Source organism: Primulina huaijiensis, chromosome 13 (assembly GCF_012295235.1).
Source record: "Primulina huaijiensis isolate GDHJ02 chromosome 13, ASM1229523v2, whole genome shotgun sequence".
In the NCBI taxonomy this organism is placed as follows: Eukaryota; Viridiplantae; Streptophyta; class Magnoliopsida; order Lamiales; family Gesneriaceae; genus Primulina; species Primulina huaijiensis.
Genome location: NC_133318.1, coordinates 2,716,791 through 2,844,077, shown reverse-complemented (window position 1 = coordinate 2,844,077; position 127,287 = coordinate 2,716,791). Strand labels below are relative to the sequence as shown.

The window sequence follows — 127,287 nt, the reverse complement described above, 5'->3', positions numbered from 1 at the left end:
TATATATATAAACCAAAATCTTGGCTGGGCTCCAGCCCTTACTGTACATACGCCTCTGATTTCGACGCACGACACATAAAGATCTTGGCAATGAAAGCTATTACAGATGCTTGGTGGCATCCGTAATCTTTTTGAGTGCTTTAGCATTTCTTTGAGCGCAAAAGAATGTCTTAGATAAGTTAGAAGGATAAAGGAATTGAAGGTTCACAAGAAAGGGCTTAAAACATTGTAGACAAAACTTGAACATTCTAAGTTCACGTGGAATGACAAAGATTGTCGTAGAAAAAGGTTTGGTCTAGAAGCTTTTGAGGCAATCTAGAAAAATCTAGAGACTTGGAGGAATATCTAGGTTGTTCTAACACTCTCGTATTTTGCTGATTGTAAAATTGTAGGAAGATCTATTACACTCGATTATGTAGATTAGTGTGAAATGTCTTGGAGACTGGAATGATCTAAATAGTGCATGGAACTTGTATATATAGGGGTAATCGAGCTTTTCCTACCACAATAATTTAACTCAAAAATGTATTAAATTAGCTCGAGCATATTGCAAGTGCACGGTCAAGTTTTTATATAATAATATATGAGTAAGAGTATCTTCCCACAAGGATTGTCATAGAACAAACTTACCTTAAACGTAATCCTTTATTTAAAATTAGCGAAATGTGAAAACATATTAAACTAAATTGAAATTAAAAGAAAGGATGAAACAAACACGATATAAATAGTTTAAATTTTAATTAAAAAAATTATTAGGATCTCAATTCACATACCTCTTAATTCTCTTTAATGATTGAACTTTAATTTCAAGTCATGATTTTTACGGAATTTCTTTTTGTATCACTATACTATGTCGAGCTATATAGAAATTTTTAGAACATTAAATTTCGTGATTTAACAAGACTGATGATCCAATAGATAATTACAAAGCCTAGCCGAACTTTAGAATCAAAACTGTTAATCAGAGCCATATCGATTGCTTAAGCAAAACTTTTAATGAATTAATAAATGGCGAAGGGCGATTGATAGAAGTCAAACTAATATAAAATAGTCGCTGACAGAAGCCGAGCTGATCAAATGAAAACTGATAGAACAATATACCTCGGTAGATTACTGCGTTGAATGTCTGAGCTCATGCGCACTATTCGAAGTGTAATGTCTATCAGAAAGGACGATTACTTGACACAACAATTTCTGCATTTGTAATTTATTTTCGGATTCAAAAAGACGACTGTTGCAGGCGATGCCTATAAATAGATCATTCAGGCACACTTAAGAACTCTCTTTCTCACTTCAATTTTTCTATATGTCTAAGAATAGTTCCTCGATTCAAAGCATTTTTCGAGATATCACTTTAGGCCATTAATCAATAACAATTATTCGAGCATAGCTCGTGGAATTTCCAATACCAAAAATTTAGAGTTGAAGTTGGCGTTGATTAATTTGGTGCATCAGAATCGGTTTGGGGGGCTCAGGCTCAGACACTACATATCCCCCCTTTCATTTGAGAAATTTCTTGGAGATTGCGGATAAAGTAAAATTTAATGGTGTTTCTGAAGATATTATTATATTGAGTTTGTTTCCATTTTCTCTAATGGATCATGAACGGAGTTGGCTCCAGTGACTACCATTAGGTAGTATTACCACATGGGTAGACATGACTTCAAAATTTATTGATAAATATTTTCCACTAGCCAAGTCTGCCAAACTAAAGATTGAGATTAACACATTCAGAAAACATGAGTTCGAGCAATTTTATGAAGCATGAGAACACTAAAAAGATCTTCTTAGGAGATGTTTGAACCATAATTATGAATACTGTGTTCAAATTGAGTTGTTCTACAATGAGTTGAATACCTCGATGGGGATGTCAATTGATGTGGCTGCAGGAGTAACGATCTTTGTAAAAATGTCTGATCAAGCCTATGACATGTTGGATCATATGATCATCAATAATTTTCAATTACCTTCTTAGAGATCCTTAGTGAAGAAGCCTGCTTGAGTTCATGGGGTAGATCCTATCACGTTACTCACTGCTCAATTGCACTTACTACACAGATAACATCAATGAACAAAGGAAATCAATCAGCACATGAAGCAGTTGTAGTAGTTATTGAGGAAGGCCCTAGCACCGAGGAAGCTCAATATGTCAATAATATGAATTATGGCTGACTATCGAGGAAACCCTTTGCTTAATTACTATCAACCTGGTTTGCGTAATCATGAAACTTTTTTGTATGCCAACAATAAAAATGTTTTGAATCCTCCTACATGGTTCAATAATCAAAAGGGTGAGGGTAGACCATCTTTAAAATATTTGATGAATACTTTTGTGCCTATATCATCAAAGAGAATTGAGAAGACTGAGTCTAGGTTGGATAATAATGAGACACATATGAGTAACATGGGTAACACGATGAAATCTCTTGAGAAGCAATGTAAGGCTATTACTTTGAGAAGTGTGAAGGAAATTGGAATGGTGGATCCAATGTTGAAGACGATGAAGAGAATAAAGTAGACAAAATGGTAGTTCAGGATGACAAGTCGAAGGAAGAAAAGAGTAGTAAACTCATGATTTTGCCATAACAAAAACCACTGCAAAATGCAACTCTTCCATATCCTCAACAATTTAAAAAGCAAGTACTTGATGATAAGTTTTAAGTTCCTTGAGAATTTCAAGAAGATTCATATCAACATATCTTTTGCGGATGTTTTGTTGCAAATGCCTAACTATACCAAATTCATTAAGGACGTGATGTCAAAATATTTGAAGCTGCAATATTTTGAAACCGTGAAGTTAACTGAAGAGTACAATGAGATTCTCCAAAAGAAGATACCACAAAAATTAAAAGATCCATTGAGTTTTACTATTCCTTGTATTATTGGTGGTTATCATGTTAATAGAACACTTTGATATTTAGGAGCAAGTATCAAACCTATCACCATCACATTGCAATTAGCGGATATGTCCCTAACATATCCTCGTGGAATTTTCGAGGATGTACTCGTAAAAGTAGACAAATTTATCGTCCTAGCTGACTTCGTGATACTAGATATGGAAGAATATCGAGATGCTCCATTGATCTTTGGAAGACATTTCTTAGCCACTGGTAGAGCCCTGATTGGTGTATATAAAAAAGTGTTTACTTTGAGAGTTGGTGATGAAACAATGGTATTCAATATTTACAAGGCCATCAAAGTGAGAAATGAGATAAGTACTTGTCATAATATTGTTGTGATTGATTCTCGCATTAATAACTCCGGTGTAGGAAGAGTCTTGGAAGACTTGTTAGAGAGATGTCTTGTTAACTTAACAATCCATGCACATGATGATGATTGGGACCTTAGAGGACATTTATAGATCTTTAAAGCTTGCCAAAAGAAAATGGGTATGAGGTTTATCGAGAAGATTTACTAAAAGATGCATCAAAAGAGGTATCACAAACCACTCTTGAATTAAAGGAATTGCCTAGTCACTTGTGTTATGCATTGTTGGGTGATAATTCGACACATTTGGTAATTATCTCTTCATCTCTTACTCCAAATGAAAAAGATAATTTATTACGAGTTTTGAGAGAATTTAAATCTTTTTTGGTTGATCGATATCCGATATCAAGGGAATTAGCCACATTATTTGCATGCATAAGATTTTGATGGATAAGTCACTTTGATACCAATTACGCAGCGAGTATAGAGCTTTATTTTTCAAAAGCTTTTAAAGACTTCTTTAATCACCGAATATTCTTGAGAATTCATGCATCAACAATGGTATTTTTCGATTGAACCATTATCTTAGTAAATGTTCTTTATAATTACTCAGTACAAATAGGTAGACAAGCTTTGAGCTTCATGTATATAAGAATAACCACATAGACCAATACACACAACTTTAAAACTTTTCCTTTGTCATAAACGATACGTTACGTCTCATATCTCTATTCTTTCGTGAGTTTTTACAAAGTCTAGTCCGTAAAACTTTGTGGATGCCCTAAATCCAATACCAATATAAGCAAGTTCTTAATGCCCCTGCCATTTGTGGCATTTAACAAGTCTTGTTAATAAAATTATACAACCTTTAACTACCGGCAATATTACCAACACTAAACTTTTGGGATGACATCGTAATGTTCAAATCACTATAAAAAAAGTACTTTAAATCATTGAATTCAAGACTAGAAGATATATCTAGCGTGGAATTGAAGTTTCCATTGTTAGTGATTTTATTGGTTGGACTTTAGTCCCATCCCTTTTGATGTTTGCAATACCATTTCTCTGTTCAACCCTTTTGTCAAAGGATCTGCTAGATTTCCTTTTGATGGTACAAAATCAGTTGTAATTATTCCACTTGTAATCAAGCTTCTTACTATACTATGTCTCAATCCAATGTGCCTTGATTTACCATTATACACTTCGCTGTAAGCTTTCACTAGTGTAGAGGCACTATCAAAATGAATAGATATTGATGCCATTGGTTTGGGACACATTAGAATTTCAAGAAGTAAATTTCGAATCCATTCGGCTTCCTTGATAGTTGATGCTAAAGCTACGAATTCAGATGCCATGGTGGAGTCTGTAATACATGTTTGCTTCTTAAAACCCCAAGAAATTGCTCCTCCACCAAATATAAATATCCAACCACTTGTGGACGAGTGGTCGTTTTTGTTAGTTATCCAACTCGCATCTGAGTATCCTTCAAGAACAGAAGGATACCCACAATATCGTAGGCTATAGCTTCTGTGCCTTCAAGATATCTAAATCCTAGTTATTCCCAAACAATGTTTCTTATTTGGATTGCTCGTGTACCTACTTAACACACCAATAACATAAGCTATATCAGGTCTCATGCAAGTCATTGCATACATTAGACTTCCAACAACTTGAGCATATTCCAACTGAGATACTGAACCACTGTAGTTCCTGACATAATTGATCTTGGGATCTATAAGTTTGCATTCTAAATGATTGAACCTCTTGAGAATTTTCGCTATGTACTGAGACCGTGAGAGTTGAATTGATTCTCGATCCCTTACAATAGTTATTCCTAGGATAACATTTGCCTCACCTATGTCTTTCATTTCAAATTTGCTAGATAGCACTCCTTTGGTTTTAATGACTTGTTCTAAATCGATGTCAAAAATTAGCATGTCAAGCATTGAATGGCACCTTTGCCTTCGTTATACTTGCTATAAACACATTTGTCTAATTCATTATCTTCAATCCATTAGTAGTAATAACACAATCACATTTTTGATGTCATTGTTTCAGTGCTTGTTTTAATCCATGCAGAGATTTCGCAAGTTTGCACATTTTTCCTTATTGACCTGATAGAATAAACTCTTCTGGTTGTTTCATATATACTTTTTCTTCTAACTCACCATTTAGAAATGTTGTTTTCACATCTATTTGGTGAACTACCTGCACACTTTTCCTTATTGACCTGATAGAATAAACCCTTCTGGTTGTTTCATATATACTTTTTCTTCTAACTCACCATTTAGAAATGTTGTTTTCACATCTATTTGGTGAACTACCCATTTCTGGGTCGAAGCTAAAGTAATAAGTAATCGAATTGTAGCTATTTTAGCTATCAGTGAATAAGTATCAAAATAATCCAAGCCATGTTTTTGAGTAAAACCTTTGGCTATTAATCTGGCTTTAAACTTGTCTATTGTTCCATCTGTTTTCATCTTTCTTTTGAAGATCCATTTACAATCAGTAGGTTTGGAACCAGGTGGTAAATCCACTAATTCCCAAGTTTTATTAGCCATAATTGAATCCATCTCATCATTTATCGCTTCTTTCCAAAACGAGGAATCTTGAGAATTTATTGCCTCATCAAATGTTTTGAGATCACTTTCGGTAATAAAACAATAAGGTATTTTGTTACTTAGTTCTTGTCTTGTTCCTTCAGTAAGATAAGTTACAAAATCTGAGCCAAATGACTTAATTCTCTTGGCTCTTTTGCGCTTTCTTAACTCAATAATCTCTTTCTTATCATTTGAAGCTTTTAATGTTGTGAAGTCTTGTTTTATTTTATCTTAGACTTCCATGTACATTGAGGAGAACCTAGACTCATAACAAATGACATCTCCTTATTCAATTATAGTATTAACTGAAATTGAATCATGAAGTTCTACAACAATAAATGTATAGACCTTGCTATTTTGTGCATATCCCAAAAATATGCATTCAACACCACTTTCTCCCAACTTTTTTTTTTTGGTTAAGAAGCTTTACAATGGCTCTAAAGCCCCAAACTCTGAAATATTTGATTTTTTGTTTTTTATTGAACCAAAAATCATATGGGTGACAAAATTTCTCTTAGTAGGAACTTTATTTAGTATATAACAAGTAGTAAAAACTGCTTTTCCCCAATATCCTTGACTTAATTTTGAGTTTGACAACATGTCATTAACCATTTCGATTAACACTCTATTTTTTCTTTCAGCCATACCATTTTGTTGTGGCTTATACGGAGCAGTTACCTCATGTTTAATACCACTAGTTTCAAAGAAATTGTTTTGATAATATTTACCTTCTCTATCGGTTCTAAGACATTTTATTCTAGATTCACAAAATAACTTAACTTCAACCTTCAATATTTTAAAATTTTTAATTACTTCATCCTTAGTATGTAATAAATATACATAGAAAAATCTACTGTAGTCGTCAATAAAAGTAGCAAATTATTTTTTGCCTCAAAAAGTTGGTGTACCATGTAAATCACAAATATGACCATGTATCATTTCTAATTTTGAAGTTATTATTATTTTTTTGTCTATTTTAGGAAATGGTTGTCTAGTTATTTTTGTGATCATGCAAGTCTTACATTTTCCCGCATCTTGTTTAATGCATGGTAACAAATCAAGTTTTAACATTTGATCAATTCTTTTATAATTCACATGCCCTAATCTATTATGACATAATGTAAAATGTGACTCAATCAAATACACAAAAGAAGACATATCTTTATTCCAATTTATCGTCATGACATTTAATTTGAACATGCCATTACAAAAGTAACCCTTTCCAACAAACATCCATCTCTTGCTAAGAACAAACTTATCAGCTTCCAATACAAGTTTGAAACCAAACTTGTTAAGAAGACTACCGCTAACAAGATTTCTTTCTTACTTCTGGCACATACAATACATTAGTCAAAATTACAACATGTCAAGAAGTAAATTTTAAATCTACTTCTCTTGTACCTAAAATAGGAGTAGTAGATGCATTTCTCATACATACCACTGCATTGGGATCATTCATGACCTTTAAGTTCTTGAAGAATTCCTTGTTTGTACACACATGTTTGGTAGCTCCGGTATAAACCACCAAGAAAAGTCTTCCTCAACCATGTTCAATTCAGAAATCATGGCTACCATGCTTTGTGTTACTTATTTTGGTGTTCTCACCCTTGTTAGTTTTCTTTTTCAAAAGGTGACACTCAAACTTATAATGCCCTTCTTTGTTGCAGTGATAACACTTGCCTTTTATCCTCTTTTTTTTCGAGTTGATCATCTTTAGACTAGTTTTCCCTCTTTCCTTTGTTGAAATTACTGGTTTGTCTAGATTCCACCTCATGCACCTTGATTGATGCATCTTTGTATTTCGACTCTTGCATAACCTGAGAATTGTTTTTCTCTTGCACACGAAATTCTTCTTCTATTTGAAGAGAGTTAGCAAGGGCCTCAAAAGAAATATCTTCCTTTTTATAATTAAGATCCTTTTTAAAATCTTTCCAAGATAGAAGAAGTTTATCTATTATAAAACTGACAACGATGGTTTCATCAATGTGTAATTTGTGTTGGTTAAATCTATTAAACATTTTCTCTACTTCTGAAAATTGTTCCATGATAGGCCTTGAATCTATCATTTTGAAGTTCAGAAAAGTAGAGACGAGAAAGTTCTTACTTGAAGAGTCCATTTATGTATCTTGCCTCTACTTTGTCCCATAACTCTTTAGCGGTGGGTATCAGATGATAGACGTCAAACAAACTGTCACACATGGTGTTGAGTATATGTCCCCTGCATATTTCGTCATCATTCTCCCATTTTTGACGGTTCTTGATTTCTTCAATCGTTTCTCCATCAGCGTCTGTAGGTTTGGGAGTACTGAGAACATATGCTATCTTTAAAGCCACCAACAGGAAGTGAACTCGTTTATGCCATTGTATGAATTGCCCACCATCAAAACGTTCCATCTTCACGATATTTGTAGCCAAATCCTTGATCGAACTTGCCATTATTTTGAAACGATTAAAGCCTAAAGATTGTTGGGTAAAACAAATAAAAAGAAACAGCGGGTAATTCTGCGGTACGAAGTCGGCTTCAAATCGTGTAGGATCTACACTTTTCTTTAGGCTTTATTTGCTCTTTGTTTTGTGCAAATAAATCATAGCAAATATGCTGTAGGATAAGATGAAGAAACTAAAAGAAACAATGCATTTTGAATTTTCGAGACACAAGATACTAAACAAAATTTCTTGCAACAATATTCAATCCTTGTAGAAAGATTTTATGCAACAAATCTAACTCAAGTTGACCCTTTTTATAGACTTCAATAATTGATAAAAAACATCGAAACTTTTCATATATGATCTTTCAGAACATGTGTAAACAGTTACTTTTGAAAATATATTATTCATATTTCATACACACCTTTTCAATATATACGAAAAAATCTAACATTTGTAAAATAACATAATTAAAAGTGCTTTAAAATTAACTTAACTAGAGGCCATGATTTATTATACTAATTTATAGAAAGCCTCCATTTTTTTATTTATAGAAAACTCCATTAAATTAATCTTTACAGTTCAGAATAAAATACTACTTAAATTTTTTGTGTAAAACTAATAATACTTAACAACGAAAAAAGAGAAAAACATAAAACACTCCCCAAACCCCAAACTTTCTTTCTCTTTTTACGTCTGCGATTTTCGTGAAAATTTAGTATAATTACATCAAAATTTTCAATCAAATAATTTAATAAACATCAATAAAATTTTAATGTTTAAATATCACTATTTAAAATTTTTCTTACCATATAAACAAATTAAAATTTGTAATAATATTCAAGATATGACACGACGATCGAATGCATAATTTTAATATATACAAGAACATAAGTAATTTTACAAAAAAATGCCTAAGCGAAAAATAAAACAAATTATCAAGATAATTTGGGGTGCATACAATAGGTGTTTTTTTTTTTAAAAAAATTTGAACAAAAAAAATTAAATTTGCAAAAATTGCAAATAAAAAATTTAAAATTTTGTCATAATGTGGGGTTTCAAACTCCTGCCCCTTTAACCTTTATTTATTTATTTAAAATTTTAGATTTTTAACATTTTGATAAATATAATTATTTTTAAATAAAAACAAAATAATACTGATGTTTTATGAAAACAATCGAAATTAAATTTATAAATCAACATAAGCGATCTTTTTCAAAAGAAAATCAGATTAATTAATCGAACTGATTTTTTGAATGAAATTTGTTATAACTATCATTTTCATATAATCAAAAATTTTGTTCATCCATAATTATCATAATGTCGTTATATTTGTTAGTGTTCTTGTTAATTTTATTTATTTAAAATTTTGACATCCTTACTACTATAATTAATAATTTAGTATATTATTTCGAAGTATTAAAAATATTTATATTTATTAAAATATAAAACACTTGAAATTTTATTTGTAATTGTCGCTCCAATACGTGAATCCAAAGTTTTTTGTAAGAACAAACTTAGCGGGCCGGGCTTTCCGTGAAATAAAAACTTATTGCAAGCCTACGAGAAACCTATAAATATACATAAATGCTAAAACCCTAATCCCCCACAGTTAAACCCTCTGAACTTGAAGCGGAAAGAGACGAAAAATAAGAACTCGTGAATATTGTGAATTCTCGAATCCCCCGGTGTGAAGATTGTGAATTCTGAATCCAAATTCAGGCTCAAAGTAATAATATGATTGTTGTACTATCTGATTGTTAGTTAACTTTTATTCTGTTTTTTGTGCAGGGAAAATCAGTAAAGATTTCATCTTTTTGGATTTTAAGTCAACTTATTGAAGTTCTGAATGGCCGTTGATGGGAGTTTTTCTCTACAATCGGAGCTCAGGAGGCTTCTCGATAGGCGTCCAAAGCTCAAGTCTCTTTCCCGTTTCAGTGACTTGTTAAACAAGGTACTGAACTTGTGGACAAGTCCCGGATGTTGGTTTTTTTCTTTTCGTATATTTTTGACCAGTGAAATAGAATTAGGCATGTCTTATCATTCTTCATGGGTTTCAGGGGGGCCTAGTTACAGAATATGAGGTGGTTGACGCAGTTGGGCAATTGCTTCTACACCCGAAATACACAATCCCGTTGCTGGGATGCCTCAGGCCAATAGCACAGAAGATAGTGGAAAGGACAACAGTGTTGGTTCACTCGGCTCGTAAACTAATGCCGGATGATGATTGCTTGGAAGAATTTGATGAAGAAGACTTCCTCGGAGACTCTGAAAATGTAGACGGTGCAGAAGTTGCAAACATTATCGATATTTATGTCAGTTGGAGGAAGGGATTGCGGCTGCATGAGCTTGCCTGCCTTGCCTTTTTCCGAGCTCTTGATTTGATTCCTTTTCTCTTGGGGTAAGCTAGTTTATGGGATTCCCTGTTTCTTCCTGGCTCTTCTTTTTGTACCTTTCGATTAAATTGTGAACAAGCTAATTTAATATTTTGCGATTCTGCATTAATTTACCTTTGGCTCTCTAGAGATGTTTGAGGAACTAGATAAGAACAAAAGCTTCAAAGAGTGATGGGCTTTTTGGTTATGTTAACTGGTAAATGGATGCTATTATAAACCCTAGCATCAATCTGAAAGTCAATGTATCATAACCATTATTTACAAAAAGTAGTTTATGAATATTTTTCTATAAGATAATATATTAGAAGATAAATTTAACAATTACAAAAAGCAAGAAAGAGATCCACAAGGGAAAAAGAAAGTAAATAACTAATCATATCAACAACAAATATAACTTCAGTCTCTCACTGAATCTGAAATTGAGAAATTCATAAACTCTAAATGTTTTCCAATCTAGTTAGATGCCCGAAACTTAATTTTTTCCCAACAATATTCAGCCGACTCTTCTATATTGTCGAAAATCCTTCTATTTCGCTTCATCCAAATTGACCAACAAATACAATGAAATGCCATTGTTCAAAAATTATTATTCTCTTTTGCCAAGATCGCGTCCAAGATCTGAAGCAAACAGGCCGCGTGAAGATCTTGGAACTACCCAAATCAGACCCAACTCCTCCGAAGCTCTCTACCAACGACAGCTCGTGATAGGACAATGCATGAGTTCGTGATCTTGATTCTCCACCTCTTTCCTACATAGTACACACAGTTCGGACAAAGAGCACATGTATGCCTTATCTTTTGCAAAACATTACAAATTGACAAATTAGCCAGAACCGTCGTCCATGAGAATATTCGAACCTTTGGTTGGATGGTGCTTTCCAAATAACATGAAAAAGAGGAAAGAGAAGAAAATCATAAATAGTAAAGAATGACTCAGAGAAAGATTTAACAGAAAAAATCCCTGGAGAATCCATTTCCCAAACCCTGAAATCTACACCCTCATCTAACCTGACCGTCTATGAGGACCCTAGCAAAGAACTCAACTGATTCACTTCATCATCCCCGAGTCCCTCCGAAAGTTCAAAACCCAGGATAAAGAAGGAGGAATAGAAGATTCATTCGTTTGAATAAAGTGGGAAATATCCTTGTTGTGAGTATTTATGGCCTTGATAAATTGGTAAATACTCGATGTTATAGTTATTTTACAGGGTTGAGGGTCAATGATATGGTTAAATAAGCTTTTATTTTCTACTGCTTTTCAATTTGTGTTTTCATTTATGCAGCATGGTTTAGATTTCTGGCTCAGTTTGAGAAACTGATTATAGTATCTGTATCATTGTTGCAGGTCTATTTTAAAGTATTTCGAAGATGCTCCTGCTCCTTTTGAAAGATTTGTGCGTTGTGAAACATTTTCCAAGACTGATGCTATGGTATATGTAACAATTTTTTAAAATTTACTTCCCTTGAAATGAAGATTTCCGTTGGTTAATGTCTGTTAAGCTGTTTCAAATTCAATTTTCATCTCGTCTTGTTGTGATGCGCTTGAAGTCACTTGTCATATTCGTTATTTCATAAAAATGTGTTAGTGTGATAAGGAAAACAAGCATAAAATTGGATTGATGTGTACAACGTGCTCTCGTTAGTTGACTGAGCAAGCGTCCGCCAATTTTTGTATTGGGACTTTGGTGCAACCCTTGTTTTGCAACACAATGATAATCATCATTTCAAGTGACCGCTAGGTAGTACGAAGAAACAATATTTTTATAACTATGGCGATTCCATGGTTGATGGAGTAACATGTTGGTTTCTTTGGTTGGCATGTCATCAATCGATTCCATGGTTGACGGAGTAACATGTTGGTTTCTTTGGTTGGCATGTCATCAATAGATCGATGAAATAATGTGACATGTGCTTGATAATATTGATTTTTATGACGTTCTAATTTGTTGTTTTACCAATTTATATTTTTAATGATTGAATAACTATATATATTTTTCTTTAGCAAATAATTATCTACTATTTATCTCTTTTTCAGGGAGCAAATCAGTTGTTAGATGTTGTCCGAGCATCATATGGTCTTTTGATGACAGAGACAGATATTTTCACGTCATTTTGGGATTGGTCATGTTATTTGGACCTTTTACAGAAGTATCCAAATTCTGTCTCATTAAATAATGTCGATTTGAGGAAAATCATATCCGACGTTAGGTTGAATGATTTTGAGTTGAGGGAGATTGTGTCTGACATCAGATGGTGCAGCATAGAGATATTATCATTGGTTTTGGGGTTAAGCTTTGAAGCACATGCAAACCTTGGTCGTGACTCTGAACAATCCATTCACCGTCTGCTGCGGTAAGCTCTCACATTACTTGTGAATGCATACTATGAAATTTATGCGTGTACGAGGATTTCATTATTTAATCGACGAAGCGACCATGGTTCAAAAGAGAGCGGGATGAATTTGATTGCTTTCATTTTTCTAATCCATGTGCAAATATTTACTTAAATATATAGTTCATTCTTAAACCAAGACACATATAATGTTTGTTTTATTTGGTGTAAGTATAATGATGCTCTCACAGTTACTGCATTGGCCCCTCAAACTTTCAAGTATGGAAAAAAGTTTCATTATTACAGTTTTTATGTATTTCATCAGGATAATATTCGTCTGCAGCTTAAAAATGGGTAGTCATTCAAAGACAAGTATTTATGTGGAAGATAACATACACCATACTGGTAGAAAAGGATTTTATTGATACAAAACTGGACACCATTAAATTCAGGGTTTCAGGAGTTCCAGGATTGCAGAGTTTAAATCGTTCTCATTTTCAGATTTGTATAGGAATGAATTTTATTTCTGTGTTAACCTATTTTGAATTGTAATTAGCTTTGTCTTTTGTGGATCTCTGATTCACTTTTTATTACTAATTCTATTAATCTATATAATATCGTTTTTTATGAAAAAAATTTGACAATGGCTTATTCTTTTGGCTGTGGAATTATTTTGTCGTCAGCAAATTTTGGTTCATATGCTGCATCAATTTGTTCCTTTTATATTTATAGCTGGCAAGAATTTTGCATGGAAGTATCATTGGAGAAAGGGAGTTGGTATCTTGAATCTCCTGTACAAGAAACATTGGCAATGGTTGGAAGAAGGGCTGATAGGACTGTACCACCAGATCAAACCTGGACGATTGACAAAAGGTATGGATAAAAAAATTAACAAACTTGGAGAATATTTTAAAGCATCACTTTAACAAATGTCCTGCTTTATTAAGTGAGAAGTGGGATACCATACCGGTTTAAGTTTTAACTTCATAGCTTTGACTTAGACCAGGGTTCATGTTTATTTACCCATTTTCCTTTTGACCTCTATATCTTTGTAGTCTTAACGTACATAAGGGAAAATGGTTTCAGATTCTCTCCCTGACAATCTGCTGGTATTTAAAGTTTTTGACATTTGGCTGCTTTTTCCTTCAGGAATCCTTTTTTCTTGACATCTAACATGACAAAAAGTTTTGAAATGGTCTCTCTAGCTGTGAGTCAGAGGTGGCCTGTTCTTCTCCACGGTCCTTCTGGTTCTGGGAAAACTGCACTTATTAACGACTTGGCTAACAGTCACGGAAGCAGAGGTACACTTTTTTGTTTAATGTATCAGTCAAACATGCTTCACAAAAAGTCAATTGATGTTCATCCTGTATTTCTGATTTTGATTATGACGAAGTTTGTTTGCATGACACAACACTATTGACCTTTTCATGTTATTTCGTTTGTCATTTTTGGAACCTTTCTGAATCCTAACATCTCAATTCGTATAAAAAGTTCTACACCTTCACATGGACGAGCAAATAGATGGTAAAACATTGATCGGCAGTTATGTTTGTACGGAGCAACCTGGCGAATTCAGATGGCAACCTGGTTCACTTACTCAGGTTTGATATTATAGATATTTTAATTGTTGGAAGATTTCCTAGGATATTGTTTATTTGAGTACATATTCTTTTTTATTGTGTTAGAGAGATTTTAGGAGTTTATTTGTTAGTTTCCTTATTAGGAGGATTTGTTTCCGGTTTTGTTTAAAAATAGAGTCTATATATTAATGTATAGCCATTATGCCTATGATATACAAGAATTATTTCCCAAATCAACAATACTTTGATTGTTTTTGTGTCAATGTGGTATCAGAGACAAATCTTCGCTTCCGAAAAATGTCTAAGGCTGAGAGTTTCCTTCATCCTCCACCCGAGACTCAACTTGTTCGAAACCCATATGAAAATCATCCCGTTCAGATCACTACTATCCGACTCAACGGTGACAGTTTCCTTCGATGGTCTCAAGCAGTTATAATGTACATCAGGGGAAGAGGCAAGATTGGCTATATTACAGGTAACAACAAATCTTGATGAAAAAAACCCAGCCTATGCCACTTGGGATGCTGAAGACTCAATGGTGATGACTTGGTTGGTCAACTCCATGGCCGAAGAGATATGTGCGAATTATCTTTGCTATTCAGCAGCCAAGGAGTTATGGGAAAATGTTTCGCAGATGTAGTCAGATTTAGGGAATCAATCCCAAGTGTACGAATTAACCCTACGACGCGGGGAAATTCGCCAAGGTGAGAATTCTGTGACTACATATTTCAATTCCCTTAAGAGAATTTGGCAAGATCTAGACTTATTCAATGATTACGAGTGGAAATCACCCGATGACTGCATATACTATAAAAAAGATGGTGGATGTTGGTCGCATCTTTAAGTTTCTTACAGGATTAAATATTGAATATGATGAATTCCGTGGTTGAATTGTTGGGAATGGAGAAGTTTTTGCACAGGTGCGGCGAGAAGAGAGCTGTCGACAGGTTATGCTAGGAAAAAAACTCCTGGTGAAATGGAATCTATCGAAGGATTAGCCCTGACCATTCCTGAAGCTCTTGCTAATCGTAAATCCTTCCAGAACCATCGTGTAGGAGACAAAACTGGCGGCAATTGTGAATATTGTGGAAATCCTAACCATACACAAGAAACATGCTGGAAGCGCATGGAAAACCACAAAATAGCAGGTTGAATAAATTGAGTACTCCTACAGCAAATGAGGCTGAGGCACCTTCATTCGGCAAAGACCAATTAAACCTTTAAAATTGCTACAATCTTATTCAGCACCTAATGTTCCTGTCGGTTCGATTGCACAAATAGGTAGTAATCCGTTGACACTTTCTGTCCTTCAAAATATCAGCCCTTGGGTCATAGACTCAGGGGCTTCAGATCATATGACAAGCAATTCTCACTTATTTGACTCCTATATTCCATGTTCCGGAGTTGAAAAGATTAGAATGGATGATGACAGTTTTTCATCCATTGCAGGCAAATGACACATTAAAATTTCAGAACATATTACACTGAAATCTGTTTTACATGTGTCAAAAATTGCCTGTAATCTCTTTTCTGTCAGTAAAATATCTAAGGATTCCAATTGTTTAGCTTTCTTTCTTCCATCTATTTGTGTTTTTCAGGACCCGAACTCGGGGAAGATGATTGGAACTGCTAGAGAAATCAATGGGCTGTACTACGTCGATGAAACTGCTTGCAGGAAAAATAAGGCTCATGCATTAGGTAGCTTTAGTTCCACTTCTGTCAACGATCAAGTAATGCTATGGCATAGACGATTAGGACATCCTAGTTTTCTGTACCTTAAACATTTCTTTTCTTTGTCATGATTGAAAATCAATTTCAAACTAAGATCAATCGACATTTGGGAGCATTTCTTCTAGAAAAAGGGATCATTCACGAATCAACTTGTCGAGATACACCTTAACTAAGATCAATCGACATTTGGGAGCATTTCTTCTAACAAGAAAGGGTATAAATGTTTTAACCCTCTCACAAGTGTTTTTTGGAGAGCATATATGTCCGATTTGTGGAGGATAGGTCATTTTTTCAGACAAAGTATCTTCAGGGGGAGAAAATAGTGGTTGGGGAAGATAATTTTTGGGACACGTTACCTGCTCCAGAAATTATACCAAAGGCTTATGATCCCTTAATTGATTCCGATAAACACTTTGTGGAAAAAACTGTTGGAATTACGGATACCCGAAGTAGTATCACATCTTTGCGAGACATTACTTTATCTGAGACATGGGCGAAAAGCCTCGGGGAACTTCGAGTTTACACAAGAAGGCAGTTCCTCAAAAATGTTACTACCCCATTTATTTCTCAAGCAAATGATCCATCCAACTTGCCGAGTGATGGTTGTACAAGTCACGGTAATATTCCTTCCACTCCATCATTTGATATATCTCACTCTGATCTTGATATTCCTATTGCACTCAGGAAATGAACTCGATCATGCATTGACCATCCCATTGCCAAGTTTCTATCTTATGAAAAATTGTCAAACACTCATAACGCATTTGTGTCTAAGATTTCTAACCTGTCTGTTCCAAGAACTGTCCAGGAAGCATTAAGTGATCCGAACTAGAAATTAGCAGTGATAGAAGAAATAAATGCTCTTAGGATTGTGGTTGATCTACCGAAAGACAAAAAGATAGTTGAGTGCATATGGTTGTTTGCGGTGAAGTGTAAATATGATTGAAATGTTGACAAGGCGAGACTTGTAGCTAAAGGATTTACTCAAAACTCATGGTATAGATTACCAAGAGACTTTTGCCGCTATTGCTAAGATTAACTCTGTCAGAATACTTTTGTCTCTTCCAGTTTTCTCCAATTGCCCACTTCATCAGTTTGATGTTAAAAACGCGTTCCTAAATGGAGATATACAATAAGAAGTATATATGGACTTACCTCCGGATTTTGAAGAAAGGTTTGAAGAAAAGAAAGTGTGCAAGTTGAAGAAAGTCCTGTTTGGGCTAAAGCAGCCCCCTAGAGCTTGGTTCGAGCGATTTGGGAATGCAGTGATGAGACATGGTTTTTTACAAAGCCAAGCTGATCACACTTTATTTTTCAAACATTCCACCAAAGGTAACGTGGCCCATCCTAATTGTCTACGTTGATTGACATTATCATGACTGGAGACGATTATCTTGAGATAAACAACTTGAAGTTGAATTCGATATCAAAGACCGTGGAAAGCTGAAATATTTTCTCGGGATGTTTTTCTCTAGATCGAAGAAATGGATTTTCATCAGCCAACGTGAGTATGTTCTTGACTTACTCAAAGAAACAAAGATGACTGGTTTTAAGGCAACAGGTACTCCAGCTGAAGCTAATGTGAAGTTGAAAGCTGCTGCACCTAATGAAGTGGACGACCGAGAACGTTATCAAAGATTAGTTGGAAGGTTAATCTATTTGGCACATACCATACCCGGCATAGCTTTTGCAGTAAGTGTTGTGAGTCAGTTCATGCATTCACCCGAGCATACTCATTTCGAAGTTGTATTCAGAATCTTGAGATATCTCAAAGAGATACCTGGGAAAGGACTTTTGTTCGAAAATAGAGGCCACCTTCAAGTGAAGGCCTATACAGATGCAAATTGGGCAAGCGATGTAAATGATAGAAGTTCTACCTTAGGATATTTCACTTTTATTGGAGGTAATCTGGTTATTTGGAGAAGGAAAAAACAAAATGTTGTTGCAAGGAGCAGTGCTGAAGCAGAATTTCGGTCTGTTGCACATGGTTTTTGCGAAGTGCTGTGGATAAAGAAGTTTTTGGAAGAGTTGAAGGTTCCTATACCGACACCAATTAAAGTCTATTGTGACAACAAAACGGCTATTTCTATAGATCATAATCCAGTTCTACATGACAGAACAAAACATGTAGAAGTGGATAATCATTTTATCAAGGAAAAAATTGACAGTGGTGTATTATGCATGCCTTATATACCTAACAACCAAGGTTCTTCCTAAAGCACAATTCGAAAATTTGGTTGGCAAGCTTACTATGTGACATTCAAGCCACATCTTGAGGGAGAGCGTTGGAAGATTTCCTAGAATATTGTATATTTGTGTACGTATTCTTTTTTATTGTATTAGAGAGATTTTATGAGTTTATTTTTTAGTTTGCTTATTAGAAAGATATGTTTCCGGTTTGTGTAAAAGTAGAGTCTATGTATTAACGTACAACCGCTATGTCTATGATATACAAGAATTATTTCCCAATAATTTGATTGTTTTTCTGTCAGTTTTAATAATTATTGTTAATCATAGTGACTCGAACTCAGAACTTAGGCTCTTGTAAACCAATTTTGACATCGTCGGGTTAAGTGGCTGGATATAAAATGTTTATTCAGTTAAATTAACCACCCATGCAATATTTTAAGTAACTTGTTTCAAACAAAATTGCCAGGCAGTTCTGAATGGTTTCTGGGTTGTGTTTGAGGATATCGATAAAGCACCTCCAGATATCATTTTCATCTTATTGCCCTTGCTAGAAGGTTCAAATCTGTTCTCAACTGGACATGGGGAGGTATGCACTTCATATTATTGGGCCCTGCCTTCTTAAGGAATGCCTATAGTTAGCCTTTCAAGTGCATTGATTGAAGTTTGTTGCCGCATAAATGTGTGACAACTATCTACTTTTTAAATTGGTTTTCTTTATTATGTCTATCCACTAAAAGCCATAAATGTCTCATGTGTTGAGCTTAACTGTGTAAAATAATTTTGACTTAGTGAACGGTTGGTATGTGCTTAGGTCTTCACATTTGGTCTTCTGAGGTCTTGTTGCTTTTTGGTTTGGAACCTAACCCACATGTGTGAGTGTCCATGAACCTCGGTTGGAAGACGTATAGCCTAAATTTATCTTGATTTCCTGTATACTTTTATGATATTTCAAAAGCTTCCAATAATAATATTTTTTAATTTTTGTAATGGTGTTTAATGTGGACGCATTGTAATTTGGAATTGAACTGGGATGCTTTGCCTAAGACAAATGCGAGGTTTTGACAAGCTTGGAGACTGTTTTGGGACCAATAGAATCACTTTATTTAAGTTCTAGGAAACTGGATGCTTTGGTTGGTGATAAGGGTGCTCAAGGTTATGTTTATTAATTGTATTGATCATGGAGATATGTGCAGGCAGTACGAGTGAATGGAAATTTTCGGTTATTTTCCACCATAACAAGCTCAAATATAGACATATCTCGATTTATGGAAGGTTTGTTCTACTTCCTCTCATGCTTAATGTTTATGACATTGATCTATGTGTTGTGGTTAAATTATATCATGAGTTACATGATATTTGTATACCTGTTCATTGGCTATGAAATGATGAAGTGTTCTTTAAAACATTTTCTTTATCTTCTGGATATATTCATATTGTATGTTGGTTTAATATTATTTTATCCTTGTGCAGAAAATTGTTTTAAAGGAAACAAATTTGAAGGAACTCTTTTTTTTAAGGAACAATATTATATTGATTAATAAAATTAATTACAAAAATTTGAATGAACTCTTTCAAGCTCTAAGTTGGCAATTGTTCACCCAAGGGAATTTAAAATCGTGAAAATAGAAAATTGCTATTATCAATTAACCAAGCATGTGGTAAATTAAATATTGTGCCAGCAGCTTGTGTTTTGCGTTCTATTTCTGCAATTTTTAGTCATGGTATTGCTTGTGTTCTTTGCATATTTGTGCTGACATATGATTGTCTAGCATCCCATATCTAATGTAGGATAAGCCTGGATTCACCTTTTTTGAAGTCAATAACAGTTACTGCAGAAAATTTCTTTGAGGAAAACAGGCTATTCTGGGTTCCTGTGTCCTTGAGAAGTGGTTTCTCTGTTTTTGTTTGGTGGAGAAAATTGATATGCTAGATAGAGCTGAGATAAAAATATTACAGACAGGAATATATATTTAGAAAACATCACTTACGAAGAAATCTTTGGTTATTTCTGACCATAATCCTATATGAGAGAGATGCATGAAATTTAAGTTCCATCAAATCTGAAATTGCCTAATTACTCTTATGATGGGTAAATTTAAACTATCGCGTGCGGTTGCATAATAGGAATCATTCAGATAACTAACTTGGTTTGTATGTTTTCAGATGGATAATCTTGAGTGGAAGAAATACTGAAAATTCCTTTTTTGAGTTACTATTTACTTAAGAGTCTGCTAATATCCCGTCATTATGGACATAGGTAAAAATTTACTGGGTGCTCTTTGGCGGAAGGTAATGATTGGCGCTCTGAAAGATGGTGACATTCTAAATATTGTGTTGAAGTGGTTTCCGAAGCTGAATGCTTCTCTTGCTCAAAAAATTATAGGTTTGCATTATTTTATTTGATATAAGAATAGTTTAGGATACTTGCAACCAGAATTAGTTTTTATTCTTCTCTTCCAAATTCTTCAGAATCCTTTGAAAGGGTCGTCCAGCTTATGAGGCATCAACTGGGTATGATGGACTCATTGAGTTATCATGACAGATTCACATTAAGGTAGAACATTCTGATGTGGTTTAAATCTCTGTTTTTTCTTTTCGCAATGAGTTATAACTAAGCTATTCATCTACCACAAAAGAGATCTTCTCAAGCTGTGCAAAAGAATCGCAAGTTTGGATTTTTGCTTTGATCAGGACAGCCTCTCAGCTGATGCATGCAACCGTATCTATAAAGAGGTTGGATACATCTATTGCTTTTCTCATCAACAAATGTTTTGTGGAGCATTTGGCTGTAAGTCTGGAATCGATCTTTTCAGGCTGTAGATGTTTTTGCGTCTTTCAATACTTCAGTTGGGAATCGTTTGGCTATCATGAGAGAGATTGCAAAGTTGTGGACCGTTTCAGCTGCTGAATCACTATATCCTGTTAACAAGCCTATTATCCAGGTTTTTCTATTCATGATATGATGCATGTGTACATGTTTTTTCTCCACTGCTCCAGAAATATTTTTCAAAATTTTGATGTTTGAGCTTACAGGAATTAGGCTCTGGTTTGCAAGTTGGACGGGTTAGCCTTAAATATACTGAAATTGCGGTAAGCGATGCATTTGAGTATTCTTCATCTTCATCATATTTTCATTTGAAGCTATGTGTCAACCTTTTTGAGCGGTCTATATCACAGTTCAAACATGACAAGAAGCCCTTCGTTCAGCTTCGGAGTTCGGTGCATGTTCTTGAGAAAATTGCCCGCTCTGTTGAGTTTAATGAGCCTGTGCTTTTAGTTGGTGAAACTGGTACTGGGAAGACTACTATTGTGCAGACTCTTGCCATGAGGATTCATCAGAAACTTACGGTTTTGGTAAGTTAAAGTCTGAACTCTTTTGATCTGATGGCTTCAAGTGTTTTGAATGCTCATGAGTGATGCTTATGCTGTTCGCGTTTCAGAACTTAAGTCAGCAAAGTGATGTTGCAGACCTGTTAGGGGGTTTCAAACCTGTGGATGCACGGGTTGTTTGTATTCCACTTTATCACGAGTTTGAAAATCTATTCAGTAATACATTTTCGTCAAAGGTACCATGTACCATAGTGTATTTCCTTTCTTTCTTCTTTTTCTTATAAATAATTACTTATGTTCTTGTGTTCTATTTCTAGGATAATGATGGCTTCCTTTCTAATTTAAGGGAAAAGTTATTTCTTAAGAAATGGAAACATTTATTAAGTGGATTTCAGAAAGTCCTCAAAAAGGTTGTTGAAATAGGAAAATCCAGTCCTGGTGAGAAGCGAAAGAGACCTTTAAGTAACGAGCTACTGAAAGCATGGGAAAATTTCTCGGTGAAACTTGAAAATGCTCATGCTCAAGTGAGTGCATCTAATGGAATGGTATTTTCATTTGTTGAAGGAGCTTTTATCAAGGCCCTGAGAAATGGTGAATGGGTATTGTTGGATGAAGTAAATTTGGCTCCTCCAGAGATATTACAGCGAGTTATTGGGGTCCTTGAAGATGAGAAAGGGTCAGTATGCTTGACAGAACGGGGTGATATGCATAATGTACATAGGAATTCCAAGTTTCGCATATTTGCTTGCATGAATCCTGCGACTGATGCTGGCAAAAGAGATCTGCCACTTTCTATTCGGGGCAGATTCACTGAATACTTTGTTGATGATGTGTTGTTGAATGATGAGTTGGATAACAAGGAATTGGTGTTGAATGACGAGTTGGTTAACGAGGACTTGTTTTTGTTTGTGAATCAGTTTATGGATGATGATCCTTCAAACAGAAGATTGATAAGTAAAATTGTGAAATTCTACAAGGCAGCAAAGAAATCTGAAGAAAGGCTGCAGGATGGGGCTGATCAGAAGCCTCATTATAGTTTACGTTCCCTTTACCGGGCAATGGAATATTTTACAAAGGCAAAACAAAGTTTTGGATTTGAAAGATCCATTTATGATGGGTTTTCAATGTTCTTTCTAAATTTATTAGATGACTCTAGTGCGAAGTTAATGAACGACTTAATTTGCAAAAATTTATTGGGAGGAAAATTTCCTCCTCAGATCCCTTTTGATTCATACTTAAAGGTTGAAAGATACTGTGTGGATGGCTACGTTATAACAAAGAGCGTTGAACAACATCTTGAGAACCTTGCCAGGGCAATATTTATCCAAAGATATCCTGTCTTGTTGCAGGGCCCAACATCTAGTGGGAAGACTAGCCTGGTTTGGTTTCTTGCCAAAATAACTGGTAATGAATTTGTCAGAATCAATAACCACGAACACACTGATCTTCAGGAGTACCTTGGATCTTATGTTACTGATGCAAGTGGAAAGCTTATTTTCCATGAGGGAGCACTTGTGAAAGCTGTTCGGAAAGGTCATTGGATTGTTCTTGATGAACTTAACTTAGCTCCTTCTGATGTGCTTGAAGCACTGAACCGCTTACTTGATGATAATAGGGAACTTTTTGTTCCTGAATTGTCTGAAACTATTCGTGCTCATCCAAAATTCATGCTTTTTGCCACTCAAAATCCACCCCTTGTTTATGGAGGGCGCAAGATGCTTTCTCGAGCATTTCGCAACCGTTTTGTGGAGATTCATGTTGATGAAATTCCACAAGAGGAGTTGAGCACGATATTGGAGAAGAAGTGCATGATTCCTGGAAGCTATGCTAAAAAAATGGTTAATGTAATGAAAGAGTTGCAACTGCACAGGCAGAGTAGTAAAGTTTTTGCTGGAAAACATGGGTTTATAACCCCACGTGACTTATTTCGATGGGCTAATCGCTTCAGAAAATATGGTAGCTCCTATGAAGATCTAGCTCACGATGGTTATTATTTAATGGCTGAACGACTGCGTGATGATGCTGAGAAAACAATTGTTAAAGAAGTTCTGGAGCGGCAGTTGAAGGTTAAACTTTCTGAAGATGACATGTACGAGCCGGTGAGTAATTTTGAAACCATTCCCAATGAAATTATTTACATCCACTACATATATTAAATGTTGGATTTTGATAACCGAGCTGCTTTTCCAGAATTGTGCTGTTTGGTAGGTTTATAACTGTAAACTGCTAAAAGCACTTCACTCGTAGACTCTTCATGATTCTTGGTCGGATATGAGTTTTTTGAAGAACTGAACTTGAAATGCATGCATTTTGTCTCCAAAAACAAAGGAAGAACTGCATACATTTTTTGTTAGATGAGACACACCTTATGTAATTGATATGCTATGAGGGTAAAGTGGGCCAAGATTCTGAAGTTGATCATGTTTTAGAATTTTATGCCTATGTATATTTGACTTAGTTTCCTGAGTGAACTTTATGGTAATTTAGAACTATGCCAAACACATCCTGATATTCGCATCGATTTTTGAGGGTTGAGGAAAATATGTTAAACACTTGGAACTTGTGTTAGTAAGAGAGATAATGATGGAATGATGGTTTCATTTTGGTTTCTCTTGATGGTATTCTTTTCAGATATTTAGAATGATTTTTGTATGTGATTGCAAGTTCAAAGAAAAATATTAAATTGAGAGAGTGAGTTATCATTGATTTGGTTTTTCTAATAATTCAGGAAACTGAAGACGAGTACTGTACAATGATGTCCAAAGAGTGCTCAGAAAATTTGAAAAACGCTCGGGAGTAAGCCTCTGCCTTGGTAATTGTACATAAGTTGTGAGATCTCTCCGTCATATTTACTGAGTTTCTATCTTTTGTTTTTCAGAATTATTTTGACTAAAAGTATGCGGAGGACATATTTTTTGGTCAAGCGCTGCTATAAGATGCGTGAGCCTGTTCTCCTTGTTGGTGAAACTGGTGGTGGGAAAACAACTGTTTGCCAATTGCTTAGTGACAAGTTGGGTTTGAAACTGCACATATTGAATTGCCATCAGTACACTGAAACATCAGATTTTCTTGGAGTTCGTCCTATACTCTCCTCATATCACTTTCATGTTTCCGTTTGTTGTTGATCTTTTCTTGCTGCCTCTAGATTTTTGTGACATGTGGATAGCACCTTTGATGAAGTAAAATTTATGTTAACTTTTAGTGGTTATTGTTGATTAGGGTTTTTACCCCGTGCGAGAGAGATCAAGAATAGCTGTAGACTTTCAAAAGCTTTGTGAAGAGTTCACCAATTCAAAGGCTTTTATTCATTCCCCTGGAGTGGCTGTATGTTGATTTCTGTATATTTATTGATTTTTACTTGGAGGTTTTCCTATTTGGACTGGTAAATTCCATCATTATTGTAATGTTCTATTTTGCAGAAAATTTTTATGGACATTAACCAAGCATCACAGACTCTTCATAAGTTCAATGTTATAATACAAAAATATAGAACGAAACATGTTTCTCATCCGGAAGTAACCGACAATGAAGTAGCTCGGATAGAAAAAATCTATCGGGACCTCTGTGAGTTGCATCAGACGTGGCAGACTATTTTTATGTGGCAGGATGGACCTCTTGTTGAAGCTATGAAGAGAGGTGACCTGTTTCTCGTGGATGAGATTTCTTTAGCTGAAGATAGTGTGCTTGAAAGATTAAACAGCGTCTTGGAACCGGAAAGAAAACTGGTAATTTATCCATAATTTACTCCTTTTCGCACACCATTTTCTAGTTGTTTGTAAGTAGTGCTTTTTTGTCTGTCATTGTTTAATCTTGGATCTCTCATTCATTGTTTAATCTTAAATATTTGAAAGTTTGCGTTGGAACTGGGTTATTTGATTTCAAATTATTGGACTACTTGTTGCTTCCCCACCATTTATACTTTGTGATTTATTTCTCAATGTGCTTTACATTTTGTTAAGCTTAGATACCAGCTGTCACCTTAATTGTGAATTTTTACTTCTTCTAGCATAAGTTGGCATTTGCAGTTGTAGTCAAAACCAAGGAAAATATTGATAGCTATTCTGAACTTACACTGCGTAAGGTACATCATTTTCAATAGATTATTATGCTTACATTAGGTTGAGAGAAAATGGAAAATGATGGGAATAAAAATGGAAGTGAAGAATATATATCTCCTTGTTTTATTGGAACGGGAGGAGTTCAAGAACTGTGTTTTGTTAGTTGGGGGATGTTGTATGCCTTCAAATTGAGTAAATCGAAAAAGTTTTTGCTGTGCTGGATAGTCAATGATGTCTAGACAAACTTTAATTGGTATCTATGCTATTTTTATTCACACCTGCAGTCGTTGGCTGAGAAAGGAGGCTCTCATCTTGAGAATATAATTGCTCATGACAAATTTTTCCTCCTCGCTACAATGAATCCTGGCGGAGACTTTGGCAAAAAAGAATTGTCACTTGCACTTCGTAACAGGTTTACTGAGATATGGGTTCCTTCCGTCAGTGATGTTGAGGAGCTTAAGAGTATCGCCCTTAGAAGGCAAGTTTGTCTCAACAAGTAGCATTCACTATTTTTATGGCTTTCTAACACTTATTTGCTTGTAGAATATCAAACCCGGAACTTTCTTGGACTATCGGTATCATGCTAAATTTTTGGGAGGTATATTGATTTCTATTTTTTAATGCTATATTTATCTGTTATTCATGTCGATCATCACAAAATTAGAGAATGTACCAATATTTTTTTTCCTTTTCTATGTGATTGCAATTCTCGCTTAAGTATGCTTCTTAAATCCAGATATTAGGAGTGTATCCTGTAAATTGTCTTAGTTTATACCATCAAGAGATAAGAAAAATGTCTTTCATTTTCCTACATGATACGATAGCCCTATTCGTCCGAGATTAAAAAAAGATGTGATATCCTTCCATCAGCACGGCACTCACAACTTCAACTTGCTCATGCGGTAACTCTAAAAAGAAGAGAGAGAGCAAAAAAGAATTTGTGTTCAGCCCTGTTTTTCAATTTTATTTCAGCCAATAATTTAATGTTTCAATAAAATGTTAATTTCAACATTAGACTTGAGTTTGTAAATTGCTCGGAGCAGCTAACTCATTTTGCACCGTCTTAACTCCCTGTTCATCTCGTCACTACTCAAAATCTAGTCATCACCTGTTCTTTTGTCCACCAGACCTCCATTTCACCTCACCATTTAAGATAGCAACACAAACTGCTGCTCTATAGTATTGAAGAGAGATTACTAAACAAGATGAGAAGTGTGAAGTGCTGATGCGTGGTGGAGAGTGGCCTCATTTTAAAGAATGCGGCAATGGTCAGCATGTTGTGTGTTGCCATGTGCCCTTTCATTTTCAGTCTCAAAATTTATTGCTGTATCCTGATTAAAGGCATTAACAGTGGATCCTTTTGTTTTGAGATGTTTGCTAACAAGCGTGGTCAAGGTTTTCAAGTGCTAATTATCTTGGATTTCTTGGTCCATACCATCTGTGAAGACATACTTTATTGTGGTTCAATTTTATATTTATTTTTCCTTATTGTATCCTTTATGTAAAATTCATTCCTCACTGATATTACAATTACGGAATTTTTTTCTTCTGGAGAACTTATCTTCTCAGTTCTTGTTCTAACTTAATCTAATTATTTTTCTCAGTGGTTCAACATGTTACAGACAGGAATATTACTTACTGTGAGAGATCTCTTGTCTTGGGTATCTTTTATCAATGCGACTGAAAGAAGTTTGCCAGCTGAATCTGCAATTATTCATGGAGCATTCCTAGTTGCCTTGGATGGACTTAGTTTAGGTATATGTGTTCTGGTGGCTCAAACTAATATAGCTGTTTGAGAATTTTATTAATATTACCGGGACCAAGCTCTAAATGATGTTGCAACCTCATACATTTGTGCTGCTACAACCACATAGGCAAACAATATATTGGTGTTTATAAATAAGGAAGTGGAGAAACTTTTTCTGCTTCGTATAATATGTTGAAGAGAAGTGAGAGAACTGGGGTGAAATCTGCTTTCCATCAACTTTTGATTATGTTGAGGCTTTCTTGTCTTCTAATAACTCTTTAATCTCATAATATTACAGTTACATTTTGATGGTTAATTGCCTTGATCTGGTGGAAATCCTGTTGGAAAACTATTATTATTGTAATGTGTTTATGGGCGGTAAGGAATTCAGATTGTAGGTCATTTTTTTGTCATCTTTTGGGCGTTATTTATTAAATCTCGAGGCTTGATCAGGAAGATGTTGATGCATCAACTTTTGATGGAAAATAATTATAGTTTGTCTCATAGCTGATTTAGTGTTTCTACCTTATCTGTAATGAGTGGGGCTATTGTCCATTTCTTAAAGTTAATTGATTTTCATCTGAGAAATGTTCTCTGCTGAGTGGATTATCGTGGTGTCAGTATAAGGCTCTCTCTCTTTGATTTGGTCATTTGATACTTGTTCCAACTAGCTGATTCTATTATGGTATCTGCAGTAAATTTCTTCTGTCCTTCGCTCTCTATGCCCTTCAGGTACAAATATATCCAAAAGTGATACGGCACAGCTGAGACTCAAATGTCTTTCTTTCCTTCAGAATAAACTCAAGGTGAATTATTTTCTTATAGTCTAGTCTGTCTTGTGGGGGGCAGAACACATTAATTTATAAGTAGTACTTAGAAAATCTAAATGACTTTCTCATCTGGAAAATAAGAAATGCCGATGATAGGAATGTCCAAATTGTTACTGTTCATGTGTTCTTCCCTCAAAAGTTACCTTCTTTTTAGTTAATTGTTAGTGAGCATCTGAACTGCATTGCCAGCTGTAGCCAACATAGATTTATAATGCTTGTTGCCAGAGCAGCCACTTTCAAATTTGTATGCAGTCCAATTTTCTTACTCGGTTACCCATGGAAAGAATGCACCACATGGAACAATTTATGGATAGAAGCTTGTCCTATGCTATTTAAAAAATGTTTTTGCTAGAGATCTTCCATTATGTTAAATTTTTAACGTAAAGCTTATTTTATGAAATGCTAATTTTCCTGTCCCTCAATACAGGACGACAGGAAATGTTCCGATTCCTCAATTCTTGACACCCTCAATGACTATGGTTGGGCTGATTCTGGAAGTTCAGCAGTTCTAATTCAGGCCGATAACATGGAGTGTGACAATCTATTTGGAATCCATCCTTTCTATATAAAGAAAGGTATATAACTCATCTTTTTCCGAAAACATATGAAGTTGTTACCTTGACATGGAAGTTATAATTAAAATAAGTTCGTCCTGTAAAAATTAAGGAGTCAATATAAGTCTGCCACTCTGCCTCCTTGATTTTTTTTAATTATTCTTTATTAAACAATCGATTTTTGATTATGATCTACACTAAAACAGAAAAATCACTTGATGTTGTATGGCTCATTCTAAATTTTTTAAAATCAGATTATAGATCATGCATATAACGCTGGCACCTGCACAAAGTTGATTAAGTTTTGGAAATATAAATATTTCTTTATAAGAAGTGAAATGTATTAAGAAATATATGGTTGATGGGTAACATCTTTGTTAAAAAGAGGTAAACATTTTTTGTTTATAGTTTCAAACTTTTGTACAAGTATATGTACACCTACATGGCAAGAGTCCTAGAAAAAAAATAGCTGGAATTTTGGGATTCATGTCTGCACAATCATGCTAATCTAATATCGTATTAGTTTTCATCATACATACACTAGGAGGATTGTGACTCCCCCTGAATTTGAGTGCTTGAAGAGTGAATGGTCTCCTTGACTTTTCTTGTACTCCGACTTGAGCATCACAGTCTTGGTGATACCTTGAGACCATGTAAAGCTTTTTTTAACTTGCAAACTTTATTCCCTTTCTCATTTTCCTTGAAATCCTGGTGGAATCTCCATGTAAATTTCCTCCTACAAGGTGCCGAGTAAGAAGGCATTCTTAACGTCAAATTGATCTAGGCTCCGGTTAAAGTTGGCATCGAGAGAGAAAAATTAAATCTCTATTCATTCATCTTGGCAACTGGACCAAAGATTTCTTGATAATTTACCCATAAGTTTGTGTATACCATTTCCAACGAGCCCGACTTTGTATCTTTCCAAGGAACCATTAGAATTATATTTCAATGTATACACCCATTCGCATCCCACATTTTTTTTTACAGGCAGTTGTGATCTCCCACATTTGATTTTTTTCAAAGGCCTGTATTTTATGTTTCATAACAAGTCTCCAATTCTCATCAGATAAAGTCTCAAATAAAAATATTGGGAATATAGTGTGTTTAAATTCGTTAAAAAACTCTTATGTGAAGGTGATTTTTTTTAAGGTAACATATTTTGCCCTAGGATAAAGGAGTCGGTTGGTGCACTCTCTTGTTCTTTTTATAAAAGCAACGGGTACATCATTATTCTGGACAGAACGTGAGGCTGAGATTTAAGGTTCAGAACATACCTCATTTGTAGAATAGGAAGATGATTCTTGGACTTGTTCAGGATCAGCGTTGGCCTTCTTCCTTTTTTTGAGTAAACTGGTTAAAGCGCATGTGTTCAAGTAAGCTCTTGGAAGCAGAGGGTGAATCAGTCACTGTTGGAGGTGAGTTGGCTGAGGTTAGTCGTACGAGAATGCATCTGTGTCATCATCGCTCAGAGACTATAGGTGCTCGTTTTGGGAAGGACGCTCACTGAAATAAGAATTTTCTTCATCAAAGCTGATATCAACAGAGTGAAAGAACCTCTTTGTAAGTTGATGATAACCCTACTATCCTTTCTTGGTGGATGAACATTCCCAAAAGATACCCTGAAGAGCTCTAGGATCAAGCTTCTTTTTTTTTTTTTTTACCATGGATGTGAACAAACACAATGCACCTAAAGACTCATAACGCTAGATTATTGGGTGATTTTTGATAAAATTGAGTGAGAATTTCCGATGGTGTTTTAAATCCAAGACCCTGGAAGGTAGACAATTTATAATGTAAACAGCAGATAATACTGCTTCTCTCCTATAATTTTTTTGGACCTTTTTATGAAAGAGAAGTGCTCAAGTAGTGGCTAAAGTGTTATAAGAACTGGGAAGTCAATGGGCTATCCCAAGGCAAGCTAAAGACCTATTTCATGTCAACTCAGGGTGTTCGTTCGCGAACAAATTCAGAATCTTCTGGGCTATGATAATTCATTGCATATTTTGGTCCATTTGGTTGGAAAGGAATAGCAGAATTTTTCTGGATGTGTCCGAGTCTATTGATCAAGTTTGGGAGAAAATAAAATTTAGTGTCGCATCGTGGACGATCAACTTGGATCAATTCAATCATTTAAGTGTTTCAGATTTAGTGAGGAATTGGAATTTTGTATGATCGTGAGTATTGTATGTTGCTCTCTTTGAGGAGCTCCTTATGTTAGTAGTCTTGGTACTGTGCTGCGGAATTCTCATCCGCACATAATATGTAATCTTTATTTAATCTAATGAAAATAGTTTCCTATAAAAAAAAAAGAAGTAGTGGCTAAAAGACCATTCTCGCGTTACTCCATTTTGTTATGGAGTATTACCGTGTGAGGACCTTTTTCAAGATATGGAGATAAGGCTTGATTGAAATTATCTCTAGCATTATTTGATCTCAATCTCTTTATTTTAAGCTCGAATGGATTCTGGATCTTTTTTTAAAAATTTTGAAACACAACTGATTTCAATTTTAGATTTGAGAAGAAAAATCTCTTAAATTCGGTTGCAATCATCCAAAAACATTACAAACCAACGAGATCCTGAAATATTCAAAACATTGGAGGGTCCCGGTATATCACTATGAATAAGATATAATTTTTTTTTATTACTGATTGGAAATGATATATGATTGTGTTTACCAAACTCACACACATCATAGTGATGGTGTTAATTTTCTAAACCTTTAAACAAAAACGCAAACATAAATTTTAAAGCTCCAAAAGACGGATGCCCTAATCTAAAATGTTGAAGCCAAAAGCTATTTTTATTTGACGAAGAAGAGAAAAATGATGAAACTGTTTTATTGGTACCGGTTTCCTCAAAGATATAAAGTTCATTTGCCTCCTTAGCTAGTCCAATCTTCCTTCCCGAACCTTGATAAAAGAGGACATTACAATTTATATCAGATGTAAGCTTTTGAATGGATATTAGGTTCGTGGATAGCTCAGACACATGGAGTACATTTCTTAATGTAAGTAAATAACTAACAAACTCATCACCAATTCGAGCTACTGTTGTAAGAGAACCATCAACTATGGCTATTTTCCGATTCCTAGGACAACGTGTTTAAGTGGTGAACATAAGAGAAGAGTGTGCCATTTGGTCAGTAGCTATATAGTCTATCACTCATCAATTTCTTCCTTGAGGCCAATCTGCCTCATATTTGCTTCTTGCTCTTGCTTGCCGATATTAAGATTGACCTGCCCAGTGTATTCAGGCTGTTGTACTCCTCTCCCTTCCCTTCACGTGGTCTGCCATGAAGTTTCCAGCACTTTAGGAAATTGATTCCGCCAACGATGGAACTTCATCATTCCCAAGAATTTGAACTCTAACATGAACAAATTCAAAGTTTGAGCCAACGAAAAGATCTACTCTTTGTCTTCATCGATAAAGTTTCTGAGAGCAGTTGAATCTTCAGAATGCTTCATTTTAATGATTCTATAATCGTCAAGGTCCTCCACAAGTTTTCCAACTGATTTGCATACTCTGTGACAGGTTTGTTACCCTGCGCAAGTGATCCCACCTTGACATTTATTTTACAAACGTGAGCTGTGTCTCGTGTCTTGGAATATGTTCGACTCACTGAATTCCATGTAACTTTAGCAGAAGTCAAGAACATAACCTTGTCACTGATTCTCGGATCCATTTTGTCTCACAACTATGACGTGACCATAGAAACAATTTCATCCCATGATTCAAAGCCTTTCTCACCTGCTTTCGGTCCATTGCCAGAAGATGGCCGTGTCTTCAATTTCCTTTCAGATATGTCTGCACAAATTGAGACCTCTTGATATAGTTTTTTCCATCCAATCAATAATTTGTCTGAATATTCTGTAAATCTCCAATAGCCATGCTAGAGTTTACTTCCTCGGACAGAGTAGAATCTTTAGAGATTGACATCGTCAAATTTTGAGGCTTAAAAGGAACGAGCATAGACAACCGATGTAATGTGCCGATGGGCCGGGTATTTATTCCAAAGTACACAAAGAGTCCACAATGGAATGGAGCGAAAATTTGAGGCCCAAGATTGCACAGAGTCTGCAATCTAAATGAGGAAAGATTGGGAATCAACTCAGACTTCACGGAAAAAATGAGTCAACGATTGCGTAAAGTAAAAAATCGCAGAATGGTGTTTTTCATGATCGTAAGAGACTACCGGAAGAGCAGAGCATCGGTTACCAAAATTTTACTGTTTAAACGCTGGCTCAGGTAGTTGGGAATAGTACTTCCTTGGGATCTTTCAAAGGTTCAATTGTTCTTTCCATAGTTCCCATGTAGTTGATAATAATACTTCCTCTATAATTTTCTGGATTTTTTTATCTTTCCGAATATATAATCAGTTTTCTTTCTCAAAAAAAAAAAGAAAAAAAAAATCAGTTTTCCATAAAAAATTTCTTTTTCCAGGTACACTCAATGAAACTTTAATTTGGTTGAATCTATCTCTGAACAAAAATATTCCGTTGATCTGAAACTTGAGAATTATTGTAGGGCAAAAAAAAATTCTTGGGTTAGTAGTGTGAGAACGGGGTACATCGCGTATTTGAGTTTATTCACAGGAAATCACCTATTCATTTGTCACACTTGAGTATATGCAATTTGAACTTTGTCGATAGTATTTGCAGAGTATTTTCATGTGATAATTGGATAGTTGGATTGCATAAGCATCCTTATTTATCTTGTTCAGGTACCGACAATGTTGGCGTGGAGGGATTTGAATTTATGGCCCCCACCACTCGTAGGAATACCTTTAGGTTGCTGCGTGCTATGCAAATTAACAAGCCTGGTATTTTCCTAATATGAATTATATTATCACATATTTGTGTTCTTTGCCGATAAGTTGATGTGTGTTTGGAGTCCCCGAACGAACTTACTTTTTCAATTACATTATACACTAAGATTCCTAATTTTGGTGGTTTCCATGCTTTACTAGTTTTGTTGGAAGGAAGTCCAGGTGTTGGGAAAACAAGTTTAATTGTTGCCCTTGGCAGAGCTTCTGGACATGTAGTTGTACGAATAAACTTATCCGAGCAGGTGGTGAACTTGTTGGTTATAAACTTGTACTGCTTTTGTTTCTCTTATGTCTCTATAAGGTGTTAAATTTTTTTGATTGAATTTATGCCGCAGACTGATATCATGGACTTGTTGGGGTCAGATTTACCAGTTGAAAGTGATGAAGGGATACAGTTTGCCTGGTCTGATGGAATACTGCTTCAGGTTTGGTACCTGGTCTTTCTTCATGATTTTTCTTCTGTTTTGATTGTGAAATTCAATTTATTATGTCTTGTGAACCCAGGCCCTGAAAAACGGATCATGGGTTCTGCTGGATGAACTGAACCTTGCTCCACAATCTGTCTTGGAGGTATTACCCGTGATTATTGTGGTCCTCCTCCTTGGATTACCTTCATTTAACTTTTCTGTTGAATTATTTTTTTACCTAGATTTATTCTCCCTCGCTTATCTCTGTAAACCGAACTTACTCATTTCCATGTATCTTAGTTGCTTGAATGAGATTAATCCATAATGAAATGCATTTTCTATTATTGTTTCCCATAACTGGTTATGAACATGGCAGATGCTGGTTCTCATCTGGCCAGTTCGATGTATGAACCATAATTTAAAAAATATGTTATTGAACTTAGTTTTTATGTGCTTTCCTTAACAAAGCAGGCATTCTTAGTGTAGGGCATACTGGTGAAAATAGTGTTTTTCCCCAATATAATGAAAAGCTAGAGCAGAAGCCGAGGAGTGGCATTTTCTAGCTTCCAAAAAAGTGCTTTTAAAGCCTATTTTTATATAAAAAATGAAAGATTCTTTTAATTGTAAACATCTAAAACACTCCTTGATTTGACAATATATTCCTATATTTCGCTTAATAATTACTAATGTTGTACTTGAACTTGACTATGTAAATTAGGGTCTCAATGCTATTTTGGACCACCGGTCTGAAGTTTTTATTCCTGAACTGGGTCGATCTTTCAAATGCCCTACATCTTTCAGAGTTTTTGCATGTCAAAATCCTTCTTGCCAAGGAGGGGGGCGGAAGGGTCTTCCAAAGTCCTTTCTCAATAGATTCACGAAGGTACTCCCTTGTTTGCATTTGAATACCATGAGAGTTTTAGATTGGAGACGCCGAAATTGTTCTGTAGAAACTCTTCAGTTTTTCAACTGTTATTGGCTTATATCAATGAATAGATTTTCCTTTTCCAATTGGTTTTAGGTTTATGTTGATGAGCTAGTTGTGGAAGATTATATTTCCATCTGTTGCTCGCTGTTTCCATCAATTGAAAGATCTTTGCTGATGAAGTTGGTGGCATTTAATGAAAGACTACACCAAGAGACCATGGTATACCACAAATTTGGTCAACAGGGTTCCCCTTGGGAGTTTAATCTACGGGATGTGATTCGCTCGTGTGAAATTATTCAAGGTTTTTTATACTCAATTTCATTTATACAGTTAAATGTTACAAGCTCATTTCTCCTCCGAATAATGATTGAATATTTTTCAGGTGCATCAGAGAAGCCAAAATCCGACTGTTTCCTGAGCACTGTTTATCTGCAAAGAATGCGCACAGCAACTGATCGAACAGAAGTTCTGAATTTATATGAACAGATCTTTGGCTTCAGACCATTCATAAATCCATACCCTAGAGTACAGCTTAATCCTTGTTCATTTGTTGCTGGGAACATTTCCATTGAAAGGTATAGGTATCAGTCATCTGGCATATCCAGTAAAGACCTTAAGATTCTACCTTCTTTACGTCATTGCTTGGAAGGGGTGGCAGAGTGTGTAAAACATCAGTGGTTATGCATATTAGTTGGTCCTCCATCTTCTGGTAAGACTTCACTGATAAGACTGCTGGCAGAACTGTCTGGAAATGTACTAAATGAATTAAATCTTTCATCTGCTACTGATATATCTGATCTACTCGGATGCTTTGAGCAGCATAATGCCTCCCGTCACTATTTTTTCGCTATTGCTCAAATGGAAAAAATTATGAATGAGTACTGCAACTTGCAGTTGGAATTTTCTCCCGTGGGATTAATCCAAAAGAAAGATCTAATTACTCGATGGTTGGCCTTCTTATCGAACATCAATAACCGTCCTACCACTTCTTCAGCGACATACATTGACCATCCAAGAATGAGAGATTCTATTCCCCATTTAGTTGAAATTATTGAAGATTTAAAGCTGGACAATGATATTCAACAATTGTCTGTATCTTGGTCTAACAAAGATCTGGATATCATTCTGAACATGATCAGAAAATTGGAAGAAGATCATAAAAAAGGTCGACAATCTATGAAGTTTGAATGGGTCACTGGATTATTGATCAAGGCCATAGAAAATGGGGAGTGGATTGTTCTAGAGAATGCAAACCTCTGTAATCCCACGGTATGCAATATTTTTGTATATTTTCATTTTATGGGATATAACCCTTGCGTTCATCCTCTATTTTAATGAAGCTTATGTTTCTCTCTAATTTATTGCATCCAGATTCTTGATAGGATTAACTCTTTGGTTGAACAGTCTGGATCTATAGTTATAAATGAGTGTGGGGTTGTAGAAGGTAAAGCAGTGGTTCTTCACCCTCATCCAAACTTTCGGATGTTCCTCACAGTAAATCCTAGCTATGGTGAAGTATCCCGAGCAATGAGAAATAGAGGAGTTGAAATATATATGATGGAACCATATTGGTTAGTAGATGAGAAAAGTGGTAAGAATCTTAATGAGATTGAGGTCAGGGATGCAAAAAGATTCATTGCACTTTCTGGAATTCCAATGGGTAAACTCGTCGAAATGATGGCCAAGGCCCACATTTATGCTATGCATGAAGGATCCCGTCTTAACGTGAGAGTTACGTATCTTGAACTTTCACGCTGGGTGCGATTATTCCAGCGGCTCATTACAAATGGCAATAGGCCTTATTGGAGCATTCAAGTTAGTTGGGAGCATACATACCTTTCCTCTTTCGGTGAGGGAAGAGGAAAAGATGTTGTTTCTCAAGCAGCTGCTTCTTATTTATCAAATCCAGGATTTTATAAATTCACTACATCTGAAGATTGCTTGTTATGTTTACCAGGAGGCTGGCCTACCCCCTTGAAATTAAGTGACTTCATTTGTTACTCAAAAGAGACTTGTGTTAGGCAGAATTGTATGTATTTGGAATCTTTGGTATCTCAAATTGCATCTTTCATCCATGGAAGAACTTTGAACAGAGGTTTTAAAGGACAAACTCCAATCGATGGAGGATCGAGGATGATTCATCTATTGGATGCTACTTTGTTGCATGGGCTAATGTTCCCTAAGGCTTTAGATAACAGTATTCTTGTAAATCATGGCAGTAAGAGTGAATTGGATTTGGTTTTAGCCAAGAAGAAACTCATTTTTGCTGCTGATTGGGTCATTGAACAGGCCACTCAAAATGATTATCATCTTTATATTCAGTGGTTTGATTGGTTTGGTACTCGATTGCAGCATATCTTTTCATTTTTAAATTGGTATTCAGATTTATTCAAAAACGAACTGAACCATCCTGTTTGGACCAGGATATTTCGTTTACTTTCAGTTGATAAAGAATTCAACTCTGTCCCGATATTTTCGAAGGGATTTATTGATGTTTTTCCATCTGTTGATCAGTTAAAATCCTGCCATGTTCTAATAAACTTAATCAAGTGTGCCAGCCAATTGAGACTCAGCCTTCGACAGTGGAGCAGTGAGGACTGTTACAATCAAATGAATGCGACCCAACGAAGTTTTATTCCCGTTTTGACTTCGCTGAGAATAATGGAAGAAAAAGTGCTTCATGCGCTTGCTGAGTCGCCTTCTTTTGATTTACTGTTTGAATCATTCTGTGACCTCATGGAACATCATAAACTCTTCTGGAACAGTATTATTCAATCTCATTTTGATTGCCAGCTGATTTATTGGCGGTCTTTGATGAAAGATGTCTTGAAATTGTACCAAATATGTCCTGTAGAAGCAAAAACTTGTCAGGTGAGCTACTGTGGCGTTCATATTAGCTTTTAACTTTCCATTTTATTTTGCCTCTTATGCCTCTTAGCATTTATACTTTTTTTATTTTAGATTTAGATCTGTAGTACATGCAAACTGTTTAAAAACTTGGTATTATGTAGATCAAGATGAAAGAATTGGAAGGAGTCTCATCTTTGCATTTGAACTCGAGGAAGTCCTTGCTCTGGACATATGGTGGACATCCAATTTTACCTCCGTCTGCAGAGTTGTACCAAAAGCAGTGTCAACTTTCAAGCCTTTGTGAACTGGTGTGGCCAAGGAAAAATGAGTTTGTGAAACGAGGTATGCTTGATGGAGCCTTCCAAATAATGCAGTTCATAATCAATGTTGCATATGACGTTTTTGTCATAATGTTTCTAATCTATGCTTAAAAACGGAGAATTGGCATGATATACTCTCTTGATTGTTTTGTGTTTGGGTGAGATACTTGCTCATGAATTGGAAGACCTTGTAGCGCGGTTGAGATGTTTGTTATAAAGTTCTAACTATAAACCATTTGTTGCTGAAAAAATGTTTTCCAGGCAGGATTGTTGTTGATGATGCTTCTTCAGATGACAATGATATCAATGAAGTTACATTAGCCGTTGCTTTGTCGTCTAACATCGAACTTCGACTTCTTGCAATGCAAGGTAGACTCTTGTGCATCGAAAGATTTCTAGAGTTATATTTTGGCCGTTTTGGTTTGTTATTCCATGCTTAGAACTCTGATTTATGTGATCAGGTCTAATCCTTGCATTTCCACGTTCTTTTCCTTTTCTGGAAATCTTTGGAAGATGTTTTGTTTCTATATTCAAATCATTTAATGCTTTTAGACATTGTTTGACAGTAAATTTTATGAGAAGCTCATTGTCATCATATAAACTGATGCTTTCTGTATTATAAAACAATTTTTTGAATTCAATTGAATAGTAAGTTTATTATTGTCAATTTGTCATAAAACCACCACTTTTTTGTGTTGAGCATAGACTGAATTTCACTTTAATTTCATTTTATGACAAACTTTATTGGTATCCCTGTTCCTTGCATGCATTTCTTCTTTCCATCTTTCATTCAAGTATGTAGGAAAAGAACATCTCTTAAGGAAAAAAGAACGTAGAGTTCTATCATATTCTTTCAGGCTGCATATCCGATGGTTAGGTAGGGCTTGATTTACTATTTGAATTTGAAGAATGGTTAAAGAACCTGGGAACATTATTTATATCTGATTTTTGGTATAGTAATATTCATTGGGCTTGAAATTACTCCAAGTGAAATAAATTCTTCTTACATTTTTCTGTGAGAAATATGCAGATAACAAACTCATTGAAAAGGAAGTCGACGTTTCCTATTCATATATTAATACCTGCATTAACGAGCTGATTATTGAGCTTGGTGATTAATACTCTCTTTGTTTTGATTGGACGATTCTTTTCCTGAAGGAGTTTGCATGTCATCATATATTATTGGCAAAGCTGATGATGATGATTTTGATTGTATTCTGCAACTGAAAGAGATGTATCAGGTTTGTGTTCATGCATTCATTTTCTTTTATTTAAACCTATTTGTGGTTTGACAATATTCTCGTGAATGCATCGTTTCACTAGGTGCTTTTGGGAAGGATGGATTTTGAAAAACAAAAGTTGAAAATGAGAGCGGAGACTACAAAACATCAAGCTGGGCCAGCTTATTGTTCTGCTTGTTGTCGCTTAACTTCTGATGCATTGTGTCGAAAGTCAGGCTTTGAATGTTGGTTAAAGACACAACCTTTAGTTGATGAGACTACTTTCTTCCTTGATTTGGAGCTACTGCAGCATCTTATGAAGATTGCTGTGGTTGATACTGAAGAACAACACGATGTATTATTTGTTCGAGTTCTTATTTTCATTTTTCAGTGGCTTAAAACATTTTTTGGTTGGCGGAAAATCTTGCTCATGTCAGAACACCATTTTCATCTTGTCATTTACTGTAGGCTTTATCTGATATGGCTGGAGATTTGGAATCATGTTTGAACTTTTCACTAAATTATTCGTCAAGACCTCCAACAGACTTCTTACCCCACCAAAAAATTATATGGACCTTAGATGCTTGGGCATCGGTTGATAGAGGTTAGTGTTTCTCTGTGAATTTGGGCATTGGCGTCGCTGGTACTTTGATAATTGATGTCTTATCTTCTGATACAGTGAGTGAAAAAGTTTCTAGTTTTATTTCGGAGATGTGGCTTAAATGGCACGTAACTCTGTGGGAAACCTGCCCTATGCTGGCAGAGGTATTTACTGTGTGAAATGTAAACATTTTTGAGTTAAGTTTTGTTTTTATGTCCTGAAAACTCAAATTTTGCATCCCCTCTCCCTGCAGATTCCAGGTTATGATACGTTGATCCCTCACAAGCTTTTTCAACCTCTGAAATCGGTATTGGTCGGCCATATTTTGTAAGTCCTTTTCTGAATCAACTAAGACTACTTACTTAACTTGCTATTATGAATTTCTTTATTTTTCTAGCCTTGTAAGGAAATAAGTGTCTGAATTATTTAGTCTGCATAATTTGTTAGCTTAAATTTGTGACTTTTTACTTTTCTAGCTTTGAATTTAATTATTTTATTAAGTGCTTTGTTTCTCAGTAAGTCTGGCCAATTCTGCTGACTCCTCTTCTTATCCCTTATATTCTACTCGTATTAATCACATGCGTTGTACAACCGGTTAAAATTTTTTTGGAGATGTTTTTGTAGGGGATGCAAATTTCATGTTAACAAATTCTGTTAAAATTTGTCTAGAAAATACAAAATACTATCATATCAAAAGTGAAATAGATTACAGAACATATTGTCAATTGAGTTTCTTTTGAGATTTTGATATAGTTTTCTATTAAAAAATTTCAACATTATGGACAAAACTTCATCTCTTTATTTGCTCATGAGTTTGCTTCAGCTCACAAGTATTCATTTTTTTTTGATAGGAAACATTAATTTATTATAATGATAATAAAGTCTACAACAAGCGGATAAGCAATCCACACATTAGAAAGGAAATAAAAACAAGATTACAACGCCATAGTCACGCCCAAATATATTTCCAGTCCCTAACTAGATCCGATGTACAAAGATGTTTAAACTCCGGCAATACTATCGACCAACTTGCGACCCTGAAATTTATTTTTTCCCAGACTACATCCAGTGACTCCGACTTCTCTTCAAATATTCTTGAGTTTCTTTCCAACCATATCGACCAAATGTGCAATGTATTATCATAAACCAGAATCTCGTATGTCTTTTCCCTGTTTGCAAACTCGGTTCCATAATAAACATGTCTTTTGCCATCTTCGGGAACGTCCATAGAAAACCCATCTCTTTTAGCACTTTTATCCAAATTTTAGTTGAGAATGAGCAATGCAATAACAAATGATCCTGATTCTCCTCTTGTTTTCGACACGGACAACACCATTGCGGGCATAAAACACAGGCCGACCACCTTCTTTGCACAGAATCACAAGTTTGTAATTTCCCCAATGCCACTATCCACGAGAAAACATGAACCTTAGGAGGGACAGATACGTTCCAAATATTGTGACAGGATGAAAAGGACTGTAGATTTGTAGATGTGAAAAAAGAGTTATAGAAAGATCTAACAGAAAACAAACCTGAGGGGTCCCCCAACCACCATCTAAAATCCCGAACACCCCACTGAACCCAAACGGTATCTAAGACCCCTAATAGGACAGCAAACTCACACTTTTCTATGTCAGTTAAATTCCTTCTAAAACGTAAATCCCAATGGGTTAGAGAGTTGACGTTGCTATTAGCCACATATACAAAGCTAATGACTTGTTTGTTGGTCGCTGAAGAAATACGAAATAAAAAAGGAAAACGATCTCTAAACGGGACTCCCCTCACCCAATCATCCTCCCAAAAACGAATGATATTACCCTCTTTGAACACCCCCCTAACCAATTGATGAAAAACCGGGAAAGATCGAGAAATGCATTTCCAAGGGCTTCTGAAAGTCGAATTCCCCGCCAACCCCAAGTCCCGTCCATTATCTTGAAACCCATAAAGACTGCTAATAACTTTTTTCCACAGAGTCCCTCTTTCCACCGAACATCTCCACCACCATTTTCCAAGAAGTGCTATGTTTCTTAAGCAAATATTTCTCAGCCCCAGACTGCCCATGTCCTTTGGTTTGCACACTTGCTCCCATCCTACTACATGACAATGATTTTCCCCGTCGGCTCATCCCAAAAGAAATTCCTCATTATTTTTTCCATCTTTTGTGCCACCCGATTAGGCACGCTGAATAACGACATAAAATAAGATGACATGACACATAAAACTGCTTTAATCAAAGTAAGCCGACCCCCTTCGATAGAAAAGACCTTTTCCAACTTGCCAATTTTTTTGCCATTTTGGATAGCACCGGTTCCCAAAAGTCCATAGTCCTAGGGTTTCCTCGCAAGAGAATCCCTAAATATATATTTTATCGGCAATTTTCCATTTTTGCACCCAATTGCAAGTGCCAATTCATCGATTTCCTCTTCCGACCTATGAATTCCCACCAACACACTTTTTTCCAAGTTAATATCAAGTCCCGAATGAAGGCCGAACCCTTTGAGAATTTCCACTATTGCCAACAAATGCCCTTGTGATTGTGCAAAGAATAACGTGTCGTCCGCAAATTGAATATGCGAAATTTAGACTTTTTGTCTACCAACCTCGAGCCTTTTTACTTTCTCCTCTTCTTTTGCCTTATCTACCATCCTTCCCAAACCATCGACAACTAGATTAAAAAGAAAAGGGGATAATGGATTCCCTTGTCTTAGTCTTCTTTCCACTTTGAATTTACCCCGTGGCCATCCGTTGATAAAGATCGAAAAAAATACATTGGAAACGCATCCATGATCCACCTCCTCCATCTATCACCAAAACCTTGATTTACTCCACTCTCTTAATTTCTGGTTGACTTCTGCAAGTCTCAAATCAACTTTAGTCTACTAGGTTGACTCTGAGCAAGGAAACTTTAGTCGACTAGGTTGACTCTGAGCAAGGGAACTTTACCCTTGTACGGTAGATATACAAATTACAAAGACTTCATAATGCTTTAATAATCATCTAAATCACCTGTGTCACCTCATTTTAAACGGTATAGGCAATTTGCAAATGGATCACGTATCTCCGTCAATTGGTTGTCAAGTCATCACTATTTTAGAATTAGTTTGCAGATTTTGGGACATTTCATGATATCTGGTGTTATCATTATCTAAAAGCTAACAACCAAGAAGAAAACGAGATGCACTGGACAGTATAATTTATTCTATTCAATGATTAGAATCACTCAAATTTACCTTCTGATGTCTCTAAGATATATAGAAGATTTTTGTATCCAAAAGATAAGATAATCACCTAATCTCTATTTTAAACAAAGAAGGGTAAACTAAGAATTAATAATAGTTATCATAACAAACTTATCAACATTATGTTGATATATGAATATCACCCTCCAATTTTCAGTCACATTTTCAAACTCTATATGTTGGATAGACATGTCCAATGTAACCATTTTTATATATGTCCTATGAATCTTAAATCGTAAAGGATACTAGTAATTCTAATTAATTGTTGCTAGCTAATGCTTTTCATCTCTTAACTAATAATTGTGAGGTTCCTTCTTGTTGTAATATTATTTTGTTTTTTTTTTGTTTTTTTATTTTTTAATCAATTATTCAATACTTGTAATACTCATCAAATTTATTTGGTCCTTTTGTGCATTCCTATAAAACTCAGGCAAAATACCGGATCAGTTAGAGAGTATCTGGCACATATGCTCAAGCTTAGGGTTGCCTCACATAATATTTGGCACAGTTCTGCAAATGTGGTTAAATCACATGATATGTTGCTCTCTGCTGCACGTTCTCTCTTCCAGCAGGTATTCATATTGATTTTATGAAATGATTTTGATTCTCATTTTCAGAGGAAAACCTTGGCACATCCTGATTGACCTCCCCCTTTTTATTTACTCGTAGATTATTTATGCGCACAAAAAATCATTTGAAGATTCCAGTTTTGCCAAAATCAGATCTGCCTTTCAATCAATCCAGAGATCGAAGAACCCGGTACCTCTTTTTTACTGCTTACCATTTTGTATGTCATAAATTTGACTTTCAGGTGGTATTTTGTGGATATGCTTTCGTGATTTTGGGTGTGAACTTTTTATTTGTTCGGTGACATTGCATTTTGCACTAGAGATGGTCACCCTTGAAAATTCAATTTTTAGCCTTTAGATTGCGCCATAGTTTCTTGCCCAATATTATGTTGTCTTTATGTCTTCTTGGTTTGAAGTCCACCTGTGTGACTTGGTGTATTGCAGAAAGAAAATATCAAGAATCTGGTTTCTCTTCTGGGTTCATCGAACCACCATATATTTTCATCATTGATTGATTCCTTTATTGAGCCGTTGCTGAATGAACTTTATCCTCTGTGCGCCTCTGATGGTTAGTACATACTATAATACTACATTTTGGTTATAGATTTTAGGTGGTGATACTTTGCATCATCTTATGCATTTTTTTTGTCTGTTTAATATATATTTGTCCTCACATTTTCACTTGAAACTTTTTCGATGTAGAGCAAAGTATCGGTTATGCATTTTTGCGAATTGGTTGCTTGCGTTATAATCTTTTGATCTGCTGTGATGACCTTGATCCAACTGTAAAGTATTCTATCAAGTGTTCTGAACTCAAAGAAATGATAGCTTCACTTGAGCTCGAGATTGAGGTTTGTCCATGAGTCCATCATTTGATTCTTGCAGCGAAAATTCACCCACACTGACAATTCTGCGCACCTGCATGTCAGTTGATACAATATAATTTTCTCCATGCACGGATTAACGAACTGTGGGACAAATGAATTCTATTTCTGAGGGTTTATTTGTCCAAATTGTATGTATGATCTAATACTGTGTGGTTTAGTTTATTTTGGGCTGTATGCCTTAAATGCAACAATTGATTATGGCTACTTCTGATTTTTACTTTGTGGTTCGGGAAGAGTTGAGACAAATCCTTGGATTCATAGTTTATTTTAAGTTTCATTTTTTTAATCCTTTTCCTTAGTTTTGGATTTATTCTATTTTCTGATCTCTTTGTTATCACAGGTTCGGAAAGAATGTATGTATTTAGCTGGAAGTACACCGCTGGGAGAAGCTAGTATTTTCAGCAGAATAAACTTGCTAGAAAGACTCCACGCTGAGAGGAGAAAGCTGAGAAGAAAGGTCCCCGAGTCTACGATTTTTCTTCTGATAAATATTTTTTGTGTGTATTTTATAAGCATGAATGAAAAGGTTGAATTGTGTTTTAATAGCTGATTGTATTTACCTTTTCATCTCCTCCAAGCTCCCTTCCACCCTTAAAGGTTCTGATATGATTTTTTTTCTCTTGTTATAAGTTAGAGTCAAGATACTGAATCTCAACAGTAAATAATAAAGGCCTAGCGTTAGTTCATATAATTTGCAGCAAGTTGATGGTATAACAAAAATGTTGCGATAGAGGTCTTTCATACCTTGAGATCTTTCATCATTTTAAGTGTTATTATTATGTCTTTTATGTGGAAGAGCAATTCTAACATATACCTACTGATGTCTACCCCTGTATCAGATGGTCTTTCGTCCCAATCCTGAAAATTTTAAAAAATTGAAGCTTGAATGCAATGATTTTCTTAAGTTGGTTGCAACTTTGGTTGACTGGACGAAGAATGTTAAAAGTTCAAGAGCTGAACTGTTCATTGACCAATTGCGTAATTGGCAGGTAGTTTTAACTGGTGATCAAGTATTTTCCGTTAATTCTTGTATTTTGTCTGCTTTGTATGCAAACAAATCTGTTTTTTTTTCTCTTCTTATTTATTTTTTATTTTCAGGGGACAACATCGTGCTTCATTGATCGATTATCAAATGAATACTCAGCATACCTTGATGTAATTGAACCTGTTCAGGCTGCAATTTATGAAATGAAATTAGGCTTGTCATTCTTTGTTCCTTGTGTACTGTATAAAGAGTACAGTGCTAATGGAGAGCAGAATATGCAGATGTGGCTGGTTAGTTGAAGATATGTTTCTTTATCAGAATTATCTTTTTTCTTTTGCATATCTTTTGCCTTTGACTCTGGAAGTGTCTTCGACAGGGTGCAATCTATGAATTTATGAGATTCCCTAGAGGCTGTGCCTCAAAAACAATTTCAGTGAACGCTGGGGGGAAGCCAGAACTTTCAATTCATGATATTGATTTATCAATGAATATTGCGGAAATAAACATGAATTTGCTGAAAAAAATAACCATCTCTACTTGTGACTTGGTTTGTGATACAATGGTATGTGATTTTGTGCTGTATTTGGGAAATTTGAGTTTCCTTTTAGTTCTAACGAGTGGTTTAGTATTAGTGATAAGCATCATGGTCTGCTAATATGGAGTCAGGGGATGACCATGCTATTCAACCACTCTTCTGAATTATCATGGTGCTTAATATTTTGTATCTGTTAAGCAGGACTCAAGTTTTCGATTCAATATTGCTGTTTATCACAATGTTCTGGCTCGAATTAAAATTTCTGCAGCTGATGCACATATTCTTGGTGATGCTCCCTTTAAGGTGAGAATTCTTGCCTGTGTTAATGAGCCGGTGGTTCATCCTTTGCAATGATTTGATGCTGTACCATGTTTTGTCAGGTCTTGCAAGAGATATTTGATAAGGTTTCCCGCTATTGGTTGGATTGGATGGATCAGAAACATCAGATAAAGACAAAGGAGGCTCAGTGGTTCAGATTCAGAGCTCGTGCATTCAAGATAGAAAGCATCACACAAATCGATGTATCAAAATTTTCAAATTTGCTTGCAAAAGATAGCTTCTTAGAGTGGCAGGAGATGCTTTCTGAAGAACTAGATGGGAAGGTAAAAATATTTTTGGCCCAATCTTGCCCTCTCTCTGTCCCTGCAGTAACAGAAACACAAACATCTATCTTATAATCAGTATTTTTCAGTGGACATGCATATGAATTTGTGGGTGTACGCATCAAAGCGTGAGATCCATACGAGGGAGTAATATTTTTTCCTTGCAGATTGAAACAATGGAGAATGATTGGAACTTAGTTGAAGAATCCGATTTGGATGACATGGTCAACATTCACATTCAGTTATTTGGTTCGATGGAGCTTATTAAAAAAGTAAGCTTACTCAGAACATTTTTCGGATTCCACTTAATGTGTGTATAATAAGTTCATAATGGCAAGCCTAAAATATGTTCTACAAGTCTAAATGCCAACATTCATATCAAAACAGAAAATATCCTCTAAAAAATTTGTTTTCATCTGCAAACAAATATACTAAAAAGAAATATTGATAATTTTCAATTCAACTGGACCATCTATTTTGGTGGACATCTTCGAATTTGTTCATTATGGATGTGGAACTATGCTGAAGCTGTTGTGCCATCTGCGTACGCCCATTAAATTCTGGAGACTGTAATACATGTCTTTCTCATCTGAATAGTAGTTATTGCATGTAATTATGTTTCTTGTTTTGTGCTGGTTTTTGTATTACCAACTAATATGGTAATTGTTGTGTGATTTTACAACATGCCCATATTTCCCCGAGCTTAAGAACATATTTGTCATGATATGCAAGCGCAAGTTATTATCTAGTTGGGATATTTGTTGGAAGCACGGTATGTAGAGTTTAGGGAAGCTGAATGCTATTGTTTGTTCTTGATTCATTTATGTCACTTTTGAGTGGATCTCATTGACTTTATTTTTCTGTAGAATCTTATTGAATTTCATTAACCTCATTTTCTCACACCTACTGATTGACAAAATTTCATGATCAGTTTTGCAGTAGTCAAGTGTCTGATGCAGAGAGATTGTCTTCGTTTCATGGCACTTATATGCTTGGAATGGAAATGATGCAGGGTGATTTCTATTGCATGATTTGTCTCTGATAATTTTTTCGTACTTAATCAAAATTCTCATGTTCTCTTGATTTCAGATTTAAACGGATTATTTTCCTCCATTTTCGATGCGAAGATTGCTCCAGAGCATTTACTTCGCCTCTGCTTGGAGCATGCTAATTTTGGCCATTCTACAAAATCAACTTCTGCATACAACTTTTATAAGGTGACTTTTTCCTTCCATAAAGTTTGCTTTTCTAATTTTCGTACGACCGTATTTTCTAAAACTTTTCTTATGTTTCCTTTCTATTCGGTTCTCGTTTCAGGATTCAAATTCATACGTGTTGGCTAAATTGGTTGAGCCAGTTTCCATTCTTAAGCAGCGAATATTATTTCTGTTGAAAGAATGGGATGATCATCCTGCTCTTCAAAAAATTTTGGAAGTTATTGACATGATTTTAGTTCTCCCTCTTGACACTCCACTTGCCAAGGTATAATATTTTAGTAGTTGTTTACTACAGAGAGTTACATGGCAATTAGTGAAAATCTGGAATATCCACTGGAGGTGAAATTCTTGTTCCTTGGTGAGAGATGGAATTTAATATCACAAGATATTAGTCCAATATACTGTGTTCTATTCTAGAATGAAAACTCTTGATCTTGAACAGTAGGTGTGGACTTGAGATGACTGTTTAGGCCATTTCAAGATCCTATATCCTCCCACCCCTGCTCCCAGAGTCCCCAGTTGACAATTTTACAATATATCATATTCAAGTAATCCTAAGATCATTTGTTCTTTATCTGTATTTTTATTAGATGTTCTAACGCAAGAACATGGTCAACTGATGTAGATCCTGACATTTAATTTTCTTTTTGAAGGCTCTTTCGGGTTTGCAGTTCCTGCTTAGCAGGGTACGAAGTGCGCAAGAAACAGTTGTGAAATTTCCTCTCTCAGGTAACTCGCGTACTTTCAGATGCATTATTTTTGGCTTTCTGATGGAACATAAATAATATTGTTTGTTGACCCTCTGAATTTTGTATTTCTAGATCAACTGGAACCAATTTTTGCTGTGATTTCTTCATGGCATAAGTTGGAGTTCGAATCTTGGCCTGCACTACTCAATGAAGTTGAATCTCAGACTGAAAGAAGTGCTGCAAAAGTAGGATTCTAATTTCCTGTTTCTACTCTCAAGTTGAAGCGACAGAGTGAACTTTTCTTTACAATGACAATTTTTTTTAATAAGAAATGATATTATATTAATTGATTAATAGCTATTAATTACACGTGACGGACAAGTAATCCGCACATGAACAAGAAGGAAAGACAAGTCCTAATCATATCTACAACTTATATAACTCTCATCCCTCAATATGTCTTAGATAGAGAAGTTCTTATTTTCTACATGCTTCTCAATCCAGATAGATGTCTAGATCTTTATCTTATCCAAAATTTTTCAACCGACTTTTCTAGATTGTAAAAAATCCTTCTATTATGCTCCAACCATACTGACAAGCAATTACAATTCCAAAACATTCGACCGTTCTGCAGCAAATAGTTCATGCGAAGATCTTGGAACTACACACAACCACCCATCTCCTCCAACGCTCTGAACCAAAGATCGTTCGTGAAAGGACAGTGAATAAGTATTTGGTCTTGAGTCTCCACCTCTCTCCGACATAGCGCACACCAATTCGGACACAGAGCACACGTAGGCCACTTCTTTTTCATCATCTAACAAGTTGGCGCAGCTTACCCAATTCCGTGATCCACGAGAAAATTTGAACCTTTTGTGGGATCAATACTTTCTAAATGATGTGAACGAGAGAAAATAAAGGAAATTGTTGAAGCCTAAAGGATCCCTGCTCCATACCCTGATATCAACCCTTTCAACCAACCCGACCCTCTCTAAAGATCTTAGCAAAGAGCTCAATTCATTCACTTCCTCATCCCTCAAATCCCTTTGAAGATGCAAAACCCAAGATATAACAAAAGCTGAGGAAGAGTGCTCCATTTGGATAAAGTAAGAAATAGGCTTGACCGATCCTTCCAAAATCTGATATTGTTACCCTCACTAACCACTTCCCTCACTAAATTGGTGAAAGCCGGATAAATTCTAGAAACAAACTTTCAAAGACGCCGGCGGCCCTCCGTTTCAAAACGACGTGCGTGATAACCCTCAAGGGTCGATGGATCCTTCGGTGTAGTGAGTGACCGTACGCATGCTTGTGAGCATGTGTTTGCGCTCGCATGGGAGCGAGAACGCGCCTGGAACCCCTGTAAGGCTCGCTACCCCATAGTCGGTCGGTTGTACAATGTGGGTTGCTTCTCTTGCGGAAGAATCGCCAGATGCGCGTTCGAGGAATCTCGTGCTTGGGGCAGGTGTTTTTGCCACGAACATGCCTGACCCTCGATGTGTTGTGACGCCCTCGGAGCTCCGGCAAGGCATAGCCTTAGCATTCGTGTATGATGAATCAAGGGTTTTAGGCCATGCCGCGAAAGTTACTTTCGATGTAACACTCGTGGATGCGCTCGATTTGTCGTTCGTTTGTCCGATCTATGATGGCCACGTTCCTTCGCGCCCCTAAGCAAACCGTCGAAGTCCCGCGGTGTAGGACGTGTCAAGGCCCCGGAGCGTGTAATGGTCTCACCTTTCAGGGGTCGGGGAGCGATGGGGCATCGTTCGTGTCCCTAACTTCGACAAGTGATCAATCGATTACTCGATGGTTCACAAAAGTCCGTGTCAGTCGGGGCATGTGCCCAAAACATTTGCCCGTCTTCCGCCTCCTTTCGGTGGATTGGAGCGGTGGATGATTGGACCGGGTGTTTGGGCTTTGTGTACGTAACGACATGTGAGTGGTGGTCGGTGTGTACGGGTTACCTGGACTCTCTGCTTGTGCAGCGAAAATTTATCCGTCACGCTTTTCCAGTGATTGGTTCAAGAGTAGGAAGAACGTCTTTTGGCCGAGCTTGGTTTCCTGCATTGTGTGCCCAAAGTGTTGGAATCCGTCGGCACCGCTAAAATCAAATTTAATCTTCCTGTAGACAAAAACACTTTCTTCCAACTCGCTAGCTTCTTAGACGTTTTAGGCAAAACAGTTTCCCAGAACTAAATTTTCATTGGATTTCCGCCTAATGAAACCACTAGATATTTAATTGGCCAAGTCTCCCTCCCACAACTTATCTCTCGAGCTAACCCTTCTTCTTATACACAATTAAGGCCTAACAAGGCATTCTTTTCCATATTGATCTTTAATCATGCATCTGGCAAAATGAATTCAAGATCCCCCCAAAAACCGCAAAGGAATATCATTTTTGACAAAGAACATAGAGTCATCCGCAAACTGAATGTGTGAAACCTTTACTCTTTTTGCTACTTGTAAACCCCGTATATGAGGTTCATTGTCTTGGCCTTATCAATCAATCTACTCATCATGTCTACTATCAAACGAAACCAAAAAAGTCGAGCGGATCACCTTGCTTGGGGTTTTTCTCACCCTTAAATTTACTCGGCCTGCCATTGATAAGAATTGAGAATGAAACAATTGAGACACAACCCCGAATCCATTTCTCCATCTCTCTTCGAATCCCTTTTTAGTAGAACGTAATTCAAAAAGCCCCAATCCGCATTATCATAAGTCTACTAAAAGTCGATTTTAAACACCTACACTTTTTTTTTACACTTCAGCTCTTCGACCACCTCATTAGCTATAAGACAAAAATCAAGAATTTGTCTCCTTTCGATTTAAGAACTTTTGAGTCTCTTTTATTGTGATGGGTAAAATTTTTTCAATCTAATTGACAAGATTTTCGTAATAATCTTATTCAGGCTGGTTGTGAAGATGATAGGTCTAAAGTGTGTTACCTTTACAGAATCTTGTTTCTTCGGTATCCGACATATGTATGTCTCATTGGTAATTTATTTATATCACCTCCCTCAAAAATTCATTAAAAACCTTCAACAAATCTTCTTTACCTGACACTCCTGATAAAATACCACTATAAAATCATCTAGGCCTGGAGCTTTTGATCCATCACTCTCAAACACTGCTCTTTAATCTTTTCCTCTGAAAGGTACTGAGACTCACCATCGATAGGCACCATTATTCTCCTATGCCCCAACCCTTTTCATCAGATTTGTTGTATAAGTTTATGAAGAACTCAACAATGGCCAATTCTATCTGCTCACCACATGACGTTACCGACCCATCTGCCCGCTCAACTTATTGATAGATGACCTACCCCTATGATGATTTAATAAGGAATGGAATAATTTTGTGTTATGATCCCCTTGTCTCAACCATTTCACTTTCGCCTTTTGATTACCTATCTGGTTTCTGCGACACACTAGCTCTTCTATTGCACATTTGACTAACATTCTCTCGCTTAAAATGACAATCATATGAACCAAGTATCTCCACTCAAAACTAGGATTATGATATAGCGCGACTTCATTTCTCATGCATTTTGAAATTCAAGTTTTAATTTTGGTTTCATTTGACAGTTAATTGTGCCTTTATTGGTGTTCATTAGAATATTCAATTCATCATTGTCTATTTTGCTATAAAGCTAAGCTTCTAGTGACCTCAACTTGGTATGCAATCCAAGCTTAGTACAATTGGATAGTTTCATAGCTCCTACAGAATTAAACTTTTGTTTTATGCAATCAAACTCTCTTTTTCATGACCTATTGTGCAATTGATATTTTAATTTCGTCTTGTGCTTCCTTGCAGCTGTGGTTTCCGTTGTACTCGGTTTTTCATCGTAGCCATACTGATGATATCGATAAATACAAGCTATCAACAATTGGAAGGCTAGTGTTTGGTCTTTATTGTTCTTGAATTTTGGTTGAGAAATTGCTAATACTAAATATATATGCAGCATGGAAGATTTTTTTAGGACATCCAGGGTTGGTGACTTTAAAAAGCAACTTCAATTACTTCTCTCTCTCCATGGGCATATCAGCAAAGAGATAAGACAGATGTCTCATGTAAGGTAAAGTGGAATTGCATGTTTTTGTTTAGGGTTTTCTGTGTAGTAAGTAGTCTTTGAGCTATTTTCTTGCCGTTATGTTGGCGCTTTGTCTCTGTGGCAGATACACATAACCTTCTGTTTTCATTCAATAGTTTGCACGCGAAGCCATTTAATTTATTTCTAAAGGATAAAGATTGTGTTGGTTATGTCTCTAATGAATTGTGCAGCCCTTGTCAAGAGGAGAATGTGAAAATTCTATACAATACTTTTGGCTTCTTTGTGCAATTCTTGCCAAGGTAAGAGTCCAGTTCCCTGAAATTCGGGGTCCATAATGCTTGCTTCGTAACATCTTATGTGGTTTTTTTTGAAAGTTAATATTTCTTTATTTGCAAAAGAATTTTGGAACATATCCAAACAAATAGAAGAAACGTTGAGATGGAGTTGACAGAAGTTTTGAAGTTGTGCCGTTGGGACCGCATTGAGAATCACTTGGCCTTTGAAAACATGAAAAGAACCAGACAAAAATTTAAAAAGATTGTACAAAAGTTTATGGTAAGTGTATGATTTCTATACACGAGAGATTTTGAATCAATGTATTAAATATCGTGACCTGTGTTGTATATGTCATTTGTTTGCTGATCGATACATGTCCATTTCCCTTCTATCCCTTCTAATTTATCTTCGTCTTATCTTTACAGGACCTACTCCAACAACCTCTGATGCCTTTTCTTGAACAAGTCCCTCGGACGGATATAAACAACCAATCTATTCAAGGCATTGGCCACCTTCCTGATCCGTATGATATCAGAAGGAATATTCTTGATACTCTCTGCAATCAGATACAGTGTAAAGATAAAGACAGGTGGACTTTTATTTCCTTTTGTTTCATGTATGTTTTTTTCTGCATCTTTGCATGAAGGATTAAACCATAACCCTTTGTAGCAGCTCGGCGTGGTTTGCCAATTGGTGGGACACTGTAGAGTTGACTGTGCACAGTATAGGAGGTAGTCTCCAATCTCGGACCTTACTTTGTATATGTCCCTTTTTATTGTTTGTTTAAATGCTTTCAAACCATGCAGAAATTATGGATGACATCAACTGCGATATTCCTTCACGTTCTTCACGCCTTTCGTACTGGGAAAGAAAACAGTCATGGCATACAATTGGGAAAATTTACACCTCTCTACTTCATTCTGACGAACTTTGGGAGAATAAACATAAGAATTTGAGGAAAAGGAGAGCATTCTCTGACCTTTTGAGTCTCCTCGATAATTGCGGCTTGTCCAAGCGTAGAACATTTGTAAAGGTTATATTGCAGTATATTTTTTATTTTATTTTTTTTATTCTTGAATTTATTTTGACCATATGGGTCTTAGTTTACATTTCAATCTTAGAAATCAGTATACTACTTTTCAAATGAATTCTGCTATCATGTAGGATGAATTTAGGAGATCCTGGCTTCTGCAGCCATCCTATGACGTGCAACATTTACTACTGTTTGAAAGTGATATTTCTTCTGGAAATTCCGATTGTCATATCGACCCCTTTCAGAGCTCATCCAATGAATCTATATGGAATGCAGCCAATAAATACTATTTCAAGAGCATTTCTTCCATGCAAACTCTGGAGCAAATAAGTCAGAATTTCCATAAGGATTTTAGTCTCGTACAGGTACATGGTAGAGAAATTATTTCAATTTGATGAACTTGTCGATGTTGTTTAAATCTCAGTACGTAGTTTGTTATTAGGTATAACTATAATGATCTTTTCGGTGACCCAGTAAAGAAGATGATAGAAGAGCTTTTTCTTGGATTGCTGTATTATTTTTCCCTGTTTTCCTTGTCAATAAACATCTTTATCTTTCGTAGTATGGTAGTTTCGAAATTTTATTATTGAATAAAAAGATATTTGCTTCCTCTGTGTATTTCATTTGGTGGTGATGTCATATTATCCTCTCATATATAGGTTGAAAGATCCGGTTCTTATGTTGATCATCTACTTGAGATTCAACAAGAGCAAAGGTCTGCTTTATATCGTTTTGCAAAACAACTTAAGTGCTTGAGACAATGCATGCTGGCATTATCAAATATGTTCTCAAACTCCATTCATTCGGCTAAGGATACCATCAGCGATTTCTCTTTTTCGAAGAACCAATACCCCACTTTCAAATGCATGTGGCAACAAAAGGTACTCTACCTGAAGTAATTAGCTGATGTTCTTTTCCCTCAAAGTCTGACCTCTCATTCTTCAACTGTTTCAGCAACTCTTCGATGGTTTCTGTACCATGATGTATGAAGCGCATTTGTTGGTACTAACAGTTGAGAACACTCATCTGAGCACTTGTTCAACTGTCAAATGTGGAGCTGAAAAGATTTGTTTGTTCATTCAGAACATCCTTCCCGACTTTCAGAAATCTAAGGTATATGCATAATTATCATGCCGCTGGGCATCTATATCGGTTTGAATTTTGAAAAATGATATGTTATTTTAACTGACACTTACCGACAGAATTTGCTGGATCGCTATCTCCTGGGAAGTAATAGAAATATAGCAATGAATGAAATTAAGTTGCAACCTTATGGCGTGACTAAAGAAATGGAGCTGTTGGTAAATGAAAACTTTCAGTTAATTAAGAACTTCAAAAACGACCTTTCCGCACTCCATGATATAGAAGATGGAAAAGTGGCTGTTACAGATATTCTGGTTGGGCATTTCGAAGATTTATTTGCAAAGGTAAATTCTATATCTATACTAATAATGCAGCTTCTCTTTGAGCTTGATGGTATTTTGTAATGATAAATGAACATGTTGATATTATTTGCGATGAAGAAAATGCTTGATAGAACTCCAATTTGAGCACTCCCAACATTTTTCAGGTTCAAATTATTTCTGAAGAGTTTAATTCTTCTTTACAAGAAAGAAATCTCCCAAATAGTGATGACAGGAATACCGATCATGGTGATGGAAATGCAACTGAATTAAATGCCCTCAAGGGCACATATAAGAATGTCCTGGGTGTATTTCAGAGAGTTGCGTCTTTGAAGTGTGATTTTGCTCTTACTGAAGAGTCACTGATAGATATGAAGAAGTGGAAAACCTTATTTGAAAAAGATATAGAGCTTTTACAGTTGGATCTCATTTGTGGAGATGTTATCAAGACTACTCAATCTGCTGTAAGTTCATGCATTATATATTCTCCTTCGAGAATTTCAATTTTTCGATATTTAAATTGTTGCCTGCTCTTATTATTTTCTCAGGTAGGACTGCTGAACTCTCATGGAGATGGAAAGTCTAGTGTAACTTCTATCCTTTTTGGACATTTCAGACATCTGTATACCCTATTGGAAGTGATACTGACCTTTGGCGATAATCTTTTGAGTGATTTTCTAGAAATCCACAGTGTGGTAAGTTTGTGTGAACTTTTATATGTAATTGAATTATTTTTTATCTTTTAAGTGGATGATACGAAGAAAGTAGGCTGGCTGTTTGAAAAATAAGTGAACAATATGAAAAAATATGATCACCTCAATTATGGCTTGCTTGTAAAATCTGATGCTGCGGTCAGCATAAGTTGCTTTTTTTTTTTTAACTGGAAGAAGGAAGCAAGGCAGAGATTGAGATGGCTTGTTGCTTTTATAACAATGGGATTGTATGTCTAAGCCACTTTATTTCCCTTGCACGTAGGTGTGTATGTTGGCTCATGTGCTTGCCAACATTTTTGCTTCATTATTTTCCAAAGGATTTGGCACTGCTGAAGATCAAGAAAATGAGATTGTGGAAGAAACAACTCAAGATGGAAAGGGAACTGGTATGGGTGAGGGCTCGGGACTGCATGATGTCAGTGATCAAATAAATGATGAAGATCAGCTCCTTGGAACCTCTGATAAGGTATGAAATGATCTGACCACTTTTGTTTTGACAACGAAACATGTCTTGTGATAATTTTTTTCTTTTTTATCTGAAGCAAAATGAGGAGAGAGATGCTATGTCGGACATTCCAAGTAAAAATGAAAAAGGGATAGAAATGGAACAGGACTTCGATGGAGATGCATTTAGTGTTAGTGAGGATTCTGGAAATGATGGAAATGAAGATGATCAGGATGACCAACTGGAGTCTGCCGTGGGAGAAGTTGGTTCAAACAAAGACGTAGTTGATGAGAAACTTGGGGGTGTGGATGATGATGATGAGAATCACCGTTCAAATGAGAAGTATGAGAATGGGCCATCTGTGAAAGACAAAACTTCCAATGATGAAGAGCTTCGAGCCGGGGAAGATTTTGACGCTGCTAATGAGGATGCTGGAGATCTTGATGCAAACATATCTAGTGAACAAAAAGATGAAAATGTAAATGAAGAAGGTTGTGATGGTGCAGCAGATATGAATATAGACAAAGACAATGCATTTTCAGATCCGTCAGAGATAAATCTTGATGAGCAGAATCAAGGGACTGGAGAAGATGTTCACATGGATGAGCTAGAAACTGCCGATCCAATGGAAAATGGTGAATCATCAGAGGATTTGAATGTTTTGGATGCAAAGGATGATGATGAAAAGACTAACGTAACGCAAGAATACCCTGAAAACACAGACTTGGAGCATTCTGGCAAGAGTTCCGAAACAGCCGCCACTGAGGAGAAAGGCTTTGAAAAGGATACAGGAATGGATATTAGGATGCCAGATAAAGATGTTTTTCAATCTAGTACTAATTTGGTACATGACAACATTGCGACTGCTCAATCTTTGCGACAATCTAGCGAAGATTTTGAACAAGCTGATATAGGAGATTTTGCAGCTGATATGTTATCCGACTTTAGCGAAATTCAGAATGACCTTGCTCCAGCAAGTAGTCTACACAATTCCTCGCAATTCGAAGTGAGGGTTGCCGACTCTGCAAATGGGAAGAAATTAGGCCAGGAACAACGCAGAACATCACTACCTCATTCAGAGTCTGTTATTCAGAAATCTCAGCCGAACCCTTGTCGCAGTGTTGGCAATGCTCTTGATGGATGGAAAGAGAGAGTTAAATTGTCTCTTGACCTTCAGGATCAAATAGAAAATTCGGATGATTTTATGGACGATAACGTAGATGAATATGGATATACTGCTGAATATAAGGAGGGCACAGCTCAAGCACTTGGACCTGCAACAGCTGACCAAATTAACGGAGATACAGCTCAAAATGATGCTAACAGGGATAATACAGGAAATGCTGATGGGCAAGATTCGTCCATGGATATTAAAATTGACGAACAAACTTCTGAAGCTGGCCCTAACAAAATTTCAGCTTTTCCTTCTGTAAATGAGGATAAAAAGCAGCAAGGTAAGTCGGATTTAGAGAAGCAGCTGGAAAAATCCATAGAAGGCGATGATGTTCATGGCCTAGATCATACTAGAATGTCAGAGAATTCGGTATCTGTACTGAAATCGTTCATGCATGAGGACTTCAATCAACTTACCAAGTTTCCAGTGAGTGATGATGAGCTGGGTAAAGCCCATTGCTTTGAGCATTCCCACGAAGTGAGGAATGATGCAGTCACTCTGTGGAAAAGATATGAATTACTCACGACAAGGTTGTCTCAGGAGTTATCCGAACGGTTACGTCTGGTCATGGAACCCACTCAAGCTAGCAGGCTCCAAGGGGATTACAGGACTGGCAAAAAAATTAACATGAAGAAGGTAATTGTGTTGTGATATAATTTTCGAACTGTGTTCACTGTTGTATGATTGGATCCATCTCATATTTGAATTTCCAGGTAATTGCATTCCTTGCCAGCCATTATATGAAAGATCATATATGGCTCCGGCGGACCCGGCTGAGTAAACGTGATTACCAAGTTGTCATTGCTGTGGATGATTCCCGCAGCATGTCAGAAGGCCATTGTGGAGGTGTTGCCATTGAAGCATTGGTGACAGTTTGTCGTGCAATGTCCCAGCTAGATGTGGGAAAAATGGCTGTTGCAAGTTTTGGGCAGCAGCGTAACATCAAATTGCTGCATGACTTTGACCAGCCTTTTACCGCTGACGCTGGGATCAAGGTCCGTTTCTCTACTGCTAACTTTAATTTGTTAAAATTCAGAAGCATCTTCTTATATGTCAGACTCTTTTAAGGATACGATACTTTAAGTTTAACCAGCGCTTCCTACCATGTAAATCATACTTGCTGACATTTTTACCGTGGACAGATGATATCAAATTTGACCTTTAAGCAAGAGAACACAATCGCCAACGAACCCATGACTGATCTACTGACATATCTGAACAACATGCTGGACACTGCAGCCATGCATGCACGACTACCTTCAGGGTACAATCCTCTCCAGCAGCTTGTACTGATTATAGCGGATGGCCACTTTACCGAGAAGGTAGCCTCTTCATCACGTTCTAAGTTCTGTTTTTTCTTCTTTTTTCTTTTGTTCTTTTTCAATTGACCACCTTGTAATGGTTTATTATTTTTCTGCTCCTCACAGGAAAAATTGAAACGTTATGTGAGAGATATCTTGAGCCCAAAACGCATGGTTGCATTCCTGCTTATTGATAGCCCAAATGAGTCCATCATAGACCTTAAGGTAATTTATGCCTATGCCATCGGTCTCTTAATTTAGTTTAATAGGTAATATTATCCCCCGCTTTCCAAGGATACTCATATAATTGTACCTTCCAGGAAGGAACTGTTGAGGGTAGCGAGATAAAGTTCTCCAGATATTTAGATTCATTTCCTTTCCCGTTCTATGTTGTTCTGAAGAAAATTGAAGCACTTCCCAGGACACTTGCAGATCTGTTGAGACAAGTAAGTTTCGACTGATAATAATCCGATCATGTTCTACCTTTCTTGAATGTAAAACCTGATCGAAATACTTGTTTACTTGTTCCATTCAGTGGTTCGAGCTTATGCAACACTCAAGGGAGCAATGATATGGAAATATCTACGTTTTGTCCGAATTTAGACATCTTTTTAGAACCTACGATTAATTCCAAACATAAAGTGGTTCTGTTTTACAATCTGCAAATAAGTCCACGCAGAAGAAGGCTTATAAAAGAGGGAACTTTTAGATGTGTTTTTAATAATTATTTATTTGCGAGGTTGGATATTAGGTATCCGAATTAAGCGATTTTTTTACATGTGTCTCTGAAACCAAGATCTAATAATTATTTGTAAAAAAATATGTTGTAAATATGGTATTAATAAATTATTTTAGCATCTCCAATGTAAATGGAGTTTCTGGCTTATTTTCATTTTATCAACTGCATCCAATATTCAGAATTCTGAAAATCACGATGAATACCAGTCCATCTCCACCCCTGCCTCCAATGCATAAGAGTGGATGTCCCTCTTCATCATTAATTTCCAGAAAGAATATCTCACGTCAACAAGATCCTATGAAAGATCAGTTGGTGAACACTGATTCAAGTAAAGTCTAACAGAGAAGGAAACATGATTCCTCTCGGAGTTCTTTTCTTGCGGAGTCCCATGCAATCTGCTTATATTTGGGCAGGAATATCAGTACTCGAGTATTGCATCACTGAATGCTTTTGGAGTTACTATCATCGTTGAGGATAATCTCCAGAACACAAGCAAAGCTTCTACCAACAGCACTCATGTTTACAAGATCATGTACAAACGCATTAGCATCAGAAGCTTACAAGCTGCTCAATGATGCAAGAAATACCAAGGACTGTTAGCATAATGATCATCTACCAAAAGTTTCAAAATGTAATCCGTGGGATGTGGTGCTGGTGGATGGACCTAGAGGGGATACGCCTGATTCACCTGGTAAAATGGCAACCATCTATATGGCTAGTATACTTGCTTGAAGCGGATAAATGACACGTTATAGTAACCATTCAGTTAAAACTAATAATTAATATTAAAGTATAAAGAACCCTAATTTAAATTAAATATCTAAGCTAACAGCTAAATTATACTAATTTATTATATATGTAGCAAATTCTATTATATTTTATATATACTGGGATGTTTCTTAAAAATAGTTGCTCGTAGGGGTGTGCAAAGGTCGGTTTGGTTCGGTTTTAATAAACTTCGGTTTGGTTTTTCGGTTTACGGCTTTTCGAATGCCTAATCCTAAACCAAACCATTTTAATTCGGTCCGGTTTGATTTTTTTGTATTACGGTTTGGTTATTAAGGTCGGTTATTACGGTTTGTGTAATAAATTTAGTTATAAATGAAGTTGTACGTTATAAAATTTAAAAAAATATAATAAAAAATCACAATCAAATTGGTTTTGATTATCTTACAAAAATCAAAATAAAGTAATCAAAAACACGCATAGCTATAATTCTTGTAACCAATTTGTTAAGTATCTCACAAATATCAAAATAAAATAATAAAAAATATAGCTATGACAATTGTAAGTAATTTGGAATTTGGATATGTTTATAGTGAATAATTTCAGCATTGGATCCAACTTCTGCAACAAAAATCCTCATGTGTAGGGAAATTAAAATATCAACCTATTATGAAAAAGAAGAAAGGCAATGCGATAAAATTATAAACCTAATGAAATTACTTATATTAATTATTTTATTATTTATTAAAATACTTATATTAATTATTTTATTATTTATTATATTTTAAATGGTCGATTCGGTTTTAAATTTTCAAAACCGATAACCGAACCGGAAAACCGAAAGTACAAAAAATCAAAACCATAAACGACCGAAAAACCGTTTAAACCGAACCAAAAAAACCGAAATTTATGGTCCGATCGGTTTTTTCGGTGTAAACCGTTTAATGAACACCCCTAGTTGCTCGTGTGATTTGGAATAGAGTAATTCGTATCATCAGGTTGTACAAAAAGATCGTTTTTGCATCAATTCAAATCTCCAAAAGGGTTTTATGATAATTAAAAGGTCCGCCGAGCGCCTCATGGATATGTCATAATAGATCCGAACACTTGCCCTGGATAGAATTCCAGATCATATTTGTTCTAGTAAAGAACTAAAGAGAAGAGATAAAGGGGAGATAGAAAAAAAAAAGAAACAAACTAATTATAGAAAAATCTCACAAATGTTTACTCATTTTGAATGTTGGCATGTCTCTTTGTATTTTTGAGAAGGACTCAATGATTATTCGTTCGTCGGAACCAGAAATAAAAATTTTGGTGTATAAGGATCCCGTAAAAACATCTTTCGAAGAATGGGCCCAACTTGGTCATTTCTCAAGAACAATATCTAAAAGACTTGATACTACCACTTGGATCTAAAATATACTGGGTGGAATTGCCACAACATGGGTGTTCTTCTCAGCAAGAATTACGGCAGAAAGATAATGGCTAAGAGGATTTGAAAAACATTATGGCATTAAGATTTCCAAGGTTTAGCCAAGGATTAGCTCAGGACCCAGTACTCATCATATTTGTTTTGGTATTGCTACCATACATGACTTCAAAAGTCATGATGATATTACCGAGGAACATCTTTATCAGAATATTTTTGCTTCTCACTTCGGTCAACTAACAAAAATTTTTCTGTGGACTTCCGAAAATCTGTTTCACGTATCTTGGCAAGGAAATTTTGAATTATGGGTACATGATCCGTTACATGTAAGATCCATTGCTCATGCAATTTGGGATCCTCATTTTGGCTAATCGGCTGTGGAAGCTTTTACTCGATGGGGTTTTTACGACCCCGTCAATATCACTTATTCTGGTGTTCATCAGTGGTGGTATACATTCGGTTTACGAACTTGAAGATTTTTATATTGGAGCTTTTTCTACTATTCCTTGCTGGACTATATTTAATAGGGGGTTGACTACACTTACAACCCAAATTAAAACCGAGATTTTCATGGTTCAAAAAGATGAGAATGAAGAGTTTTCAAATTCTTTTTCTGTCACAAAAAAGATGAGAATGGAGAGTTTTCAAATTCCTTACCATGATCAGTCCTGATCTTTCTCACCTTCAAATTATGAAAATTTGTGATTCTTGTGACTAACTGTTTAAACACATCGAAAGTGTCTGATTTCTTCTTAATGAAACTTTCCCATGAAAACCGTGAGAAATTATCGACACACACAAAGAAATAATTCTGACCTCCAAAGCTTTCCACTTTCATATGACCCATAAGATCCATGTGTAGTAATTCGAGACAACGTGTTGTCCCAAAGTGGGGTAACATGTGATGTGACACACGAGTTTGCATACTCTTTTGACAATCGCCACAAACGTATGGCTTATCCTTATCAAATTTGAATTTAATCCTTCAACATGAAGCACATTATGGAGCTTTGGTAGTACTTCGACATTCAATGTTCTCTTTCCAACAATCTTTCCTTTAGTTCCCCTTCCATAAGTTACTCTACCACCTTTTTGTTCAACATAATCAATGTGATGTTCTCGTGATCCTGTCATATAGCGTGAGCTTCCACTATCAAAGTACCAATGACCTACAATGTTAGTTTTCAATGAATTATAGACAACATTACATTGAGTTGTTATTTTTGGTACCCAAATTTGCCTTACTGTAGGTCGACGGTTGGAGGTGCTGCGGGAAGTGTTGGGCAACATTTGGGGCAATATTAGATTCGCCTTTGTATTCATGCAGTCTTCCCCAAGTTTAAAACAGTAGGGCCTGATATGTCCAGGCTCAAAACAGTAATGACACACATACCTGTGTTTTCTTTGCTTCGAAATAGGTGCAGCATGTTGTCTCTTTGGTGGAGGACTTTTGTTCGAAGGAGTGGATTGAGGCTGTTTGGAATAATCATCTTTTCCTTTCACAAATACAGTTGATTTAGATGATTCACCAATTTCAAACACACTCTCTTTGAAACCTAAACCCTTCTTGTCATCTCTTCTCTTCAAAAGTATGTATTCAAGCTTAGAAGTGCTCGAATTGAACTTGGTTAGTATCTTAGTTGCCTTCTGAAGTTGTTGCCTTCTGAAGTTCATCATTGGTCTTGCCTAGTTCCAAGTCCTTTTTGCTCAAGATTACTTCAAGTTTGACAACCACAGCTTTTAGTTCGATTTTCTCCTTCATGAGAGTTAAGTTAAGCTTGTTTCTTTTAATCCAATCATAATACAACTTTTCATAAAGTTTCTGGACACTTTCAAGAATGATTTCTTCATCATCAACTTCCAAATCATCATATGTACTTGAGTTTCCAGAAGTTGTAGATTTTAGACATACTGATTTTGAGCACGTGTTGCCCCCGGGTGTGGCAACTCCGAAGGGATTCACCTGCAGCTAGCGTTTTTCTACCAAAAGTTAATTCAAGGAGGTATGATTATTTTCCTCACTGGATTCCTCCTCATCATATTCCTCGTCGCTTAAAAAAACATTGTACCCTCTATTCTTGCGAGTTCTATTTGCACATTCATTGGCATAATGTCCAAATCCACTGCATTCTCTGCATTGCACCGAATCATACTTCTTTGGATTAGGTTGGCTCTTTCCTTCATTTCTTGGTCGATACTGGTTTTGAACATGAGACTTCTGTGGCCTTTCGGGTGCTAGTAGACTTGGAAACCTTGATGATTGTTCAGTCTTCTTTTTGTCTCTGTTCCTTTTCAAATAGTCTCCAAACTTCTTCGTGATATATGAGATAGAGTCTTCACAAAGATCCGACTCATTTACTTCTTGTGACAATTGAAGTTGATCTGTGTAGGATTCATTAGATACATGGAAGGCGATCGTTTTACTTTTGTCCTTCTTCTGCATATCCATGTTCATCTCGAAGGTGCGGAGGGAACTTATCAAATCCTCCAGTGCAATTAGAGTTGTATCATTTGCTTCATCAATTGCACAGATTTTGATGTTGAAACGTTCAGGTAGTGATCTGAGAACTTTGCTTACTAACATTTCATTTGAGATTGGATCACCTAGGCTGAATGCTTCATTGGAAATTTCTCTGAGGCGTCTTTCATAGTCGATGATAGATCAAGTTTTTTCCATTTTCAAATTCTTGAATTTTGATGTAAGCATTCTCAACTTTGTTCTCCTCACGCTTTCAGAACCTTCACAATGCTTTTGAAGGATTTCCCAAGAATCTTTGGCAGATACACAGTTTGTAATTGAAATGAACATATTCAAGTCGATTGAAGAGAAGATGGCATTCAACGCCTTTGAGTTGTAATTCGAAACATGGACTTCATCAGCAGTCTAATAACTTTTCGGTTTTATCAGGCTGTCACCATCTTCGTCTACCCTCCTCTGTGGAATCCAGCCACTGATCACTCGTTGACATGCTCTTTCATATATGGATTTTTATATAAATTGTGATTTTGACTTTCCAAATGTTGTAGTTAGAACCGTCTAGGACTGGTGGTCGAAGTGCTGCATTTGCAAGTAATGTGTCCATTTAAATATTTCTGTCAAGCAAAACAAAAACCAGAATCAACACTTAGTATATTAAGAGTAGGCTCTGATACCACTTTTAAGGAATGTTGCTTGACAGATGTGAGTGTATATAACAATAGTAGTATAAGATTGTAAATTTGTGTTTTATCATAATTAATTATTGTTCTGAATGTTACAACATTTCGGACAATATGCAGCGGAACATTAAAGTTTGTAACACAAATTGACTTTAAATAAATACGATGAACAAGATTAAATTTGCACAAATATAAATACTTGCGCAGTGCCTCAGGACAAAAATCAATCACTATAAAACCAATAAGTTTACACGAAACCAATACTAGTGATCTCAATTAAAAATAAATTTTCTCAACACTTTGAGAAAATAACATGATTTCTAAAATAACCAACAACACTAAAATATAATCAAGAAAGCAAAAACGTGATGTCAAAAACTGGAGCAACAAAAATAAATCTTCAGCCAACTCCTTCACAGATGTTGTCTGCAGATGTCTCCAACAATCAATGCAACACGTGAAACATCACTCTTCAAACAGCAACGTTCTTGTAGAATGTTTTTCTCTGAGAACCACGACGTGTAAAGTGCACACGATATGCAGCCACGAAAACTTCCAAGCGAAGAATGAAAAACAAAATCGTCAACTTCTCTTCAAAATGATTGTTTCCCTTATATGTAATTCAACTCACCTCACAAGGAAATCCACAAGATAATGAAATCAAGAGTTTATAGAACCAATATTTTTTTAAATCAATAATTCCATATCAACAAAATCTTTATCATAAATATAATATCTAGAAAGGTAAAACCCAATATTCCACATAATCTTATCAATAAGAAAATTTAATTTAAGGTAGAAATTTTTTATAGGATATCTTGAAATTCAAGATTATTTTTCCTTTCAAAACCGAACAAGTTTTTCAAGCTCAACCAATTATGATGATTGAATAAGGACTATCCTCCGGTTCAAATCCAAATATCTTCATGGTTAAGGACATTCCAAGTGTTGTTCTTTCTCCAAAAATGAACATCTCTGAAGACCACATTTTGGACAATATTACTACTAGTCTGGCTTCCATCACCTCTAGTCTCACCAATCTACGAAGAAGTCATTCAACACTGAAAACTCTCTAGATAGCTTTCAAGACAAACAACTAACATAAGTGGCACACCTGTCCAAGGAGGTTATTGGTGTTTTTAGCTATCTGGAAAAACTGAAAAAATAATCAAATTTCTACCACTCAGACTCTCTATGGACAAATTTCTACCTCCAATCATGAGCTAGCAATTAAGGTAGAAAAAGTTCATGAAGATCTCTCCTCCAAAATTGATACAATGTCTACTTAACTAAGTTCAGTTATTGAAATTTTGAAGACCTCTAGTGTTGACAAAAAGGGGGAAGTATCAGAGAGGGGAATTGAGTTAGAAGAAAGAACATAGCAAAGAACAGTTTTCCAAGAGATCAACTGAGTCAAACAAGCACTCGAGCAGTCATAGAGATTTTCATAGGAGATATTGTTATATTATCAGCTTATCTACAATTGTTGTATATCAGGATCATTTAAGATTTATAATTCATATTTTATCAAACACAAAAAAAAGAAAAATTGTTTTATCAATTAAGTTTTGGTGATTTAACAAACTGAGCCAGATTAAACTAACAATGAGCTAAACTAAATATGAGCTAAATTGATAATTTTATAAGAAAAATCTGTTTGAAGCTTAACTGATATCTAGGTTTACCGGACTGATAGCTGAAGACTAACTGCTATAAAAGATAATTGAGTAAATGAAAAAACATTCTTTGAAAAATTAGTTAGACTACTCAGAGTTACAAAACTAAATTATTAGATAAAATTTTCAGTATCAACACTACCTACACTATACGAATTGTTAGAAGAGGAAGTGACGTAAAAAAGAAGGGATTAACAACTATCATATTTGGAACTGATATAATATTTGATTTTATTGATCATTGAATCCAAGTCTATAAATAGAAGAATTGTAAATTAGTTAGGCTCTCCGGAATCATTGCATAAGTTCAAAAAATCAAACTTTTAATAAGACAAACTGCTTTAAAGACTTTTTAGTATGCTTAAGTATTATATCTAATCATTGAGGATCAATTGGTGCTTAATATTTTTCGTTTAGAAATACTTGTAAATTGATAGTTAATGTATTGTTCAGTTTTGTTTAAGTAAATAAGCTAAATTAAGAGTTTCAATTAGGCGAATATAAAGGCTTTCTAAATCGGGTTGTTACAAAAATTGTAATCTACAAAATTTTCTAGTGAACATCATTCTCTCAAGGAAAGAAAGGTGATGTAAGAGTTATTCAAATCTTCGAACATCCAAAAACATCTTTATGTTATTTACATTTCAGTCAGTCTACTCCTGATAACCCAACTCTTTTTCTTACTTAGCCATTTTGAGTATTCAATCTGTCAATTTAGTTTCCTTACTCACATAATTTATCTGATTAACAAACTGACATTGACTTGTCGATAATCACTAAATTCAAAGTTTCTATTCCAACCGAATTTTGGACAAACTAGTTTGATTATTTATTCAATGTCTTTCTAACCAATCACTCGATCCTAAAATTAATGATAATGAATATTCAAATTGGTCATGAAGATCAACATACAGAATTTGCTGGATTGGTCACATGGCAATCTATAAAGCTTTTGACTAATTTTGAAAAGCTATAAAAGCACGTAAAGTTGCAACTATATATAAATTACATATTCAGTACAACTTACCTATAAAATTATCAATTTTTTTTGGTAATTTTAGTCAATTTGGTGATGTGGCGTTGATGTAACACCTATGTGTCACTAGTTTATACAGTGACTCGTCAGCACTCTCAATGAAAAAGACAAAAATTTCCAAATTTTGAAATATTTATGACTAAAATTGAAATTTGATATAATAGAAGACCAAATTCGCAAGAAATTAAATATATTGTATCAAATTAATTCTCCCTGTAATGAAATACTCAAAATAATTTTATTTTAACTAAAAAAATTAGTATAAGTTGTATATCACTCATACTCCGAGCACATGACCTGCATGTGCGTAGTATATGTTATAGCATATAAATTCACATATATTTTTATTATAAAATATTTAATGATTTATATTAAATAAATCTTTAATAACTCGAAATAAAATATGTATTTAAATTTTGGGTAGTTATTTTGTGCTGGTTTTTATTTTATTTCTATTATTTTAAATTTTCCATGAAATGTAAAGGAAGACAATGTTGGAATTATGAAAATAATTTCACCAAAAAATGGTTATTAATAGGAATTCTTGCTTCATTAATGGCGCGTGTGTCTCTATAGTGTGTGTGTGTGTGTGTGTGTGTGTGTGTGTGTGTGTGTGTGTGTGTGTGTGTGTGTGTGTGTGTGTGTGTGTATATATATATATATATATAAAACTGCTAATTAAAATTTTTTCAATAAAAAAAAAACTATAAACCACTTGTTAAAATATAAAATATGAATTATGCATGAATTTGTACGGAAGTATGTTAATTTGAGAGGGGAGAATAAAAACACAAACCCTCTTATTGTACATTTGCTACCATTTACTACTGGAAATGATAAGATTCAATATTCATGCATGGTTCACCATCTTATTCGATTTCTACAATAATTGGAGATAAAATAATTATGTTATTTATATCTTTCAATTCATTCTTTCATATTACAAATCTTTATTATCTCATCACAACAATATTACTTGTGTTTGTAATAAATGCTTTTTGCTTTGTCATATACTTATAAAAAATATTTTTGTTTTTCGACCCTAAGAATTGAATTGTACACACAAACTTTCCAATTGTTAGGATCAGAATGTATCTAGAAAAGAGGTGAATAGACACTTAAAAATTTCTGAATTTAATCTTCATGGATGACCTCTATCGGTGTTAGCAGAAGAATTATGAATCTTGACCTTCAAAGTTCAGCGGCCAATTGATATGCAACGCAGAAGAAGCCTGCCTAGACTTTTTGAACAATTTAAATCAGTAGTGTACGAAAATGAGAGACAAGAGATTGTTTCTGGAAGTTCGAAGGATAAAACCTTCTATATATCTCCTTCTATTTCCAGAAGGTATAAGTAAAAAACTTTGGTATTACAATACTTGTAATCACCCACTTTAGTAGGACTTAACACTGTGTACTGAAACTCTTAGTACAACAACAAATTTCTTATAGAAGTCTGACTAGAAGTACTACTTTCGGATTACAGTAACCCACACTGAATATATGAAAATTGCAGTGAGTGTTTGAAAACACACAAATTGATCTCTAAAAAGATCTAATTTAACTTTGGACATGTGCTATTAGTATATCTTTTCAACAATGCTTCTGAGTGAATGAACGTTTATCATGTGTAAGTAAGTGTGTTGTTAAAGGATGTCCATGAGCTTTTATAGTTGATTTCAAAAGATAGATTTGAACGGCTATAAAGTCATAGTATATGAGCCATAATATTGTCGTATGTCATTAAATGATGTCCTGAAAAAAGAATGTAGCATTAAATGCTAGTTGTACAACTTCAAAGTATTTTCTTTAATTAGCGTATTGCACATCTTTTGAAATTCAGGTATGCTGGTTTGATTGTTTACTTAAATGTAGTAGAAAATTTGAATCTTAAATGACGATTTTAAATAGTAGGTAGTCTCAATTAATGATCAATTTACTGAATTCTTCGAGCTCCTGAATTTTACTGTTATTGAATCTTTCTGCAAATAAAATACTCATCGCCAAAGCTTTAAATGTTCCAACACCAATTATTGTATTCTTTTTTTTTTCTTTCGAAACATTGGTAATATATCGAAGAGATGTCAAATCTACTCAGTTTTAAAATATTAAAACTACTCAAATGACATATTCTAATATATTAATTCTTAGTATTAAATTGACAGTGATAAATTTTCACTTAAAGTAGAAAGTATTGTTTGTTATAAAGTTACAGCAACTAAAGTAAGCAAAGAATAAATAATAAAAATACAGAAAACTAATTTTATGTAGCATAAATATACACAAAAATTATCGTGAAATCATCTCGCAGATCAATTTTGTGAGACAAATCTTCGACATGATCTAATTCATGAAAAAATATAATATTTTAAGCTAAAAATATTTTTTTTAATTGAAATATGGATCGGATTAATCCGTTCAACAAAAATAAATCTGTAAGACCGTTTCTAAGACCTACTCATAAATATGTGAGTTTCTACAGGTTCGAGTGCTGAATTCGAATAACTCTACTTTTCCTTGTATCAACAAAGTAAATAACTTTGCACAATATTGAATCTCTCTCTTTTTTTTTTTTATCAGAGCACGATACTTTTTTTAACCCTTGTGAAATAGATATCATGTAATATTTATAATTATTCATGATTAAAAAACTTAATTAAAAATCTTAGTTTTATTGTACAATGTAATTGAATAATATAAACGATGACTCGAATTCATAAATTTCAAGAGAGGAAAAAAAAAAAGGTATCCCATCTTCCCATAAAAAAATTCAACAATACAATTTTTTTTCATTTCCTTAAATATTGATAGGGTGCAAATGAAATGGATTTAACCATAGAAGCTGATTCTGTTTGGGCATAGGTCATTCTTCAATCAAGAACAAAAGTATCGATTAGACCATAAAGAGTATTACAAGATAACACACATTTGGTGAGGAAGCCAAAAACTAATCACCGAGATATCGAATGACTTCTGTCCGGGCCTTATCGATCAGCATACAGCGAGTCTCATCCCGAGTCAACTCCTTGGGCCTTACAGGAATGTTACACTGTAAAGGAACTCTGTTAGCAACATAATTTTCAAATGGGATTACAGTATCCTGCATATAGGGAATGACATCCAAAATGTAGCAGATCTTACCTCGGGTTTCAGGGAGCGATTGTCTGTCATCTGACTTGATGAAGCAAGATTTTTAGGCGGCTGTTTTTTACGAATTGGCTGAGATTTGCTAGTTTTGGATCTTTTCTGTTGAGCAGGAAGGCATAAGATGATGCCGGCATGTGTTTGATACAGACTATGAGGGGGCAAGACATTATGTAAATCAGCAGGCGCTGGAGTCGTCGGTGATTGAGATTGGCCTGGGGGATCACAATAAGTCATGGCATCCCTTGCACTAAAACAGAGGAAGAGAAGTCAGCAATGCCAATCTTATCTTTGCAAAAAATATGGTATAGATCACCAATAAACAAGATTGCCAACTTCTACAATTGAATAACTGTAAAATAATTCCGGAGAAAAACAGTCCCGCGATGTAGATTAATGATAATGAAAACTCAAATTGGTCATGAAGATCAACAGATGCAATCAGCCATTCGATGATTATTTTTTGCCTGTGGAAAAAGCAATGGAAAAAATACTATGTTTCTAGAAGTAACACAACTAAGAATACATTTTCATTAGGCGTTTAGATTTCAAGGTTTAGACGTTATATCATCAGAGAAAACAATATCTTTTGGAGAATGGAAAAAATTGTCAAAAGTTTCAGGTCATCAAACGGATTTCATCATTTGTTAGTGATATGCAGTAATTGAGTATAACCCACAAAGAAATAATGAATAAATGGGATATTTTTAAGCATGGCAGTACCATGAATCAGTCATGTTTGCAGAGGCGCCTGACTGATTGAGATTGATCTCGCTGCTGGTTCCAGGTGTCAGATAATATGGGCGATTCATAGTAGGATCAACTGTAAAACTGCCGGCCTTCGTAGGACTCCCTGGCTGCATAAGTTGGTAAAAGGGATCAAGGGAACTCTTGGAAGTCATTGCACGAAAAGCATGAAAAATGTCTACAGAACAATGTCAATCTTAAGATCCCTAAAAATATGATCACAAATGCGACAACCAATTAGCTTGATAGCCAGCTTCTAGAAAAGCGAAATAGATAAAAGGAATAATCACAAAAATATGGGGACAAAGAATCATGACCTAAGATATGCGACGAAAGACATGAAAGAAAGACTTATGTTTCAAAAAGTAACATAACGACAAATGCGATGCACCCTAGCTATATGGGATTTCATTTCCTTTTATGTCTTTGAAATTTATGATTTAATTCATCATGTAAGTTCATCTCCAGCAAATGACATTCAATGAATCGTACGGAAACATCACCACAGCATTTATAATAAGGCAACAACAATAAACCAACCAACGGAAAACTAAATTAGCGAAATATTTAAGCTCCAAGCCAGGCCACGTCAGGTTACAAAAAAATTACCCAACTTTTGAAATCTGCAAACAGAACTGGCGCGAAAATCCTAACCAGATCTAATTCTCATCAATTGCTAAATCTAAGAAAAACAGAAACTTTCATCAACATTTTATCAAATCAAATCAATCAAAAAAAGGACAGTCTAATACAAGAATACATGAAAATCCAGATTTGTGAACACACTTTTTTAACAGAGTTTTGTTCCCGGAAGCCCAAAACTACAGTCACCTACTTTTGCACCTTCGAAAGCCAAAAAGAAAGGAAAAGGTTCATGACTACTAGTCAATGCTTCAGATCATCAAATGTATCTTAATATCAGTGAATAACACATAATAATTGGGGAGAACCCACAAAAAAAACCAATAATTAAGAATAAACCCCATGAGTGTTTCAAACAAAAACAATACAAAAAAAGATTAAATCAACCTGTAGAGTTATTCAAAATGACACTTGAGTGAAAGAGACCAAAAGAATAATAAAAGCTTGCTCAAAACTCAAATGAGAAACACCCTATGTAATGATATGAAGGAACCTTATACAGAAAAGATAGGCATATATATAATACACATAAAAATCAGCAAATGAATGGACTCAACCAAAACCCTAGATTCCCAGAATAAGTTGACATACATTCAATTATATCCATAAAAGGTTGAATGTAGTTATTTATAGATTTAAATAGTGGTCAAACAATGAAGATGTGCACATAGAAAATAACAGAAATACATACAAAATTGCCTCTTTCCATTGTTGCTTTTAGCACACAGATAGATAGAGTTGCAGAGAAGTGGAGAACAAGAACTGATTTTTTTTTTGTTTTCTGGAAATCGAAGGGCAACAAAATGTTCAATTCTGGGAAGAGATACATAAACTGACAGAGGGATCTGAATAAAGGGACTGGAAAATTTGGAAGCCCTGGTTATTTAGTTAGAATTGCAACCATGGTTAGCTATGGCTTTCAATGAATTTGGACACATATAACTGGACAATTTCATTAAATGTTTGGCTCCTAATTACAGATTTGATGCATTAGATTTTTTCATAAGATTACAAGAACATTTAAATTTTGTGAACCTTGATTGAGTTAGGGAAATAATGTTACAATTATGCTTCTTTTATAATTGTTCAAATGTATTTAGGGTTAGAAAATTTGAAAAAGTGACAGAAGGGATCAGACAAGGAAAGAGCGGAAAATTTTGGCTTTATCTTAAGTCTTACTGAAAAATGGGGTTAGTCATACTTTTCTCTGAATTCGGACACATATAACTGGATAGTTGCATATTAAAGCTGCTTCGTTTTCTGCTAAATACAGATTGGATTGCACTAGGATTTATAATAAATAAGATTACGAGAACACATAGGATTTTGTGAACCTTGATTGAGTCTAGGAAACAATGTTACAGTTATTGTTGCTTTATTGTTTAAATCTGTTTAATCATGGTTTGAAAAAATAAATCCACATTAGATTGAATATTATTAATTAAAATTCAAAGTTGACATTTACAATTAGCTCCCCAAAAATATAGACAATTTCTTTTTGTCAATGTGCATGCAGATTTGTTTGATCTACTTATTTCTGTGCTTGACATGCTTCAAGATTGACAAATTCTTAGCAACAAAGTTGATAGAATCTATAACTCTGCAAAATCAGCACTTTGTCAAAGGGTATACTGTATAGAAAGGAGTGGACCAAGGATTTTGAGCAAAGGGAGGGCGAGCCAGTAAGATGGGGACAAATCAAAAGAACCAGGGAGGCAAAACATGATTTTTAGAAAATTTACATGTAAAAATTATGTTTCCATGTGCTTAGGAGATGGCATATGAACTTTCATTAATTAAGTAAAAAAAGAGTTCTCCAGTCATCTGAAATTTAGCAGCAGGGTCAACTACGATAATATACAAATCAATTAAAAAGCACCATCTTTCAAATTGAATGAATGAGCCCTATCATAGCTTGGAGGAAGAGTTCTTTTGGTCAGCTTGAGAACACAATGAAGAGGAACCAACCTATAAGTTATTCCACCTTATAAACTATTAAAGTTATCGAAAAATCAACAATCAAGTTTATCGTATTTAATACCATTTCTGATAAGACAAATTATCATGATCTCTGTCTTTCTAGGACATAAATCCATTACCTTTACAAACTCTTTTCTATTAATCATTTTTAATATTTTTCTTACATTTAATAATTTTTCATCTCCTTATTTTTCATGTTTCTTTCTTCTTTCCGCTTAATTTCATCATAAGTTTCTGACAAGAATGAAACTGTGGAACAACAATGGCTATTCCCATTTCGTCCGTTATTGAGGCATTCGGTGAACCATGAGCTCTATGAGCAGAAATCCAACATCGAAATTCGTTCCAGAAAGCATAGAGTGAAAGAAATTAACTTGCATTTAGCACATTCCAATTTGAAACTAAATTGTGTTATAGCGGCGAAAAATACAAACTGTCTTTTACACCTGACATCAACCGGAGAAGGCAAAAATGGCAGAGCTTATTCAGGAATCGATTCTAACATAGACAGTAAACACACTGAATAATGCAAAAAAAGATAAAATTCGACGGAAAATATTCAACATATACTAAACACGTATTATAAAATACCCCCGTCCATCGACATTGTCATGAAGACCGGTGCCGCCACGGCCACCGGTGTAAGTAACACCTTCCGTCGCATTCAATCACACTGACTTCCGCCACATCGCCAGATGCGGCGGAGACCGGCGTGGGGCTTCCCGGCGGATTGTATTCCATCTATTTTTTACTCAGTAGAAGGAAGCGGAGAGTGGTGTGAAGGTAGCCTTGACTCCAGGATTTTTAGATTGAATGTACAATCTGTGTAGAACAAGTACAATTTCAATTATTTAAAAATGGAACGTAATTTTAAACAATTATAATTATACTTTCAAATATAATATTTTTTTGGAAATAAAAAAAATTTAAAAATTCAATCCAATATTTATAAAATAATTTATTCTGCTAGTATTATGGTCTAACTCCTGTATTTAAACCCTGGAGGCTGCTCAACATATAGTTCTTGTTTGCAGTAGTACTTTCAAGAATGTTATTTTCGCATACATTTGATAAACCCTGGAGTTCTTAAAAGCAACAAACACAAGGAGTATTCAACTAGCTTCTAACTTGGCTATTGATACGAATGTTTCATCAAAATTTATTCATTCTTCTTGTCTAAAAAAATGTGCTATATTTCTTTATTTCTAATTACAATTCCATCCTCATTTAATTTGTTACTAAAAACCCATTAGGTACCAATAACATATCAGTTATTAGGTGTATAAACTAAATACCAGACATTATTCCATTTAAATCGATTAAATTCTTATTGCATAGTCTCTGTTCAACTTGAATCAGTAGGTGCTTCGTCGATTTTCTTTGGTTCTAATTGATATATAAAAACAGAATGCAAATATTCATTATTCATTTGGTTTATGGTTTTGAGTGTTGCTAAAAGATTATTGATTACTAGTGAAGAAATATGAGTTTTGCTCCATTTTTAACCTCGTGCGAAGAGGATATTGACCTATGCTGAATCAAGATTTTCTTGTGTTTGAGTGACTTCAACATCTTTGTGGATAGGTTGATCAGTAGTATGATGATCTAGTTCTCTAGAAGTCTCTGCTACTGATTGCATCTCAGGTAAATCGGGTTTTGGAGTCTGATTTGATCTTTTAGGTGCATCATCCTCAATATCTCCTTCTAACTAGACATTTTCCATTCTAATACTCAAATCAAATCATTTATGTTAGATTGTTCAGAGATATCATAGGAATAATCAAATACAACATGCACTGATTCTTCAATATTTAGGGTTCAATTATTGAAAACTCTAAAAGTTTTACTGACTGATGAATAGCCACAAAATATACCAGTATTAGATTTCGAGTCAAAGGTAGTTAAGTGATTCTTACCATTGTTGTGAATAAAACATTTGAATCCGAAAACATGTAGGTAAGATAGATTTGGTTTGCTCTTGTTTCATATTTCATATGGTGTCTTTCCGGATTTCTTGTTACTCATGGTTCAATTATGAGTGTAGCATGCGGTGTTGATTGTTTTTGTCAAAAATCTTTGTGACATCCCTGAGTCAGCAAGCAGGGTTCGTGCTTCTTCTTTCAAAGTTATATTCCTTCGTTCAACAACTTCATTTTGTTGAGGGGTTCAGGCTGCTGAATACTCATGTTGAATACCTTGTTATGATATATAAGCTTCAAGTGTTTGTCATTAAATTATGTACCGCGATAACTTCTGATCTTGACTGCTGAAACTGATTTTTCATTTTGCACGCGATTAAGAAACTTGATCAATTACGAACATGTAACATCTTTTCCGCTCAAAAATATAACCCATGTGAATTTAGAAAAATCATCAATGATAACTAGGGTATATCTCATTTCTCTTAAATTCATTATTGGTATAAGTCTGAATAAATCCATATGCAAGAGTTCTAGAAATCTAATAGTCAATTTACTTCCTTTATTTTTTAAAATAGATTTTTTTTCTTAACTAGTTGGCATGCTTAACAGACATGGTTCTTAACAAAATCAATGTTAGGTAATGTAAGGCCTTATAATTAATTATCTGGTAATTTGACATAATTAGAATAATTATTGAGTAGTAAGTTAAAATAATTATTTATGTCAAATAAATTCAAGAAGTGTGTTAAAAATATGTATTTTAGAATATCGGAGAATTTAACGATATAAAATACATATAGAGTTTAAATAACACACGAGAGCAAAATAAATTAAGACCGGAATTATTAAATGCATACAATACACACATACCTCATTCAAAAAGAGAAAAAGAAAACAAGAGAAGAAAGAGGAAACCCCATTCCCGTCACTTGAGGAGCAGCTACGGTAAAGTCGCTATATCTCCTCCGTCCGACATCGAAATCTCGATCGGTTTGAGGGGTTGTCTTTCTTATATCAGTTCCTTAGTTTTGAGCCATAAAACATGAATTTTGAGAGAGGAAACGAGCAGATTGAAGCTCCATTTCGTGAGCCCTGTTTCTGTGTAGTATTTTGGTGAGTTCAGTTCTTGTGCTTCTGAAATTCGAAGTTTTGTGTACAGTGTGTTAAGCATCTCGACTTGTGGTTCAAATAAAACTTGTAGCTCTGTTTGTTACTTTCTATAGCCGCTAGAATCATCGAATTTAAATAAGAAACGAATTTGATATGATTTTTCTACCAAAATGTGTCAAATTAAATTCTGTGTTGGAGCTGTGTTCAATAGCTACTGTAATTTGAGTTTTTGACATTTTTACGCTCGGATTCTGGACTTGTGATTCAAATAAGAGTTGTAGAGTTATGTGTTTTCTGCGTAATGATATTAGAGTCGTTCAGTAAGAATTGATAAAGTTATGGTGGTTTTTCGGAAACTGCTCATTAGGAGAATTCTGTCCGAAAATCTGTTGAGTGGCAGTGTGTTCTTGATAATTCTGGGATTAATCTGCTTAGATTTGGAAGATGGTTTCTTCTAGAAAAAGTTAGATATTTGAGTTATATTTCATTTTCAATTGGTGGATATTGATTTGAGTTAATATTGAGCAATATACGAATTTTATGCTCTTTTGTGCCAAATCGGACATTGATATGGAATGTAGTTTTCATGATCGGCTTATTGTGGTTTTGTTTAGGCCGAGAGAGTTGATATTGGATTTTCAAGTTGGTATAGGTATGTTACAGCTCGGTAACATACGACGGTAAAACATAAATTATGTTTAATTGTCATTCTGTGTTACATTGATCGTATTTATGACTTGTTGATTGTTGTAATTTGTTACATGCCTTTGTTGTGATATATGTTATTATTGTGACATATTATTGGCATTTAGCATATGACATACTGTTGTGACATTCATGTTGAGCCATATCGTTCTTGTTAGCCCATTGTTGATATCCGTTGTTATCTTGCACTGTTGTTTATCTCGGGATCATAGTGTGGCTAATAGGCCTATACACATGAAACCGTAGATGTGATTGAACAATTCCGTGGTTAGTGCAGCCTTTTGAGGTGAGCGTTGGAATTGTGTCATCTAGTTCGTTCTGTTGTGCCATCATGTTATATCGTATCAGTTGTATGGAGGCCGAGTCAGGGGTGTTATTCAGCACAGCTTGGCATACCTCGCATACTTGGCAGGGCGATTTAGTTGCATGACGATGTAGCTCCCCAGTGTTGTTGCTCGAGCATTATTCCAGTTGTTATCGTACCGTTTGTTGGCTCCTATTATCCCGATTATTCGTTGAGCCTTTCATGCATTGCATATTACATTTTATTATATGATTATGCATGATTTATGATTATTGTTGTTATTGTTGAACTGTTTTATACCAGAATTCTAACCTCAGTTGTTTTCTGGGGGGGCTGCTGTGGTTACTATTGGGCACCATGGTAGATCTCCCGAGTCGTCTTGCAACATCAGGCCGAGATTCCGCCAGAGGAGCTCGGGATTGAGGTTGGATTGCTTGGTTCTATTTAGTGGAGTCTCCCAGTTAGTCTATATGTATGTCTTGAGTTTGTTTCAGTTTTGTATTGTACTTTATTTTCCGGGGAGATACCCTGTGTATCTGTAGTGGTATTTGGTTGTTTTGTGATTTTCTGAGTCGACTATGTGATTCTTATAATATGGTGAGTATTTGGTAAGTTTTAATTTCTGTTTAGTCCTGGCCAGTGCGGCTATAGGTTGTTTAACTTCGGTTTGCTTTAATGACTCTAGTTGGAGTATATTTTGATATAAACTGCTGCTTGAGTTTTCGGGATGTTCTACTTGCGGGGAGTTCATGCCGAAATTTTTCTAGGCCCTGAGGTCCGTTTTAAAGTATTTTAAACCTTTTCCGCTGCGGCTTTAAATCAAACCATTATTGTTTGATCATTAATTGTCATTAGAGTAAATGGGCCTCACATCTTGGTATCAGAGCGTAAACTGGGATACGCTCGAACTATACTCTAGGACACTTGAGTCTTGGCACTAAAATGGTTGTTGCGCCTGTGTATGCTACTTGACAACATGCTTATGTGATTATATGTTTTGTTTACTTCCATTCTAATTGTTTTGGTGTTTTATCGTATAGAATGGAGGGAGGTGGTATAATTCTCGTTAATGAGATTCCTCTAGCTCGAGGTCGTGGTCGAGGTCGTGGACGTGGTCGACCTCGTGTCCATGTTGTTGAGGTCGTGGTCGAGGTCGTGGACGTGGTCGAGGTCGTGGACGTGCTCGTTTCCACTCAATGCATCCACCTCAATTCAGTGGTTCGGAGGGAGCCGAGAAAGCAAAACTATGGATTTCTGAGATTGAAGAATTGTTCGATTTGAAAGAGTATCCTTCAGATAGTCGATTGAGATTAGATGTGCATCAGTTGAAAGATCGTGCCAAAATGTGATGGTCTATTACATTGATGACCTTAGATGCTCAGAGGATTATTCCATCGTGAGATATATTCAAACTGAAGTTTAAGGAAAGTAATTGTCCTCTATCATTTTTTAACTTCTAAGGCTTCAGAGTTTCATAACTTGAAGCAGGGCGATATGTCAGTTGCAAAGTATGCGGATACTTTTTATGCTATCCTAAGATATGCTCCTTATGTGGCTGCAAGTCAGGTTGCGGTGAACGATCATCTGCACCTTTTTGTTTCTACCGGTAAGCCACTGAATTATCTTGAAGCAGTGGAAATAGCAAAAAGGGCTGAAGCTAGTCTTAAGAGGAGTGGCAATCGAGTGACTACCCAACATCATCATTCGGGAAGGCAACAGTTCAATCAATCTGGTTCTGCATCTCTTCGTCCACGTGGGAAGCAGTTTAAGAATCCTGGTTCTAGTTCTTCGAGTTCATGGAATTCAAGGGATCGTGGTGGATATCGTTATATTGGACCTTACTGTGATCACTGTGGAGGCAAGCATTCTAGTAATCAGTGTGTTGGAGTTCAAAGGGTTTGTAATAACTGCGGTCGGCCATGTCATTTTGCTAGAGTCTGTCCTAGTAAAACGGGGAAATCAGCCCAGATAGGTAGTGGAGCTCGAAGTAATAGATTCCCAGCAGCGTCCGAGTCTTTCCACCAGCCTAGTTGCCCTTCACATCAGTCCAGAGGACAAGGTGGTCAACAGAATCAGTCATTTGTTCATGTATTTGCCTTGACTGAGGATAAGGCTCGGGCAGCTCCAGGTACTGTCATTACCGGTAACTGTACTGTATGTGGTTTTATAGCATGAGTGTTATTTGATATCGGAGCATCTCATTCCTTTGTTTCTTATGCATTCGTTGTTTCGCATGATCTTTACACCACTAGTATGAATTCCAATATATCTGTTGTTACTCCGATGGGCAAAATGATTATCACTGATAATGTGCTGTTCAATGCGGTTTTGTTTCACGATTAAAATGTTCTGTATCTGAATCTCATAGTCCTACCTATACATGACTTTGATTGTATCGTTGGTATGGATGTTTTGACTGCAAATCGTGCCACTGTTAACTGTTATCGAGGAATAGTTCGTTTCAGGCCTAGCTTTGCTCCTAAATGGAATTTCTATGGCCGTGGTTCTCAAGCCAAGATTCCTCTAGTTTCTGCCATTGAGATGAATTGATTGTTAGATTCTGGTCATGAAGGTTTTCTAGTTTATGCTGTTGATTTATCGCAAGATGAGCGACGGATTTATGATATTCCTGTAGTCTGTGAGTTTCCTGATGTGTTTCCAGAAGAGATTCCGGGTTTTCCACCATAACGAGAAGTTGAGTTCAGTATCGAATTAATGCCAGGAACTGAACCCATATCTCGAGCACCATATCGTTTAGCTACTGTTGAGCTAAAAGAGCTGAAAGAACAATTACAGGATTTGTTGAGTAAAGGTTATATGCGTCCGAGTTCTTCACCGTGGGGTGCACCGATTCTATTTGTCAAGAAGAAAGATGGAACGATGCGGATGTGTATTGATTATCGGCAACTGAATAAGTTTATTGTCAAGAATAAATATCCACTCCCTAGGATTGATGACTTATTTGATCAGTTGCAAGGTATTTCAGTGTATTCTAAAATTGATCTCCGTTCTGGGTACCATCAAGTGCGAGTTAGACAAGAAGATGTGCCGAAAACAGCTTTTCGCACGAGATACGGACACTTTGAATTTTTGGTTATGCCTTTTGGTTTGACCAATGCTCCTGTTGTGTTTATGGACTTGATGAATCGAGTATTTCATAAATATCTCGATCGTTTTGTGATTGTATTCATCGATGATATTCTTGTCTATTCCAATTCTGAAGAAGAGCATGTTAAACATTTGAGATTAATTCTTCGAATTCTTCAAGAGAAGCAGTTGTACGTCAAGCTATCCAAGTGTGAGTTTTGGTTAGATAGGGTTGTGTTTCTGGGCCATGTCATATCTCAACATGGTATTTCTGTCGATCCAAGTAAAGTGGAAGCAGTTCTGAACTGGGAGCACGTGGCTATGGATTTTGTCATGCATTTGCCACGTACTTCTCGTCATTTCGATGCCATTTGGGTGATTGTCGACAGATTATCTAAATCGGCACACTTTATTCCGTATGAGAGGACGTATTCGTACAAAAAGATGGCTCTTCTGTATATTGAAAATGTTGTGAGACTTCATGGAATTCCAGTTGCAATAGTATCAGATCATGACTCTAGATTCACATCAAAGTTTTGGACTAGTTTTCAAAAAGAAATGGGTACACGACTTGCGATGAGTACTGCTTACCATCCACAGACAGATGGTCAGACAGAGCGTACGATCCAGACACTCGAGGATCTGTTTCGAGCAGTGGTTATGGATTTCAAAGATAGTTGGCAAGAAGCTTTACCTCTAGTAGAATTTTCATATAACAACAGTTTCCATGTGACTATTGGTTGAAGCTTTGTATGGCAGACGATGTCGATCACCTCTTTGTTGGGATGAATTTGGTGAGAAGCAGTTGACTGGACCTGACATTGTTCAGGAAATGCATGATAAAGTCCAGTTGATTCGTCATAGAATGAAATCTGACCAAGATCGACAAGCTAGTTTTGCTAACAAACGTCGTCGACATCTAGAATTTCAAGTTGGAGTTTTTGTATTTCTGAGAATCTCTCCGTTTAGAGGTGTTGTTCGTTTTGGCATGAGAGGTAAGTTGTCACTTCGTTTCGTTGGTCCCTACGAGATTGTTGAGCGTATTGGGACTTGCGCTTATCGTTTGGATTTGCCCAGTCCTTGTCTAGCATCCACTATGTTTTCCATGTTTCTATGTTGCGTAAGTATGAGGCCGATCCATCTCATGTGATTCAGCCTGATGAGGTTGAACTTGATCCTTCTCTATCGTATACTGAGTATCTTGTTTGTATCTTGGATCGTAAAGATAAAGCTTTACGCAATAAAGTTATACCACTTGTACATGTTCAGTATTCGAGGCATGGTGTAGAAGAATCAACGTGGGAAACAGAAGAGAATATGAGAGCATCTTATTCATAAATGTTTGATTCTTAGAAATGTATTGTTGGTTTCGTATCGTGTGTAAGATGTATGTGTATAAACTGAAATTTCGAGGACGAAATTTGTTTTAAGGGGTGGAGAAGTGTAAGGCCTTGTAATTATTTGTCTGGTAATTTGGCATAAATAGAATAATTATTGAGTTGTAAATTAAAATAATTATTTATGTCAAATAAATTCAAGAAGTGTGTTAAAAATATGTATTTTAGAATATCGGAGAATTTAACGATATAAAATACATATAGGGTCCGCTTGGTTTGTAGGATGTGATAATTGAATGATTAATAATTTGATTGATAAATGTTTGATATGATAAAATATTTAATTTAAGAGTTATGTAATATCATGTGTGGTGTGAAATTTAAGAGATAGATAAATTCATGATAAGTGTACTAAGGACCAAAATACCATTGATCTTAATCGTTGTTCGTCCTCAAACCTACGGCTTCTTCTCCCAAGAAAAAAAGCCAAACAATTTCTACTACACTGTAAGACGAGCTCCAATTTTTGGGTTTATTTTTTAAAAAAAAAAATTCTTAGCACAATACAAAGACACACCGAACAAGCGACCACATTAAAATAATCAGTTTGTACAATAAATTTGCAGAAGATAACGAAAACAGAAAACAATAGGTTGTTCATACATCTACGGCACAAGGTGTTATGCAACAGTTTCAACCTCGATAATTACACATAGCTTCGAAGCAGAAATTTATCGAGTTTTACCTTCGACAAAGCTTGAAATTACTTCAGATCTATGCTAGAAATAGGGATTTAGTTGTTACCTTTCGATTTCGAACTTCTTCAGCAGAGGTCAAAGGCACCACTCTTCGTAAGAATTTTGGACAATGACGTACAGAAGACCACTTGCAAGTTGGATATTTATTACAATCAGGGGTATTTTGGTGATTAAAATTTTTGGGGTAGCCGGATTGTTTCTATCAATCGCTGTTGCATGGATTTATTCTCCCACAAAAACAGTAAAATTGTCAAACAAATAGTCAATCTCATATCTAAAAATTAAAGCAAACAAAATATTATTAATCAATCCAACTTTTATACTATCTACCAAACTGGCCCATAGAGTTTAAATAACACAATAAATTCAGACCGGGAAAAATGGGCTTGGGTTACTATTTTGGTGATCAATTATTATTATTAAATGCATACAATACACGCATACCTCATTCAAAAAGAGAAAAAGAAAACGAGAGAAGAAAGAAGAGAAAATAAAGAGGAAACCCCATTCCCGTCACTTGAGGAGCAGCTACGGTAAAGTTACGATATCTCCTCCGTCCGGCGTCAAAATCTCGACCGGTTTGAGGGGTTGTCTTCCTTACATCAGTAACTTTGTTTTAAGCCATAAAACACAAATTTTGAGAGAGGAAATGAGCAGATCAAAGCGCCATTTCGTGAGCCCTGTTTCTGTGTAGTATTTTGGTGAGTTCAGTTCTTGTGCTTCTGAAATTCAAAGTTTTGTGTACTGTACTTTAAGAATCTCGACTTGTGGTTCAAATAAAACTTGTAGCACTGTTTGTTAGATTTCTATATCCGCTAGAATCATTGAATTTCAATAAGAAACGAATTTGAAATGATTTTTCTACCAAAATGTGTCAAATGATATTCTGTGTTGGAGCTGTGTTCAATAACTACTGTAATTCGAGTTTTTGACATTTTTGCGCTCGGATTCTGGACTTGGGATTCAAATAAGAGTTGTATATTTATGTGTTTTCTTTGTAATGATATAAGAGTCGTTAAATTTCAGTAAGAATGGAGCAAGTTATGGTGGTTTTTCAAAAACTGCTCATTAAGAGAATTCTGTCCGAAAATCTGTTGAGTGGAAAAAGTGTGTTCTTGATAATTCTGGGATTAATCTACTGATATTTGGAAGATGGTTTCTTCTAGAAAAAGTTAGATATTTGAGTTATATTTCATTTCCAATTGGTGGATATTGATTTGAGTTTATATTGAGAGATATACGAATTTTATGCTCTTTTGTGCCAAATCGGACATTGGTATGGAATGTAGTTTTCATGATCGGCTTATTGTGGTTTTGTTTAGGCCGAGAGTCTTGAAGTGAAGTTGATATTGGATTTTCAAGTTGGTATAGGTATGTTATAGCTTGGTAACATATGACGGTAAAACATAAATAATGTTTAATTGTCATTCTGTGTTACATTGATCGTGTTTATGGCTTGTTGACTGTTGTAATTTGTTAAATGCCTTTGTTGTGATATATGCTATTATTGTGACATATTATTGGCATTTAGCATATGACATACTGTTGTGACATTCATGTTGAGCCATATCGTTCTTGTTAGCGCATTGTTGATATCAGTTGTTATCTGACACTGTTGTTTATCTCGGGATCATAGTGCGGCTGATAGGCCTATACACATGAGCTCGTAGATATGATTGAACAATTCTGTGGTTAGTGCAGCCTTTTGAGGTGAGCGCTGGGATTGTGTCATCTAGTTCGTTCTGTTGTGCCATCCTGTTATATCGTATCAGTTGTATGGAGGCCGAGTCAGGGGTGTTATTCAGCACAGCTTGGCATACCACGCATACTTGGCAGGGCGGTTTAGTTGCATGACGATGTAGCTCTCCTGTGTTGTTGCTCGAGCATTATTTCAGTTGTTATCGTACCGTTTGTTGGCTCCTGTAACCCGATTATTCGTTGAGCCTTTCATGCATTGCATATTACATTTTATTATATGATTATGCATGATTTATGATTATTGTTGTTATTTTTGAACTGTTTAATACAAGAATCCAAACCTCAGTTGTTTTCTGGGGGGCTGCTGTGGTTGCTATTGGGAACCATGGTAGATCTCCATAGTCGTTTTGCAGCATCAGGCTGAGGTTCCGCCAGTGGAGCTCGGGATTGAGGTTGGATTGCTTGGTTCTGTTTAGTGGAGTCTCCCAGTTAGTTTATATGTATGCCTTGAGTTTGTTTCAGTTTTGTATTGTACTTTATTTTTCGGGGAGATGCCCCGTGTATCTGTAGTGGTATTTGGTTGTTTTGTGATTTTCTGAGTCGACTATGTGATTCTTATGATCTGATTAGTATTTGGTAGGTTTTAATTTCTGTTTAGTCCTGGCCAGTGCGGCTATAAGTTGTTTAACTTCGGTTTTGTTTTAATGACTCTAGTTGGAGTATATTTTGATATAAACTGCTGCTTGAGTTTTAGGGATGTCCTACTTGCGGTGATGTCATGCCGAAATTTTTCAAAGCTCTGAGGTCCGTTTTAAAGTATTTTAAATCTTTTTCCGCTGCGACTTTAAATCAAAACCATTATTGTTTAATAATTAATTGTCATTAGAGTAAATGGGTCTCACAGATAATCAATAAACCATATTTAATTTACGTTGATTTTTAATTCATTTAAATTTTAAGTGATTCAGACGTTTGTGCCATGACATTATTTATCAACAAAGGAAGCAACAAAGCAAGTTGATTTATCTGGTTGGTAGAATTCCCATTTAATTTTATATGCATTCCCATTTCTAATACCTTATAACAGAATATTCGAATCTGCGTCCTTAATCGTGCATGTGTGCTTATGAAATTCTATTGAGTAGCCATTATCACATAGCTGATTAATACTAATTATGTTATAACACAAATTCTTAACCAAGAACACATTATTAATAGTAATATTTATGTGGATAATCTTACCCTTATCCATGTTCCTTAAAATTGGTCCACTTCACTAGATGACTTCTGAGAGTAGATTTGTTTGACCAGTCATATGTATTGAGTATTCACCATCCAAGTACCAGATTGAACTTCTGATATCAGTAGAGTGCTCTTTTTCCTGCAAGCACAAAATTAAGTGACTGATACCCTATTTATTTGGGTCCAAATTTTATTAGCCCCTTTGGAACGCACATATGTAAAATCCTGAAGGATTTTGTACCTTGAGTAACCTCAGAGTTGTGTGCAACAAAAGATCTATGCGGATTCTAAATAAAATTAAATTTATTATGCTATCTTCCCATGTTGTTCTTATCTATTGCCATGTATCTCTTATGAACAAGTTTGAAATTATAATATCGGTAGTGTTTAGCCTTCATTAAGGTCCACGCTACTGAAGTTGATCTGTTACCTGATCCATTATGCCAGTAGATTTTCCTCAGGCTAAACATAACCAAATCGAAAGTGCTTACCTTTGTTAATCTGATTCACATGTTTTTCAACTTGAACATTAGGTTCATCATGTTCATAATAAATTTGATAAAGTGAATACATTTCTCTTAGCACATGTTCAATTGTGGTTGAGTACTGATTTGATAAGTGCTTTCATAACTACTGAATTAGAGGCCAAATTTGTCTCCGGATTGCTTCTGTAATTCTTGCGCATCCTATAAAGAAACTGAAGACTTATTTCATACATTTACCAGTAGAGGCAGCTTCTGATTTTCAATCAGTAGTGCCTGGTAATCGGCATTTACTCGCTCTATCTCAGTTTTCAACTTAATCACTTCAGCTTTGCCATCATTACAACTGTCCTCTTGCGAACAAGTGTACTAATTGATCTGATCAATTAAGCTTTTGTTTTCAGTTTTAACTCCCCGAATGATTGAGATAGATTCGAGTACTCTACAACCATATCATGCAGTGCTTTAACAAAATCATCACGTGTAAATTCATCAAAGATAAAGTAAAATACCTCTATATCAGAAGTTTACTGATCAGCATCGGTAATTAGACACTGAACACCTTCAGTATCGCTATCACTTGATTGTCTTTCCAAGTCAGAAGACTCGGAACTGGAGTCTCCCCACTTTCTTTTACTTTCCTCAGAAATCATTGCTTTGCGATCCTTCCTTGACTTCTTGTAATTGTGTTTATGTCCTTTTTTCTTATAAACATCCTTCTCGGAATTAGGACAATCATCAATAAGTAACCAGTTGATAGGCTAATAATAGTTTGAAATTTTATTGTCATATCTCTCATTGTTACCATTACCAACGTGCTTAATTGACACATTTTTGTGTGATTTTATTGTAGGAGGAAGTTTTCTGTTCATGCTATAAATCTGGGCTAAAAAAGTGATTTTATATCACAATTAAAGTTTCTGATATGATCTTAGTAGAAAACTTAAACAGAAAAATTTAGAAGTGGTTTTTGTATAAGACGTGATCACGCATTATGATTACTCTTCGGCTGCCTAGTGAGAGTTAAGGAATATTCATATCAAGGAATAAATAGAAGATAGAGTTTTTTCTATAACAAAACTCTATATTTTTAGTGGATATTTCCTAATATCTTTTATTTTTTAATGATTAGGTTTAAATTTAGATAGTTGGGCTTTTATACTTTTTGGACCCAAAAATAAGAATACTTCCTTTTCTTTTCCTACACTATTCACGTATCAGCAAGAGGCGGCAGAAAAAAGATTTTCTCTCCAATCACCACAACTCACGTGAAGAGGAAAGAAAAGGGCGCATGGTTTCTTCTCAATTTTTCTCCACGATTCTAGTACTTTCCCTATCTTTATTTATTTATTTTTATGGAGATTGTAAATCGAGCCATGCTTAGCTAATTTTTTAGTTTGGTTTAAGGGTTGTTTTTACTGTTTAATTTATCACTGTGATATATTCGTTCTTAGATTTAATATTCTTGTTATTTCAAGTATTTGTGGATTTATGATTTAATTATATGAATATTGTATATCGTTTAATCTGACAATTTAATTCAATATAGGATTTTCTATTGCTAACCATGAATTCAGTGATCCATAATTGTCATGAATGATTGGTACGTGAGTAGCATAGATTAAATGTGTTGTGCTATCATAATATATTTAATCTAAATAAATCAACATTACTGAATTTAGCAATTGCAGCTATCAATTTAAACCTAATCACTAAAAAAATAAAAGATATTAGGAAATATCTACGAAGAATATAGAGTTTTGTTATGGAAAAAACTCTATCTTCTATTTATTCCTTGATATGAATATTCCTCAACTCTCACTTGGCAGCCGAAGACTAGTCATAAGGCGTGATCACGCCATATCCAAAAACCACTTCTGAATTTTTCTGTTCAAGTCTTCCACTAAGATCATATCGGCAATTTTAATTGTGATATAAAATCACCTTTTTTAGCCCAGATTTATCGCATGAACAGAAAACTTCCTCCTACAATAAAATCACACAAAAATATGTCAATTAAGCACGTTGGTAGTGGTAACAATGAGAGATGACAATAAAATTGCAAACTATTATAAGCCTATCAAATCTCCCACACCTAAACCATGCTTTTGTCCTCAAGCATAAAAGAATTCAACTCATTATTTCAACACATTATCCTCTTTCTGCTTCCTTTGCTTGTTTATAGAATTTTTCATGCTTAAAAACATTTTGATTATTGAGCATCTGACATACCAACATCATGAACAATCGTTTCCATCAGAATGTATAGAAATTAAAATGCATAGGGTCCAAACACTCCTCACAGGATTCGCTCATTTCACTCGTATGTGTCTACGTATGTATCAAGGAGCTCTCATGTCAAAACACTGAAAATTATTATCATAAGCTTGCAAATATATCACATCCTCTACCAAATGAATGAATTAAAATGCACAAACAAGGGCTGTAAATGGGTTGTACCGTGGCTAGAAGTCAGGTAGGAAAGAAGTACAACGGTTTATAGAATTGAAGAACACATACATACTTTCCACATAAACAATTGCATCCAGCTAACAATAACATTTTCAATCTCATTAGAACATCCAAAAGCATTTTTTTTCCTTTTTCGTTGCTCTTATTTTCCTTCTCACTCCTTTTTTTTTCATTTTTTTTGCATAAGAAGTTTTTGAAACAACGACTTCGAGCATGAATTACTCGATCTTAACAATTTGCACTTTTTTGGCTCAAAGCGATGCTAAATACTAAAAGTTTGTATGATTCTCCAATTGAAGGTTCAATTAGAGGAATAACCAACAAAAAAGATTTATCATGGCTTGTAATGTGGTTATTTTCCAAATAATAGGCTAATGCTCGAACTTGGCTCACTAGGAGTAAATGAATCAGGATAGGCTCAAAAGAACGGCACTGATGATGCGAAAGAAAAAGGTTTGAACCTAATGCCTTTTACTTTGTTTATGCCTCTGATCCATCACAAGGTGTCAACAAAGACATGTATAACAATGCAAGTTCTAGAAAAAACAACAATGCATGACCAACACACAATCAAATAAAATGGAGCATGAAATAATGTTTGCTCATAGGCTCAAAGCTCACCAAAGAAAACGGTATGTGTGCTAGACCTCATACACTTATAATTTAAACACATCATCCAGATCAACTATCTATAAATGTAGCAGTAAGAATGCAAAATCAGTTGCATACAAAGAAAACATCGGTTTTTTTAGACTCGCATCAGAGGCTTTCAAGATTCAAATGAGAGATATAACGAATAAACACTAAATACTTTATGGATCAAACAAATTCACTCTACCATGTTTTTTTTTTGGTTTTTTTTTTGTTATTTTTTTTGTTTTGTTTTTTCAATTAAACATGCAAAAAAAATGAGAAAAATAGAAATTGAAACGAGAAATAAGACTATATACCCCATCCCACACCTATATGTGGCAGTGTCCCCAATGACACAAAAAGTAGATGCACAATACAGACAGTTAAAGAAAACAAGGGATGTTAGAGAACTCCTCTAAAAATTGTTGGGCATCGTAGAGCAAGGCTTCCTATTGTTGTGGCGGGGGGAATGGTGGGTCGAAACCCATGTGTTTGTAAAACGCCAACTGGTTTTGTTCCATACGGTGCAAACGCTGTGTGGTCTCATTAAGCTCCACGTCAAAACGTCGGCGAGGAGGTGTGGACGAAGTGGGTGGAGGCTCACGTGAATCCAAAGGCTCCGACGAGTCATCTGAATCATTGTGGGTGTGGCTGGAACGTGCCACTGCAGTACCTGGTTGACAAAAAGAGAAAACTCCATGGAATTGTTCTATTAGTCCCATATTTTCTAAACAACGCAAATCCAAAAGCTCCATAGAACAAGCGACATGAAGATTATTATTATTGAGATCAATCAAATTCAAGTTAACAGCAAGTGCAGTTATCAAAGACCCAAGAATCAGATGACGTTTATGCGCGACCACACCAACAAATTGTGAAACTAACCAATAGCCGAGATTCACTTTAATTCGGTTTTGCATACACCACATGAAAAAAATTCAGATTTTGTCAACACACCCGCAGAATATTTACGACCCGAAAAAGTAAAAGCAAAGAACCTATGAATATATTTCCATATTGGATTATGTAGATGATAATCTTTGGATTTACTTGGGTCGTAGTCGTTTTGTGTGGAACAAGCTCGATAGAAAGCAATGTGATTAAATTGATCATTAAAATCACATGCAGTAGTCAAATATTCATCAGTGTTTCCAAGTCCTCGGTGATAAAACCGAAAGCAAGAATAATTTCGGTAATCGAAAAGTTAAAAGTATGACCCATCAACCGAAATCGGACTACCCCTGGGCTGGAAAGCGTGAAATTGTCAGGTTTTGTTAATTCGAACGTTGCATAAAACTCACGCACATGTTCAATATAGGCAGGGCAAGTGATTGCAAAGTAAGGCACCCACCCAATATTGTTGATTAACTCAAACATCTCTGTTCGAATATTTAAAACTTCCAAGGTTGGGTGATGAATATATTTGCAGGGGATAATTTGTTTTTGACATAGTGCTTTATACCTATCATTTTCATTTTTTCTAGTGAAGGTTAAATGTCCGTGCAAATCCGAATCGGCAATTGGTAGGACGTTCATCCCCTTCCCCATTCTAGCCTTTTTTCGGCCCGACGAAGAACTTGGGGTGCCGATTTTCTTATGCGATGCTTGAGAACCCCGCTGCATTCTAACAACTAATTTTATATAGAGAGTAGGAATTTAAATTTGGTAGGTCAGTCTTCCCACAATTGAAACATGCTCTTTCTTGAAATTTTTGTGGGATTTTGATACGTTCCATGATTTTCCTTCATGAATCTTAAAAACTTCTCGAAAAATAATGACATAGATCATTGCTGATTTGCTCAGCAGTCTTTTCCAACATTGTTTTAGCAGTGGTGATAGAAAGGGCTTTGGTTGGAATATTTGACGTGGACTCTTCTCTGCTTCCGGTCTCCAACTCAAATTCATTAGCCTTCATATCAGCAAACAAGTCATGTAAACTTGTTTAATTCTTTAGATTGTCTCATAGCTATTTTTTTTACATTATATTCCATCAGAAGTGGTCTCATCGCTCGGAAGTGCTCTCATCACCTTCAGTGCAATTTCTCGATTGGTGTACTCTTTTCCAAGAGCAGGCATTTCAATGATTATGCTACTGAATCTCTTATCAAAATCATTTTGAGATTCTCCTGGTTTCATTTTGATGTCTTCAAACTTCTGCATGGCTACTGTGAGTTTGTTTTTCTTAGTCTGATCATCTACCTCATAGAGCTGAATGAACTTTTCCTAGATTTATTTGGCTGTATTGCACATCTTAATTTTGCTGAATGTATTCTTTTCAAGAGTTTTGTATATTATGTCTTTTTCTACGTTATCCATATTGGCTTTCGTCTAGACCTTTGGTTTTTCAATAATTTGAGGTGCACCATCTGTAATGGCAACTATTGTATTGTCTATTGTTATCTTCATTGGTCTCTTAGTAATAATGTACCATATATCACCGTCTTGAACGGCTAGATGAGTCTGCATTATGATATTCTAATCATCAAATTCTTCTTTTGAGAATATTGGGATTTTGCTTAAGGATGCCATTGAAATATGATGGTTCAGAGGTCAAGAAATCCAAGCTCTTGTACCACTTGTTAGGATCGGAATGTGTGTAGAGGAGAGGTGAATAGATGCTTAAATTTCTGACTTTAATCTACACAGATGAGCTTTACTGGTTTTAGCATCCGAATTATGAATCTTGACCTTCAAAGTTCAGCAGAATAATGATATACAATGTAGAAGAAGCATGCCTAGAATTTGTGAACAATTTAAATCAGTAGTGTATGAAAATGAGACACAAATATTGCTTTCTGGAAGTTCGAAGGATAAAGCCTTTTATATCTCCCCTTCTTCTGTTTTCAGAATTTTTCATTAAAATACTTTGGTATTACAATACTCGTAATCACCACTAAAGTAGAACTTAATACCGCCTACTGAAACTCTTAGTATAACAACAAATTTCTTATAGAAGTCTAATTTGAAGTACTCCTTCTATCAAATTACAGTAACTCACACTGAATATATGAAAATTGCAGTGAGTTTTTGAAAACGCACAAATGGACCTCTAAAAAGATCTTATTTAACTTTGAATGTGTGTTATTGGTATATCTTTTCTGCAATGCTTCTGAGTGAATGAATGTTGATCACGTGTACGTAAGTGTGTTGTTAAAGGATACTCATGAGCCATAAATGTCGTCGTATCTTTATTAAATGATGTCCGGAAAATGGAATGCTACATTAAATGCTAATTGTACGACTTCAAAGTATTTTCCTTAATTAGCGTACTGCACATCTTCTGAAATTCATGTCTGCTTTTTTTTTTTATTGTTTCCTTAAATGTAGTAGAAAATTTGAATCTTAAATGACCGTTTTAAATAGTCGGTACTCTCAATGAATGATCAGTTTTACGGATTTCAGTAGTATTTAGACTTTTATAGCTACTACTGATTTGAGACTACTGAATTCTTCGGGTTCTTGAATTTTACCGCTATTGGATCTTTCTGCAAATAAAATACTCATCGCCAAAACTTTAAATGTACCAACATTAATTATTGTATTCTTTTTTTTTCTCGAAATATTGGTAATATATAGAAGATAATGCCAAATCCACTCAGTTTTTAAATAATAAACTACTCAAATGACATATTCTAGTATATTAATTGTTAGTATTAAAATGACAGTGATAAATTTTCATTTAAAGTAGAAAATATTGTTTGTTATAAAGTTACAATAACTAAAGTAAGCAAAGAATAAATTACAAAGATACAGAAAACTAATTTTATGAAGTATAAATATACACAAAAATTATCGTGAGATCATCTCACATATCGATTTTGTGAGACAGATATTTAAGATCGTTTCTAATATCTACTCATAAATATATGAGAGTTTCTACAGGTCCAAGTGCTAAATTCAAGAAACTCTACTTTTGCTCGTATCAACGAACTAAATAACTTTGCACAATTTTAAATCTCTCTTTTTTATCACAACACGACACTTTATTTACCCTTTTCAAAAAGTTATCATAAAATATTTATAATTATCCGTGATTATAAAACTTAATTAAAAATCTTAGTTTTTTTATACATTGTAATTGTATAATATAAACGATGACTCAAATCCATAAATTTCAAGAGAGAAAAAAAAGGTATCCTATCTTCACATAAAAAAATTCAACAATACAATTTTTTTTCATTTCCTTAAATATCTTGTAAAACAAGATAACACCGCATATGGTGAGCATAAAAATTAGAAGAAGAATCAGGTGCGGAAAAAGTCTGCAAACAACATGACATTCAAAGTTCTAGGAAGCCAAAAACTAATCACGGAGATATCGAATGACTTCTGTCCGGGCCTTATCCATCAGCATACAGCGAGTCTCATCCCGAGTCAACTCCTTGGGCCTTACGGGAATGTTACTCTGTAAAGGAACTCTGTTACCACATAATTTTCACGTGGGAATACAGTATCCTCCATGTAGGGCATGACAACCAAAATGTAGCAGATCTTACCTCGGGTTTCAGGGAGCGATTGTCTGTCATCTGACTTGATGAAGCAAGATTTTTAGGCGGCTGTTTTTTACGAATTGGCTGAGATTTGCTAGTTTTGGATCTCTTCTGTTGAGCAGGAAGGCATAAGATGATGCCAGCATGTGTTTGATACCGAGTATGAGGGGCCAAGACATTATGTAAATCATCAGCCGTTGGAGTCGTCGGTGATTGAGATTGGCCTGGGGGATCACTGGCATCCCTTACACTAAAACACAGGAAGAGAAGTCAAGCAATGCCAATCTTATTTTTGCAAAAAAAGTATGGTATGAATTACCAATAAACAAGATTGTCAACTTCTACAATTGAATAACTGTAAAATAATTCAAGAGAAAAACAGTCCTGTGGTGTAGATTAATGATAATGAAAACTCAAATTGGTCATGAAGATCAACAGATGCAATCAGCCATTCGATGATGATTTTTTGCCTGTGGAAAAAGCAATGGAAAAAATACTTTGTTTCTAGAAGTAACACAAAGACAAACCACACTAGGAATACATTTTCATTAGGCGTTTAGAGTTTAAGGTTTAGACATCATATTCATCAGAGAAAACAATATCTTTTGGAGAAGGGAAAAAAGTGTCAAAAAGTTTCAGATCATCAAATGGATATCATCATTTGTTAGTGATAGATATGCAGTAATTGAGTATAACCCACAAAGAAATAATTAATAAATGGGATATTTTTAAGCATGGCAGTACCATGTATCAGTCATGTTTGCAGAGGAGCCTGACTGATTGAGATTGATCTCGGTGCTGGTCCCAGGTGTCAGATAATAAGGGCGATTCATAGTAGGATCAACTGGAAAACCGCCGACCTTCGTAGGAATCCCTGGCTGCATAAGTTGGTAAAAGGGATCAAGGGAACTCGTGGAAGTCATTGCATGAAAAGCATGAAAAATGTCAACAGAACAATGTCAATCTTAAGATCCCTAAAAATATGATCACAAATGCGAAAATCAATAAGCTTGATAGCCAGCTTCTAGAAAAGGGAAATAGATAAAAGGGGTAATCACAAAAATATGGCGACAAAGAACCATGACCTAAGATATGCGACGAAAGACATGAAAGAAAGACTTATGTTTCAAAAAGTAACATAACGACAAATGCGATGCACCCTAGCTATATGGGATTTCATTTCCTTTTATGTCTTTGAAAATTGTGATTTAATTCATCATGTAAGTTCATTTCCAGCAAATGACATTCAATGAATCGTACGGAAAAATCACCACAGCATTTATAATAAGGCAACAACAATAAACCAACCAACGGAAAACTAAATTAGTGAAATATTTAAGCTCCAAGCCAGACCACGTCAGATTACAAAAACGTTACCCAACTTTTGAAATCTGCAAACAGAACTGGCGCGAAAATCCTAACCAGATTTAATTCTCATCAATTACTAAATCTAAGCAAAACAGAAACTTTCATCAACATTTTATCAAATCAAATCAATCAAAAAAAGGGCAGAGAACATTCATCATTAATACCAGAATACATGAAAATCCAGATTTGTGAACACACTTTTTTAACAAAGTTTTGTTCCCGGAAGCCCAAAACTACAGTCACCAACTTTTGCACCTCCGAAAGCCAAAAAAGAAAGGAAAAGGTTCATGACTACTAGTCAATGCTTCAGATCATCAAATGTATCTTAATATAAGTGAGTAACACATAATAATTGGGGAGAACCCACAAAAAAAAACAATAATTAAGAATAAACCCCATGAGTGTTTCAAACAAAAACAATACAAAAAAAGATTAAATCAACCTGTAGAGTTATTCAAAATGACACTTGAGTGAAAGAGACCAAAAGAATAATAAAAGCTTGCTCAAAACTCAAATGAGAAACACCCTATGTAATGATATGAAGGAACCTTATACAGAAAAGATAGGCATATATATAATACACATAAAAATCAGCAAATGAATGGACTCAACCAAAACCCTAGATTCCCAGAATAAGTTGACATACATTCAATTATATCCATAAAAGGTTGAATGTAGTTATTTATAGATTTAAATAGTGGTCAAACAATGAAGATGTGCACATAGAAAATAACAGAAATACATACAAAATTGCCTCTTTCCATTGTTGCTTTTAGCACACAGATAGATAGAGTTGCAGAAAAGTGGAGAACAAGAACTGATTTTTGTGTTTTCTGGAAATCAAAGGGCAGCAAAAATGTCTAATTCTGGGAAGAGATACATAAACTGACAGAGGGATCTGAATAAAGGGACTGGAAAATTTGGAAGCCCTGGTTATTTAGTTAGAATTGCAACCATGGTTAGCTATGGCTTTCAATGAATTTGGACACATATAACTGGACAATTTCATTTAATGCTTGGCTCCTAATTACAGATTTGATGCATTAGAATTTGTGATAAGATTACAAGAACATTTAAATTTTGTGAACCTTGATTGAGTTAGGGAAATAATGTTACAATTATGCTTCTTTTATAATTGTTCAAATGTATTTAGGGTTAGAAAATTTGAAAAAGCCACAGAAGGGATCAGACAAGGAAGGACTGGAAAATTTGGCTTTTTCTCAAGTCTTACTGAAAAACGGGGTTAGTCATAATTTTCTCTGAATTTGGACACATATAACTGGATAGTTGCATATTAAAGCTGCTTGGTTTTCTGTAAATACAGATTGGATTGCACTAGGATTTATAGTAAATAAGATTACGAGAACACCTAGGATTTTGTGAACCTTGATTGAGTCTAGGAAACAATGTTACAGTTATTGTTGCTTTATTGTTCAAATCTGTTTTATCATGGTTTCAAACAAAAATCCACATTAGATTGAATATAATTCATTAAAATTCCAAGTTGACATTTACAATTAGCTCCCCAAAAATATAGACAATTTCTTTTTGCAATGTGCATGCAGATTTGTTTGATCTATTTCCGTACTTGACATGCTTCGAGATTGCCAAATTCTTAGCAACAAAGTTGATAGAATCTATAACTCTGCAAAATCAGCACTTTGTCAAAGGGTATACTGTATAGGCAGGAGTGCACCAAGGATTTCGAGCAAAGGGAGTGCGAGCCAGTAAGATGGGGACAAATCAAAAGAACTAGGGAGGCAAAACATGATTTTTAGAAAATTTACATGTCAAAATTATGTTTCCACGTGCTTAGGAGATGTCATATAATCTTTCATTAATTAAGTCAAAAAATAGTTCTCTGGTCATCTGAAATTTAGCAGCAGGGTCAACTACGAATATACAAATCAACTAAAAAGCACCATCTTTCAAATTGAATGAATGAGCCCTATCATAGTTTGGAGGAAGAGTCCTTTTGGTCAGCTTGAGGACACAATGAAGAGGAACCAACCTATAAGTTATTTCATCTTATAAACTATTAAAGTTATCGAAAAATCAACAATCAAGTTTATCATATTTAATACCATTTCTGATAAGATAAATTATCATGATCTATATCTTTCTAGGACATAAATCCTTCACCTTTTCAAACTCTTTTCTATTAATCATTTTTAATCTTTTTCTTACATTTAATTATTTTTCATCTCCTTATTTTTTTATATGTTTCTTTCTTCTTTCCACTTAATTTCATCCTAAGTTTCCGACAAGAATGAAACTGAGGAACAACAATGGCCATTCCCATTTCGTTGGTTGTTGAGGTATTCGGTGAACCATGAGCTCTATGAGCAGAAATCCAACATCAAAATTCGTTCCAGAAGGCATAGAGTGAAAGAAATTAACTTGCATTTTACATATTTCAATTTGAAACTAAATTGTGTTACAGCCGCGAAAAATACAATCTATCTTTTACACCTGACATCAACCGGAGAAGGCAAAAATGGCAGAGCTTATTCTAGAATCAATTCTAACATACACAGTAGACACACTGAATAATGCCAAAAAAGATAAACTTCGACGGAAAATATTCAATATATACAAAACACGTACTATAAAATACCCCCGTCCATCGACATTGTCATGAAGACTGGTGCCGCCACGGCCACCGGTGTAAGTAACACCTTCCATCGCATTCAATCACACTGACTTCCGCCACATCGCCGGATGCGGCGGAGACCGGCGCGGGGCTTCCCGGCGGATTGTATTCCATCTATTTTTTACTCTGCAGAAGGAAGCGGAGAGTGTTGTGAAAGGTAGCCTCGACTCCAGGATTTTTAGATTGAATGTACAATCTGTGTAGAACAACGTACAAGTTCAATTGTTTAAAAATGGAACGTAATTTAAAACAATTATAATTATACTTTTAAATATAATTTTTTTTTTTCACAACGCAGACTGGGATGGGGACCGAACCCGGAGAGTGATCCAGCTTAAGCTGGTGGGTGAGACCATTGGGCTAAAGCCCGATCTCATAATGTTTTTTAGAAAATAGAAAAAATTTAAAAATTCAATCAAATATATATAAAATATTTAAATTTTAGATTTCATTTATTATGTTGCTACTGGTAGGCAAATTACATGATGTGTTAATAATAAGTTTAGTATATATTCATTTAATTAGTTCATCAATTAAATATCTTGGGAATAATATATAAACAGAAAATAGAATTTATAATTTATTAATTCAAAAAAAAAATTCATTTGTGAGATATTGTATTTTGGTATACTTGAATAAAATTTAATGGGAAATATCCTCAACTTGGCACTTGCCTGGGTCACGAGGATTTATTAAAATTATTTGTGGAAACATTGCGTATTTGTATAGTTTTCATATTTAAATCGATTTAAATTCAAATAAGGTCATAATTATAAAAAAAAAATAATGAAATGTCATTATGTAATTTAAAATGATTATGTTTAGTCATATCATAATTGTAAAGACTAATAAGAAACTTAAGAGTAATTTGAAATAATAGAATAAAAAATAAACCATATAAACTGTCATTTGAAACAATAAAATTGAAAAAAAAAAATTCATGACACTATTTGGGTTGATTTTTAATCAATAGTAAGAGTTAAATAACCAAAAGTTTCCTTAAATTATAATTATTTTGTATCAAAAATATTTTCATTGAACGGTGGATTTTGAAATTTTACTTTTGAATTTGCTAAATATTTTTATCTTCGATATATTTCTAAAGCACCCTATTCCTTCATCATTTCGACATTTCCAAGTAAAAATAACATGAATAGGGTTATGTTTTTAAAAAAGAAAAAAGCAATTCAACATATCTTAGAATTGGTTGAGCGTTTAGAAAAAGAGTTGAATAAATATTCCAAACTTTTTCTTTTTTCTACTTCTGAAAGATGTGCTTCGGACTTTTTGAGGAGTCAGAAGCTGGTCTCAACCTTTGAAAAGTGCAACATACTATTTAAAAATGCGAAAACAATTTGCAACATTTGATAAACTTTAAAGACAATAGAAGGTAATGTAATACAAGGTTTATTTCTGAAATTTTGAAGGACAAAACCCTTATATGTCTTCCCTTCTTCAGTTTCCAGAAAGTATCATAAAAGACTTTGATCAGTGCACACTTGTACAAACCCACTTCAGTAAAACTTATCCTTGCTTACTAAAACTCTTAGTATTACAACTCAACACTTAATGAAATTTGTTTATAGGATCTTTCCACATATTACAAACACTTCACACTTTGCAGTAGATAATATACAACGAAGGAGTGTGTGCACAATAATAGCACAAATTATTTTCTGAATCTGATAGAACTTTATAGTGTGTGTTGATTTTTTGTAGGCTTTCTGTCACACCCCGAGCCCGGGCCCGCGCCTGCGTGACTGCACAATGGACACCTATAACAACTACTTCGTATTCGTTTTCACTTTACGAAAATGATTAACCCAAATTATTATAGAAGTACATTATAGTTAATTATAAACTCATTTTAAATATTTAATTTTTACCATGTGGAACAAGAGGTATCTTTAATTATAAAATGAGACGTCTTCGTCACGGCCTGACCCCTCGATCCACAATCGCCAAGAATCTAGAGGCGTCTCTTACAAGTTCAAGAGACGGCTCCCACCATATAGCACTTTGCCCCACAGGTTCAAGAGGTGGCTTCCATGCACATAGCACTTTGCCCATCATAACACTTATTTCCCGGTGTTCCTTGCCGGTGACCGGCTCTGATACCAATCTGTCACGCCCTGAGCCCGGGCCCCCGTCTGCATGATTGCACAATGAGCCCATATAGCAACTACTTCGTATTCGTCCTTACTTTACGAAAATGACTAACCCAAGTTGTTATAGAAGTACATTGTAACTAATTATAAATTTATTTTAAATCTTTAATTTTTATCATATAGGACAAGAGATATCACACTTTCAGTATGATAAGTTAGAAGACGTGAAAATTTCTAAAAAGTGTGCTTGTGAACACATCATGAAGCATTTTTATAAACCTTCTTCAACCTTTGAATAAGAACAATTCTTTTTTTGTTAAGAATATCTGAGTTCTAGAATAGACTCGTTATTTGTTTTTGTACCGAAAATGGTAGTGAGTAATTAATAATCTGTATGGTTCATTTAATGGAAACGTAGTGTACTATTGTAAATAGGGATATCCTCTGATAGATAGTATAAACAAAACGGATATCACTAATTCCCTTTTAAAGATTATGCGATTCGATATAGTCTGACAGGTTATCGTAAAAGACTAACTTAATGACTACTACTTCTGGTTTTGTATTACTCTATTCTCAGTTCGATAAAATTCTACAAGTATTTCTTCTTGATGTGTATTCTAATTTTCCGAAGCACCACATCACCAAAACTAAAAATATCCTTATAAATATGTGCTAAAATTTTAAATGGAACGGTGTGAAGAGTTTCAAATCATCAATAAAATTATATTGTAAATGAAAACTTTATTATATAATATGAACATAAACTTCATGTTCCCCAGTGTTTTTGGACGCCTTCAACGGATGATGGCCTTTTCCTTCTCAAATGCTCTTTCCAAACGAGCTCCGGCTTCATACAGACATTTTGCTATGACGTCAAAGTAAAGCAGCCACCGCCCCATTTACAATCGGGGAACCTAAATATTTGTTTTGTGAGGAATAACTTTCAAATGTCCACTACACAAAACTGATTCTACGTTCTTAAAGGAAAAACAAGCATTTCTATATCCAAATTGGCCCTTAGCAAAGACTGCACAATTTACCTGAAAGAAAGTAATGCCCCAAGTGGTAGATGAAGAACACTGGATTTTCCTGCAATAAAAGATCATTGAACTAGTTACGAGTCTTTCTGTGAAAACCTGAAATTTCAGCAGTAGTTAGCATTTTGCAGTAGCTAACAATGTTCCAGCAACTTCTAATATTTCAGAAGCTGGTATTTTCTAGCAGACATGTATTTTTCCAGCAGACAAAATCTAGTAGATAGAATCCAGCAGACAGAATCCAGCAGTAGAAAAAGTTTAGTAGCGAGATTCCAGCAGATAAGCTACTGATTCAGATTAGAACATGTAACTGAAGCATTTAATATGGAATAAAGATTGTTAATGGCATATCATGGCAGATTATGGCCATTAATAGGGAGTCCAACAGTCATATTTCTGCCTATAAATAACACCCTCAATCTCTGAAACTGTTGTTACACAAGTCTTGAGTTATCACTTGAAATTAGAGCTAAGAGAGTGCATTTTTTGGAGCAGTAGAAACCAGTAGCGAGAACAGCAGATTCCTGACTTCAACCGAAATTTCTAGCAAATTACTGTAAATGGGCTTATGTATACATATCTTGAAAGCAGTTTGATAATTTCTGTGTTAAAGCAAAGTTTCTGCATGTTTGATTTCTGATATCTGATTTTTGAAGCACTGAAACCTAGTGAACTAATGGTAGGAATATATATTCTGAACATTAATGAATTCTGATTTCTGATTTCTGGCCTCACCCTTTAGAGGAGAGAACATATAGGGGACTGATATCAGTTTAGCCATGAAATTCACTATCGTGCTCAGTGCTTACTAATTCTGATTTCTGTTCTGAATCCTGTTAATTCTGAATTCTGATTCCTATTCTGAAAGCAAGAGTTTTCTGTATAGTACTTGTATTACTGTTTCTGTTAAAAATGGTTTTTGAAAACTGGGAGATTATTCCCGCCCCCACTTACTGAGTGACAACATATCACTCACCCACCAAACCCATCTCAGATAAGAACCCGGAAGAAATGCTATAAGAAGAAAAGCAGATTCAGTTCTGTGGCTGGTGAAGAAGACTGTTGTTTTTCTCAGTTTTAGTTATGTTTATTCTGCTGCATTTGTTAATATATTGTCATATCTGGTTTTACATTTTCTGCTGTAAAATATTATTATTTGAGTTTGTATCAGACAATGTAATATTCAGTATTATGAATAAAAATATTGGTTCTTGAATTCTGTACTTCTGAGGCTCGTTGTTTTCGAATGTAAATTTGAGAGCAACGCAGATGTCGACCAACCTCGTCCGTGGGGCGTGACACTTTCAATTTAACTGCAAAAGGTAGAAAAGACCCATTATTCGGTAATATCAATCACAATTCATGAACACAACTTATGCAGTATAAAAGAGACTTAGTATACATCAAGCACTCAAATAACTAAAACAAAGGATCCACACGATGCAGCAACATTATTCCCGCCAGCTTACTGAGTGACGGCCATATCACTCACCCACCAAACCCATCTCAGATAAGAACCCGGAAGAAATGCTAGAAGAAGAAAAGCAGATTCAGTTCTGTGGCTGGTGACTGTTGTTTTTCTCAATTTTAGTTATGTTTATTCCGCTGCATCTGTTAAGATATTGTCACATCTGGTTTTACATTTCCGCTGTAAAACATTATTATTTGAGTTTGTATCAGACAATGTAATATTCAGTATGATAAATAAAAAGACTGGTTCTTCAATTTCTATACTTCTGAGGCTTGTTGTTTTCGAATGTAAATTTGAGAGCAACGCCGATGTCGACCAACCTCGTCCGTGGGGCGTGACACTTTCAATTTAACTGCAAAAGGTAGAAAAGACCCATTATTCGGTAATATCAATCACAATTCATGAACACAACTTATGCAGTATAAAAGAGACTTAGCATACATCAAGCACTCAAGTAACTAAAACAAAGGATCCACACGATGCAGCAACATTATTAACACTTCATTAAAATGAAGAGTACAGATGCAGAAGCCTCAAAATAATGCAATGCTTAGTACAATCTAAGTGAGATTAAGATAGAAAATGTATTTTTAATCAAACTTCACTTCATGTTTTCAACTAAATGTGACATGTTTTATTTGTAAAATATATTTATATAAAATCAGTTTACAAATCACACACAAACTAACATTTCTGTCAGATGACTGATATGAAGATCTATGTATTGATCCGTATCAGAGACAAACTACTTGAATTCTACCATCGGAATTTCTTAAGAACATGTATAATTCTACTGAACCCCAATTGCAATAGTGGAGGAGCAAGAATGGCATACTCTATCACAAGGATAATATAAAAGAATTATTTTTTTGTAAAATAGTAAGCGTTCGATCTTCGAGCATCTCAGAAGAACAAATATTTCATTAAGCATTATATTCTAAGCCATAGCTCTATCCCCTTCACTTAAAAGAGATGAACCGTGTATAAAAAAATAAGCAATAATTTCAGGAACCCATTACATATTTCAAGAAACAACACACCTCCAACATAAAAAAAACTATACCATACATGACGAAAAATGATAACAAGAAACCCACAAAAATTTTAAAATAAGATAACAGAAAATATACCCATCTTCCAAACCAATAGGAAAATTCTGAGACTGCGAGAATGGAGTAGTTGCTGAAGGAGGTGAAAGGGATTCTAAGCCGAAAGCAGGAATTGCTGAAGCAGGCAGTGAAGTGATCAAAGCCACAACAATTGCCATAGAGATGAGGTTATTAGACAAATTTTAAGGTCTTAACTAAATAAATATTATTTTATAGAATGATCATACAAATCCCACAACAGACACCAACTTCAACATAATTGTCAAACAAAAATCCTCCATCCAAACAAATACGTATTCTAACAATTTCATATTTTCAAACATTAGCATAATAATTTTTCAAAAAAAAAATTCATGTTTCTCAAAATTGTTGGCAAGAACTTGAAAAGCAAAGTTTCCATTTTCATGTTGTACATTGCTCCTGAATTCACCAATGATTCTTTATAGAACTGTAACTCAATGAGTTTAAGCGAATCTATTTCTCCTATTCCACAAGGAATCTCATCAATTTGTGCATGCCTGAGTATCAAACTGTCAAGGCTTGGAAAATGCTCTTTTTCTACATGCCACTTCGCCAAAAAATCTAACTTAGAACGAAAAATATTTTAGATGGAGAAATTGATCTTCCATTGGCATCTATTCTGAAAATTCTGTGACTTCAATATTAATCATCTGGAGCACTTGAATATTTGTGATTGACCCAATTATGGTCGTATTTTCCCAACGCCAAGGAACTCTTTCTAAAAACTTTTTGAGACTGGTTGGAAAAGTATAATTCTATATTTTTGAGAGATTAGGCTCCACATATAAGCAACCATAATAAGAATATCTTTCAGTTTCTTTATATTCACAAATATTTTAATGGTTGTTTCAGTAAAATTGAAGTCAATCACTGTATCAAGAGTTTTTATATCACTTTCGTGAATGATTCCGGTGTTAGAAGGACTCGAAAAACGAAAAGGGGTGTCTGTGATCAAATGCCTTAACTTCGGCGTCTCACAAATTTCATAGGGTATTTGCAATAGATAGTCTCGTCTAAAGTATGTTTTTATGAGCAATTAGAGTCTGGATCGAGGTTGGGAAGTTTGGTTATTGAGGCAGGAAATCCTTGGAGGCACCATGTATTGTTAATCGTCTACTACTAATTTTTCTTTAAAATATAATAGAAATTTTTTTAAAAAAACATGCTCTCGGCCGAACTACTATACATATATGTATATGATTTTGCCATTTAAAACAACTCACCAACTAATTATTTGAAAATCCAAAAACGCAATTCAAAACATAAAATCGTAAAATGTCAACCAAACCTAAAACTAGCATTTCTCAAAATAAAGCATAAACTCTTAAATTGTAATACCCCATAATTAGGTATATATTTAATTATTATTATTACTAATAATTTTAAATATTTATAAAAATAAATTAAAATAAAATAACTAAGTCAAATATTTAAATATATTTTTAGCTACTCATACATGCATGCATAGGGAGGTATCATCATCATCATCATCATACTTGCTTAACTAACACTCCACCTCCCTTCTTGCCCAACCGGCAATCGGAAGATGTGCAACATGGATCGGAGGAAAGGCTTGCCTCTTGCCTATAAAAGAAAGCCATTCACTAGATGAATTTCCAGAGTTTCTTAGCCTATTTTTCGAGTTTTAAAGGCTGGTCTAGAGTAGGGTTTGAGTGGTGTGAGAATTGGGCTTTTTAATAGTTGAGAAAAATAGGAAAAAAATTCATTTCTATACCTCAAACTCTTCCAAAAATTCTAGAAAAATTCCTCAAAACTCCCTACTTACCCAGAAAGTTATCATTGAAAGAGGTGTCGAAAAATTAACAGCAGATTTTTTGTCAAAATTCATAAACCACCGCTGCCCGGGAAGCAAATAGTGTCGGAAAACTCACTTTTCAGGTACTGTTTTCATTCCTAATTTCCGTACCTTTGCTGATAGTATTTCACCTTAGTATAAACACAAAAGTTATTCATTGTATCTCATAATTCTCATTCATGTATTTGGTTTCTCGGAATCGACCACGAAAATAGTATTTTCCGACAGCCAAAGTCGGGGTATGAGTTTTACTAGTTTTTTTCCTTTTCTGGCACGTTTTGGCTGGGAATTTCAGAAAGCTTATAACATAAGAGTTGTAGTAAATCGTATTTTAAGTCTGCTGGAAAAAACTTGGCCGCACGTGGTAGCCGGACGCCGGCCACGTGCCGCGAAAAGCAAAATTCAGAGTTTTCGAAGCATCCTCTATATTATTTTAGGTTGCTGTGCAAGTTTCGTAAATTTTGGATGAGTATTTCATTTACTATAAATTTTTAAATGTTAGCCTGGAAATTATGATATGATATTTTATTGTCATGTTTTATTGATTTCTTGTGCTTGTGCATAATTATTGTATCTCTTAATCTCGTTGATGCATCACTTCGACGACCACTCTTTCTATCATAATATATCATCAATCATGACTATATCCTTCTTACCGATCGAATCTATCATCTTGATCGCATCATAGTCAAATTTGTTCTACTTAATTTACTCATTACTGTTATTACATAATGATGGAATGCTTTACTGAAAAGTTCTCATTGTAATATCATCACACTAAGTGTGATTCTTACCAAACTTTCAACAAATAAGGTCTTGGTTAATCAACGAATGGTTGAATGATAAAATGATTGACCAAGACGGAGCCCTGGACAACGGACTTTGGTCTGGAGATTGAGTCATTGAACAACGTGACTTTGGTCCGGGTATATTAGTTCACTTGGCACGTTATTCTTGCTAATCATATTTTCTATCTTGTGCATTCATATAGTCTAGACCGGACCCATTAAAACCCATTTGGACCAGCCCTAGCGAGCCATGCATGAGGACGTGCACGGTCCTTACTCTTGCGTGCGGCCACAGCCCTAGCCGTGCACCCCTTCTCTCCTAGCCTCTCGAGCCTAGCGTGGACCATCCTGGCTCGAGGCTAGGAGGCTAGGACCTTCAATAGCCCAGCCCCTTTCCAGGAAGGCACCTCGCGTGGCCTCTCCCTCTTAGCCTTCGAAAACCGTGCCCTAGGTTGTGAGAAACCCAAACCAACGTGCGGCCTCCTACTAGTTCCCATCTAGCCTTGAACTGTGATTCTTAAAATACCTTAAACACTCTAAATTTTGTCTCTTTTTATGTCCCTACTATGGCATCCCCTTAGTGCATCAGGGACATGAATTTAAAAACATAAATACTCAAGTTTCATCATGTGCAAGCTATAAAACGAAAATAAAAGGAAGGTTTCATATTTTTAGTGAAAACATGATTAAACACACATAATATGGTGTGAAAGATGAGTGAAGGAAGATTAAGGCGTGTCTTTGCGTATTTTCACGCACGAAAAACAATTTGCGATGCGAAGAACGTCGACGGAGAGACGCGGGATGAAACCTTGCTGAATTCCCCTTAAAAGTTACGTGAGTTTGCTCTCAAAAACCGTGTGTGTGTGCGTGTGTGTTACTGATGGAGAGTCCTAGGGTTTCTTGGTGTGGGGTGTGTGATTTAGTGTGTGTGGGTTAGGGTTTTGGGGCTTATTTTGATATATATAATAAGGTACAAGTTTAGGCCCAATAACATGGGTATAATAGGCCCATTAGATAGCAGGAAAATTATTTCGTTTAGAGAAGTTTTCGAAAATATTAGCCGAGTTCCCAAAAAGTCTCTATTTTCGTCAAAAATCGATTACATGTTTACAATACGACTCGGTGCATAAAAACACCTCAAAAGTTGTCATTTTCGAAAATAACATTTGAAATATACCATATATTAAATAATTAAAAATAATCATTTAATAAAAATATTTTCTCTTTTGGTGGTCCTCAGTCTCCGTTCCTCGATCGCGTCTCGAATAATCTTTAAAACTTTGTTTTATGCATTCTAATAGAAAACTACATTTTAAACATGTAAATATGTCTACCATAATTAATTCATGCAATTAAAACAATTTAATTAGTCATTTTCCTAGATTTGCTTGCAGTTAAATTACGTTACCGCATTTTGGACCTTACAATTCCTCTCTCCCTTAAATGAAATTTCGTCGAAATTAAAACTTAAAAAATAACTCCGTGTAGCTAATCCTCATGTCTCTCTCGGTTTCCCAAGTAGCTTCCTCCTCCAAGTGATTTAGTCACTTAACTTTGACCATTTGAATAACTTTGTTTCGAAGCCTTATTTCTTGCCTATCCAGAATTTGTATAGGTCTTTCCTCGTATGACATATTGGGAGTCAACTGCAGAGATTCATAATTCAGTACATGTGAAGGATTTGACATATAATTTTACAGCATCGAGATATGGAACAGATTATGCACTCCAGCTAGCACTGGTGGCAACGCCACTCTATAAGCTAATGTCTCAATCTTCTCTGGAATCTCAAACGGTCCTATGAACCTCGGACCGAGTTTGCCTTTCTTGCCAAATCTCATAACACCCTTCATATGTGCTACTTTAACAAATGACCACGCAAACTCTAGCTCTCTTCGTCGCTTATCGGCGTAGCTCTTTTGTCTGCTTTGTGCAGTCTTCATCCTATCTCATATTTTGATTACTATCTCCGCTGTTTGATCGATCAAGTTCGGACCAAATTCCCCTCTTTCACCAACCTCGTCTCAATGTATCGGTGATCTACTCTTCCTTCTATAAAGTGTCTCGTAGAGAGCCATTCATATAGATGACTGATAGCTATTGTTATAGGTGTACTCTACTAGAGGTAACTTCGGCTCCCAACTTCCTTGGAAATCGATCACACAAGCTCAGAGTAAATCCTCCAAAATTTGAATCACCTTTTCGGACTGACCATCGGTTTGAGGATGAAACGCTGCACTGAACAACAACTTTTTCCCTATTGCTGCATGCAGACTCTTCTAAAAGACGATGTGAACCTTGGATCTCGGTCAGAAACAATGGACACTGGAATCCCATGCAGTCGGACTATCTCTCGAATATACAGCTCTGCATATTATGTCATGGTGAATGTCGTCTTCATAGGAAGAAAGTGTGCTGATTTCGTAAGATGATCAACTATAACCCAAATGACATTGAATCCCTTGATAGTCCTTGACAGTCCTACACAAAATCTATAGTTATATTTTCCCATTTCCACTTGAGAATAGGAAGTTGCTTAAGCTTTTCGGCTTGCCTCTGATGCTCTACCTTAACTTGCTGGCATGTCAAACATTCGGACACAAAACGCAAGATGTCTCGCTTCATGCTCGGCCATCAATACAATAACTGCAGATCCTTGTACATCTTCGTACTTCCAGGATGAATGGAGTACGAAGTATTACGAGCTTCCTTCATAACATCTGCTCTCAGTGAATCGCCACTAGGAACGCAAAGTCGATCTCGATATCGAACTATGCCATCCTCCTCGTAACACAGCTTCCGACCTTTATACTCATCTCTCAGTCTCCATTTTTGTAACTGCTCATCAGAAGACTGACCTTCTTGGATTCTATCCCTCAGAGTCGACTGAACTGTCATAGTAGAAAGATTCGGGGCCTCGCCACTAGCATACACTGCAAGCTCGAATCGCTGAATCTCGGACTACAGTGGTCTCTGAAGTGATAATTAAGTAATAAATGTTGTCTTTCTACTCAATGCATCTGCAACTACATTAGTTTTGCCCAGATGATAGATAATATCGCAGTCGTAGTCCTTTACCAACTCTAGCCATCTTTTTTGCCTAATATTCAACTCTTTTTGGGTGAAAAAGTACTTCAAGCTCTTATGATCAGTGAAAATATTGCACTTTTCCTCATATAAGTAATTTCTCCAAATCTTCAATGCAAATACTATTGTTGCGAGCTCTAGGTCATGAGTTGGGTAATTCTTCTCATGAACTTTCAATTGTCTAGATGCATAAGCTATCACTCGGTCATTTTGCATCAAGACTGTGCCTAAACCAAGCTTCGAAGCATACATATAAAGAGAATACTTTCCTTGCCCTGATGGCATCAATAGAACTGGCGCTAAAGTTAAAGCTTGCTTCAACTTCTCAAAACTCGCTTGGCATTCGGGTCCCCAAACGAACTTCGTATTTTTCTTCGTCAAGGCGGTCAAGGGTACCGCGATAGTAGAGAAACCTTGAATGAGCTTCCGGTAGTAGCTGGCTAGACCCAAGAAACTGCGGATCTCGGTTACGCTCTTCGGTACCGACCACTCTCTAATTGCCTCGAATTTGCTCGGATCGACCTCAACTCCATCTCTAGAAATAATGTGGCCTAAGAACGCCACTTTCTCAAGCCAAAACTCGCACTTGCTGAACTTAGTGAATAATTTCCTATCTTGCAATATTTGTAGCGTCGTTCTCAAGTGCTGACTATGCTTCTCTCGGCTCTTTGAGTAAATTAGAATGTCATCTATGAAGAGTATAATGAATTGATCTAGATACGACTGAAATACGTAATTCATGAGATCCATGAAGATCGCTGGCACATTGGTCAACCTAAATGACATGACCATAAACTCGTAGTGCCCATATCGAGTCCTGAAAGCTGTCTTATGAACATCAGATTCCTTCACCTTTAGCTGATGGTATCCCGAACGAAGATATATCTTCGAGAAAATCGATGCTTCTTGCAACTGATCAAACAAGTCTTCGATTCTAGGCAAGGGATACTTGTTCTTGATGATGACTCTATTAAAGTCGTACACTACCATCCTTCTTCTTCACAAATAATATATGTGCGCCCCATGGAGAACAACTCAGGCGAATGAAACCCTTGTCCAGAAACTCTTGTATTTGATCTTTCAGCTCTTTCATTTCGGTGGGTGCTAGATGATAGGGTGCCTTAGAAATTGACACAGTTCTCGGCATCAACTCAATAAAAAATTCCACCTCTCGATCCGGTGGAATGCAAAAAACGTCATTAGGAAAGACACTAGGAAAGTCTCTGACGACCTCAACATCCTCTAGCTTCTGACTGACGGGAGCAGACACTGAAATAATACATGCTAGAAAAGCTTGGCAGCCTCGCTTCATAAGTTTCTCATACAGATGCAGGAGATAATGTGCAGCATTTTCTTGTTCCTCGCTACCTCAAAGACAAAAGATTTCCCGCTGGGCGGTCGAGTAGACACTGACCTCCGCCGAAAATCTATCGAAGCTCCATTCAATAATAACCAATCCATGCCAAGAATGATGTTGAATTCAGGCATTGGGAGTCCAATCAGATCTGCCCGAACCACATTTTTTTGCAAACGAAGCTCTAGATTCTTCACAATGCTCGAAGTGACCATTTGATCTCCAGAAGGAATAGAAACCTTGAAGCCCAATTCCATATCCTCGGGTATAATCTTTAGTCGTTTGACGAATGTCTCGGATATGAATGATCGTGTAGCTCCCGAATTCAGCAATGCGTAGGTAGCTACACCTAAAATGAATATCTTTTCTGCGACAATTATATCATCAAACCCAATCATGTTGATACTTAATGAATTTATATTATTAATTACCCTTAATTTCTCAAAAAATTTCATATTCACTACAAGAAAAAAGCTAAACGACAACGGATAAAATCCGTTGTCGTAGACACTGCTACAACTGTTGTAATTGGCAGTGTTGTTGAAAGTGTGTTCTACGACAACGGTTTTTAACTGTTGTAGAAACTCATATTAGCGACAGTTTCCGAAATTAGCGATCGTTTATACCGTCGCTAAGTCGCGACGGATAACAACTAATCATCGCTAAAATTGGCGACTGTTTTCTATATTCCATCGCAAAATAGCAACAGTCTAAATTTACCGTCGCGAATATGAGCGACGGAATAAGCTATACCGTCGCTTAAAAAGCGAAAGTTAAGATAAATACCGTCGCTAATGAGCGACGAGATTATTAACAACATCGTCGCTAATTCCGTCGCTATGTTTTAAATGCATTAAAAAAAATTATTTTTATATTTAGACGAATCTGAAAAAAAACAACTTTTAAAATCTTTTTAAGCTAATAATCATAACTAACAGATAGAAATTTAACAAAAATGAAATCATAACAAACAGAAAGAAATTTAACTTAAACATAAATCGTGAAAAAAAAAATTATAAATAAATCGAAACTAAAAGCCTACAAGAGAGAAAATGTATGTTAGAAATGGGAGGGGTGGAGAAACTGGACCGAAAACGAAAAATGTGCGACGGTCGTTCAAAATTCGTCGCTATTTTGAATCGGCGACAGTTTACGCCTGTCGCTATTTGCGACGGTTATCAATAACTGTCGCCAAAAAGCGACAGTGTTTCACGAACCGTCGCTATTTACGACGGTTTAAGAATAACCGTTACCATTTTTAAATCGGCGACGGTTTTATAAACACCGTCGCTAAATTAAATCGGCGACTGAAGGAGCAAAACCGTAGCAAAAGTTCAAATAAAGCGACGGTTTTTGCCTAAACCGTCGCTATTTTTAACAACGGCTCCCTAAAACCATTGTCATTTCTTAAAAATATCACACTAATCCACAACGGTTTTCGTGAACCGTTGTCGTTTCTCTAAATAAACACGCTAATCGACAACGGTTTTCGTGAACCGTTGTCGTTTCACCAAAAAAACACGCTAATAGACAACGGTTCTAAAATCCGTTGTCGTTGACCCCCAAAAACACGCTAAAAGACAACGGTTTTGAAAAACCGTTGTCTTTTGCTTTTTAACAACTGTTTCACTACTACAAAATATGCATTCAACCACACTAAAAAGACAACGATTTTATCAAAAAATCGTTGTCTTTTGCTTTTTAAAAACGGTTTCACTACTACACAATATGCATTCAACCACACTCAAAAGACAACGATTTTATCAAAAAATCGTTGTCTTTTGAGTGTGGTTGAATGCATATTTTGTAGTAGTGATTTAACCTTAATAATTTTTGTAAATTGAATTTTAAACCCTTTAAAGTTTTGAAATTTATCAATTTGTTCCAAAATTTTCGAAAATTCGCATTCTAGCCCAAATAAATTCTAGATTAAATCAATTTCAGCCCTGAACTTTCGAAAAATATTGGTTTGATCCCTAAAATTTCAAAAATTGCGAAGCATTTCCTGTTATCAAGAATTTTCAAAACATCCCCAAAACTTTTTATAATTTGCAATTTAGTCCCTGAATCTTTGAAAATTCCATATTTCACCCTAAAATTTTCGGCCCTCTCAATTTTAGTCCTCGGACTCTTAAAAATTTTGGACTGACCCTTGAAGTCTTGGCCCTATGAAATCTTGCCCCATAAATTTTTGGTTTTGCACTTTAGCCCTATACTTTCGGTTTTACAATTTGGTCACTATAATTTTCAAAAAATACCATACATGCCCCAAATGTTTTTGATTTTTCCATTTCCAAGACTTAAAATTCTTATTTTGGTTCAATTCATTTCTTTACATTATCAAGGCTTATATTTTATGCTCAATTTCTATAATTTCAATGTTGTCCCTTAAATACAACTATAGTAGAGTATGCAACCTATTTTCCTCTAAGTTTTTTATTATCCCAATCAAATCCACTGACCAATTTAACATTTCATGCAATAATACCAATATAAAAATGTTAAACAACTATGTTGTCAGTGATCAAAGTCGTGTCTTGCTCTGCTTCAGCCTCCTCAGTATGCATCACATAAGCTTTGCCAACAGTTGGTGCTTTCTTCTTTGGGCAATCAGCAGCTTTATGTCCTTCTTCCTTACATATGAAGCACTTGTATGTTCCCCACATGCACTTGCCAAAGTTGGATTCTGCTGCACCAGCTTCTTCACTTGTCCTTGGGGCTTTTGCTGCCCTTGAGCTTTCGGAGGTCTCGTAAATTGCTTCTTATTCAGCTGCGAGTTCTACTGATGTTGCTGCCTCTTGTGCTCCATCTGGAAGTCAATGTCTTTCAGGGCTTGCTCAGCTTGGTGTGCACAGGAAGTGGCAGATGCATAATCCTCTGGTTGCATCTACATCACATTACAGTGTATAGTAGGTTGAAGGTCATCCATTATTGCTTCAGTTTCTTAGCAGCATCTCTAGCAATAAGGGGCACAAATTGACAACCCTATCAAACTTTCTAACGAACTCAGCCACAGTCATGTATCCTTGACGAAGAGTCATAATTCCATCTTCAAGCATCCTCGGACGTCAGCAGTAACCATAAACATAATATGCGGAAAACTAGCGACGGTCCTCGGATTATATGTACCTTCAGTCCAGCCAATTCAATCAAACCACAATTTCCTTCGACCTAGGCCCTAAGCTCGTGGACCAGACATAACCGACCCTCCTAAGATCTATACCAGACCCCTTAAGACCAATTTGGACCAGCCATAGCGAGCCATGCACGAGGACGTGCATGGTCCTTCCTCTTGCATGCGGCCACGGCTAGGTTGTCCCCTAGCCATGCGCCCCTCCTCTCCTAGCCTCTCTAGCCTAGCGTTGACCACTCTGGCTTGAGTCTAGGACCCTCATGAGCCCAACCCCTTGCCTTGAAGGCACCTCGCGCGGCCTCTCCCTCTTAGCCTTCCAAAATCATGCCCTAGGTTGTGAGAAACCCAAACCAACGTGTGGCCTCCTCCTAGTTCTCGTCCAGCCTTGAACCGTGACTCTTAAAAAACACACTGAATTTTGTCCCTTTTTATGTCTATACCATGGCAGCCCCTTAGTGCATCAAGGACATGAATTTAAAAGCATAAATACTCAAGTTTCATCATGTGCAAGCTATAAAAATTATAATAAAAGGTGTGTATCATATTTTTCATGTAAACATGATTAAACATAACACACATAATATGGTGTCAAAGATGAGTGAAGGAAGATTAAGGCGTGCATTTGCGTATTTCGCGCACAAAAAACAACTTGTGATGCGAAGAACGTCGATGGAGAGACGGGGATGAAACCTTAGCTTGGTGAATTCCCTTCAAAACTTATGTGAGTTTGCTCTCAAAAACCATGTGTGTGCGTGTGTGTTGCTGATGGAGAGTCCTAGGGTTGCTTGGCGTGGGGCGTGTGATTTAGTGTGTGTGGGTATGGTTTTGGGGCTTATTTTGATATAAATAATAAGATAAAAATTTAAGCCCAATAACATAGCTATAATAGGCCCATTAGATAGCAGGAAAATTATTTTGTTAAGGGAAGTTTTCGAAAATATTATCCGAGTTCCCAAAAAGTCCCTATTTTCATCAAAAATGATTACCGGTTAACAATACGACTCAGCGCGTAAAAAAAACATCAAAATTTGTCATTTTTCGAAAATATCATTTGAAATATACCATATATTAAATAATTAAAAATAATAATTTAATAAAAATATTTTCCCTTTTGGTGGTCCTTGGTCTCATTCCTCGATTGCGTCTCGAATGACATTTAAAGCAATGTTTTATGTATTCTAATAGAAAACTACATTTTAAACATGTAAATATGCCTACCATAATTAATTCATGCAATTAAAACAATTTAATTAGTCATTTTTCATTTTTCCTAGATTTTCTTGCAGTTGAATTACGTTATCGCATTTTGGACCTTACATATTATTTAAGGCAAATGCAATGTACCTTAAATTGACCAGTGTTGAGATTACATCCGATAAATTTGGCCAAGTTATCTTGGGTACGTCCAACATACTCAGACGCCTACATCTTAGAAAAAATATTTATCCCAAATTTCTCTTGCGGAAAAGTAAAACTGGATGGATACTTGACTCTTGTATTCGCCAATCCCAAAAATCCTGTGTAGTGAATACTGATGTGGCGACATAGATTCCGTGTTACGTCTTGACTGTCATTCCTATTGGATGGGACATGATGAAGAAACTCCTCTTCTTCAGTTTTTTTTGTACAGATCTCCCTCAACAGATCATGAACTCCAACCGTTTCGAGTTTCCTATCTAGCTTTTTCTTGCTCACTAAGATTAAACTTCTATTCACAAGATCCTCCAAATATCCCTCCCCCACATCTTCTAAGCATTTAGAATAATCACCTAGTTTAAGAAATCTCTCAGCAACCCACGTCTTGATTAGTTTGGAAATGTTAGTTTCCGAGTCTTCTAGAAATGCAGTCATGTAGAGGAAACATGGTTTTAGGTGAAGAGGCAACCAATATGTTCGCACAAATTTTTTTAGATTGCGGGAGTTCCAAGTGCTAAAAGCACCAATTTATGCAAAAAACGTAAAAATCTAACTTCTACAAATCAAACAAAAGTGAGTTCTAAATTCGATCATTAGTTTTAATCTCCTAAACTAATATGCACCAAAATGAAGGAAATTTATGTTAACGACGTTAGAAACTAAAGAAAACAAACTCCCAACATGATTTTATTTCTATAAATAACTAGAAATCAGCAAATATGAAAATTGCAACAAAACTTGCTGAAATCTGGAATGGAAAAAATGTAAAAGTTCTTAAATATGAATAAAAAGATGAAATTACTTGAACTAAAAGACTAAAAATTTGTAGATTTGCTAATGGAGCATTGTTGAGTGATGAATTGTTAAGTCGTGTTTTATTCTTTCTTTTTGTTGACGAATTTCTTTTTCTGCAGACTATTGGATGGTTTCCTTACTCTTCCCACGATTCATGATCTTCCCATGTTTCTTTGCACGATCTTTTCTTGGTTTGGTGCTTCATGATTTATCAAAATCAATTTGAATTGATGGACTTCCTCTAATATGTCTGTTAATATAAATTGATGGGCTTAGACGATTAAATTGGGCTCACAAAATTTTAGTCCAAATAAATGTCCACCACAACATTCTCAATGTTTGTGTTTAGTTTCATATTATCGTTTTATTCATCTACCACCATTAGGCTCAAATATTATTTTGGAAATAGATAATTCATTTTGGGCCGAGTAGCCCAATTAAAGTCCCACCATTGAATTTTAAATCAAAAGAAGACAACTCTCGCTCATCTGTTGTCTTCACTAAATCTTTTTTTTTTCTATAAGGAGCCCCAGTACAAACCTCTCATTACTTTCTCATTTAAAATTCACATTTCCAAATCAAAAGCCCTAGTCCCAAAGTCTTCATGCTGATCACTGGAATCCTAATCTGTTAGGTGAGTTATTATTTAATGGGGTGCGGCCCACATTAAATTAAATAATTATAAAAAACATATCCCACATCGGTTTTGTTGATAAAGTTGAATGAAGGAATTAGTTATAAATAGAGCTCAATTCTTTCAGTTATTGTATCCCAAATCAAAAGCTTTTTAGCTTTGATAAATAGAGAGTGCATAGAAAAAAAGAGTATATTTTTTTCTTGAGTGCGGGAATTCTCTTGTGTAAGTTAGAGAAATTATTTTCTCGGTATACTCAGGTTGGGAGTGTGAGAAATATTGAGTGTATTGGTGTATACACTTGTTGTAATATTTCTTCCAGTTATAAAAGTTGCAGTGCTCCGTGGACGTAACCTATATTGGGTGAACCACGTAAATCTTTGTGTTCTTGTTGGTTATTTTATTCCGCAAGTTTTGGGTACTATATTATCATCGTGGTTGGCATCACTTCGGGTGTAATTCCCCAACAACTGGTATCAGAGCCTTCTTGTGAAAATTCTTAAGAATTCTGAGTATGCTCTGTGGTTGCAGCTTTGTCTGATCTTCCACATCAGAAAAGATTTTTTAGATTTTTTGCTAAGGCAAGAGAAGTGATGGCCGGAGATAATGGATCGGGACCGGGAATCAACAAGTTCGACGATACAGATTTTACGTTCTGGCGACTGCAAATTATTGGTTATTTGTATAGCAAGAAGTTGCATCAACCTCTATCTGGAAAGAAGCCGGAAAAGATGGAGGATGATGCCTGGAAGCTTCTTGACCGGCAAGTGTTAGGTGTAATACGATTGACCCTAACGAAGAACGTAGCACATAACGTGGCGGAGGCAAAAACAACGGAGGAGATGATGTCCATTTTGTCGGACATGTACGAAAAGCCATCGGCAAATAATAAAGTACATCTCACGAAGAAGTTATTTAACTTGAAGATGAGAGAAGATGCATCGGTGGCTAAACACATCAATGAATTCAACACGATTGTTTCACAGCTAACATCGGTTGAAATTAAATTTGATGATGAGATATGGGCACTTATTCTTTTGGCGTCTTTACCAGAAAATTGGGAACCGATGCGGGCAGCGGTTAGCAACTCTGTTGGAGAAATAAAGCTGCAATTCAATGATGTCAGATATCAAATTCTTGCTGAAGAAGTTCGCAGGATGGATTCTGGTGAAGGAACATCATCAAGTTCTGCTCTAAATCTCGAGAATAGAGGAAGGGGCAGGAGTGGCGAAAAGAGTGTTAACCAATGGCATGGTAGATCCAAGTCAAGAAATGGAAAAGACAAAAGCAACTTTGAAAAGAATGTGAAGTGCTGGAGCTGTGGTGAGACTGGTCACTTGAAAAATAATTGCAGATCAACAAAGAACAATGCTAATGTTGTTACTGAAGAAGTACAAGATGCTCTGCTATTATCCATGGAAAGCTCGGTTGATTCTTGGGTTATGGACTCGGGAGCTTCGTTTCATACAACTAGTAATCGTGATGTATTCGATAATTACATTGCGGGAGATTACGGAAAAGTTTTCCTGGCTGATGGAAAACCTTTGGAAATAATTGGTATGGGTGATGTGCGGATGAAGATGACAAATGGATCTGTCTGAAAAATCAACAAAGTAAGGCATGTAACAAAATTGACACGCAATCTGATCTCGGTGGGACAGCTCGATGATGAAGGCCACAATGTGACCTTCGGTGATGGTTCTTGGAAAGTGAAAAAGGGAGCCATGATTGTTGCTCGAGGAAAGAAAACTGGAACACTTTATATGACTTCCAGTTTGACAAATAAATTAGCGGCTGTGGATGCTGGAGCTAATTCAAGTATATGGCATAGTAGGCTTGGGGATACGAGTGAGAAGAGAATGAAAATGCTTGTTTCAAACGGAAAGCTACCGGAATTAAAGATCGTTGAAAACAAGCTGTGTGAAGCTGTATTTTTTGGAAAGCAGAAAAAAGTGAGTTTTTCAAAAGAGGTTAGAGAACCGAAATCGGCAGATTTGGAGCTGGTACATACTGATGTATGTGGACTATCTCCTGTGACATCCCTTGGAGATCACTCAAGATATTATGGCACTACTGTTGACGATTCGAGCAGGAAATTTTGGGTTTATTTTGTGAAAATAAATCGGATGTTTATGAGACCTTTAAACAGTGGGAGTTAGCCATGAAAGATGTGATGGATTCACTGCCATCCAATCACATGTGGGAGTTGTCAGAACTTTCTGAAGGTAAAAAGGTTTTACATAGCAAGTGGGAGTACCGGTTAGAACATGACGGTAGCAAGCGGTACAAAGAAATACTTGTTGTAAAAAGGTGAAAAAGAAGTCATTGGTTACACTGATATTTTCTCTCTGGTTGTAAAGTTAACTACTATCAGGAGTGTACTTGGATTGATGGTAAAAGAAGATTTACATCTGGAACAGTTAGATGTAAAGACGAGGTTTCTTCATGGTAAGATAGATGAAGAAATGAATCAATCACAGGGATTTGAAGTACGAGGGAAAGAGAAAATGATGTGCAAACTTCGGAAGAGCTTGTATAGTCTCAAACAAGCTCCAAGACAGTGGCACAAGAAGTTTGATAGTGTAATGAAAAATGATGATTTTCTAAGGTATCAGGCTGATCACTGTTGTTATGTGAAGCTTGATGGTTATTATATCATACTACTGATATATGTAGATGATATGTTGATAGCAGGAGCTTGTCTGGAGGAGATTGATAAACTCGAGAAAGAGTTATCAAAGGAATTTGCTTTAAAGGATTTGGATGCTGCAAAACAAATCCTTGGAATGAGGATCCTTAGAAATTTGGTTAATGGAGTCTTGAAGCTTGATAAAATTTCTGGAAGCAAGAATCCAGCTGATATGCTCACGAAGGTTGTTATCATTGAAAAACTGAAGTTGTGTTTGACTTCAGTTGGTCTTCTGGACTAACAAAGGAGGTATGAGCTGCTGCATTGATGGTGTGAAGACATGATTGGAATCAAGTCTTCAAGTGGGAGAATTGTTAGGTGAGTTATTATTTAATGTGGTGGGGCTCACATTAAATTAAATAATTATAAAAAACATGTCCCACATCGGTTTTGTTGATAAAGTTGAATGAAGGAATTAGTTATAAATAGAGCTCAATTCCTTCAGTTATTGTATCCCAAATCAAAAGCTTTTTAGCTTTGATAAATAGAGAGTGCATAGAAAAAAAGAGTATATTTTTTTCTTGAGTGCGGGAATTCTCTTGTGTAAGTTAGAGAAATTATTTTCTCGGTATACTCAGGTTGGGAGTGTGAGAAATATTGAGTGTATTGGTGTATACACTTGTTGTAATATTTCTTCCAGTTATAAAAGTTGCAATGCTCCGTGGACGTAACCTATATTGGGTGAACCACGTAAATCTTTGTGTTCTTGTTGGTTATTTTATTCCGCAAGTTTTGTGTACTATATTATCATCGTGGTTGGCATCGCTTCGGGTGTAATTCCCCAACATAATCACCCTATTTAGTTTTAGTTTCTTTCTTTTTGAACAGTGGTAGCAGCTGGATGAGCCACTGCACTTTCCGGAGACGACGTTTTATGACGAAGTGCATTTTATTTTAAAAGAATAACAAGATGACAAAAGAGGTTTCCCGATAGATTTTGAAACCTGAGAAAGACTATTAATCATATGAAGCGCCAAGGAAGCAGATTTTTATTGTTGCTTAGTTTCAGTAAGACGCCGCTGACCAATGACGATAAAAAACTAATTCCCTTGAGAAACCATGCGAGTAAGAGAAAATAATTGTCTTAGACCCCGATTCTTTGCCATTTTTCTAAAGAACATGATGATAGTCTTGAGGTGGGACTTGTTGAATTGGTATACGACATTAGACTTTGGCATAAATTCAAGCTTCTGCTTGAGGGCTTTCCATAACCATGTGTGGAGTCAACACAAAATTAGAATAGGAGTCTGGATTATAAGCAACAACAATCGAATAAGAAGTTAATGGCGCTCTTCCGAACTGAGCATGGGAGGTTTGCATCCGGTTCAGCCATCACAGATGCGCTGCTTCGCAGCTCTGCTTGCTCTAGCAATATCAACCGTAAGAACTCACTCCTGACAGCCCCATTTACTATTTCGCTGTCAATTGGTTCAACTCCCCCTTCGACCGAGAGTATTGCTTTGATGATCCCTGTTGCAACTTCCGTCACTCCACACGTTCATTCTCCATCCTCTATGGTCATTGTTAACTTTCTTGCCTTTTTCTTGAATCTTATGCAATAGGCTCCGATTTCTTGGTCTATGAAATTAATCAATACATTATTTGGGATTTTTTTGAAAGATGATTATATGCAATTTCTTGTTGCTTTATAGGAGGAGTATTTATTTATTTTTTTTTGTTTTTCGTGATTCATATTGAGTCGCTCTGGCGTCATGAAATCAAATTGTACGTTCTTACATGTGTGAGGCCCAATAACTATAGGCCCAGCCCATTTCTCATTTTATTTATTAAACCCATTTGATAGATGAATCAGATCGCTCAAATCCAGAAGCTTTTCCCCAGCCTTGCCGTCGCCTTTTCTCTTCTTCTTCTGCAGCAAGCGTGCGATGCTCACAGCGGCCAGATTTTTAGTGTAGCGGCGTAGCAATCTTCTTCCTCCAGTATATTAGAGTCTTTCCTACCTTGAATTGGAAGGTTACGAGCTCGATCGGTCCTATTTTCCAGCACTGTGCGTGAGCTTCGATTCGGTTCTAGGTAAGATTTTCGGCTTCAATTCTTAGTGGTATTTTGGTGGATTAGTTTGTATAGTAAAGTACTAAGCTTTCCCCTAATTTCCAGCTCGTTTTTCAGATCGTGAACAGTGTTTCCGGCGACATTTTCCGGCGAGCCATCTTTGCGAAATTACCGTTGTGTATTCTAGTTTCGTTTATTGAGGTATTAAGCTTGAATTCAGATTGTATAAGGTTTATATAGGCTGCCCGGATTTCGAATTTTAACCGAGCCGATTTATTTTGGTTTAGTCATTTGGAATGCATTGTATTGAAGTGTATAGCGAATGTATATTGTAGGTTTTATCGTTGGACGAGTTCATCAGGAAGTCCTTAAGAATTTACCGTGGTATTGGAAGTTGTAATTGAGGTACGCTCAAACCTAAATGATTATGACGCTTATATTGACGTGTAAGAATATTCGGTGAATGTTGTTTGCTATTACGTGCTTTGAATGTTTACTCTGATGCATTCATGCATAAATTATATTGACATAACATATTGAGCCTTGACTCCTTCGACGGCGATTTATGTTGATTCTGTTGAGATATATTGAGTCATCAGAGGGACGAGTGGGTTAGGATTAGCCACATTCCCAGATGACAGCTAGGGACGAGCGACTTAGCTACTCGCATTCCCGATGCTACGTGCATGGACGAGCGGCGATTTGATGCTGCATTCCTGGCACGGGTGGCCACTGTTACTGTTGATGATGCTATTCGTTTGGACTCCATTTGGTATCCGTTATTCCATTGTTACCATTCATGCATCGCATATCATTGCATTTACTTGGTATTATTACATGTCTTTTATATACGTCGTGATTTTACTGGTTTGTCGTACTGGGGTCCGACCCCTGTTTTCTTTTTATGTTGTGGTTGTTTTTGATGCCATAGCAGGTCATTCCAGGGGATTTGACGCGTCTGGTGGAGCGTCAGCGAGTGGTACCCAGTAGTCAGTCGGTTTGTGTCAGAGTTCCCAGATATTTATATATATTATGCTGGTTTGATACATTTGCCAGGGAGATGCCCTGTGTAGCTGTATGGTGATATTTTTTATGTTGTTTGGGATTTTAATTGTGGTATGTCGTGTCTAGTCCTGGCCAGTGCGGCTGTAGGATGTTTGTGTGGTTGATTGTGAACTTGATGTTATTTTCGAGCGTATATTATTGTTGTTGTGTTTTGAGATTTTTGGGATGTCCTACTTACGGGGAGGTCATGCCGAAATTTCTGTAGGCCCTAATGAACGTTTTTAAACTCGTTTTCGCTGTTTACACCAATTAATCCTTGTTGTTTGATAATTAAATATTAATTAAGTGCACGGGCCCTCACAGTTTGGTATCAGAGCGTAACTGGGATACGCTCGAATTATAGTCTAGGACACTCGAGTTTAGGCACAAATAAAATGATTGTGCATGTGTTTGATTATTTGCTCTTACTTGTTTGTATGTTTTGAATTAATTGTATCAGCATGACTAGAACGTATTAGTTTAAGTTTATGCTCTTATACTAGACCGATTATTTTGTTTCTGCCATTGGATTAAATCCTTGTGTCTTGTAGATGGCACCTGGACGTAAGGGTAGAAAAGGAAAGGAAGTTGCTCAGGAATCTGAAGCTCCTAATGTGAGAGGACTTAACGAGACTGAATGGGGAAGACGAGGTCGTCGTCCTCGCGGTGAAGCACGAAATGTTAACGTTGAGCATGAAGTGGATCAGTTGACTAGAGGAATGGGTGAAATGGAACTAGTGATATCCCGATTTCAGAACATGCGTCCTCCTCGATTCTTTGGGAATGAAGATGGTGAGAAAGCTGTAGCATGGTTAAAAAGTATGAAGCGTTTGTTTAATATGTTGGAGTACACTCCTGATTTGCAACTTAAGTTGGCTATTTGTCAATTAAAAGACCGAGCTCAGTTATGGTGGGAAACTACCGAGGAAGCTCTGAAGGAATCAGGTGAAAGAGTTACTTGGGATGTATTTTGCGCACAGTTTGCTCGAGAATATTCACCGCCTTCGTATTATTCGGCCAAGGAAGCTGAATTTAATAGATTGACTCAAGGTAACATGACTGTAGTGGAGTATGCCTCTCAATTCTCAGCACTTCTTGCCTATGTTCCTCATGTTGCTAGCAGTGATCGGAACAAGCTATCGCATTTTATGCAAGGATTGAATCGAACCATTTGCACTTTAGTAGTTGCTGGAGCGCCTGTTAATTATGCCGATGCTGTAGAGAAAGCCAAGAATGTGGAGGCAAGTCTACTTTTGGCAGAACCACAGTCAGTTCAACCAGGTTTTCCTCAGAGTTTCGGAGGCAATGTGCCGATGCCAGTTGGTGCACCACTATACCGTCCTTTACTGCCGTATCAGCCTTCGCAGTCTTATCAGCAACCAAAGCAGCAACACTTTAAGGCCAAAGGAAAACAGTTCAAGAAACAGAGTCGTAGTAGTTCTTCTAGTTCTGGCAGTCAGCGTGGAGGTTCAGTTGGGTCACCAGGTGGAGTATTTTGTGATCGTTGTGGTGGTAAGCATATCAGTACTCAGTGTACGGGAGTTCATGGATCTTGTAATATCTGTGGGCAAGTTGGACATTATGCTAGAGTATGTCCGAATGCAGCAAGACAACAATTTCAGCAACCTCAGTTTGGTCAAGGTTTCAGAGGACCAGCAACTAGACCTTTTGTTCCGACTCAGTCTTTTCAGCAGTCTAGCTATCCTCAGCCTAGAGGTTCTGTTCCGCAGCGTTTTCCAGGGCCACAGCAGGCTCAAGTTCATGCTCTAACTCAGGATCAAGTTCAAGACGCACAGGGCGGAGTTATTGCAGGTATCTGTCTTATTTTTAATCATCCTGCGCGTATACTGATAGACACAGGAGCATCTCATTCATTTGTATCTGTTGTATTTGTTGATGAGCATGAGATTGCTACTACTCCGTTGATAGATACTGTGTCAGTCTCTACACCTGCCGGTGTATGTTTGATGTCTCATGAGATAATTCTGAATTGTGTGATTAGATTCGATGATAATATTATGATAACTAATCTAATCAAGCTAGATATGTCTGACTTCGACTGTATTCTGGGAATGGATACTCTGTCAAATTATCGAGCTACCGTTGATTGTTTCCATGGAGTTGTCAGATTTAGACCGTATTATGGCAGTAAATGGAATTTTTACGGTAGTGATTCGCAATCACGTATTCCATTAGTGTCAGCAATGGAAATGTTTAGAATCTTGTCATCAGGAAATGAAGGATTCATGATCTATGCAGTTGATGCGACTCAGGGAAAAGGGTTTGAAGTTTCTGATATTCCTGTTGTCAAGGAATTCCCTGATGTATTTCCCGATGAGATTCCTGGATTTCCACCCCAGAGGGAAATCGATTTTAGCATTGAGTTGGTGTCCGGGACAAATCCTATTTCGAGAGCACCATATCGTTTGGCTCCAGCGGAATTGAAAGAACTCAAAGAGCAATTACAGGACTTACTGGAAAAAGGCTATATTAGACCAAGTATGTCACCTTGGGGAGCTCCGGTATTGTTTGTAAAGAAGAAAGACGGAACGATGAGAATGTGCATTGATTACAGACAGTTGAACAAAGCTACTGTGAAGAATAAGTATCCTCTGCCACGTATCGATGACTTGTTTGATCAGTTGCAGGGTACATCAGTGTATTCAAAGATCGATCTTCGTTCTGGCTACCATCAGCTTAGAGTTCGAGAGGAAGATGTTCCGATGACAGCATTTCGAACACGTTATGGACATTATGAATTTCTAGTTATGCCTTTTGGATTGACTAATGCACCAGCGGTTTTTATGGATTTGATGAATCGCATTTTTCGAGAATTTATAGACAGATTTGTTATTGTCTTCATAGATGACATTCTGATTTATTCAAAGACAAAGAAAGAACATCGAGAACATTTAAGGTTAGTCCTCCAGACACTAAGAGCAGCGCAATTGTATGCAAAATTTTCTAAATGTGAATTCTGGCTGGACAGAGTAGTATTTCTGGGTCATGTTATATCAGCTCAAGGAGTATCAGTGGATCCTAGTAAAGTGGAAGCTGTTATCAATTGGCCAACACCGACGAATATTTCCGATATTCGCAGCTTTTTGGGCTTGGCAGGATATTATAGGCGTTTTATTGAAGGATTTTCTATTATAGCAAGGCCTATGACCCAATTAACGCAAAAAGATCGACGTTTTGTGTGGACTGATGAATGTGAGTCAAGTTTTCAGACTTTGAAGGAAAAGTTGACAACAGCTCCAGTGCTAGCTTTGCCATCAGGCTCAGGTGGATATGTTGTTTGTTCAGATGCATCTCTAAATGGACTTGGTTGTGTTTTAATGCAAAATGGGCGAGTGATTGCATATGCTTCTCGTCAGTTGAAACCGCATGAGACCCGATATCCAGTTCATGACTTAGAGTTGGCTGCTATTGTGTTTGCATTGAAGTTATGGCGTCATTATCTGTACGGTGAGCAGTTTGTGATTTATTCAGATCACAAGAGTCTTAAATATCTTTTCTCACAGCCGGACTTGAATATGAGACAGCGTCGATGGATGGAGTTGCTTAAAGACTTTGATTGTGAGATTCAGTATCAACCGGGTCGAATGAATCTTGTTGCAGATGCCCTCAGCAGGAAAGTTCAGAATGCTATGCTGACATCTTTGACTATCTCTAAAGTTCACGAGCACTTGGGAACTTCAGGATGGACTTATCAGATCAGTGGAGACTACTTTGTAGTATCATCTATTCAAGTTGAGCCACAGATTTTGTCCAGAATCAAAGCAGCACAGAGGACTGATCCGCACATTCATAGATTAAAAGAATTGTCTCGAACAGGTCAGACAGAAAAGTTTAGTGTTGCCTCAGATGGTAGTCTGCGCTTTAATGGTAGACTTGTGGTTCCTAATTTGTTAGATCTGAAAGAAGCTATACTACGGGAAGCACATTGTAGTCGACACAGTATTCACCCA

General features: G+C 35.8%; 4 protein-coding genes and 1 long non-coding RNA gene across 12 annotated transcripts; 2 read left to right on the top strand and 3 right to left on the bottom strand.

Annotated features, from left to right (window-relative positions):
* The first annotated feature begins 9,824 nt into the window (after positions 1-9,824).
* LOC140991784 (midasin-like) lies at positions 9,825-60,111 on the top strand. Of its 3 annotated transcripts, XM_073461954.1 has the most exons (78): positions 9,825-9,922; positions 10,026-10,188; positions 10,295-10,635; positions 11,976-12,060; positions 12,666-12,982; positions 13,694-13,834; positions 14,111-14,262; positions 14,453-14,562; positions 18,929-19,048; positions 19,656-19,734; positions 20,720-20,845; positions 20,932-21,016; positions 21,099-21,195; positions 21,276-21,404; positions 21,496-21,552; positions 21,640-21,816; positions 21,903-22,028; positions 22,110-23,891; positions 24,521-24,588; positions 24,671-24,866; positions 25,012-25,116; positions 25,212-25,517; positions 26,135-26,328; positions 26,394-26,448; positions 27,455-27,605; positions 28,330-28,403; positions 28,855-29,002; positions 33,704-33,802; positions 33,950-34,050; positions 34,144-34,233; positions 34,313-34,378; positions 34,934-35,098; positions 35,237-35,444; positions 35,526-36,412; positions 36,515-38,014; positions 38,155-38,335; positions 38,575-38,682; positions 39,472-39,554; positions 39,637-39,888; positions 40,002-40,137; positions 40,213-40,298; positions 40,388-40,461; positions 43,804-43,945; positions 44,043-44,132; positions 44,387-44,510; positions 44,645-44,793; positions 45,170-45,286; positions 45,669-45,818; positions 45,928-46,104; positions 46,191-46,376; positions 46,551-46,652; positions 46,730-46,951; positions 47,119-47,223; positions 47,883-47,964; positions 48,041-48,168; positions 48,269-48,433; positions 48,822-48,897; positions 48,990-49,102; positions 52,674-52,753; positions 52,822-52,935; positions 53,142-53,210; positions 53,310-53,466; positions 53,613-53,776; positions 53,857-53,918; positions 53,994-54,220; positions 54,352-54,585; positions 54,880-55,101; positions 55,175-55,333; positions 55,423-55,647; positions 55,791-56,087; positions 56,172-56,318; positions 56,599-56,802; positions 56,879-58,591; positions 58,669-58,950; positions 59,098-59,277; positions 59,383-59,481; positions 59,577-59,702; positions 59,792-60,111. In XM_073461954.1, the coding sequence occupies exons 2-78, from the start codon at positions 10,084-10,086 to the stop codon at positions 59,825-59,827; spliced, it is 16,287 nt and encodes a 5,428-aa protein (XP_073318055.1). In that variant the 5' UTR covers positions 9,825-9,922; positions 10,026-10,083; the 3' UTR covers positions 59,828-60,111. The 3 variants fall into 3 exon arrangements, with proteins under 3 accessions (XP_073318055.1, XP_073318056.1, XP_073318054.1); XM_073461955.1 differs by having other exon boundaries at positions 9,831-10,188; positions 53,860-53,918; XM_073461953.1 differs by having other exon boundaries at positions 9,831-10,188.
* A 79-nt stretch (positions 60,112-60,190) lies between these two features.
* LOC140991869 (protein IRX15-LIKE-like) lies at positions 60,191-60,727 on the top strand. The gene is made up of 3 exons (XM_073462035.1): positions 60,191-60,323; positions 60,380-60,513; positions 60,596-60,727. The coding sequence occupies exons 1-3, from the start codon at positions 60,191-60,193 to the stop codon at positions 60,725-60,727; spliced, it is 399 nt and encodes a 132-aa protein (XP_073318136.1).
* Positions 60,728-62,718: 1,991 nt separating this feature from the next.
* On the bottom strand, positions 62,719-64,734 carry LOC140991865 (uncharacterized). The gene is made up of 5 exons (XM_073462028.1): positions 64,213-64,734; positions 63,811-64,113; positions 63,544-63,731; positions 63,078-63,300; positions 62,719-62,763 (listed from the first exon to the last, which is right to left on the bottom strand). The coding sequence occupies exons 1-5, from the start codon at positions 64,732-64,734 to the stop codon at positions 62,719-62,721; spliced, it is 1,281 nt and encodes a 426-aa protein (XP_073318129.1).
* A 6,115-nt stretch (positions 64,735-70,849) lies between these two features.
* Positions 70,850-98,951, bottom strand: LOC140991560 (uncharacterized). 6 transcript variants are annotated; one of them, XM_073461577.1, is made up of 4 exons: positions 98,750-98,951; positions 95,519-95,652; positions 71,163-71,409; positions 70,850-71,070 (listed from the first exon to the last, which is right to left on the bottom strand). In XM_073461577.1, exons 1-4 carry the CDS (start codon positions 98,825-98,827, stop codon positions 70,969-70,971), a joined length of 561 nt encoding a protein of 186 aa, XP_073317678.1. In that variant the 5' UTR covers positions 98,828-98,951; the 3' UTR covers positions 70,850-70,968. The 6 variants fall into 6 exon arrangements, with proteins under 6 accessions (XP_073317678.1, XP_073317677.1, XP_073317679.1 ...); XM_073461576.1 differs by having other exon boundaries at positions 71,163-71,415; positions 98,750-98,950; XM_073461578.1 differs by lacking the exon at positions 95,519-95,652 and adding an exon at positions 71,889-72,022 and having other exon boundaries at positions 98,750-98,950.
* Positions 98,952-101,693: 2,742 nt separating this feature from the next.
* On the bottom strand, positions 101,694-104,741 carry LOC140991451 (uncharacterized). The gene is made up of 3 exons (XR_012177915.1): positions 104,545-104,741; positions 101,947-101,995; positions 101,694-101,820 (listed from the first exon to the last, which is right to left on the bottom strand). It is a non-coding gene; the product is annotated as an uncharacterized lncRNA (long non-coding RNA).
* Between the last annotated feature and the right edge of the window lie 22,546 nt (positions 104,742-127,287).

Bases quoted from the DNA above. Each gene is read 5' to 3' on its own strand.
- LOC140991869 (XM_073462035.1), top strand. From the start codon at position 60,191: ATGAATACCAGTCCATCTCCACCCCTGCCTCCAATGCATAAGAGTGGA. The intron at 60,324-60,379 runs GTAAAGTCTAAC...TTTCTTGCGGAG, and splicing joins GTTGGTGAACACTGATTCAA to TCCCATGCAATCTGCTTATA. The intron at 60,514-60,595 runs GTTTACAAGATC...AAGGACTGTTAG, and splicing joins CTTCTACCAACAGCACTCAT to CATAATGATCATCTACCAAA.
- LOC140991784 (XM_073461954.1), top strand. From the start codon at position 10,084: ATGGCCGTTGATGGGAGTTTTTCTCTACAATCGGAGCTCAGGAGGCTT. The intron at 10,189-10,294 runs GTACTGAACTTG...CATGGGTTTCAG, and splicing joins TCAGTGACTTGTTAAACAAG to GGGGGCCTAGTTACAGAATA. The intron at 45,819-45,927 runs GTAGTTTTAACT...TTTTATTTTCAG, and splicing joins ACCAATTGCGTAATTGGCAG to GGGACAACATCGTGCTTCAT.
- LOC140991865 (XM_073462028.1), bottom strand. From the start codon at position 64,734: ATGTTAGTAAGCAAAGTTCTCAGATCACTACCTGAACGTTTCAACATC. The intron at 63,301-63,543 runs GTATGTGTGTCA...GTACTTTGATAG, and splicing joins TCGAAGCAAAGAAAACACAG to TGGAAGCTCACGCTATATGA. The intron at 62,764-63,077 runs GTATGCAAACTC...TTTTTGTGACAG, and splicing joins TTGTGGCGATTGTCAAAAGA to AAAAAGAATTTGAAAACTCT.
- LOC140991560 (XM_073461576.1), bottom strand. From the start codon at position 98,827: ATGGAAGGTGTTACTTACACCGGTGGCCGTGGCGGCACCAGTCTTCAT. The intron at 95,653-98,749 runs GTACGTGTTTTG...CAACTTATGCAG, and splicing joins ATGGACGGGGGTATTTTATA to CCAGGGATTCCTACGAAGGT. The intron at 71,071-71,162 runs GTAAGATCTGCT...GTTCCTTTACAG, and splicing joins ATCGCTCCCTGAAACCCGAG to TGTAACATTCCTGTAAGGCC.